Source organism: Theobroma cacao, chromosome 9, assembly GCF_053813885.1.
Source record: "Theobroma cacao isolate CCN51 chromosome 9, ASM5381388v1, whole genome shotgun sequence".
In the NCBI taxonomy this organism is placed as follows: Eukaryota; Viridiplantae; Streptophyta; class Magnoliopsida; order Malvales; family Malvaceae; genus Theobroma; species Theobroma cacao.
Window position 1 is genome coordinate 5,250,917 of NC_142647.1, and position 113,427 is coordinate 5,364,343.

General features: G+C 34.9%; 11 protein-coding genes and 1 pseudogene across 20 annotated transcripts; 5 read left to right on the forward strand and 7 right to left on the reverse strand.

Moving 5' to 3' along the window:
• Positions 1-8,868: 8,868 nt before the first annotated feature.
• Positions 8,869-13,295, reverse strand: LOC18588509 (uncharacterized). Of its 3 annotated transcripts, none has more exons than XM_088809892.1 (3): positions 10,227-13,295; positions 9,696-10,126; positions 8,869-9,129 (listed from the first exon to the last, which is right to left on the reverse strand). In XM_088809892.1, the coding sequence occupies exons 1-2, from the start codon at positions 12,835-12,837 to the stop codon at positions 9,708-9,710; spliced, it is 3,030 nt and encodes a 1,009-aa protein (XP_088666018.1). In that variant the 5' UTR covers positions 12,838-13,295; the 3' UTR covers positions 8,869-9,129; positions 9,696-9,707. The 3 variants fall into 3 exon arrangements, with proteins under 3 accessions (XP_088666018.1, XP_017982270.2, XP_088666017.1); XM_018126781.2 differs by having other exon boundaries at positions 8,869-9,204; positions 10,227-13,294; XM_088809891.1 differs by having other exon boundaries at positions 8,869-9,147; positions 10,227-13,292.
• On the reverse strand, positions 8,869-16,877 carry LOC18588511 (6-phosphogluconate dehydrogenase family protein). Of its 4 annotated transcripts, none has more exons than XM_088809894.1 (2): positions 15,775-16,877; positions 8,869-9,147 (listed from the first exon to the last, which is right to left on the reverse strand). In XM_088809894.1, exon 1 carries the CDS (start codon positions 16,800-16,802, stop codon positions 15,780-15,782), a length of 1,023 nt encoding a protein of 340 aa, XP_088666020.1. In that variant the 5' UTR covers positions 16,803-16,877; the 3' UTR covers positions 8,869-9,147; positions 15,775-15,779. The 4 variants fall into 4 exon arrangements, with proteins under 4 accessions (XP_088666020.1, XP_007013030.1, XP_088666021.1 ...); XM_007012968.3 differs by lacking the exon at positions 8,869-9,147 and adding an exon at positions 11,712-11,852; XM_088809895.1 differs by lacking the exon at positions 8,869-9,147 and adding an exon at positions 11,858-11,876.
• A 1,285-nt stretch (positions 16,878-18,162) lies between these two features.
• On the reverse strand, positions 18,163-19,150 carry LOC18588512 (mitochondrial import inner membrane translocase subunit TIM17-2 pseudogene; annotated as a pseudogene).
• An 18-nt stretch (positions 19,151-19,168) lies between these two features.
• Positions 19,169-21,550, forward strand: LOC18588513 (tRNA/rRNA methyltransferase (SpoU) family protein). The gene has a single exon (XM_007012970.3). It carries the CDS (start codon positions 19,573-19,575, stop codon positions 21,343-21,345), a length of 1,773 nt encoding a protein of 590 aa, XP_007013032.3. The 5' UTR covers positions 19,169-19,572; the 3' UTR covers positions 21,346-21,550.
• Positions 21,551-25,756: 4,206 nt separating this feature from the next.
• LOC18588514 (Nucleotide-diphospho-sugar transferases superfamily protein) lies at positions 25,757-32,277 on the forward strand. Its single transcript, XM_007012971.3, has 14 exons — positions 25,757-26,588; positions 27,682-27,737; positions 27,858-28,032; positions 28,266-28,367; positions 28,614-28,685; positions 28,958-29,074; positions 29,221-29,298; positions 29,867-29,929; positions 30,012-30,108; positions 30,238-30,316; positions 30,387-30,598; positions 31,038-31,183; positions 31,615-31,737; positions 31,824-32,277. The coding sequence occupies exons 1-14, from the start codon at positions 26,502-26,504 to the stop codon at positions 31,974-31,976; spliced, it is 1,560 nt and encodes a 519-aa protein (XP_007013033.3). The 5' UTR covers positions 25,757-26,501; the 3' UTR covers positions 31,977-32,277.
• A 159-nt stretch (positions 32,278-32,436) lies between these two features.
• Positions 32,437-34,363, reverse strand: CB5LP (cytochrome B5-like protein). Its single transcript, XM_007012973.3, has 6 exons — positions 34,214-34,363; positions 33,852-33,954; positions 33,707-33,747; positions 33,427-33,504; positions 33,230-33,321; positions 32,437-32,889 (listed from the first exon to the last, which is right to left on the reverse strand). The coding sequence occupies exons 2-6, from the start codon at positions 33,928-33,930 to the stop codon at positions 32,823-32,825; spliced, it is 357 nt and encodes a 118-aa protein (XP_007013035.3). The 5' UTR covers positions 33,931-33,954; positions 34,214-34,363; the 3' UTR covers positions 32,437-32,822.
• Positions 34,364-35,115: 752 nt separating this feature from the next.
• LOC18588516 (senescence/dehydration-associated protein At4g35985, chloroplastic-like) lies at positions 35,116-37,211 on the forward strand. Its single transcript, XM_007012974.3, has 5 exons — positions 35,116-35,774; positions 36,085-36,209; positions 36,325-36,491; positions 36,652-36,736; positions 36,836-37,211. Exons 1-5 carry the CDS (start codon positions 35,205-35,207, stop codon positions 37,002-37,004), a joined length of 1,116 nt encoding a protein of 371 aa, XP_007013036.3. The 5' UTR covers positions 35,116-35,204; the 3' UTR covers positions 37,005-37,211.
• Positions 37,212-37,822: 611 nt separating this feature from the next.
• Positions 37,823-41,688, forward strand: LOC18588517 (initiator tRNA phosphoribosyl transferase family protein). 4 transcript variants are annotated; one of them, XM_007012976.3, is made up of 7 exons: positions 37,823-38,251; positions 38,356-38,525; positions 38,951-39,617; positions 40,304-40,404; positions 40,490-40,598; positions 40,762-40,821; positions 41,158-41,688. In XM_007012976.3, exons 1-7 carry the CDS (start codon positions 37,969-37,971, stop codon positions 41,316-41,318), a joined length of 1,551 nt encoding a protein of 516 aa, XP_007013038.3. In that variant the 5' UTR covers positions 37,823-37,968; the 3' UTR covers positions 41,319-41,688. The 4 variants fall into 4 exon arrangements, with proteins under 4 accessions (XP_007013038.3, XP_088665771.1, XP_088665769.1 ...); XM_088809645.1 differs by having other exon boundaries at positions 37,984-38,141; positions 38,361-38,525; XM_088809643.1 differs by having other exon boundaries at positions 38,006-38,141.
• A 9,308-nt stretch (positions 41,689-50,996) lies between these two features.
• On the forward strand, positions 50,997-57,487 carry LOC18588519 (putative ABC transporter B family member 8). Its single transcript, XM_007012981.3, has 9 exons — positions 50,997-51,406; positions 51,530-51,584; positions 51,915-52,093; positions 52,359-52,816; positions 53,542-54,082; positions 54,197-54,376; positions 55,048-56,331; positions 56,425-56,840; positions 56,938-57,487. The coding sequence occupies exons 1-9, from the start codon at positions 51,152-51,154 to the stop codon at positions 57,287-57,289; spliced, it is 3,720 nt and encodes a 1,239-aa protein (XP_007013043.3). The 5' UTR covers positions 50,997-51,151; the 3' UTR covers positions 57,290-57,487.
• A 3,685-nt stretch (positions 57,488-61,172) lies between these two features.
• LOC18588520 (pseudo histidine-containing phosphotransfer protein 2-like) lies at positions 61,173-63,141 on the reverse strand. Its single transcript, XM_018126622.2, has 6 exons — positions 63,082-63,141; positions 61,997-62,127; positions 61,790-61,858; positions 61,591-61,662; positions 61,336-61,408; positions 61,173-61,220 (listed from the first exon to the last, which is right to left on the reverse strand). The coding sequence occupies exons 1-6, from the start codon at positions 63,139-63,141 to the stop codon at positions 61,173-61,175; spliced, it is 453 nt and encodes a 150-aa protein (XP_017982111.2).
• A 2,313-nt stretch (positions 63,142-65,454) lies between these two features.
• LOC18588522 (pseudo histidine-containing phosphotransfer protein 2-like) lies at positions 65,455-67,502 on the reverse strand. The gene is made up of 6 exons (XM_088810397.1): positions 67,443-67,502; positions 66,265-66,398; positions 66,072-66,140; positions 65,873-65,944; positions 65,618-65,690; positions 65,455-65,502 (listed from the first exon to the last, which is right to left on the reverse strand). The coding sequence occupies exons 1-6, from the start codon at positions 67,500-67,502 to the stop codon at positions 65,455-65,457; spliced, it is 456 nt and encodes a 151-aa protein (XP_088666523.1).
• A 1,302-nt stretch (positions 67,503-68,804) lies between these two features.
• On the reverse strand, positions 68,805-75,704 carry LOC18588523 (protein phosphatase 2C 56-like). 2 transcript variants are annotated; one of them, XM_007012985.3, is made up of 4 exons: positions 75,105-75,701; positions 72,171-72,458; positions 71,428-71,533; positions 68,805-69,574 (listed from the first exon to the last, which is right to left on the reverse strand). In XM_007012985.3, exons 1-4 carry the CDS (start codon positions 75,579-75,581, stop codon positions 69,264-69,266), a joined length of 1,182 nt encoding a protein of 393 aa, XP_007013047.3. In that variant the 5' UTR covers positions 75,582-75,701; the 3' UTR covers positions 68,805-69,263. The 2 variants fall into 2 exon arrangements, with proteins under 2 accessions (XP_007013047.3, XP_088666243.1); XM_088810117.1 differs by having other exon boundaries at positions 69,443-69,574; positions 71,343-71,533; positions 75,105-75,704.
• Positions 75,705-113,427: the final 37,723 nt, after the last annotated feature.

A 113,427-nucleotide genomic window follows, 5' to 3' on the forward strand; every position in this document is an offset into this window, starting at 1 on the left:
TACCTCTACCTTTTTTTTTATCTAATTTTTTTGATTTTTTTGGTTCTTGTGGATTGTGGTTCCAACTGCTAGAGGTTGAGGACTTTTGGTAGTTTTTGTGTTTTTGGTTTTTTGAAAGATTGTTTTTTTTTTATCGTTTTCTCTGATTTTTCAAAATCTGCTCTCTTTTTTTTCTTTTTTTTAAGTCGTGAATTTTTTAAAAGTTAAGTTGTCCAAAAATTTAGATAACCCGTAATGGTGGGAGGTGGCAATCAAAACCTCATCACTCATGGTGGTTGAGGGAAGGGATGGTTGGGCGTACACTCAATTTTTATTTTATTTTATTTTATATTTTTTATTACTTTTTTTGAATTTTTTTTAGATGTGTGTTTACGAATAGTGACAGAGCCAAGGTAATGACAAGTGATAGTAGTTATCATCTCTCAATTTTTTAATTTTAATTTTTTTATTATTATATGTATAAAATATGAGATATATAAATCTATGAGTTTATATAATTACCCTTTAGATGGCTTTAAAAAATATATATAATTACCTTTTAATTATCTTTCGTGTAAAATCTTAGGTTCGTTACTGGCGATCAAGTTAACCAAACTCATTAATCGAATTAACTTAGTAAGGCATAATACTCAAAAAGGTTTTTAAATTATTAAAAAAAATTTAATTAAGTTTTTATTATTTTATTACGTTCAAGTTTTTATATTTTTATTTTGAATTAAATAAATTTTTATAATTAATAATTGATTAATTTTTTTTAAAAGATAAATAAATAAATAATTATTATTAATAAAAAATATTATTTATCATTTTATATCTTCATAATACTAATATGACATTGATGTTGAAAATAATGAAAACATAAAAATTTATTTAAATTTTGTTAAATAATTTAAAAGATTTTTAGATATTTTATTACTTATTAACTGAATGTTGTGGTTAATTTAGTTTTAACTAAATTAAATTATGCTCACCTCTAGCTGAATGTGGACGTGGAATTATGAGAAACTATGAACAGGTTGGCAGTGGCCACTTGATAGTTTGGAAAGGCGACAACACACTGTCATAGACTCCTAATCTATTACAGTGTAGTCAAATAAAGGGTGTTACTTTATTAGTCAAATGAGCATAGTGCGACAGCATATTGCGACAGCATATTGCGACAACACACTGCTATCAGCCAATAGAGAGAAAAGGTGCTACTAATTAACATATTGCAAAAATTGACTTGACTAGCTATTTGGTCAAGTTTTCCCATGGGTAATTAATATAACCTAATTAATATAATTTGGTGAAGAAAAAGAAAAATCTTTTGAAGAAAAGGGGAAACAAATTCGCACAAATATATAACATGATCAAGTAAGATGAAATATAGTACCAATATGGATATAAACAACACTCGTATTCTCAAATTTGGGATATTTTTATTTTTTAAAATTCGTTTATTATGTTTTGAGGAGAGTCGTAAATCTTGTATTGATTCATCAATCTTTTATTGATATGAGATTTATGATGTTTTACTCAACTTAATTGTGTTATGTCATCATTGTACTAGCTCTTTTTATTTTTACGCATAGAGGAGAGAGACCACATCTTAATCCAATTTGCTTTGACCTTAGTGTTTTTCCTAAGAGTCTCATCTTTTGATACTATTTGTCACGGACTCACTTCAACTCAAAAGACATATTTATTAAATAAAAAAAAATCTTTATTTGTAAATCCACAAATGCCTATGTTTCAAAATAAAAAAACATGTCATTAGGTTGAAGAAACATTTATTTATAAACTTAAGACTCATTTTATCACTTACTATTATGGAATTCACACTTTGATTTTGGTCTACCTCAATCTTAACATCTCTCATGAAAGTCTCATGTAAGTGAAGATTTGAGTCTGATTCTACATTAATACCAGTTATCTCCAAAAAAAAAAACATATTTGTTAGGTAGAGGAAAACTATAATTTATAAACCCATAAATACTTAAAAGATATATATATTAAGTGGAGAAAAATCATAGTTTATAAACCCACAAGTGCTATCATTTTTAATTAAAAAGATATGCATGTATCGAGAAAGGTTTTCATTTATAAATCTAAGACTTACTTTTTACCTAAAAACAATAGAAAAAGTACTGCCGTGAAGAAAACGCATGTATGCATCGTGGAATAAAGACATCGTGCATAGCGTGTAATTAGTTCATTTTCAGGAACATATGTTTTTCCACTGCCAACCCACGGCTTGGTTAGTGTAATAAAAAGTTTTCAACCGGAAAAAATAGCAAAATGATTATGAAAGAAAGTTCATCAATAGTTCTTTGCACTCTTTTCTTCCAATAAAATAGGGAATTAAAGATGACTTGATATTGGCTGAATTTTTTATCTTTAATCTTTAAACAAAAGATGGAAGAGATCAGATGCCTTTTTTTTTTTTTTCATTTTAACAAAAAAGCCCACATGTCATATTCTTAGCAAATAAAAATGTAATATTTTGACTACATAAAAGCAGTGGAGACAATCTTTTGGTGTTTAGGTCTTTTTCTTCTTTTTTTTTTTTGAAGAATATTCTTAACAAGCGTTTAAACCACGCAGGAACTACACATCACTAATGGGCCAAAGGGATTAAAACCTTTTGATTTTAAAGGGGTGAATTGTTGGAGTGCAACGTGGACTAAAAGAAGTCATCCTGACCCCTGAAATGGGTTTGGAAATTTGGAAGAACTCTCTCACTCGGTGTACTGGATTCTTTACAAATGCTATGATGTTGGTACATGACTTTTCAGAGAGGGTTGTTCTCAGTATATATAGGGATAGAGACCATTCCAACTATGCCTGGCCGATAGTAATGTAATCGTGCGCTTGATCAAAACTGTGCACCAAACGACAAAGACTGAGACAAAAATTACGTGCATGCTACGCTCACCGGCATGAATACTTCAATTCAAGACGAGGAAATTCTTGAAATTTTTAAAACCTTATTCAATTTACAATTAATTGATTTTATATAATATATTGAAAATATTTTTAATTTAAATCATTCTAATATCTTCCTCATGCGTAAAGTAATGAACTTATCACAAATTAATATTCTCCTCATGTGTGAACAGTAGCGGAGCCTCCTTAAGGCATGGCTTCTCAAAAATTTTAAATTTTTTTCATATTATATAAATTTTTAATTTTTTTTTATAAATTCTATTAGTAGTTCTCAAAAATAATTTTTTATTTAACAATTAATATAAATAAAAAATAACAAAATAATTCTACATGCATGACTCAATTTTAATTTTTTTATTTTTTTCAATTTATATTATTATTATTTTTTATTTATTTATTTATTTATTTATTTTTATTCTATTTATTCATATGTTCTAAATCTCTATACATTTTCTTCTAGAAATTTCTACGAACCATCAACTATATTTTTCTTCTTTCTTTTTTATTATATCATATGTGGGTTCTATCTTTTACTTGTCATATTCTTCTTTTTTCTGTTATGTGAATTTTATTTTATATGATTTAAATCCTTAAAAATTAATAAATTATTATGAACATTCTCAAATATAAGTTATAGTATTGCAATATTACTTAAAATTTCATCGATGTATTATTTTTTATTCAGAATAACCAATGCGTTCTGGCATGTATGTTGTAAATTTTAAATAATAAGAATATACATATAAATTGATAGAATAAAATGATTGTATTTCATTCAATACAATTTTATTTATTATATATATTTTTAATGGCCCTCAAAATTATTATTTTTTTAAATAATTATTTTTATTCCTCAAACCATTTAATGAAATTAATGTCATTTTGGTCAGCATATTACTAGTTAAGCCCAGTAAATAAATTTTAATTTAATATGTTAAGCTTATGAAATTAAAAAAAATAAAAGTGAATCTACTAACCGAATCTCACTAAGTTTTAATATAAATTTAAATCTATCATAATATATTATATCTTAACAGTCCAACATAATAGCCTATCATAACATATTATATCTCAATAGTTTAACCCAATAACTCAATATATTAATTAACAATTTCATATGTAAATAGAAAATAAGAAAAAAATTTCAGCAGAAAGCTACCAATTTCATATAGAACATACAAAGTAAAAAAATAATTTATTTGAATTTAAAAAATTATTTTCTCTTTTACTCTTGCACCTAAAGAGTGAGAAACACTTCTTTCATAGGTTTCATACAATCATATATATATATGACATCATTATTATTGTTAATGTGTATTTTTTAGTATATTCAATATTTTGTAAATTTTATTTAATCTTTTAAATGAGTGATAATTGAATTATATATAATTTTTTTTTGATTGTTTAATATCTTATTTTATTTGCCTCCACTTTAAAAATGATTTAGCTCTGCCTTTGTATGTGAAGACAACAAAATTATCAAATAAGTTCATATTTAGTTAACGGAAAATACATATATCTCTTAATTCAAATGGTTTTTTTTTATGTTAAAAATTTCCGTAGAGCCTAGTTACTTTGTAAAAGCTTTATTAATAATTAAAATAAAAAGATACAATAGGGAGGGGGACCTAAATGCCCAAATTTAATTGGAAATCACGGGGTCAACGGGGGTGGAAAATTATACAGTTGGTGACGACCATAAATCTTCAGCAACAAAAGGGGATTAGTGGGACTGGAGTAGTGATTGTGTTACTTGGGGCCCTTGATGGAATTTTCGGAAAGAAATGTTCCCGGTTTCTTTCCCAATCAGGTTCCTCCCTCGATGAACCAGCTTTAACAGACAGGGGAGGGAAGCCTAGCTGGTTTCAGGGCACCCTGAACAAGAGTCGCTTGGACAATTATTTCCCGACATTAGCCGCAATGGTTTTCAGTCAACCTTGTTTTCTACATTTTCCATGGGATTTCGTTTCAAGTGCAGGGGTTCATCAGAGTCAGTTTATATGGTTCTGAATAGGGAAATGATTATGGAACTTGAGCGCAAAGAAAGTTCCTTCAATAGTTCTTTTCACCCCTTTTTTCCAGTCAATTAGTGAAATAAAGATGATTCGTTTACTTGATATTGACTGAATTTTTTATATTTAATTTTTAAACAAAAGGTGGAAGAGATTAGATTTTTTTTTTCATTTTAACAAAGATAGCCACATGTCATACTCTGAGTAAATATAAATGTAATATTTTGACTACATAAAAGCAATGGAGATAATCTTTTGGTCTTTAGGCCTTTTTCTACAAGGGCCCGGACAACGCAAACGTTTAAACCACTGAGAAACAATACATCACGAATGGGCCAAAGGGATTAAAACCCTTTGATTTTAAAGCAGTGAATTGATGGAATGGAAAGCGGACTAAAAGAGAAGTCATCGTCGTGCCCCCTAAAATGGTTTGGAAATTTGGAAATTCTCTCTCACTATCTGTACTCGATTCTTTATTAATCCTATAATGTTGATACATGACTTTTCAGAAAGGGTTGTTATCAGTATATATATGGATAGAAATTATTTCAAGTTTCCAATTATATCGGGACGAAAGTAATTTAATTTCGAGACAAAAATAGTTTAATCGCATGTCTAATCAAAATTGTACATAAAACGATAAAGTATGAGACAAAAATTACGTACATGCTACGCTCATCGGCATGAATACTTCAATTCAAGATGAGGAACTTGTTGAAATTTTTAAAAACTTTATTTAATTCTCAATTAATTGATTATATATATATTGAAAATACTTTTAATTTAAATCATTCTAATGTCTTCTTCTTGTGTAAAGTAATAAACTTATCACAAAAATTAATATTTTCCTCGTGTGTAAAAAGACAACGAAATTATCAAATAAGCTAATATTCTACTTAATGGAAAATACTTATATCTCTTTGCTCAAAAGGTTCAATTCAAATATTCTTTCTAATAAAAAAAAAAAAAACAATAAGAGAATCCTTGTAAATGTTTCCATGGATGGATTGAGCTTAGTCTCATTTTTAAATTTTTAATGGATTCAGTGGATACGAGTTGTGATTGTTGAATAATATTAAATATTACTTTATACAATTTATTTATATGTTAATTTCGATAATAAATATGTTTATGTTTAAAAAACTCAACAAAAGAAACATACGGAATTACGGACCAAACGGAGTAAAGACACCCCTTGGAGGAAGGCATTTTTGTTTTTTTCCCTGAAGCTGGAATATTGAGAAAGTCATGAACCCTCGTATGGTTCGGAAGAATTGACGGTAATTCTACATTTTTAAAGAATATTGACTAATCACGACAATATGTCATCTTCTGCTGGAACAATGGGAAAGTCATGAACCCTCATATGGTTCGAAAGGCACAATTTTAATTTATTATTATTGGCGAACAGCTGGTTGATGGATCTATATATTTAGTTCATTTTCACGTTTACCTATTCTTTTAAGAAGATTGGTAAATTAAAAATGAAATGGACATTTTCATACTTATAGTAACGCCATGATCAAATTCCTTTGCCCTTTCTTTACGTTGAGATAACACAGTACGATAAAGACATACGAGTGAGGAATGTGAAAAGACAGCCTTAAATTTGGAGGAGCTGTCATTGTAGAAAAACGAATGGCTAGAGGAATCAGGAATCAGCTACGGCGTAAATGGAAATAAATTGTTTTCGACTTTAATTTTATTGACTTATAATGAAAATACAAAATTAAATTTTTTTTTTTAAAAAAAGTTGTCCTTTAGGGGTTCTGTCAAGGGATTTATGTAATTCACCCTTTTTCTTTAGCTCATCTCCACTACAAAAGATAAAAAAATATAGTGAATATTCTACAATTTTATGATAGAATCATTCGAGGAAAGTCATTTTATCATTAATGCTTCTTAATCTTTTGAACTATGAATAATTGAATGCATGATTTTATTTTAATATTTTGCAAACAAGTTGACAGATCTAATTACTTTGTATTCATATCTACTTATATTCTTAAATCAAATTGATTTACTTAATAATAGTCAAAACTTTTCAAATTTTGACAAACAATTGAAAATGAAAGAGATAAATTCCTTTTTTTTTTAAATCACATGTCATATATACTCTCAAATGTATGATTCACAGGACCATTATTTTTTCAAAAAATTAACTTGATGAAATGTGTAGTACTCATGTTTTTATTTTTTTTATGTTTCTCAAGATTCTCTCATCTATTTTATATGAGATTTAATCACTATGTCTACTTTTCCTAAAACACTTAGCGTGACATTCTTCTTACTCAATCTAACTTCACCCTCATCGTTGTTACTCTATTTGCCTCTTTTTGGAAAGTGTTTGGCATTAGTCAGGTTTAGGTTGATTTTGCTTTGATACCACTTTATCATGGAGTTGCCGTTATCTTTTCCTCAAAAAGTTAACTTGATGAAGTTTGTAATATCAACGTGACTCCATCCTTTTCTCAAAAAGTTACCTTGATGAAGTTCCCTTTTTCAAAAAGTTAACTTGATTAAGTTTGCAATGTTAACGACTTTTACTGTTGGCTCTTAGAGGAGAAAAGGATATAACCTTGCTTTATGTCTACTTCAATTTTGATATCTCTCATGAAAGATCTTATATCAATGAAGAGTTAGGTGTATTTTAATTTCACTTCTCATGATCACGTTTCCAACTTAAAATATATATCTATTAGATGGAGGAAAACTTTTACTTATAAACTCAAAACCTACCTTATTTCTTACTGACTTGAGATCCATAACGTATGCATATTGTGACCACTCAAAAGCAATGATATGATCCTTACCTCTAAAAAGATGATATAGACACCTAATAATGTAGAGACAGCTCATCAATAATCATACAATAATTTAGCAAACATGTGGACCAAGGAAGTGAAAGGCTTCCTTTGAAAGCAATTGCATTGTAGAATGTTTGGAAATATCATATGTAACGATCTAAGTCCAAGCATCGGCTTAGCAACTTATCAAGCCCAAACCACATGACCCTCAACAAAACAAGCTCAAAAAATGGGGTATCACTATCTCAACTACTCAAATCATCCACAAGACTAAGATTGCACCAGAGCAATGTGGACGCTTACATCGAATTGGTGTAAGCTCTGATACCATATATAACGATCGAAATCCAAGTATCGATTCAACAACTTTTCAAACTTAAACCACGTAACCTTCAAGTAGCAATGGTAATGGACTTAAATTATTATATAGATTTTAACAATTATATTCACATTAGATGTGAGATGTGGGGTTTCACAATCTCACCTACTTAAATTCTTGATCACATTTACATCAGATGTGAGATATGAAGTATCACATCATATGAACGCTCGATTGATTTTGAAAAAACTATAAGATCGCTCTCTATACAAATACTTAAAAGTTAATGTTACTGTTGGCATCATCTTGATCTAAAATAATGATCTTATTAAGTGATAGATCCTTTCAACAGTTTTGAGGAAATGGACGTAGCTTATGATGGATGGAAATGTAACACTCAAATTAGTGTTGTTACTCATGGCTTTTATCAGGAATGTGCACATTAAAAAAAACAAAGATATGAGACAAAAATTACTTTATGTGCATTCTACCCTTATGGTCATCCCAATTTCAGATGAGGAAACAACTGCAACTAAGATCTGAGGTGCTAAATATTAATTAGAGTGAAAATTATTACAAACATATATATATATATATATTCTTTGTTGATGGCATTAAAAATCCAGGATTCTTGCTTGAACTTCCCCAGATCTTCGTTAAGGCTTGGCCAGTGATTTTTAATTAGAGACAGAGCGATGAAATTCGTTAGAAATTAATTAGCCGATTGTGGACATCTTTCTTTATCTCCATCCACTTTTCCTCCTCCTTTTAAAGTCAAACTTTCATCAAACCCGTAAATTCATTAGGCTCAAATCTGGGATTTCCTTTTATTAATGATAGATTTACAACAAAGAGGCATCTCCCCAAATTACATACATAGTTGAGCAGAAGGATGGTGCAGCGATATTGACAGGGAATATGCACCTAGTTGTACACGTAGGTTAAGTAATTAGTACACTACATTAGTTTCCTCGAAAAAGAAAAGTAAACTACTAGCAGTCAAGCTTGTAGAAGTCCAGGTTATTTGCCGAGATGCAGCCTCGCCAGCATACAAGTAGCGAACCTATTGTTCAACGAGATCCTGATCATCAAATTCATTGAAATGAAATGTCTCCTTATGAGTAGTCTCTTTCTTTCACTATTTGAGAAAAAGAATAGCAAATAAGATCATATACATGTAACTAATAAGTCATGGTGTGTGTATGTTGCGCACGTGTGAAGCAGTGCATACATGTGTGTCTGAAAGAAAGAGAGGGGGTGAGAAGGAATGAGATGGAAGGACTACATTAAGAAAAATCTCAAATTTTAAATTACAAATTTAATAATATGGACCATGGATGCAAATTGAAATTTAGAGTAATTACACCCTATCTCCCTATGATTTTCATGTTTTTCATTAAAAGCCTTACTTGACGGTTAACATCACTTGGTTTTGATCTATGATCCTTATATTATTATTATTATTATAAGGGGTTATAGTACTAATCTTTCAATAAAATGTTTCATATTTTTTTTTTCAATCTTTCTATAATGCAGTGCCTTTTAAATATGAAATTATTTAAAAGAGGTTTAAAACAAAAGCCACATGTAACCGATCCTAAATTTCAAGACAAAATTCGCAATTGTTACCTTCAATTGAAGTCATACTGAATCAACATTATTGCTACCCGACGTGCTTCCATCCATCAAATTCTGAAGCAAATGAGCCGTAACGTACTCCTCTTCAGCATTCTTGTCCTGATGATTAGGAAGATGAGCGCTTTGGAGTAACATTTGCAAAACTGTTCTCATGCAGGGTCTTTCTGAAGGCAATGTTCTAGTGCAATAGATTCCAAGTTTGAAGACATTGCACATTTGATTCAAGTGACAAGCTTCCCTAATACCTTCATCTAATGCATCTACTATTGAGTTGCCTCCTTGGAAGTAATCTTGAGCCCATTCTGCAAGTGATCTGTATTCATCTCCGTAGTTCGCTTCTCTTCCCGTTGTTAGCTCCAAAAGGACGACTCCGAAGCTATAAACATCGATCTTCTCGTTTATTCTTTTTGTACGAGCGTATTCTACAATTCAATTCAAAATAAATATAATGTTTAACAAGAAATCTAGTTAGTAGAAATCGATGACTGAAGCATATATCCGAAAGAAGTCTAACAAACTCACCGGGGGCCATGTAGCCAAAGGAGCCAGCTACCACAGAGATTGATGTAGGTTCTCCTTGTTTGATTAACATCTTAGCAAGACCAAAATCAGCAATTTTGGCATTGAATTCGGAATCTAATAGGATGTTGCTTGATTTCACATCTCGATGAATAATGGGTGGAGAGCAACCATGATGCATATAGCAGAGCCCTTGGGCCGCCCCAATTGCGATTTTGAATCTCTTAGGCCAGTCCAAGGTGATAGCTGATGCTCGATGCTTATCCAACCATAGGTATAGGCTACCATTTTCCATGTATTCATAAACAAGAAGTTTTGAATACTCACTTGAAATGCAACACATCAGTTTCACTATGTTCAAATGCCTAGTTCTACTCAATGTCATAACTTCAGCTCGAAATTCCTTTTCCAGTTCCTGCCCCAACTTTTTGTTATTGCAAATCCTTTTAACAGCAACAAAATCATTATTGCCAGTTATACCAACTCGGTATACTTCTCCTGACCCCCCTTCTCCGATCTTGTTTGTTTGATCTTTCAGTGCTGACAAAATGATTTCTACTGTGAAATTCAACGTTTGGAAAGCGGTGAGCTCCCATATGGAAGAAACTAATGCCCGATTTCTCTTCCAGTAAAATTTAGTCATGAAGAATAAAAATGAAAAACTCAGTGCAAGAACTGCTATCACAACACTTGAAATCCAAATAAGATTATGTGGATAACTTACGCTTGAGTTTTTCCGTGAACCACATATGACAAGGTTTACATTTGCATTAGTTGCACAGAGACCGGGGTTGTTCAGGAAGCTGTTTGAATATGCAGCATTTTCAAATTCTCTTGGAATGCTCCCAATGAGATGATTGGAAGAAAGGTTGAAGGGAGTAAACCTTAGACGACCAAGTTGAGGGGGAATTTGGCCAGAAAATTGGTTTTCTGACAAATCCAATCCCTTAAGGTTCGGTAGAAAACCAATGGTCTCTGGAATTTGTCCAGAAAGTTTATTTCTACTAAGGTTTAGAGTTTGGAGTGATTTCCATGAGATTATATCAGACGGAAGGAAGCCATGGAGTTGGTTTTGATCAAGCAAAAGCATAGTAAGAGATGGAAGAGCTGTTAGTTCTCTTGGAATTGCACCATTAAAGAAGTTGTTACTGGCAATAAACACAGAAAGGTCGCTCCATAGATTCACTTCAACAGGAATTTTTCCAAAAAACCTGTTGTTACTGATCTCGAGTCGGACGAGACTGTGTGCCACTTTTCTGGGGAGCTCATCTGTGAAGAAGTTGTCACTTATCCTCAACTGTGACAAATTCAACGATGTCCATAGACCACCAGGAATGTTCCCAGTAAGACTATTGTTGCGAATGTCAAACATAATTAAGCTATTACAATTACCAAGTGATTTTGGCAATTCTCCAGTAAGATTGTTATCAAAAGCTACAACTCCTTTTAACTTACCTCCATAGCATAAATGCTCAGGCAACATCCCTGTAAGCCTGTTAGAAGCAACCTCAAAATACTCGAGCATTGAATATCGACCAAAATCTGGAGGCAGAGTGCCCGATAGATTGTTGCTGAACAGTCTAACGTCTGTTAGTGTTGAGATTCGTCCAATGCTTTCTGGAATTTCACCTGACAATTGATTAAAAAACAAAACTAAACCCAATAAGTTTTCTAGTTTTCCAATATCATCTGGAATCCTTCCAGTTAATTTGTTTCCTGAAAGATCAATCACAGACAGATTGGACGCTCTAATTACTTGAGGGATCTCTCCGGATAAGTTGTTTCTGAAAAGATACATCCCCTTCAAATTCTTTAACGAGAACAAAGCATTTGGGATTTTTCCCGTTAGTTCATTTTCAGATAAATCCAATACCTCGAGAGCTGTCATAGCTCCAATCATATCAGGGATGTCACCAATTAAGTTTGCTTTACGCATCCATAATGTCTTCAGCTTCTTCAATTGTTTGAAACTGGAAGGTAACTTGGATGGCAGCAAATTCGTATGATATGCCAATCCCAAAAATTCAAGTTTAGACAAGTTACCAATTTCTGGCGGGAAAGAACCATTGAACTGGTTGGAACTGAGCTGAAGACTCCTTAGGTCCTGTAACCGTCCAATGGCTACTGGAATTTGACCAGAAAAATTATTACCCATAAGGTTCAAGTTCTGGAGCTGACCTAGGCTGTCAATGTCATCAGGGATTGTGCCAACAAAGTAGTTTTGAGAGAGATCCAGGTACTCAAGTTTGGAACAATTGTACAAAGTTTTTGGAAACTTACCTACGAGGTTGTTGTAGTTAAGATCAATGGATGTAAGTTTCTTAAGGTCACAAATGGAAGATGGGATTGTTACACCGATGGTCTTGTTAGCAAGGTGTAACTCAGCGACTGAGTTGTTGATGCAGGTGATCTCAGGCCAGCTGCAATGGTAGGAAGAGTTTGACGACGGGATCCAGTGGTTGATGGAGGATGGATTTTGCCAGTGACGCTTTAGTTCAATTAGGATAGCTTGTTCTTGAGCATCATGCAGTTGGGAGCTTGCATGACTAAGAAGGACAACAAAAAGGAGGGCAATGAAATGAATTGGGAGGACTGTGGCTTTTGTTTTCGACATTTGGGACACGGGCAAGTTTGAAATATGTATAGGGTTTGCTGCTATGAGTGAAATGTGTATCAGAATCCCACAGAAGCTTGGAACTGTAAATTAACGACTATATTTTCAAAGCTTGAGTGAGTGAAGAAGGGAAGCATCTAAAGGGCTGTGCCTTCTAAGCTTCAGCCCTTGAATATATATAACATGTTGGGAGTGTTAGGATAATTCGGGCACTTGATATCACAGTCCAATTACAATGGCGAGCTCCATTTTTGAAATGATTCTTGTAGACGACCAGGACCGTAACGAACACGCTTATTGTAAGTGGCTGGAATCATAGGACCGTTCAGTATAAAGCTATGGTTCCATCCAATAGGTGGAACCGAGAAAGACTTCTATTGACTTATTATTTATTGTCAAATATATTTATTTATTTTCAAATAATAATTATATATAAAATATAATATATTTAATGTATAAAATTAATTGTTTATAAATAAAAAACAATTATACATGAAAATTGATTATATATATAACATAATTAATATTTTAATTATATATAATTGATATTTTGTAATATTAATTTATAAATTATTCAATACTATTAAATTAAAAAAAATTAATGAAAATAATCAATACAATTAGAATCTTTATATATAAATCGGAGAAATCTTATTAATGGTTTTAATAAAAATCATTTGATACAATTAAAATTTTTATAAATTTACAAATAAAATAAACCTTTATTAATATAAATAATAAAAAATATTTTAAAATGATCATTTAAAAATATACTGAACAAATATGATCATTCTCCATAATCAAAAATTTTTTCAACATCTATACTTTTATATATATTATAAATAAATAAATAAATCCATAAAGTGGACTACACAGATTATCAATCTTCCAAAAGGTGTATCTTCTTTTTGGGGCATTGAACCTTCCAAAACGTTGTTTTCTAGTGGAGGAATCAAGAAGCATGCTATTACCACACCCAATGAAAAAACAAAAAGGTTAGTACTAATTTGTTTTGGCCTCCCAAGATGTTGTTTCAAGTTTCCCATGGACGGCATAGTCTAATCTAATAATGCATATATAATTGAGTTATAATCATTTTATGTTAACAATAACAACTATTATGATTCTATATCCAAATTATGCTTTATCTTTTTCTTTCGGCTCTTTCTCTTTAAGCCTCAAGTTTGTATCTTAAAAATGAGATGGGATCTATGGTGGGGAAGATAATTCGTATTAGTGGGGGTATTTTGGGGTTAGGGGGTGGGGGTTAGGGAGGGGAGGAGAAAGAGAAGAAAAGGCGAAATGCAAATACCATTTTAAACAAAAGACCAAAGAAAGTATTGCCCAAGGGTGACTTTTTGACACACTTTACTAAAACACACACCCAGACATCAGATTGATACTTTCCAGTATCATAACCACGAAGAAAAATTGACTCTTGACTGGGGACTGCAATCAAAGAACACTTTCATGGCCACTAACCAAAGTGGAATGGTCTTGCTACTAAATTCAATCTCACCATTAGCCCGTATCTAACTCATGGAACACTTTCTTGGCCACCAGTTGTAGTGGAATGGTCTTACCATGTTGTTTAATTTAGATCTTCACTGATAATGCAATCAAAGAACACTTGAATGGCTACCATTTTCATTAGAATGGTCCTGCTACAGACTAGGTCCTTCCACTTTCTTTCGTTTAATAAGATACTGGCAGACTGATTGGAATCCATTTAGGTGGTTATCCTAATCAGATTTGCCTCATCAAGGGAAAAAGTTTTAGATGAATAAACGTAAAAGATACTTAGATCAAGTACATATATTGCAACTTAAGGGGCAGTTGAATCACTGCCAGTTAGAAAGTGTGTGTGAGTGTAGCATGATGATTATTACATAGTTCCTTTTGAATAATGTGTGTGTCCAAAGAAGAAGGCAATAAAACCAAAAACTGAAAGTGCTGGATGTCCAATTCTGAAGATTTTATTACCATGTGAAAATCTATGATAAAGCAAGTAAGTTTTTTTGTCATGTAACATTTACCTGCATGAGGAGGCATCCTCTCTTATTACAGAACCTCTTTATAAATCATAAACTCCCCAAACCCCTTCCTCCTTTTTCTCACTTTGAAACAAAATGAAGCCTACTAAGGCACATAAAATGTCAATTGCACTCGAAAATGATTGTTCTTTACTATTCGCCATATTATTCAAGTGGAAAACAGAAAAAAGAAGTAGATGGGATAGATCATTCATCACTCGCATACTGCCTATACATTAAGTAGAGGTATAATTTCACATAAATGGGGGATAAATAGTCTTAGAGGGAAAATTTGCTGGCTAGGTATCAAAGTCTTGCTTTCTTTTTCCGATAGTTGGGAATGGGGGATTTTAACTTTTTCTGAATAGTTGGTAAAAGGGGAATTTGAACTTGTGACCTTTAGAAAGTAAGGTGTGGCTAGCATCAATATATCATCTTGGCCACAAATCAAGTCATATTTAAGACAAGGAAACAAAGGCAACTATCTATAGGTATTATATCATAGCAGCTGAGTATAAAGAAGAAGACTACCTGAAGTCTGAACTACACCAGGGTAAGGCCTAAATGCAAAAGCAATTGCTTTTCACAAGTGTGTTACAAGGCTTCAGCAGTATTGAATTATCTTTAACATCCAAGCCATTTACTTCCAATTTTACAATAACAGGCATCATCTACGAACTCAAGCTCAAGCAACTTAATAATGAATGAGGAAAGAAAGTAAAGAAAAATTTTCCAGGGCCATTCAATGCATTGCTCGCAGCACATCTTAGATGTTAAACAGTAATTGTAGCAGCAAAAACACAAAGATTGCAAATTAGCTTATCTCGAGTTATATGATAGAGAGACCGTAAATGCCATAGTATTACCAGAAATTTAACAAACATATAAGCATTTAACAGTTTACCAGGTTTAAGAATCAAGGGTCACGTTGTTGAGCCTCTCCAAAGCCAAAATCAGAGCTTGGGTTCCCAAATTCCCTTCCCCGTGAGCCTTCAGCGACAAATAAAGCTGTTGAGCCAAAGCCAAACCAGGCAAAGCAAGTCCCATGTTTTGACACTCCTTTAAACAAATTCCCAAATCCTTAACAAAATGGTTCACGAAAAAACCCGGTTCGAAATCCCTCTTCAAAATCCTGCTCCCATACAAATCCAACGATTTTGAGCCAGCTGCCCCCGTCGATATCGCATCCAAAAACGACGCCACATTGAGTCCGGCTTTGTGGGCGTAAACGATTCCTTCTACTAATCCGACCATCGTCGATGCTATCGTGATTTGATTCGCTAATTTAGCGAATTGGCCTTTCCCGCTGGGCCCCATGTAATTAACCTTTCCCATGAGCGTAAAAAGGGGATTTAAGCGGCGGACGATGGCTTCGTCTCCACCCGCGAATATCGCGAGGGTCCCGTTCTTGGCGCCTCGGTCGCCGCCGGAAACGGGGGCGTCGATTGAGGAGCAATTCTTGGAGGAGGCAGCGGCCGATATTTCGACGGCGAGGGAAGGTTCCGATGTCGTCATGTCAACGAGTACGCCGCCGGGGCTGAGGCCAGAGAGAGCTCCGTTGGTGGGATCGAGGAGCACTTGGCGGACGTCAGTAGGGTAGCCGACGATGGAGAAAACAACGTCGGATTGGGCAGCGAGGTCATGTGGGGTTTGGGCTAGGCGCGCGCCCATATCGACGAGGGGTTGGGCCTTGGAGAGGGTGCGGTTGAAGACGGTGAGAGTGTATCCGGCGTTGATTAGATGAGCGCACATGGATCGACCCATTACGCCAGTCCCGATCCAACCCAATCGGGTGTTGGATGGACTGATGGGCTCGGCAGTGGCGGATGTGGCCATGGAACGGTGGAGGAAGGTGAGATGAGGAGGAGAGGGAGTTTGACTGTGCAGATAGTGGCGAGAGAGTGTGCGGAGTAGAAATGGTAGTGATCGCATTTTATTTTTCTCTGAATTATCTTATGATGTATTTCTTATCGTGTGGGAAATGGTAATTTACTAAAATTTTGATTCGATTTTGATTCTGTTTTTCTAGGACAATAAAGCCGGCCATATTTTGTCTTCTGCTATAAATATTTAACTAGCTTTTGTCTCTCTTAACACTGAATTACTTGGTTGACAAATCTTCAACTTTATATCATCAAACTTAGAAATTTAAGCTACCAAAAACTCTGAAATTCAGCAAACTTTTACCCGCCATATAAAGGAACCTAGTAAACCACCAGCATTCAGTCTTTGACTGATGGCAGTCCCTGTAATCAGGGTCACAGAAAGATGAAGTTGATTTCATCACAAAACAACTTAAGAGTTCCAGTCCAGTAGGATGAAAAGCTACTCATTCGTTCAATCTTTACTCTCGGAAAATCAAACAGACAATTTTTGTATCTAGCTGCTGACTAATCATTGTAACACAACTGCGGTTCCAACCAGTTCAGTAGTTACGATAGGGAAACTCAATCTTTTAGGAAAAAAAAAAAGATAAGGAAACCCAAAACAAAGCACCGTTTAAGCAAAAGACATGCAAGGGGAAGAGTATGCTGCGAAATACAATGGTTTCACTGGAAAGCATAATTTTGAAGATAACACTGCGTAAGGAAAACAAAAAACACTTTTCTGTGAATATATCAAAGTATGAACAAAATGTATTCAGCATAAAATTAGGACTTAAACTAGAGAGCAAGCAAACTCAAAGTCAAATAAAATTAATATGTAGCATAAATCTCATCTTGAACAGAGGGAAGAAAAGGAATAGCACCATCTTTTACTCAACAAAAGGAACAGAGGACATATTGGAGCCTCGTAAGTTCAAAACGCAAGGGAGAAAATTATTAATGTAATAAGTTCAGCATTCAAAACATCGAATAAGTCAGGCCTTATAACTAAAAGACATCATCGATATTTCACGGTTACCTAAACACGGCCAGCCATACTAGAACCAACTATTAACAACATCTAGCAAATATATAAGATTCAATTTATAAATCTGCCCACACATAATAAACCTCTTCAAGAACCATGTATTGACCTTTGATAGCAAGTCATGAAGCCATTAACAAAGAAAAACATGAAAAACAAGAAGACTGGGAAAGGATGATAACCAAATTCCATATTTCCACTAAGACAACAAAAATGAATGTCTCGTTTTTTTGTCCAAGCAGAAATGCCCCAGCATGATTACAAACGTATGAATGAATATGTTAACAATGAATGTCATTGTTTTCATGTCAAAGGGCAGACAATGGATAACTATGAAACGATTTTTACCACAAATCAATATGGTAACAAACAGAAATCAGAATTCATACAGCAAAATACTACTACTAGTTTATGAAACTATAAGTTAGATTCCTCAAACGATACAGAATCGCCAATTACTTATTATACAATGCTACAACTATACTTCAAAAATTCTTCAAAACAGAAAAAAAAAACAATGGAAAATAAAGGATTCTATCCTTTCCTATATCAAAAATAAAAACTTTAACCTCGTTAAATGCTCCATTTCACTTTAACTCAAAAGTCGGCACCGGCGGTGCATCAAAACTCTCCAAAATCTCCGTTTTGGACCCCCCGTTCCTAGCCTCCTCTTTCTTCTTCCCCCCATCAAACCACCCTCCAAACCAACCCGAATCCGAGGAAGATCCAACCTCATTTCCGGTCTGACCCGGCAAGCCCATTGGGAGTCCAACCCCAGGCCCAGGGTCTTCGATCATTACAGGCATATTTTCTTGGGCAGAGAGGACTTTGTTGAGCATGATCCCAGCTCCTTCAATAAGAGCCAATAGGACCCCACCGAAAAGAGCTGATCGGGCCGAGGAGCCGAGTCCTTGGCGCATCTGAAGGAAGCCACCTGTGGCGGCGCCGGCGAAGATGGAGTTCCAAGGGTCTTCCTTTTGGCGAGCGTAAACCATGGTGCAATCGAAGGCGGAGAAGAGACCACCCCAGACAGCGAAGCTTCCACCCACACGCGGTGCATTCATACGGACGGCTTGAGAGCCGCCGAGGAAGCGTGAACCAGTTGGCGAGTTGTAGACGCCTTTGAGGAAGTGGAAAGCCGATCCTCCCACGGCTCCCATCCCAAAGGCGCCGCCAATGTCGTCGAGGATGCGATCGGGGCACGGTTCCCGAGAGGTTTCTGGAGTTCCCATTTTGCAACGATTTTTTTTTTCCTTTTGCGTTTGGTTTTTCTGTGGGCTGGTTGGTTGAGGGGGTTTTGAAGGGGTTTTAGCTTTGACGCTGGTAAAGGGAAGAAGACTTTTCGAGGTTTTTCTGTCTTGGAGAATGGGCTTTCTTTGTGTAGTGTGGCCTGACGGAAAAGCCCCTCCGGAATAGTCAAAGAGTTGGGATATTTTCGATTAACGATGATTAATAAAGGGTATTTTTGGCCTTTAAGGATATTTCAGTCACTTCAGTAACAGAAAAAAGCGGGAGGTTTTGCAATGGCGGCGTCGTTTTATGCTTCAGGCTTCAGCAGCCAAAGAAACCTAAAAAGATAATTTGCTATCAGATATAGAGAAACAGAGCTGGAAAACCGCTAAAGAGAGCTTGTCTAACCATTGACGAGGAGTGGATAAGTTCATTGCTTTAGTTGTCCAAAGCCTCTGCACTTAATCCAGGTAAATTATTATTTCACTGAATTGCCGTTTCAATTACCAAATTCATCTCCTGTTTATTAAGTGAGCAGTAGTTCTTGCAATTCTATCTAAAAATGCGCACAATTTACTCTAACCTGACAAAAAGCCAAGCATTTCCCATTGTCGTTAGGTTTTCTTCACAAACCAAATGTATCAAACAATTTCATAGCTCAAAAACCCAGTCTTTACCAATTGGGTCTTGCCCAAAAACCTCACTAAACCCTTCATTAATTTATGGTTCCCATAAAGTTCTTCACTTTCACTCTAAGTCTTTAGAAATTGGCTGTATTGAAAAACCCAGAAGTATTTTAGGTGGGTTTAGGATGAGGAGTGCTGTACAGTGTTGTTCTTCTGTAAGAGCTAGAAGTCTATCCAGTTTACATTCGAAAAGAGTTGCTGAGGAGAGGGACTTAAGTAGAGCAGGAAAATCATTACGTTGGTTAGCCTCAGAGAAAGTTAATGAAGCAAAAGGGTCACATAAAGTGGCGATTGGGAAGACTAATAACCGTTCTTCTTGGGAGGAATCGTTGGATAGATTGGCAAAAGAGAATAATCATTCATCTTTGGAGGAAATACCAAAGAGGTTGGAGAAGGTGACAGTAGGAAATACTGGACAGTCCTCGTGGGAGGAATCAGGTGCATCTTTCTTTGGAAAAAAAGCTGCTTACCCACTGGATATTAAAGAAAGTAGAAAGGTAAGTATGGTGAGGGATCATCGTAATAGTAGTCGTGTGGGAGGGGATGAAAGCAATGAAGAAAAGGGAGTAAGAGAAGAGGATGAGGTTGTTGATGATCCAAGATGGGATAAGATTAAGAGTAGTTTTAGAGGAATGGGGGACATAAAGCCTGGGTCTGAGAAACCAGAGTTTCGAAGATGGAATAAGCAGGAAAGTTGGGGTCGAAAAACATGGAAAGAGGCTACTGAATCAACTGTACCTAAGATGGTTGGTGAAGGGGTTTATGGGGTGGGTCCTGTTTTGGCTGCATTGTCAGCTGGAAGAAGGGAATTTTATGCTTTGTATGTCCAAGAAGGATTAGATTTGGGTAGTAATAATAGGAAAAAGAAGGATAAAAAAGGGTTTGAAAAAGTGTTTAGGATGGCTGAAAAATTCGGGTTAAGTGTAAAGGAAGTGTCGAAGCATGATCTCAATATGGTTGTTGATAATCGCCCCCATCAGGGTTTGGTGCTAGACGCATCTCCTCTAGAGATGGTGAAAATAAAGGAATTGGAGCCTGTCTCAATTGACGAAGAGAAAGGTTCTCTTTGGATAGCTTTAGATGAGGTTACTGATCCTCAGAATTTGGGGGCAATAATTAGGTCAGGTTACTTCTTTGGCGCCTCGGGGGTGGTTCTATGTGCAAAAAACTCAGCCCCATTAAGTGGTGTTGTGAGCAAGGCAAGTGCTGGCTCACTTGAATTAATGGAGCTTAGATATTGCAAGAATATGATGCAGTTCTTGGTTTCCTCAGCTGAAAATGGTTGGCGGGTTCTTGGGGCTTCTGTTTCTTCTAAAGCTGTTCCCTTGAATGAGGTTTTGCCAGGTGTACCAACCATACTTGTTTTAGGCAGTGAAGGCACTGGCTTGAGGCCTTTAGTTGAGAGATCGTGTACTCAGTTAGTTAGGATCCCTGGAAACATTCCTGTGGATATAGCAGCCAGAGAGGTTGATGATCTGGGAGCTACAGAAGTAGATTCTGGGTGCTCAGGTGAGGAGTTCCAGTCCTTTTTGGCTGTGGAGAGCTTGAATGTCAGTGTTGCAGCTGGTGTGCTTCTTCACCACTTAATTGGAAAAAGCCATGGTATTAATTATCTGATAGATGACAAGTCAACTGATATGCATCAATGATATTCCATGGGTGCTGCATTTAGCTAGGTGTCTATGTTGTGATCTTTTAATGCCTATTGCCAAAATTTTATCTCCATTTGTAAGGCTTTCTCTAGAAAGGGAAGTAGTTTGACAATTCTGACTTTTCTTCTTTTTAGAGGAAAGATATGCGATAAGAGACTTAATATTGGTTATATGCAGAAAGATGCACATAATTTAAAGTTTATGGATTTGGAATCAAATTTTAACAATTTATTAGTTAAGACTGTTCAAGCTTTTTGATGGTCATTCTTTCATTTCCAATATGCTGCAATTATTATACGATTTGTTATCATCATAAGAGAGTTGGTAGAATCTTTGTTTATGCAAGAAGGTTCTCAATTTTGATTGATTCAACAGTTTCTTTTAGTAGGTGGCAAACCTAAGCATGCATGAAAATTAGAAACCCTTTATGAATGTAAGATGCTTGACTTTAAAGTTTTTTAGTTGCAAGACTTGGGCTTTCTCTAAAAATATTTGCTGGACCAGAATTTTTTTTGCTTTGTCAAGTTGCAATTCCTCATACTAGTGTGTTGCAATGAAGCCAGCTATTTCTGCTGCCTCTTCTTTCTTGTTCACAAAAATGCAGGACAAGATAGCATTGTTATCATCTATAATGTAGAATATGCGCTGATTTTTTAGCTTTACAGGCAGTGATGTCTAAGAAAATTGCCATCTTCAATACTATACTTTTGTGACACATATTTTTCAGGTTTTGCATAGTCCTTGATTTATAATTGCATATTGTCTTCGGTCTCAAAGAGTTCATGGTATTAATATTATAGTTGTGGGGATGCCAAATAAAATTACAGCAACTGCGACCATGGGTGCCTTTCTATTGGCCACATCGTCATGCTATCAAATCCCTAGAGATGAAGCTGCTCTCTAAACGGCTACTTTGGTTTTTTCTTTTTGTTTTCTTTTTTTTTTCAGAGGAAGAGTACGTGACAACTTGAAAATATAAGTTTTGATGCAAACCTTCATCCTCCAATCAACTTGGAAAATTTTTTTTATAATATTGGATGCTATCCTAAATTAGACAAGTGGAAATTACTCTTGCAAATCATTCATCCAATTCTTGTGGCAGGTTAAAGCTGGATTTTTTTTGTTCTTTAAGTGTGGCATAATGGCAATGCGAATAACCCCTTATCTTTGGCAGGAGCTAGAGTTTAAACTCGGCCCTGCTTGTTCGACCCTTCTGCTGGGCTAAATCCCGCAGCTTCAAGCAGTTGGCCTGCTACAAAAATATAGAAAGCTTGCTAAGCAGAAAACAATGGAAGAGTACTGAAATGACAATAAAGAACCATGATACAAGATTATGTAATCCAGTTCCATAAATGTTAAATTCGCTTGGTGGATCCGTGAAGCAATTGTCATAATCTCCGTTATCTGCTGCCCCGACATAATGGCATTTTACCCCACATTGGCTTTTCATTCTCAGCCTGGAAAACGAAGAAAAGGTTGTTTGTTGTTTCATGTGGTTGCACATGGAAAAAGAATAAAACATTCTAGGTAGATCTTTTTCCTGCAGGTACCTAATCCATTGACAACACTTGGAATGCGATGACAGATTCGGAAATTTCCTTGGACATTTAATGGTTACTGTGTGTGGTTTTTTTTAGGCTTTTGAAACTGCTGAATCGTGTTGAAATTTCTTATGATTTTGGTTTGATTCTAGTACAGATAATATAAACCCAAGTCAACAATTGTCTAGTGTTTTGCAGGACTAGTTAGAGTTCATCCACAAAGTCTTTTCAATCATAAAAATAAAACAAAAGAAAGAAGTTGAAAATCACCGCAGGCCATGATAATAATTTGGACTAGGAAAAGTTAATTCAACAACAAATAAATAAAATCCTCTGTGGCATATGGGTGGTGTCTATGGGAATGATTTCCACCTTTTCTTTACCCACTCCACAAGGATGGAGCACAAGTGGAAAGAGCAGGTGCAATTGCTCCCCGTGAAAAGCTTATCATTGAATCATCTTAACGAGGGGAAAGACAATAAACGCATAAAGAAGTGGCGGCAGAACGAATCTATCCAAACTCTGCGCGAGACTGGTGCGGAAACCTGATTGAAATTACCTTTTGCCCGATTTAACATTGTGGATGGAAAAAGCCTTCACACTTTATGAACTTCGTCTGTCCTTTTTCGGCCTTGTGAACTTCTCTAAAGCAACTGGAATGGATCATGGATGGACCTTTTCTGAAATCAAACTCTGTTTAGTCTCTCAATTTGGATTACATACAAATATGATTTTCAAGGTGATAGGAGTTATCTACGAATTTGCATCACGAAAATAGAAGACAGATTCGCTGTAGGGAAAAAGTTAATAGTTGATTAACTGAACAAGGCTAAAGACATCTGTTTGCTCGGGTGGCATTCCCCCATTGTCCATTATGGATTGGTCCCCTTGTAAAATGACTTTTTCAAGCTCCCAATCAATAGCTACATTACCTTGGTCCCTCTTGTTTCTCTAGCATAATGAACTGATTTGAACCTCTCTTCTTTGTAGCTAAGTTTACCTGTAACAGACTTATCATTGTCAAAGTCCCAATCAACAAAAATGTTGATTTTGTTCATTTGGTAATCAAGTAGTAAGCCTTACCTTCTCAAAAGGTTCAAGTTTTAATTTAGATTGGGATCAAGAAATCTAGTTGATACAGACCTCCATTATTTGTTCCATAAACTCGAATTCAGTTGAAGAAAATTTCAAATTTTGAAATGCAGCTTGAGGTATTGAAAAGCTGACAATCATTGTTTTAGGAGTCAAAGAATGGACTGGTAGGTTAGAATACCATCCATCCAATCCAATTCAACACTTGTCCATAAATCAGGATTCATTTAATCCTGGATGAACTTCTTTTTTTTTTTTTTTTTTTTTCTTTTTTGCCATTAAATATACAAAACAGTGGGCCACATGGGAGGCAAGTAGGCAAACCATGTTGTGTTTTGATAACATGATTTCTTCAAGTAAGAAAGCTGGCACCACCATGTGGGAATAACTCTGGGTGTATATTGCCTCTGCCTGCCTCAGTTGCTAATCCGGCTAATGCACAACATCAGCATTTCAAAAATAAACAGCACACTGACAGCTTATTAATTTCCACAATACACTTGCTAAGTGTCCACTGCATCTTTCTTGCAGGAGTAGCCAAAGACAACTGGCCCTCAGTATCATTCCACCATTATTGATAATTCTGGTCTTAATTAACCTTGTTTATCGAGTCCTGTTACATGTCATTATCATTGTTAACTTGGCATTCTCATACAGTAATTAATAACAAAAACAAAATTTTCTCATACAGTAAGCCCTACAATTCTGTTTGAAGAGAAAAGTTAAATTTGCTGAATTATTTAACTAAAAACCAAAATGTTGTCGAAATGAATCCCTTCAAAGGTTAAATTGGTGTTGCTTGGAAGGTAACATGACCATACACCATATACCGACCAACAGCGGAAATCAATCTTGAAATGAGCTGACAGTGTCTTAAAAACATAAGATTCTGACGTAATTTCGCAGATCCAGATGGGCATTCCTTGAAATCCCAATTAACAAACGAAGAACAAATAATATAGTGGTATAATATAAATATATTAATTTTATTCTTTTAAAAGTTGGACATCCATGCCGGGGTTCTTTGTTGTTACCGTTTGGCGTTTTCTTTCTTCCAAGGTTGACACACCACTGCTCTAAAAGCAAATTTATTAACCTAGTCGGATCACGTGATATTGTCTCTTGGATCTTTTATTTAATTATTGATATTTTAGCCTGTCTTAAAAATAAAAAAGGAATTGCTGATGCCACTCTTTGGCATTTTTTGGAGTGGACGACGGGGAATTTCTCACGAGAAAATTGCAGAGGGATTCTAATTTTTATACCCAAATTTTGATTCAACTATTTTTGGATATTATATCAAAGGAAAAATAAACAACTTTTGTTTTTGGCTATTACAGGAACGAGATTGGCAATTGATGATCAACATTGATCATGTTTCAGTTGTCTGAATTAATTGCTTTCTTTTTCTCTAAAATTAATTTTGTTTTTCTCCTCTCTTTCTTTCATGGACCCTGAAAAAAAGCTTTCTTCTCCTTTGTTCCTCTGATACATAATAAAGAGATTACATATAATTTACTATAAATATGTAAAAATAAATAAATTATGTAAAAATGAAAATTGTATTTCATGAATAATTAATTAATTAATTAAATATTAAAAATATTGTAAGTTGATAAAGTTGTTTTTTGCACGAAGGTTTTCTTTATTTTTTTTTTCAGTTTTCTTAAAAACCAAGAAAAATTAAAAGGGGTAAAGGGAGATTGGCGGGAAATAAGAAGAGAAAAGAGAATGAAAACAAGAGGAAGAGCATATAGAATGAAGCAGACAAAGTCCATTGGTTTGGACAAAAGACTGAACAGTATGTACAGAAATGGAAAATAGGCGTGGCAATAACAAAAAAGGAACAAGGCTGAAAATCGGAAAAACCAAGAGCAAGAGAATACGGCACCACAATTCGTTAAAACGACGGGGAAAGAAGAAGATTCGGATCATAATGCAGCATCGTCTTCCTTCTCCGTTTCCCCCTTTCTCATTAGAAAATGAAAAAGAGATGCGAAGGGCACGTGCCAACTCACACGGGGGTCCAAAATAACTCTCACCCAGTCAGCCGATCCCCTAAAGCTCTTTCTAATTTATTTGTACTTATAAAGAACCAACCCATCCAACGGTCTCTCCCTCTTTTCTTTTTTTTTTTTTTTTGAACTTTCCAATCTGTCTATTTTGCGATATTCCGTTTTCCTGTAAAAGAGGAGGCCGGGGGCGGATGTGTGTGGTCAATCACCGTTCTTTCTCTTTCCCAAATCCAAATTATAAAAATTACGCGGTCTCTTACTCTTACCCTCTTCTTTTTTTTTTTTTTTTTCTTCTCATTTCCTGTTTCTCTGCGGAGTCTCTCAGAGACCAAAATTAACGACGGACGCCCTTCATTGAGAGAGAAAGAGACAAAACTTCGAAGCTAATTTCTAGGGCTTTTAATTTTTGCTTGGCTAGTTTCAGCCTTTTCCGTCGACGAGGATTGAGGGAGGGAAGAGGAGAACAAACAAAAAACAAAAAAAGAGAAAGAAAAGAAATAATAGAATGTCGGCATTGGACTCTGTCGATTGGCTTCTCTTCTATCTCAGCAGAGCTTTCTGTAGTCCTCTCGCTGTTTTTATTCAGATCCAGGTTTGTGTTTCATCTCTTTCAGATCGATTTTCCGCACAAAGTTGAGAATTAATCGTAAAGAGAGCCAAATAGATTTGTTTTTTCTTGGCTTTTTGGTGTTTTATTTAATTGAGTATATGAGCTGAATTGTTTTCTGGTTCAAGTTCTCCTTCTTTTTTCTTTTTATTCTGAGCTTTTTTAACCAATTTTTTGTCTTTTTTCAGCCATTAAATTGATGCTTGGTTGGTTTCTTAGCTTCATAGCTTATGTATAGTTAGCTTATTATTTTTGTTATTTCTCCTTAATATGTAACCTTAAAGATCTACTCTTTAAAGAATTTGTAATTTCCTTTTTACAGCGAAGGTGCAGGTTTTCCATTACCATTGGATCCAGATAGCTAACTGTAGAACAATTTTTTTTAATTTACAAAAAATAAAAAAAGATTGTAAATGAATTATTCACTGCTTATGACATAATGGAGATGAAATGTTTGAAATTTGGTCATAGAGGTGGCTGTTATTATGATAGTCTGCAATGTATCTTCAATTTCATTGTAATGATAACGAAGTTTGTAGATGAAAGTCCTTAATTTTACATTAGTCATGTAATTGGATGATACTTAAGCAATAAGAAGTTTTATCAAGCTCTGAGTTGAGTTCTGTTTGTTATAGGATTGTAACAAATGGAGTTGGAGGTTCCCTTTCCTAATTACAACTTCATTTCCATATAATGGGAACTTTATTTTGGTTTTACTGATATGTGTATGTTGTTGGAGGGAGGGCTGACATGTCAGTTAATGTAACAAGGGTTGTCTTATTGGATGGCAAACGAAGTCAGCTTCCAATCAATGGTTTATCCGAAAGAAAAGATATTGAAACATCTTTACCTTTATACATAAATTAGCAATTACATTTTTGAAGGAACTTCAATGGTTTGACTGATACATATTATCCGTTTTGCTAGCTGATTATCTTTTGCTTTTGACTAATGGTTTCCTTCTTTATTGTTTTGCAATTGTTTTGATTATCCTAAATCAGTTGCTTCTTTGTCTCTCTCTTTATCCAATTTAAAATTTAAAAAGGTTACCAGTTTGAATTTTTTATACATGATGTAGGGATGTGTAATCTGCTTGACTCTTGCTATTGGGTGGGCATTTGCTGCTTATGTCAGGTACGTGGTTTTAATGGCAAGAATTTAAAACGCAGGCTGCCATGACTATTCTCTGTTGTCACATGACCTAGAAATTTGCCCATTTCATTTATATATATCTACATTTATTGCCCTTTGCAGGAACAGGGAGATCAATCGAATGAAGGATATCATGAAAGGTGGCAATAGCTTTGCGTTTCTATGCCATGATATTAACAAACTTGAGCACTCTAATCAGGTCAATCTACCAAGAGTTACGGTTGTGATGCCTTTAAAAGGCTTTGGAGAACATAATCTACACAATTGGAAGAGTCAGGTGCATACTTAACTAGAGGTGTCTTCTAAGTGCATGCTCAAAAGCGTGCATTTAGCTTTTCCTCATTCACATTTTGTTCATCAGAAAATGGAAAATTGAACTAAATTTCCATTAATAAGTAGTAGACATGTACCCTTTCTTTTTTCTTTCATATTGCTCTTCCGGAATTGATTAATTTAAAAGGTTTAGTTTTTTGGAATATTTGCTTAATTATGGTTCATTGCTGGAGGCAGATCACATCTCTCTATGGTGGTCCTTTAGAGTTCCTTTTTGTGGTGGAAAGTACTGAAGACCCGGCTTACCATGCTATATCTCGGTTAATAACAGATTTCAAGGTATACCATGAATTTTCTTCATCATGCATTTTCTGATTACATTAAGAAAACGAATCTGACAAAAAGTCAAATAAGATTGTTTTTACTATGTAATCCTTCATTCCCACTTTATTTGAAAACCCCTGAAAGACTCAATGCTCTCTCTCTCTCTTTTATTTTTTTATTTGAATGTTTGAGGGCTTCATTTGAGCTTCTTCGCTGTGGCTTCACTTGCCTTCCTGATTCGATGCATGTTTCTCTGTGCAGGATGATGTTGATGCTAAAATCATTGTGGCTGGTTTATCAACAACCTGTAGTCAGAAAATACATAACCAGCTGGTATGTAACAACTAAACCCAAATGTTAAACAAATTTTGCAAATGACCTGGCCCTGTATATCAGTTACTTTTGTATTCATATTATTGTTTAGACTACATGTCTTGTCACTCACTTGTACTTAGTGAAGACTTACTATAAATCCTTAACTGAAGATGTCCTCTTTTGCTAATACGCAATCATTTAAGTTAGTCCTTGTATGTTGTTAAAATCACTCTGCTAGAAGTGTATTCTTTATAGTGCTTAATCATTTTTATTGTGGTATTTCTGTGAAGGTTGGGGTGGAGAAAATGCATAAAGATTCCAAGTATGTATTATTTTTGGATGATGATGTTAGGCTGCACCCAGGGTCAATTGGAGCCCTCACTGCTGAGATGGAAAAGAATCCAGACGTATGTTTGTGCAGATCCATATACCTTCAATCAAAATAATTAGATTTTTCTCAACCTTTACATGTGTGCCTCTTATGGTTATGGTGAATCAGATATAAACTATTGATTCTTTTTATAGTACTCATGTTATTGGCAATTATTTGCAGATATTTATTCAAACTGGATATCCTCTTGATTTACCATCTGGAAGTTTAGGGAGTTACTGCATCTATGAATACCATATGGTATGGTGCCCTCTATGATTTATGTTTTCTTCCCAAGATAGTGTATATACCTGACCATATCCGATATGTATATGGCTTACTGTTTAGTCTCCTACTGCACGATCTACCAGCATCCACTTGTAGATAAGTTGCATCCTTTTATAACACAAGTATCTCCTCCCCAAAAGATTAACTCAGACACACACATCAACATGCATGCACTTCTTATTGAAATATCAAAGCAGCAACAAGGTGGGGAATGTCAGCTCACATGTGTTAATTTATTCCATGGCCGGAAGTTCCAACAAGAATAGAGCACTATAGATGGTCTGTTTGGGGCATAAGGGGGATTTCCTCATCTCTAACTATTATTTGGTTTTGGCCAAGAGGTGAAGCAAATAGTTAGAATGAAAGATCCCCCCCCCCCCCCCCCCTTAACGTAGTTCATGAGTGGAAAAACTTTTGTGTTTTTTTTTTTGTGTAACTGTGCGCTAGTTGTTCATATTGAATGTGTTATTTTAATCTTTCTTTAGTAAGTTGATTGTTGTATCCTCTAGTCCATCTACTCATTGAACATTTTTATCTACAGCCTTGCTCAATGGGATTTGCTACTGGTGGCAAAACATTTTTTCTGTGGGGAGGGTGCATGATGGCAAGTAGCTCCTCCTATCCTTCTCAGTGTTTCATGCACAAAGTTGAAGGATTATTCTGATTCATCTAGATTGTTTTTTCAGATGCATGCTGATGATTTTAGATATGACCGATATGGTGTGGTCTCGGGACTTCGAGATGGTGGATACTCCGATGATATGACTCTAGCTGCTCTAGCTGGTAATACAGTCTCTAGTAAATCTTTGAGTAGACTAAGAAGAAATTCAATATTTCCGTTGATATTAAAATTACAGCTTTGTACACTTATAGACTTGCAACCTTTTAACTGCTCATATGTTGTCCTCTCAGGAGCCCACAAGAGGCTTATTACATCTCCTCCAGTTGCTGTTTTTCCTCATCCTCTTGCAAGTGATCTTAGTTTCTCAAGGTTCGTGACTTTTACACATTAGGCTTTTCTATTATACTTATATCCATGTTGACTTTGACTTCTTGTCCAGGTACTGGAATTATTTGAGGAAGCAAACATTTGTTTTGGAATCATACATTAGCAAGGTTAATTGGCTAATGAATAAAGCACTGTTTTCTTCCCATTGCTATCTGTCATGGGGATTTGTTGCGCCATACTTGATGGGTATGGTTCATGTTGCAGCAGCACTACAAATCTGTATCAAGGGTTATTCATACGAGGAAACAACTTGTACTACTGGTGGTGAGCACACTAATTTTCCTTTTTGGGTAGGTCGTAGTATTAATTAATTCAGATGAAACCAATGCCTGGGGTCCTGATCTGGACAACAATAGCAGTCTATTTGGTAGTTTTTGAGTAATAAGGCTTTGTCTTTTTTTGGCTGGGAGAGCACTGAGTTATACAGATAATTTACAAGTTCCCTTGGCCCTCATCATATTGGATTTTTAGTCATTTAGACATACCTGTGTATCAGGGTTCCATAATTGTTTGCCTTTCCTCCACTAGAAATGTTGGGAGTAGCCCTTGCCAAATAATAGAAAATTCATTTTTACTTGTGTTTTTAGGTTGTAATTCTGCTGGTAAAGTATTCAATCTAATAAAATGGAAGCTAGAGAAGTAGCATACCACAATTGTGAAGTTGGAATTAGCTCCAGCAACTAAACAAACTGCTTTTGCACAGGATTGTTACTAGTGAGCTGCCTAGCTGTTTGTACCTTTATGGAGCTACTTTCTATGTGGAACTTAACAAGGATTGAAGTTCAACTTTGCAACATGTTGTCTCCTGAGGCACCTAAGCTGTCACTTGGTACTTACAACTGGAGCATGGTAATCACCTCTATCTCTTTAATATGGGGGAGGCAATGGGTATTATAAGTTGTGGCATTCTGTTGTTCCCCCAAAACTTAAGTGCTTATCTCGAGTCTCTGCTTTTTTAAGTAACTGTATATGCACTCAGAGATTATACATTTATATTTAGGGTGAAGAACAAAAATTTTGGCCTTTCATCCAGATTCAATGCCTAAACTGGAATCGTGGGATAATCTCCTTAAGACTAGAATAGCAAATTACGGTAATCAAGCTTTCTGTTAAAGAATAAAATATAAGTTATATACTTAAATCAACTAAATGTTTTTGGTTGGAATTAAGAAGGCCTGATTTTGACTTGAAGCCTGGTCACTATTCAAGCTAGAGCTTGGATATAACAAATAATTTGGAGTATGTACTGATGGAAATGATATTATTTTGTGATTGAGCAGGTCTTTGCTGCAATGCTGGTTGATAACTTTTTATACCCCATCTCTGCCTTCCGTTCTCATTTCTGTCAATCTATCAATTGGTCTGGTATTCGATATCACTTGAAGAATGGGAAGATAAGCAAGGTATGTCAGTTGAGCATAACAGTTAAGCATTCATAATAAGCTTTATGTAGTTGGCCAATGCTTAGCAGTGTTCGCCTATTCTGCAGATTGAAAGGAATAAGGATATGGGTCCAAATTTCACGGACTTGGGAGGGAAGCATTTATATGGGAAGAAAGGAGCTCCTCCCAAAGCCTCATTCCTCAGTTCTTTGGCCAGAAGTTTGGCTCAGTGGCATCAACCCAAGAAATACGATGTTTAGAGATGACAGAATCTTGTGACCAGTTTTCCCTCCCCTTTTCGAGATCCGACAGGCACAAGGATTCTGAAGCAACGATCGGTGGTTGATTGTTGGTGGATTATTTGGTGATTCCTTATTTGATTGATTTTAGTGGTTTAGGAATTTTAGCCTCATTTTTTAGTCCCCATTCAAACAATTTATTCTTAAATTATCAACCCTGGTCGGGGCTGGTTTTGTAACTTGAATTGAATTCATCCTGTAATTTTGACAAGTCCTTATATACAGTTAATGTTCAAATGTGAGACAGTAGTGTTGTGATTTACCCTACTCTCCTATCCCGCTCTACTGAGTGAACATTCTGTTTATATTTATATATTTTTTCATGTCTCGTTTTCTTCTTTGTATCAAATTTCAAGCAAATTAATCTCTTTGCCATAGCAACGGTAGATCACAGATGCATGTGGCAGATTGGACCCCGACATTCACAGCATAATAAAATTATTTATAATAATTTCGAAAAATCAGAATTTTGGCTTTTCAGAATAAACTTGAAGAGCACATATACCCAAACGATACAAAACACTTTTATACGGCAACCCTCTTTCTATATGTTTTCCCATGTAACTCCTTGAAGGCAACAAGATTATCAGAGCAAGGAGAAGTCACAAACTATTCTGCTGATGGAGAAATAATAGTTTAAGTGCAAGAGATCAATAACTGCTAAGTTTTCTCCTAGTAAGGAACTTTTAGTGTGCACAGCACGTAACAATGTTAGACTTGTGAGGCAGAAATGCCAACAGAAGAATATTCAGAAGTGCTTCTTTTCTCCTCCCTAGTTTTACAACCCGATGGAGGAGTGCTTGTAATTTACTTCTGAAGATCTCCGATGTAAAAGTCATCAATCATGTCAAAGACGCTGGTAGCATGCTGTGGCCTGTCACAGACAATAAAAAGATGGAAATACCAAGTAAGCTTTGGATGTATAATAAAGAATCCTTATAATGCTATGCATGACAAACTTTGCAGTTGAGTACAATAGAGTAAACTGAATAAGAATATACTATTTATTATATACTTTGCAAGCTGAAAAGTACATAGATTTTATCCTCATTTACCAGTTTTATGCATCAAATCCTATCTAGACATACATAAAAGCCAAGCCCAGAACAAAGAAGAATTTAGCTAACTAATCCTAGAGGGGACAAAACTGAAAGAGGCAACATGAAACTTTTGAAATTTTTCTAAGTATTTCCAAATGAGGAACAAATGCATACCCATAAAACCCTTCAGTTGAATCATCTCCGGCATGGGCCAAGATGGCATCACCACCTGGGTGTTCCTCTACGTATGAGGTAACATCATAAACCTGCAGTTGTTAAATATAGTAAAACAAACAACAGAAGTGAGATATCTTAGTATTGTAGGCAGTTGCAAGTTCCAAGAATAGCATCAAGCCAAAGTCACCAATTACCTTGTCCTTAATGATGATCCAACAATCAGTCCTCTTATTATGTAGAGCTACCTCTGTTTTACTGTAGGATTTAGATGCCTAACAGAAAAGAAGAATATTCAAAAAGAGTTTGGAGTTACCTAGCGTACCTCCACATTAACAATGCAGCTAAGCATCTATGAAATACTGTCTAATCTATTACTGATATGTTAGATTAATAAATGTACAAACTATGAAAATATTTGAACTGTTAAAAACTGCAAAAATGTAAGTAATTTATTTCAAAGTTCCCATGATTTACCTTAGAATTGTTACCATTTGATTGAACCTGGTTGGTATGAGCTGCATTGAAACAAACTTTCATCAATCAAGGAAAATCTGCATAACTTTTTTGCAACATTAAAACAATGAAAACAAAGAGACAAACACAATAAACTGAAGATTACCTGATTTACCATGCCGGGGTATCAAAATAAAAGCTCCAAGTAAGACACCCAGAATCAATGCTATCACAGCTATTGCCATATCTCACAATTAAGCTTCTTTTTACTGATCAACCCAGATTTACCCCATCGGCAATTTTAAAGAAATAGAGAAAAATGAGATAATCCCAGATGCAAACTAACGTCAAAAACTTCAAGCAGACAGTTCATTAGTAATTGGATGCTTAAAAGCATGTGCCAAGAGAAAAAAGAGGGTTTTGGGTAACTGAGAAAAGAGAGAAATGAAAGAGTTTTTTCTAGAGCTAGAAATTTGAAATGCAAATGAAGAAGTGACTTAAAGAGAGTAAAAGCTAAAAGGTTTTCACCTGGAATACGGATTCGAATCTTGGCAGTCCGGCGATCGCGCTCATGTGACTGGGGACGGATTTGCCGATGCGAACCTCTCCTAGTGTAGAATCTTTTGACTTCGCTGTCCCTTGATGTGATATTATTCGTGGTTTTTTTTTTTTATTGCTTCCCTGTCAGGTCCACATGCTGGAAATGGGTCAACCGATAAAGCCTGAATAAGCCCATAATTAGAAGGCGTATGAAAATTGCATTTTCTTTTTACCAAATACTACAGCCTTTGAAAATAAAAAAAAATTGGGTTTAATTCTGGAATTTTTCTTTTTAATAGTTGGTCTAATATTTAATAAATTCCTAAGGTAAGATAAAGGAGATGTTTTACGTTGAGCCAAACTCGAAAAGGACCTGCCAAAAATCTTACTTTTTCTTTTCAAAATAATTAGAAATAACATACATCATAACACAAATACTACTAGTATTATAGTAACTTTTTTTTCTTGGTTTAATATTTAACTCTTGATTGAAATTAAGTTGGCTTGTAAAATTTTTCAGGAGGATGGATTGGGCAAGACTCCCCTGTTGATTGATTAGTACAGTTGACAAGGTTTAAGACAACTCCACTCTGGACAAAATGAACAGCATCAATGCATGGATAGCATGTGGTTTGTGTAACATTATAGTTAATAATATAGAGTTCCAAAATGCAAGGTATAAATTGCCTTCGAAGCATTACCAAAGAATAATTTAATTATGAAAGGGAATTTCGAATTTCAATCTCATGTTCTTCCAGTTAACTACTTAAAAAAAAAATTGCATGTCAAGCTCTCATTTGGCCTCCGCCGAAAGTAACAGTCGTAGCGCGTCTTATCCATCAGGAATAGAATAAAGTTACAAACAAAGAATCAATCACAGCAAAACTTCCTCTGTTACCCAATTCCCCTTTTCACCTTTCTTCGTGCCTGTCCCTTTATATCCGAACTAAATCCCTTCAAGAAAAAAGTTAACAGAAAAATGGGCTGTTTCAGGCCTAAGAGTTCCAAAACCTCCGCTCCCATGCAGCCTTCCTCAACTGAACCTGTTCTTGCATACCCGGAAAACAAGAATCTCCAACTGGAGGTTCTTTTGCAGATTGCAGGATGCACGGTTCATCTAATGGATGAAGGAGAAGCCTTGGAACTCGCCAAGGGTGTGTTCACACTTGTCCGGATATTGGACGAGGGTGTTCCTCTTGCTACCATCGTCAAAGTTGGGGAGGATCTCCAATGGCCTTTGACAAAAGACGAGCCAGTAGTCAAGCTTGATTCGTTCCACTACCTGTTTTCCTTGCCGATGAAAGATGGGAATCCCCTGAGTTATGGAGTGACCTTTTCTGGGCAGTATGGTAGCAGCTTGTTGGACTCGTTTTTGAAGGACCACTCGTGCTTTTCTGGTGCAGCTTCAACTGGGGATAAACATGTTGATTGGAAGGTGTATGCCCCCAGAATTGAAGATTACAACAATTTTTTGGCAAAGGCCATTGCTGGAGGAACCGGCCAGATTGTTAAGGGAATCTTCATATGCACCAATGCTTATACTTCCCAGGTTTGCTTTGGAACATCAAAATCAATCTAGCCTAGGCATATTTATAATGTCATCCTCATTCTAGATAGCTAAGTATATGTACATAGCATTTAATCATCCCAATTAAGTTATCTGAATTTGGAAAACAAAATACTAATTAAGTTTAGGCATGAATAATCCAGTATTAATCAGTGAACTTGCATTCTTACGCCATACTAACCAATAAGAAAACATTCATTGGCAAAACCGCTAAAAGCCTAAAATGAAAAAGATTTGCCTCGCTTTGAATTGCCTTGGTTAGTCAATCTAAAGAAAAGAAGGGAAAAAGCAGGTTCAGAAAGGAGGGGAAATCATTTTAACGCAAGCTCCTGCGGAGAATAAAGGGATCACAGCAAGTAATGGCTACAGAAACAGCGGGGCCACAAGGAAGAGTGGAGCCAACAAAAGCCTAAAACGGTATCCTAAGACAAGAAAATTTTCTTTTCAATTATCACGCGAACATGGCATATATTTCCATTAAGTCAAAAAGATGCACACATTATTGTTGCCTCTGGTACTGTCTATTGTGTAGTGTGAGAAAGCTGTCCAAAATGACTGAAAAGATGAGCAAAGCAATGCTTGACATGGTTGGTGTCGCTAGCGGAACAGTGATGGCACCCTTGGTTAACTCCAAACCTGGGAAAGCTCTCCTATCCATGGTTCCAGGAGAAGTTCTTTTAGCTTCCCTTGATGCTGTCAGTGAGTAATCGATAAAGCCAAATATTATAGCGCTTCATTTCTTTAAAATTGGGAGTATAGTACATAGCATTGGTACAAAATATGAATCTTAATATCCCATCCTTTCACTGGTTGGAAAACTGTAAGGTGACCGCATTATTTTCCATTCTGTGCATGGCAGACAAGGTTCTAGATGCAGCTGAAGTTGCTGAAAAGCAAGCCTTTTCTGCAACCTCCACTGCAGCAACCAGAGTGATGACTGAGAGGTAAGGAGACAAAAAATTGCAACACAAAATTTTCATTTCCCATTATTTGTAATTAATTTGTCTATTTTGATTCCTGTTTATATATGGTTTGAGCACCAGGTTCGGTGAAAGAGCGGGGGAGGCCACTGAAGATGTGCTGGCAACCGCAGGGCATTGTGCTAGCGCTGCTTGGAATATCTTCAAGATAAGGAAGGCAATCACTCCTTCATCGACTGCCACTTCTGGATTATTGAACAATGCGGCCAAGTATAAAAGCAGGAAACCTTGATTGAAGTGATTTTCCTGTTCCACAAAAACAAAAATGGTTTAAAAGGCTATATGTTTTTTATGTCAGCAATGCTACTGATGCATGGATTTCACATTGAAACTGAATCAAATCCTTTGAGTATTCTAAAGCATGTCAGACAGGATAACAAAGTACTCTGCCATGTAACTGTGTTTGGAATTGTCTATATATACGAATATTGAATCTGTCCGTATTTCCCCAAAAGTCTTTTTATTTTTTCACAAACAAAAGCAACTTTTTAACAGTATCATGTACCAAGCAAGATAATCAATTTAGTTAATTTGATTTATTTGAAGATAAATTAATTTAATTATGCTTATGCATATCCCATAAACAATTTGACTAAAATTTTCTCCATTGATTTCTCCTATTTCCTTTTTACCTTTTTTTTAAAAAAAAATTATGAAGGTCCTTTTTACCATTGAACCACAACATAGTCTATAAAAATCTTTGAAGTAGCAAAATGAATCATAATTTAAATTTATAATTTGTTTAATTTTATTTAAATTATTTTTGTATATAAAAGAAAGTATACTATTAGTAGAACACAAGATTTCAATCAAAATCCCCTATCAATCTAATTTATCCATTTTGGCAATTCTTTTGTTACTAATTATTAAATTAAATATACTTCTTTACTACTAGAACTAGAGGTCGAATAATAAGAACCGCTCTTTAATCGGCCCAGAGCGGTCCAAAAGTGTTGCGTTTTAGCTACCACTCTGGGCCTCTGGCTCAAGGATGCGCCGATCCTCCCAACTCAAACGACAGTCGTTTCATGATAGCAGTTTTCAGTTATTAGTTGCACTTACCAGGTCACCTGTCACTTTACCAGCATCGTCTCTCCAAAGTAGATGTGATAACCAAATCGTGCTGTGTCTGAAAAACCCAAACCCTAAAGGAGACAAAAAAAAAAAAAAAAAACCTCGGCAAATAAACGTCAAAAATGGAAAATGAAGCAAAGCTAAGCATATACAGAGCGACGAGGGCTATAAAACGCAAAGACAACACTCTCTACAACGCACTAAGATCAATTTACGAGGACTCAATCTTTGTCGGCGAAATCTCCCAGCTGTGGCCCCAAGTCCCCCTCGTCGCCAACCTCCGTTGCGGTCTCTGGTATTCTCCGAACTTTCAGTCCACTTGTTACTTTAAATCCACCGACGGTCACACCAATAATTGGTCTTTTAATACCTCCCGTCTCAATTTCCATATCGCCCTTCTCGCCGGTAAAAACAGAAATAAATAAGTTAAATTTTTTCTCTTTTTTTCTTTTGTTGATGTAATTTGAAATGAATGTTTTTTGGGTTTTTTTTTTGTTATTTATTGGTAGGACAGAAAGGAGGATGTATTATAGTTGATTCGACGCGGAGAGGGAAGCGGTTCCCTGATAGTATGTCGAAAACAATACCTATTTGGACGTGTGTTTTGAATCGCTCTGTTTTCAATTATTTGAACAAGTCGCGTAATGAATCTAATGATGATGGCTCGTTGCTGGAGCGGGTGAGTATTGGTAATATTCTCTGTTTAAAGTTTATCAATTTTGTTGAATTTTGCATCATTTTTAGTATTGTTTTCAATCTTGCTTGCGGTTGTCAAATTTCAGGTTTTGTGTTCGTTGAAATGTCTGAGTTTACATAATAACCCGAGTCATTTAATTCTTAATGGCCAAAATTCTTGTGAAGGAATTTCTTTTTTCCCCCTAAAAATGCTCTTTGCATCTATCAAGTTTCAAGTAAGTATCATTTTTAATATGACAAGAACTTGATCAAGGTTTAGGGCTGAGACTGCATGACTTGCATTTATGCTTTTTCTCTGGGTTGAGGTGTGATGCACAGAAAGCTACCTCATTGATTGAAAGTGACTGCATTTTGGTAGAAACATAGAAGCACTGTCTTGTTCCTGTTTTCTGACTTGCTTCTCTACAGGATTCAGATGCAGGGCAGAATTCTGTCGATTGGGATTGTTCATTGCACCTTCCCCTTTGGGTTTCTGGGACAGAGAAGGCAGCAATTGAGGATCGGTTAGAAGGATGGACTAAAGACCTAAATGCGAGTGGGGCTGATATTGCGGCTCTTGCCTCGTGCTTAAAAAAGCCCTTGCGTCCTTTATGGATTTCTCAGAAAACTGTCATCTGGATAAATGAAGTACCTGATCATGATTCTTGGGATTTCACGCCAATAATTCTTGTTTCTGCCTCTTCCTCGACTGGTGTAACTCAACATAGGACTACCTCAGAGTTTAGCTGGAATTATATACCAGGAGCTGGAGATGATGAAGAAAGCTGGGCTAGGGGATTGTCTCCTAATCTCTTTTGGAATCATGCCTATGATCTTATTAGCTCCGGGCCAGATTTGTGTAACCAGAAGGTTGCTGATATAGTTGAGAAGGACAGAGTATATCGTGCTCAAAGGGGGCAGAATACTCCACAGATCACTGCCAAGACCACAATATCTGGAACTTCACCTAATCTTCCTTGTTTAGACCCCCTGTTATGTTCAGATATTTCAAACCTTAACATTAGCTCTTCTGATGGAGAATGTGGAATATTTTGGCTAGGATCTACTAATGTTGCTCTGGGCTCATCTCAAGTTGGTATGATGAATTGGCAGTTCCTTGCATTGGTCATCCATTCTCACTACTTTCTTTTAGTTACAAAAATTTGTTGTTTTTCTTTTTTTTTTTTTTGGTTATACATGTAGATGATCCCCACAAGATTACTCCTTTGGTAAAGTTTATAAAAGAAACACACTGAGATTGACGTACACGCTAAAATCAAAAAGAGTAGGTGACATATTTCTGTCAACCTGTCTGATAAATTTGTTAAGCACTTGTTTTTAATCTTTTCCCAAGTATGAGATTTTGTTCATATTTCTCTTTATTCTATCTCATTGGTGAATGAGCTGATGGATGAAGCAGTTTAGTTGACAAATTTCCCTTAGAGATTCTAAGTGAGTTGATGCATGTTGTCTGGGAACTTGGTGTCTACAATGAAATTCCACACAATTGATCCCGTAGGACTGAATTTAATGTAACATTGATAAGGATGCTGAATTCTTTAGAAGAGTGGAGAAAATGGTTGTGTGTAATGATAGTGATGGTGGTGCCAAAAGTGGACAGTTTATGGTGGTTGCAGTGTATGTATTTGCTAGACTAGAATCAGATCTTTGTTTACTTGTTTATTTCTCTTTCTATCCTTGGTGTCAGTGACACCAATCAAGCAGTGAGCTCTTTGTGTGATTTTCTAGTGCCTAATACATTGTTTTACTTATGTGGTGCAGCTGAAAATGCATCTAATGTTGATTGCATATTGAATTGTGATCAAAGGTCAATTTCCGTCTGTCTTTCAGAGGCTGAAGCATATTTGCATCTTCCTATTGTGGTCTGTATGCAAGTGAAGGGGAAGCATGAGTTTGTTTATTATCATTTTTGTATTTTTCCTGCTTACTTTTGTTTCTTCTGTCCAGAATTCAAAATTGGATCGGTTTTCCTTGTTTAATAATCTTTCTTCCGCGGTTAGCTTTGCAAAGCTAAATGTTACAAAAGGGAGAACACTTCTTATATGTTGCTATGATGGTAAATGTCCCATTTTCCTAATCAAACTATCTTTTTCTTTTCAACCACCTTTGGTTGAGCTCTGTATCGTTGCAGTATGGAAAATAAAATGGATTGATTTGTTTGTATGATATTGGATAGCACTGAAATATCCTCTAACATGTTCTTATGCATCTGTTATCAGGGGAAGATATTAGTGTATGCGTTTGTCTGGCAATCTTGATATTGTTATTTGATGATGAAGGTATGCTATCTTACACTAACTTTACATGATTTCACTAACTTTACAATATTTACCTTTGTGTATTAGAATAAAAAGAAGCCAAGCTTCATTTAAAAGCTTTACAAACAACCAAATCAAAGCTATTATTTTGGGATTCACATGACTGCAGGGATGTTAAGGATATTTTATGCATCAGTCATGCATTTCTCTGCAAGACGTACCTCTTCCAAGGATGTTACTGTGTTATAGTTTTCGCAACTATCACACCCTTGTACGATAGCTTGGTTTTAGCATCATTCTTTTGTTTTCTGAATTTAAAGTTCTTGGGTGATTTCTCAACTTTTCACCTTTTTTCAGGGTCCTTTGATGGTGGCAAATCCTTCAGTGAGACATGTATCACGAAATGTGAGATGCGGCGACGACTTGTGTATATTTGTAGATTTGCAATAAAGGCCAGGCCATCCAGAGGAAACCTCAAACAAGTCTTCAGTTTTCTTAATACTGGAAGAGCCGCCTAATTCCTGGATGTTTGATCAGCTCTCTACAGATGTATACACTGAAATGATACTGACTGGCAGAATTATTACTCAATTGTAGTTTTCAGGAAAGCCAGAAGATCTTTGGTGAAAACTGAAAGTTTTGCATTGTTCTTTTCTAATGAATATTTTATGTACCAATAGAAATTAAATGAATGTTTTGGTAAAGTCAGAAAGGGAATAGTACAATGTACCGAAAAAAAAAAAAAAGGTGGACAATAACCTTTTACGAACATTGTTGTATCAGACTCTCGTATCAAGTCTATGTTTTCTGATAAGGTGTTTTTATTGACCACCAGCATTAAATGTGAGTTGTATCCCATGGAAATTGCCCTTTTTCCGGTCTCTTCTCCTTTCTTGTTTTGTTGGGTTTGATTGATTGTATGATATGGGCCACTTCGAGTCTCAAAGGCAAGTACAAGTATGATTATAGTAAATCAAGAATGCTATTAACTTATAATCAGAAAGTTAATACTACTAATAATAATCACAATAGAAGTAGCTTGTAACTTTAATTGTAACAACCCCTATATCAAATTCCTTAATAAGCAAGCTTGAATTCTTTGGGAATTGCTTAGCTTCTTTTGCATGGAGGTTTTACAGTTTCACAAATTATTTATTTATTTCTGATTCTCATTCAATTTTTTTATAAAGACCATTTTCATATAAAAGAAACACATTCTAACCCCCCCCCCCCCCCCCCCCCCCCCCCTTTTTTTTTTTGTCCAAGGTAGTACCAGGGGGTTTAGGTCCATGTGCTTAGTTCACTGGACTTGCAATTTGCAAAATTTCAGATCAAAAGCAAAAAGGATAACTTCAAATAAATAAGATTAGAAAGATATTTTTTTCCATGATAGTAAAAAAGGATAATACTATATATAATAACAACATAGTACAGACTTTGGAGCTGTCTCTGGCCCAGTTTTAGTTCCCATGGGTGGTGCTTCGTCAAGAACCCACCGTCCATTTTTTTTTTCTGTTCTGAGTAATCTGTCTGTGTTATGAGCACATCATCTATTAATTAACCTTAATTAGCAATATTGTTAATATTGTTGTTATTTTGTGTACTTAAGAAAAAGCAAAAAAGAAATGGAGATGCAAATTTATAGCTAAGAATGGCAGAAGGAATCTCCGCCAATAAAAAACTTGAAAAGTAGAGATAGGATCGAGGGTGGGCTTTAGATTAGCCGTCATGGTATATTTAAAAGTACAGACATATTTTTATTTTTATCCCATTTGCACATGAAGATTAATAATGCTATTGTTATTAGCATAAATCCTAAGTTTGTTTATGATTATGAGTTTGGGATACACCATGAGAACCTAAAACTGGACAATGGTTCCCTCCTCCTTTCCCAGTGGGACAACGAAGCCAATCCAAGCGGAATTAGTCTCTGAATGCACGTGATCAACTTTTTGCATGCCCATAATTGGAAACCGTAATGGATAGAAATAAGCATATAAAGTATAAAGCCAACATCAATCTTGACCCATTAAAATAGTTGCTTTACACTCAAAATTTTAAACAAGACAATCAGTAATATATCTGGTACCGAAGTGCAACAAAAAAAGGTAAAACTTTAAACTTAAAAAAAAAAAAAAGTAAAAGATGAAAGGCCAAGATCAAACGGCTGGTAATATTATACATTTTCTTGACTTAATGGAAAGCTTATGATTTTTTAAAGGGCATCGAGAAAAAGATGGAGAGTTCTTTCCTGTCTTGTTTGCAATCTAATATAATACTAGTGATTTTAACTTTTGTCACTGTCTAAATGGAGAGGTCCCCATTGTCCATTGAAGCATGCCTAAGCCTAATTGCTTTGCCATGGACCAAGGTCATGTCACAGCCAGAGATCAGCAAGAACCACGATCATCATCACCATCACTTTCAAGCTTTTTCTCTTTGGATTCATCAATTATGCCAGTACTAGCTTCTGCAATTAACTATACTGGCGTGGAATTAAAGTAGTCTTAAAATTAGTGGTTTACAATTAAAGTGAAGATCAACCTGTCCCATTTTCACATTTGGTTTAATCAACTAAACCCTGTCTTATCATATATATATATATATATATATCGGTATCTTTTTTACTCTTCATTTTTCTGATATGGTGTTAAGTAGAATGTCCATTCCTTGATATTTTCTTTTTATGGTATGAATGGAATATGAATTCTGATGTTTTGGTACAATTATTAATTATTCTCTGGAATCTGGTGCCACACTGTTTGAGTGTCAATCAATAAAGATGAGGAGATTTTGATGTGCATCACTTTTTTTCCTTTTGAAATTACATCATTAGTTGGTATTCATAAAAAGATAGGAAATGTAATTATTTCCTATCATAAGAAGAACGTCAGAAGACCCCTCTTCAGATGAGTTGGTCGACACTCTTTTCTTATACAGATAAAAAAAAAAAATTCCTTCCGTTGTTCCTCTACCTTTCTATCCTCACAAAGCCCCTCTTATGAATATGAACAAAAACAATCAAGAGCCCAGAACCAAATTTATACATCATTACATATATAACTCCAGCAGGTTGTAAGCAAAATAAACATAATATAACTATACAAAAAGATATTAACTGAACTATCAACAGCCACTTTAAACCGTGCGTAAACCCAACACAAAACTTTTAAAATAACACCTTGCACCAGATGGCCAAGGCTAGCATCCACAAATTAACACCGTCAATAAGAGAACCAGAAAAGGCCAGAGCTCTGAGTCACTCATCCACAAAAGGCCAGAACAACAAAGCATTATTTATAATAAAATGAAATAATATTCATATTATCTTTGATTTATTCTAATTTTAATAAACGATCATTTGTTATACTCAAAATTTATTAATTGTGACGATGTCGCGTCAAAATTTCGTGAACATATTCGAATTTGTAGAATTATTACTTGAGAAATCAATCGACTTTTATCAGTACCTTGCATTTGGGGCGAGAGTGGGGTGAGTGGATCTGAGGTCTGGCTATGCTCGAATGGAGGGTTCTGTTTGGGTTTCTGCACATGAGTGGGATGCTTCTCCAAGTTTCAATGCTCCCTCGGGGCCTGCTGTGATAATTGATGCAGGGAAAGGGCTGTTCGTTGCTTGTTGGTGTGGGGCCATTCACAGGCGCCACTGTCGGTTGCGTGCAGGTTTCATAAAAGGGTTCACTAGGGGAAGTGGATACTACTATACAACTGCTTTTGTTGGACGTCAGAGACCCTGGGTTTTGCTGCTTGTCTGTAACAGAGTAAAGATGATGTCGAAGCAATCGAGGGAGTGTCTGATCAATGATCTCGCATGACTCCAATGCTACTTATTTTTGCTGTTCAGTAGTGGTCTTCTTTTGCTCCAGGATATGTTACTAATTATAACAGTGTTTTTTAGGGAATGATCTACTCTAACTGCACAGGAAAGTTCATGTATAGCTTCGAATCTAGGTCACTTAGTTCTTGACAGATCGAAAGTGTAAGTGGCTCCTCTGCCTCATCCAAATGTCCTTTGTGTGTAGGAAACTTAGGAGCTCACCACTTGTGTTTTGGTGGAGATCATGCCACCGCGAGTCTTTGAACGTTGAAGACTAGCTCGGGCATCTCCATTCTTTCCTTTTCATTACAGGAATGAAATGATTAATTTCAAAAAAAAAAAAATATAGACAAGCAAGTTATTTTCTGCAGGTTGAAAAAGCTACCCATCACAAATATATCTGCAACTGCAAGCATACTGAAAAGAAATTTTCCCCGGTTGTTAACAGTAATGTCTTAACTCTTAATTAAGAATACTAATTAGTGAGAAATTAATTGTTTTTTGAAAAAGACTTTCCTTTTAATGCATTTTTTAAGGTCAAATCAACAAATTAAATATCAAAATACTATTTCTAAAAAGTTTAATTAATAGTAAGCTTCTAAAGTGTTTTTTTTTTTTTATTGGAAGGTGATGGTAAGCTTCTAAAGTTGCAACAGCATTTACAAAGATCTCCCAGCATTTGCAAAATGAAAACAAGTAAATAAATCCTTGTTAGAAAGTTCCAAAACCACTGATCTATGAAATTAAAACTTTGCCACCTACTTCACCTGTCATTGTAGAACCAACATTTTATATATTCCATTAATCTACTGTTAGCTGGCTTTAGTTGCAGCATGAGCATATATGCAGTGGCTTGGTAACGAACCAACTCAAATAATTAATACTCACAAAAGCACACATGACGAAATTGTTTTTCCCCCACCTCCCAATGTACACTTTGCAATGCTCCACGTCCCTGGTTTCCGGCCACTTTAGCCACGTCCCTGGTTTTGGTAATTCCATTCGTACTAAGTTAGGCATAGATACGATGAATTCTCCAGCTACCTCATGACTGGCACATGCTTCATATGTTTTATTGCTCATCAGAATAACATATACTATCTCCCTTCAAATTGGCCCCCTATAAAATACTAGAAAAAATTTCAAAAAAAGTTGGGATTTGGGATTATTTTTATTTCTTATTAAATTTTGGAAAGATGAAGCTTTAGAGGTGGGCCTGTCTCGGTTTATTTCGTTTTGTTTAAAGCTGGGTTTTATATAATAATAATCCCACTTTGTCTCACAAATATAGTTTATTTATTAAGTCCACTAATTGAAATTAACACCATCCAAGTTTTGGTTAACCTAACATACATAGGGAATGGTGATGGGTTAATTTAATTTAATTTAATTTAATTTAATGGCTAATCCTATCTGCTGTCCTTGAAAATTCCCACGAGGGAATAGGCCCATAAAATAACTCACCAAGTTCATGCCGAGAAAACCGGCCTTCGCCATCATATTTTCACACGTTTATGATGTGAATCCCCAATATCAATAGATATTTATTGGCAACACATAGACGTTGAGTCATTGGTTGAAACTCTTCAAAGGATTTTTGGTGCGTTTTTAATTGGTTTTACATTGAAATTAACAAGAGTTAAGGCTTAAGACTTCGATTCCAAATATATTTTTTTCTTCTTCGGGATTCATCTAAATCATTGAGAAAAAAATATATAAAATTGATATGTCCATTTCATACAATAAAACACTAATTTGAATTTATTTAATATTAACATCTATCATCATAATATTATTACACTCCTACGTCATTGATTATGCATGAATGTATGCCAATTTGGTAACTGATAATTTGTTTAAATCGTTGGTACCTCACTTTCTCTTGATGGGTCAAATAAAACAAAATTTATATAAGAGAGTTAGAATGGTTTACAAGGGGATACTAAAACGAACAAACCTATTGGAAATTAAACGACAAAGAACTACTCCTTGGCATAATTTCGACATATATATCTCTAACACACCATATATACCTAATCAATGTACCCAAAAAATAAAAAAAAGACATTATACCTACTCTGATGACTTCTATTGACACTAGTATTTTTTGTCTTCTAAGAGGAGATTAATCGTTAGGCGAGAGCAAGGGCGGACCCATGTTTATGGGAGTGGTGTCGCAATTAAAAAAATATTTATTTATTATATTATTTTTTTAAAATTTTTATATTTAATAATATTATGAACCCATTAATCTTATTACAATTTTGTAGGTAGTGGGAGTCAAAAGGTAGATTTTATTAAAAGATTTATATATTAATAATATTTAAATATATATATATTTTAAAATAAATATTATCAAAAGGTAGATTTATCACAAAATAATTTATATATTAATATTTAAATTCTACAGGGAAAGATAAATAAAATTTCTTTTTATAATATAAGATTTTATAAAAAAATCAAAACCTAAACCACTCTCTCTCCAAAAACTCAAGTCTTACTCTTGAGACTTACAATGATTTTATTATGTTTTTTACTTTCTCAAAACAACTCAATAAAGTTTCAATTGTAAGTAATTTTTAATACAAGTTAAATTTTTAAATATTTCATGTCTATGACGAGTGGATGAATAGTTACTTGGTGATATATTTTGAAAAAGATGTATCTAATAGTATTTCTACTAATATTTCATACAACGTTTTCAAAATATGAAAAATTAACAATTATAGTTTTTTTAGATATTTTTACTTTAAAGTATTAAATGAATGTATTGAATATGCATTTTCTTTAATTTAATGTTAAAACTTGTACTTTATGAATTTAACATATTAATTTTTTAATTATGACATTATTTAAAAAAATTCTTGAATTTATCCCTGGGCGAGAGTAAAGAATAATCTAGCAATAAAGAAGAAGGATCTGCGTGAACAGTCTTTATGTCAATAATCTTCTACAAGAAATTAATTGGCAATGTTTGAAAATGATTTGTGATAATTTTAGGAAGTGTTCGATGTTCTCATTCTTCAAAACAGATCAAAGAGAGGGAGAAAGTTTGGTTTTAAGACACTTGGTTCTATGGTTAAAGGAAAAAGGTCATTTGGAATCTCAACAGCGTTTGGCTCTAGGAACACAAAATTGGGATGATTATTACTAGATTTTATCCCTAGAAATGCCTTTTGGAGGAAACACATGGTAAAGGATAGATTCTTTAGTGAGGCAAGTGGGAGAAACGATGGATAGAGGAGGACGGGAGCTGGTCAGTCGGAAGAGGGCAATCCAAAAGCGATAGAGAATAAAAGCTATCATCATGCCCTAATTGGAGAATAAGACGAACTGATTGTCAACAAACTTGGTCAGACCCAGATTGGATATGAGGGAAAATCATTCAAGATTAGGTGTCTCGAGGACTTCCCTTGAGTGTTAACTTAAATTTAATGTAGATGAGTCAACTATAGGGAAGCTTGGACTGACGGATTGTGGAGTGTTCAAGGATTCCAATGGATCTGTTATTAGTGTTTTCTTTGGTCTTTTAGGTGTCCAAGATTCAAATTATGCCAAACTTATATATGACTAGCAAAAATATAATTTCATTATCTGCTTCTTCCTCGTTGGTAGGTATCAAAGAATTGATTGTCACATCTGATTTTAAGGTAGCGTTCTCTTCAAACTGTAATAAAATTAAAATGACACATCTTTAATAAAATTGATGATTTGAGAAATTTTATTGGAGACATTGTATTTTCGTACACATGTTGTAAACTTCAATCTAATCTTCTTATGGTTGATCAAAATATTGTACCAGTCCTTGATAGTTAATAAAACTGTTATTAATTTGAACGAAAAAAAATCATACCTACTTTTTAAGACAATCACAGCAAATCAGAAGGGAAAAAAAAACCATTTATATATATTATTCATCACTGCAATGGTGGCATTTTTATTAAAACATTAGGCTATTTTGTGAGTAGCTTATATTATATAGCTCTTAAATAGAAATTTTAGATTAAGTTCCTTTCTCAATGAAGTTCCTAAACTCGAAACAATTAATGATGTGGTTAAGAAATTCCATATATCTAAGCAATTTAGATTTGCAACAATGTTTATAAAAAGAAAAAAATAGGTTTGTATCAAATTTCTTTTTAAAAGAGAGTTTTATAAACTTGACTTTAGATGAGTTTATCTGCAATTTTGTTGGTAAAAAAAATGCTGAATACATTTATTTTTGTTGCATATGTCGTAGTCTTTCTCGGGAAAATGTCAATGACTATTAATAATTGAACTCAAAACACTGTTCTATATTTGATCAATTTGATGGCATTAATGGAAGATTCTTCTGCACCACCCGGAAGCATCTAAATATTCATTTATTCCTCCCTGGAGAAGCATATCTTAATGAAGATTATCAATTCATAGAATATAATAAATGGCATCCAATAAGAACTTATTGGATGGAAATGGGGAATTTCTTGGTGAGCAAAAGATCTTTTACTACATTAAGCAAACGCTATCTTATTCTTATAAGAAAATTTCAAAGAGAAAAGATGCAAAAAGTATTTAAATGTGGCAGGTCCAGGTGGAAGAAGTTGGAACTGTTTAGTGGCAGCTGCAACAGCTTGTGAACTCCGAAATGCAATAAGCAAAATGCTTTAACGAATAACCACATCGCTCACCACTAAATAATGGGATTTGAAACAGATATTTTGTCCTTTTATTCTAGGAAATCATCATGTAATCATAGCAAAAGATGGAGAATATATAGGATTCTCGCCCCATCAAGGCCCTTCAGCTGAATATCTTACTATACATCATCCTTGGAAGTTATGATTATGTGTCAAGATTAGAGTAGTGCACAAAAATTTAGGATACAAACAAGCAACATGTTTCATAAAGGTGCTTGAATTGTTCAATGTTCCAAAAGTAGAAAAGAGTAAGTACAAAAATTGGTTAGAAAACAAAAAAACAATCATGGATCATGAATTTGCTTATATCATGTCATAAGTTGATGGAAGATCTCATATGATCTCCTGGAGATTTCACATATCTAGAAATGAATTTCGTGTATTATTGTTGGGACGGTGCAGTGTGGTCGTAGACAAAGCAGAGAGCTTGAGATATTCTAGTATCCTTTGCACTTGTAATTAATGTGGGGAAAGATTCTGTATGTTTTCTTGTACTTTTATTATTAATCAATGATCTGTGTTTTCGGGTTATTAATCGTCATAGCATGCATTATTATTATTATTATTATTATTATAAGACATGTCAAAAGAGGCAGAAGTCTGTGACAGCTCCAGAGCTCCAATGATATTTTTGTTCATTAATTTTATGGGTGGGAGAGAGCTTAAAGGATGCTTTTGCCCAATTTAAAGCGATCTAATTAAAATGAAGCAAAGTAGCTATACAGCTTAATTATATGTCATTTCCTTTTGAGAGAGAGAGAGATAAGAGAATGATTAAAAGTCCAGCAATACAGCTTAGAATATGATGCTATGCCTGCATATATAGGATCAGTGTAAGCAACTGACTGCAATTTGGATTGACAAAAAGGAATATGCTTTACACTTAATTAAAAAAACCTGCTTTACTTTAGGAAAAAAGGAGAACCCCTCAATTTTTGTAGAAAAGAAGCTTTTAATTTGAACTCATTCCAAGAGCTTTTCTTCTAATTTTAAATTCTTTTAACCCTTTTTAACTTATAAAATTTAGAAATTTACACTGTAATCTCTGGCCTTTTAAGTGATGATCTTGATGTATTAAAATATCCAAAAAAAGAAAAAAATGGTTCCCACATTGTTAATTTTATGGATGGAAAAGCCAAAAACTATGATCATGTTTAAAAGTAACAAAGCAAACTCTTAGAAAATTCATGTATATATATTATTCAATTTCGGATATGTACGGCTTCGTGTTGTAATTATTACTGGCTATTATGCAGATATTGCCCATTAGTGGAATTGGATCTAGAGATGGAAATCTACTTCATCAAATCTTTAATAATTGTATAAAAGAAATCAATTAGTAAAATAAAAGCCGACATTAACGATATGTGTTTAAAGTAATCTCACATCACAATTGCTATACTAAACCATAAAAAAAAAAAAAAAAAAGGAAAAGAAAGGGAGCAAGAAACAAAAATATTGGCCCTCCATTAAAGGGTGGTCATAGTCATCTTTCTTGAACTTACTTCAAAAAAGGTTTATCCTTGCTCTCATGGTAATGAAAGTAACAACCACCAACACAAAGAAAACACTATCTTTAACAACCCCACGAAGAGCTTTGTGACATATAAAGTTCACTTCATGGAAAATCATCAGCAGCCATCATTTCTCTTCTTATATAAATAGATATTCAAATGCCAATAGTTTGGTAGAGGGCAAATCAAGTCTTTTTTGTGCTTCTGCTCATAGCCCTTTTTTGCTTTTCTTCTTATATCTTCTCTTGCTTGATCCCCTTCGCTTAAGAAATCTAAAAGCTTCTTTGACACTGAGGGTTCTGATCATCAGAAGGGAAAAGGAAATGGGCTCTCCAGAGAAGAATGAGACAGAGAAAGGAGAAATGGGGGAGAAGGAAATTAGAAAGCATAATGTAGGTATAATTTTCAGATATGCTGATTGGGTTGATATTTTGCTAATGGTTTTGGGTACTTTTGGAGCTATTGGGGATGGCATGTCAACAAACTGGTTAATAGTCTTTGCTGGCCGTATAATGAACAGCATGGGTTATGGTAATACCCAACAAAATAATAACAATTTCATGGAAGAGGTCGAAAAGGTTAGAACTTTGAACTGGTAGTCAACAATGTCATTCTATTATTACTTAGTACTGTTTTTGCTGCTCTTTCTGTCTCTCCATCTGTCTCTCATGTTTCCTTTTTTTTTTTTGACTTGTTAACAGTGCAGCATATACTTTACATACTTGGGATTAGCAGCAATGGTGGTGGCTTTCATGGGTAATTTGAGGAAACATTTTTTTTTTCCACATTTGTATTGCTTTCTGAGGGACAAGGGAGAGTTTGGAGTTGTACATCTTAGTACAAGTTGAATCAGTCCATTAATTTCAAACAGCAGGGATTCGAGGAAGCTAGCTAGCATCATAATAAGGAGACACTGACTTTATAACCAAAATAAAACAAGAAGCGAGCTCATTTTTCGAAACCCTAGAATGCCCTAATTTTGAAAAGCTTTAAATTAATTATAAAATATCATCGAAATAATCCTTGCATGTTAAAATATATAACAAAAGGACACTGAGACTAAATTGATGATTTTAATGCTTGCAGAAGGTTACTGTTGGAGCAAAACCAGCGAGAGGCAAGTGTTGAAGATTCGTTACAAGTATTTGGAAGCCATTCTTAGGCAAGAAGTTGGCTTCTTTGATTCACAGGAAGCAACTACTTCAGAAGTCATCAATAGCATATCTAAAGATACATCTCTCATACAAGAAGTCCTCAGCGAAAAGGTACCAATTTCATATACATACAGTATATTCTTCAGCACTTATCTTATGAATATCTATGATTCTTATTTGATACCAGCACATAATACTCAGCATTTAATGTTAGCATTTGCTAGAATTTTACACTGAAACAAATTGATTACCTTTTGAAATAAGCAACTTCCAGATCTGCTTATTATTGGTAATGGGCTTTCGTTTTCCAATTAAATCCGAGACAGTGAACTGTTCCTAACCTTATCAATTTATCATTTCTCGTTCAAATTTTCAGGTGCCAATATTTGTGATGAATTCATCTGCCTTCATCTCAGGACTTGCATTTTCCGCTTACCTTTCATGGAGGTTGGCTATAGTAGTTTTCCCAGCACTGCTTCTCCTCATCATTCCAGGAATAATTTATGGAAAGTACCTTCTCTATCTATGCAAGAAAGCTTCCAAGGAATATAGCAAAGCAAATACCATTGTGGAGCAGGCGCTGAGTTCCATTAAGACCGTTTATTCATTCACAGCTGAGAGGAGCATTGTTGAGAGATATTCAGCAATATTGGATAGGACAATAAAGCTGGGACTGAAGCAAGGCATGGCAAAAGGTTTGGCTGTGGGGAGCACAGGGGTTTCTTTTGCGATATGGGCTTTCCTTGCTTGGTATGGAAGCCATTTGGTTATGTACAAAGGAGAAAGCGGAGGAAGGATCTACGCAGCTGGCGTCTCCTTCATATTGGGCGGACTGTAAGTCAGGCGTCTCATATTTTTCTTCATTACTTCACTTTAAACATGTTAAAATTATTTACTCATATTGATTATGGACTAAGGTCTAATAAGATCAGCTCTAAAGTATGTTACATAGAATACATACGGTAAGAATAAGCATGAAAGTGCTTAAGGAATCTTCAATCAAATATTTATATGCTCCTTTCGAAACTTCTCCTTTGCATCATTTTCCTATTGTGTTCGGTAAGGGGGTAAATGAAGGAAACTTAAAATAATGGTGACAAAAGAAAAGTGAAGAGGACATTATTTTTCTTCTGTTCCATAATAAGGAAATTAGGAGAGGAAAATGGATAAATTTGCATTTTTTTCACACTTTACGAAATTAATCTTTTCATAACTGATTTGGAAAAAGCAATTATTCAACCAGAATTAACCATTTTCTAATTATATTACCTTCAATTCTTTATCTCTTGTACCAAATATCTAAAGGAATAGGATTAATTTTTTTTTTTAACATTCTCGCTTTAGTTTTCCCTTTTTTTCTTTGAAGTACCGTTCCTTTCCTATTCTCTTGCCATACACTTCTTTTACGGTAGAAGCAAAACCTAATTGGTAAATATTATAGTCTCGCGTTTATAATATTATTACTCGATTGGCAAACGAAATTAAAGCATCATTAACAACAGTCTTCCGCTTTGTCCATCTGTATGTAGTCACTAAGTGTAAAGTTTTCCTATATGTAGGTGTCTTGGAGTAGCACTTGCTGATTTGAAGTACTTCACAGAAGCCACCATTGCTGCTACGAGAATCTTTGCTAGGATTGACCGGACTCCGGAAATTGACAGTGAGGACACAAAGGGCATTGTGTTAGACACAATTCGAGGAGATATAGAATTTGATCATGTCAAATTCATATATCCTTCTCGTCCTGATTCCGTTGTTCTCAAAGATTTCAACCTCAAAGTTGAAGCAGGCAAAACTGTGGCTCTTGTTGGTGCCAGTGGAAGCGGTAAATCCACTGCAATTGCATTGGTGCAACGTTTTTATGATGCAAACGATGGAGCAGTGAAGATTGATGGGGTTGATATAAGAAGATTGCAATTAAAATGGATCAGAGGAAAAATGGGTCTTGTTAGTCAAGAACATGCATTATTTGGGACATCAATAAGGGAAAATATAATGTTTGGGAAGCTAGATGCTACGATGGATGAAGTCATGGCTGCTGCCATGGCTGCAAATGCCCATAATTTCGTAAGACAGCTTCCGGAAGGGTTTGAAACAAAGGTGAGTGTTAAGCATCAAAACTCGTGCTTAGAAAGTTTGTGAAATTTGTTATGTGTATGTTCTTTTCTTTAATCAAATCATGAAGTATTCAAGTCTAACTTCTAACATCAACAGATTGGCGAACGCGGAGCACTTTTGTCAGGAGGACAAAAGCAGCGAATTGCTATTGCCAGAGCCATTATCAAGAACCCTGTGATTCTCCTACTTGATGAAGCAACAAGTGCTCTTGACTCCGAATCAGAAACACTGGTCCAAAATGCACTTGATCAGGCCTCCATGGGAAGAACCACTCTGGTAATTAATTTGACTGCTTTCACCGGTTAATCTTAATTACTTTAATTTCTTTTCATAACGATGAAATGCCAGATTCAACTGACGAGTGATGAAAATTATATTTGTTTCTTTGAATTCTGCTTTGTGACAGAATGTGATTACATATTCTTATTAACCTCATCATTTTTCAATAGTCGATTCCTTTTGAAAAGTGCCCTTAAGGAAAGCAGTATATGATAATTTCAATTTAATCAATTTTTCTACATACTTTCCGTGCATACTTCTCTTAAAACACCCTGTCCAACATCTTTCCTCTTTATTGTTCATTGCGTTTCAGAAATAGCAAATATGAGTTGTCTTTGCTATGCTACCAAAAAAAGGTTTCCGTTTTATATTTCTTGTCCCATTTTGCTTTTGTTTTTTCTTTTTTGGCCGTGACTTTCACTTTATCAAGGTTGTGTTGGTTTGACTCAAAAAATCCAATAAAAATAATTAGTAAAATGAAACAGATGCTGTAACTAGATTAACAGGCTTAAACAAAGTGTGCTAGCTAGTGTGCAATTAGATTCAGGATTTCATTCTAGTTTAATTTCCAAAGTCCTAATCCATATGTGAGTAGGGTATTGATTGGGGTTGGAATTGACAAAACCTTATTTTCTTCCTCTAATTAACTAGAATTCCAATTTGATCAGGTTGTTGCCCACAAGCTCTCCACTATTCGAAATGCAGACCTCATTGCAGTGGTTAATAATGGTTGTATCATTGAAATGGGATCGCACAACGATCTGATAAGCATGAAGAACGGACACTATGCCCAACTTGCAAAGCTACAAAGACAATTCAGCTGCGATGACCATGAACAAAATCCTGAAACACGCCTTTCTTCTGTTGGAAGAATGAGTACAGGCAGGCTAAGCACAGCCAAATCAAGCCCAGCTCTCTTTGCCACACCAGTGCACATTGAAAGTCCAAAAAAACCAGTATCTCATCCCCCTCCTTCTTTCTCTCGCCTTCTCTCTTTAAATTCCCCTGAATGGAAGCAAGGTTTGGTTGGTAGCCTCTCTGCTATAGCTTTTGGCGCAGTCCAACCTGTCTATGCCTTAACAGTTGGTGGCATGATTTCAGCCTTTTTTGCAAAAAGCCACCAAGAAATGCAGGCTCGAATTCGTACTTATGCTTTGATATTTTCTTCACTCACCTTGTTCTCCATCATTCTGAATCTTATTCAGCATTATAATTTTGCTTATATGGGTGAGCGGCTAACCAGGAGAATCCGAAAGAGAATGCTAGAAAAAATGTTGTCCTTTGAAGCTGCTTGGTTTGATGAAGAGAAAAACTCTAGTGGAGCCTTATGTTCTAGTTTGAGCAATCAGGCTTCTATGGTTAAGACTCTTGTTGCAGACAGAATTTCATTGTTAGTTCAAACTACTTCGGCTGTCACCATCGCAATGATTATAGGACTAATTGTTGCTTGGAAGTTAGCGGTAGTCATGATTGCAGTCCAACCTCTCACAATTCTATGTTTCTACACTCGAAAAGTTCTGCTTTCTAGTATTTCAACTAATTTTGTTAAGGCACAAAATCAAAGTACTCAGATAGCGGTGGAAGCAGTCTATAATCATAAAATTGTGACTTCATTTGGGAGCATTGGTAAGGTTCTTCAACTTTTCGATAAGGCTCAAGAGGAACCAAGGAAAGAGGCAAGGAAAATATCATGGCTTGCAGGAATTGGCATGGGGTCTGCTCATTGCTTAACCTTTATGTCATGGGCTTTGGATTTCTGGTATGGAGGTAGGTTAGTTGAAAAGGGAGAGATATCAGCAGGGGATGTGTTTAAGACATTCTTTGTCTTGGTGAGCACTGGAAAGGTCATAGCTGATGCCGGAAGCATGACCTCTGATCTAGCCAAGGGCTCAACCGCAGTGGCATCTGTTTTTGAGATCCTTGACCGGCAATCCTCAATTCCAGGGTCTCAAGTAAGTAGACTGTTTCCTAGTCAACTGAATTGAAGTCCGTTTAAATTACAACATAAATTTTGCTTGAATTAATCTGTTTTACAATTGTATTAGGGAGAAGATGGCACCAGTGGAACGAAGTTGGAAAGAATTACCGGAAAGATTGAGCTGAAGAAGGTAGATTTTGCATATCCAAGCAGGCCGGAGACACTAGTTTTACGCCAATTTAGCTTGGAAGTGAAACCAGGCACTAGTGTTGGACTAGTTGGGAAAAGTGGATGTGGAAAATCAACTGTGATTGGACTAATTCAGAGATTTTATGATGTTGAAATGGGGTCCGTGAAAGTAGATGGTATCGACATAAGAGAACTTGATGTTCAATGGTACAGGAGGCAAATGGCGCTTGTCAGCCAAGAACCAGTAATTTATTCTGGCAGCATCCGGGATAACATTGTGTTTGGAAAGCTTGATGCATCTGAGAATGAAGTTGTGGAGGCAGCTAGAGCTGCAAATGCTCACGAATTTGTCTCGTAAGCTGTTTTCAGTTTCTAGCAGGCCATTGCATGAATGGCATTGTAACCTTGAAATGTGCTAATAACTCTGGTTTGCGTTGAATTTGTTGTGTAGGGCATTGAAGGACGGATACGAGACAGAATGTGGGGAAAGAGGAGTTCAATTATCAGGAGGGCAAAAACAAAGAATAGCCATTGCTAGAGCTATAATTCGGAACCCAAGAATTCTTTTACTAGATGAGGCAACCAGCGCTCTTGACGTGCAATCTGAGCAAGTTGTTCAAGAAGCATTGGATAGAACCATGGTCGGAAGGACCACAGTTGTGATAGCTCATCGGCTTAACACAATAAAAAAAGTAGACTTAATTGCTTTTGTTGCCGATGGGAAGGTGGTGGAGCGAGGCACCTACGCTCAGCTCAGGAACCACCAAGGAGCATTCTCCAAGCTTGCTAGCCTTCAAACATAATTTGTACTTGTTTACTCTTCAAGGCTGGAATATGCCGCTAGCTAGCAGTTAGACGGTGTTCCTTAGAGCTACCTAGCCACTCACTCTTGGATTAAACTTAAAAAGAGATCTCCTAGTTGTCTATAATGCAGAAAATTGCACAAAAATGGAGCTGTGAAGATATCCAAACATGGGAAATGTGTTTATAGATTCATATCAGATCGATGGTGTTTAACTTGACCCATGATATAGCAGTGATATATTGTATCATGTATAAGTAAGATTTATCAACCATTATATATATATGAACAAGTCTGTGCCATTTTAACTTTCAAAACAATTCAAACTATAAAAATAAAAAAAATGATTTTGCTCATTTTTAGCATTCATGTAACAAAAAAAAAAAAGATCATTTTTTTTAGCTTTTAAAAATTAAGTGTTTTAAAAAATAATCATCTTTTTAATTTCAAACTATTTTTAATTAAAAGAAAAAAATTTTGAACAAAATTACCCTTAATGAAAATTCCTCATATTCCAGCACAAAAAAAAATGTTATTTTTTTCAAAAAAAAAAAAATTAACACTACCACTACTTGAGAACAATGACACAAAAATGTAAAAGCTAACAACAAAATATTTAAAGTATAAAAAAAAGATGAAAAGGAAGAAAGAAAGGTCATTAATTATCATAACCATCCTCCCGTACACACAAACGAATAAATGGAGAAAAAAAAAAAGAGAAGTGGAGATACAGTTATTTTGTTTTATGATGAGTTTTTTGTTTTTCTTTTCTTTAATTGGTAGGGTTGCTCCGAAAAATTCCCAAAGCCTTGATAACTGCAAGCTTAAGGATGTACTGATGTTATGCAAATGTTGCAAAAGCTCCGACGAAGGGACCAACCCATAAAACTTAGAAAAAAAATATTGTTACATATTATGTTCAAAAAAATATTGTTACACATCATGTTTAACTCTAAAAGTTTATGTCTTATAAAATATAAAGATAGAAACTAAGTTACACGTCATATTGAAAAACAAATCGTTACGTTGAAAAAAAAAGTTAATACACATCATGTTTAAACTGTTTAACTTCAAAAGTTTATAGTCTAGTAAAATACAAAAATAAAGACCAAGTTACACAACATGTTGAAAAAAAATTGTTACACACCATATTAAAAAAAAAAAAAAGTTATTACACACCATATTTAAGTTTCAGCACTAGATGTTACAGACCAGGTCAAAGCAAAAGATATTACACGTCAAAGTCAAAACTTCAATACCAAATATTACAAGTTAAAGCCAAAGCTTCAATACCAGATGTTATATATCAAGATCAAAGTTTTAACACTAAATATTACATGCCAAAGCTTCCTTCATCCCATTGATATTACATGTCAAGGCATAAATCACTTTGTTACATGACAAAACTTGTTCTACCAGACTTGAATCGCTGAAAAACTCAACAACGATAAATCCAAGAACCTGTTATTACTCATCATGCCATGCTTTTTTATCAGTAGATCAACAATAGAGGGTTTTGTAAATACAAATTTGAAGTTCAATCTCCAGAATTACTAGGTCATGGATAAGGGATCTTGCAGCAATTGAAATAGGGTTTTTCCAAAGGTTTGAAAATTTTGTTCAACCTTCATCTTGCTTGATAAAAGCTTTTATGCGCTATGGTTCTTGGCTAGCCAATCTAATGGGGAAATTTTTTTTGTCTTCATTTTTTCCTCTTATGTTCTTTTTCAATTTTTGGAGGATCTTCACTATCAATTATTTTTTTATTTTCAATTTCTTTCATAAAAGTTGTAGGTTTTGTTTTTTTAAAAAAAAAAACTAATAAATTTAAGAATATATTGTTTTCTTTCCTGCTTTTTGTGACAAGATAACAAAAGATAAGCAAAAAGAAATGATGATGGTGATAAAATTTGAAAGAGCTTAAACACAATAGACGAATGACAGGAGAGAAAAATTGTGAGCATTTTATTTGTTTGAAATAATTTTAAAGGAATTTTGTTATGTTATGTTAAAATTGGATAAAAACAGTTAAATTTATATTGAATGCTATTTTTAAAATGTGTTTATGAAAAAAGTTATTTTTTATAATTTTTTTCATGAAAAAGTATATTCAAATGACAATATATATATATTAAAGATTGAACAAGGAAAGATTATTTCGTATATGCTCTATATGTAGTTGATCATGGGGCAGGAATAATATGCCTGATGAGATGCAAGGTCCTTCATACCTGAAAATGACAAAACCAATATTTTTATTTTTTATGCAAAGAAGAAGAGAAAAACCTCATCAAACAAGATTTTGAGAGATCCATTTACAATTATCTAAGCTTTTGCTGGTATTTGATCGAATTTGGGTCTCAGGAATAGGCCTGCTTTAGAGTTAATTGGGTTCTGTTGCGTGGACTTTTAACTTGGGTTTGGGTTCAGACTTCAGATGAAGCGTCCCGATTGCCCACATGTAAGTGCCAGCCAGCCCTTCTATTGCTTTCCATACTTAAAAAAAAAAAAAATCTCCAGGCCTTTTCGTTGCATTCTTTTATTCACTTTCTATACTTTGTTCATTTTTCGGGTCGTAAATAAAAATATATGGAGTAATTATTTTTATTCAAATAAATATGAAGACAATTAAAAAAATAAATGTGTACATTTTTAATTATTTTATATAAAATAATTATAATTTTTTGAGAAAGGAAACTCTTTATTCACACATTAAAAGGATTATTTTGTTCATCGTTAATTTTACAAATTGCTTCATCTTAGTGAATAAAGTTTCACACTCTTTCGAATGAGAATTAAGTCACCTTCCAAGTCTCGATAACTTCAGACCATTGCTGTGTAGGATTTTCGAGAGTTCTTATTAGGTACTATGATTTAATCACCAAGTGCAAATCACCATGAATTTTAAGATGATCACCTCGTACCAAATGCCACGTAGTAGCATGAATAGATTTTATTCTTTATACAAATAGTGGTTATTCACTTAGAATATGAGCTATGTAATATTCATAGGTGCATTTGGATTTTATCTTTTTAAAATAATATTAGCCCATATTATTAAATATTTTACTATGCATCTTAAAATAATACATCTATATATGTTAGAATGTAATGCAATATTACGATTGAAAAATATTCATGATGAATTCTTTGCTATATTAAAAAGTTGAAAAATAATTTGATTATATCTGTCAAAATATGTTTTAATAGACTATAATTTTATACATTGTCCATGAAGTTTTTAAGTTTCACAAGTAAAATTAAAATGTTATCACATGCCATTTTTATTATATTAATTTATTAATTTTTTAAAATATATTTGAATGAGATATATGATAATTCTCTAATCTCGATGACAGAGTTTAAAACATTTTTAATTATTATTTTAAAGTCAATAATTATTTATGTTAAAAATTTATAAACTTTAATTTATGATGTATCACATACGCTCAAAGTTAGTTAGCTATATGCTTATAATTTAGAATTTAGATGCAGTAATAAAACTTCATACCACGTGAGGCAAATTAGTTCTTAGTCGTTGAGTAAGACAAGGACTGCATATTCCATCCAAACCAGACAAATTGAGAGAGAGAGACGAAATCTAATTGAGGGAAATTTTGTTTCAGAATTCATATGGAAACTGAAATCTACATATGAAATGTGTAGAAATTATAGAAAGTTTCCTTAGAAGTTCTAGTAATAGTAAGAAAGGAAAACCTTATAACAGGATCCAAAGGCACACGGATGAAAGACCCGACACAGAGAAACAGAACTATCCCCAGTTTTTATTATATTCTAAAAGCAGATCATGAAACTGGTGGATTTGCTTGAAGCAATGGGGCCACCAGATACCAGCTCCTATCTCCAGCTTTAGCGCGACCGCTTCACTTGGAAGGCGTAGCTGGGTCAACAGGGCCTGCTTGCCTCAGTTGCTGCCATATATAGGAAACATTAATAGTAGTTGAATACAAGTTTCTTTTTTCCCTATCAATCGAAGTAAGCAAGAAAAATATGAAGAATGGTCTATGTGGGTCGAGAGAGATAAACCTGAAAATAGGTCTCGAGCTTGGCTTTGAGAGTTTCATGCTCCTTTCGCACCTGCTCGAAGGCGGCCTTTGCCCTGCATGACATCACATTCATTTTCGAATTGAAGTCAGTACTGCATGTAAATTATACAAGGGCCTGGATAGATATTTAGCATGACGGAGAGTTTAGGTATTCTTTCAGTTTATCCTTAAAATTAAAGACCGAATATATCTACTAAGTACATGGAGAAAATATAGATGAAAACAGGAACATTACCCTTCCACGTTCCCTTCCTCCAAAAGCGCCATTGTGTTGTTGATCTCATTTCGAACTTTGTTAGCACCAATGCTGCAACAAGTGTCATTATCTATGAGACCAATTTTAATTAAGTTTTTGGCGGCCGAACGTCAATAACTTGAAGTCCCCAGCAACATATATAGGTCTTGGAAGAACACCTCAGTGTCACGGAATTTACCTGGCACTGTTGCCCTTAAGCCTATGCAAGATCCTGTCTAGTTTAGGGAAGTCAATCGGGATAGCTTTCCTGTATACATAGATAATCATCACTGTTAATTGTTAACGTCATCATCATCAAAATAAAAAAAAAAAAAAAAGAGGTGAAATTACATGATCAAAAGGAAATCTAGAAGGGAAAAATAGAGTTCCAGCTCATTGTACTAACATATCCTCCTCAAGAGTAGGTAGCAGTTCAGTCGTCTCCCTGAAGTACAAGGTCACCACCTCCTCTGCAATGCTGGGTTCGTCTTTATCCGATAGCTCCTCCAGTTGAATGAACTGTGTGTCCAAAATCTCCTACAATAACAAAGATTTAAGGTTTTCACTCGATAACGCTGGTGGAGGGAGGAACCTACCGGTTGCTATTTTGCCATTTTTTTCGTCTGCCCACATTCTTAGACGAATTCATGTATCCCAAAATCAAGAAAGTAAGTTCCTTCCTAAAATTAAATCAAATGGGCTCCAATGCATTTTTTTTACATGAGAGAAATTTTTTACAGAAAATGAGTTTAATATTCCCATGACAAAATCAAGAAACTTTTACGGTACTGAAAAATCTATGCACACACACTTATATGAGGCTTATGGTTTTGTCTAATAATAAGAAAAGTGCATGCATGATAACAGGCATACTAAGTCTAAGATATAATTAACAGTCCAATGATTGGGGATATTTATATGAATGCAATTTCTTAAGCACAAAAGGTTGATAACAAGATATCTGCTGCAAGATTCAACGATGCACCAATCTGCTAGAATCTCTAAATTTGACATGAATTACAATCCAATCCCTTGTGAAATTGAACATTCAGAGCAAGAAGCAAAAATATAGTATAGAGTTATTTCTGTTTCTCTTGAGGTGATAGGTGCTCCACTCCATAACTCTTACAGTTTAGAGTCATTCTTTCTACCCTTACTGATCTTGTTCTTGATCAGTTTTCTATATCTTTAATACATAATAAAACAAAAAGAAGCAAGATAGTAAAATACCAAGATCTGTAATAACAAGAAAACCCGTTATTATTTTCATGGATGCATGTATAGTATTATCATATACATCGACGGTAAAACCTTTTCTTTCCTTTTGCTTGAATAAATCAAGGGATTAATAGTAAAACGGAAATCAAGAAAATAAACCTTGTGGTAAAATGGAAGAAAAGTGTCATGTAGTCGATCATGGGGCAGAAATAAGATGCCATGAAATATGCAAAGGTGCTCTAAACCTGAAAATGGAAGAAGAAGGAACTAAACCTCATCAAGGAAGGATTGCCTCATGGCCGCAATTTGTTCACGCAAGCTTCTGTTTTCCATTTCAAGGAAAAACGATTTCTTGACAGCGAGAGATTTCAAGGCAAAGCTACTCCAGTATCCGAAAACGGTTAGCCAAAGCGATGTATATACAACAGAAAAAGTTACTAAGAGCCAACAAATGTGCATGCAGTAACTTCTGAAAAGATTTATAATATTTTTTTTTGGCTAAACACTTTACGAAATTAATTGATCTGGAAAATAGAAAGAAAAACAATTTTTCAACCAAAATTAACCATTTTATTTTTATATTTCCTTCAATTCTTTATCTCTTGTTCTAAATGTCAAAAGTCTTAGAATTTTTTTTTTTGTAACATTCTCCCTTTAGTTCCCCCCCCTCCCCCCCTTTTTTTTTTTAAGTACCTTTCCTTTCCTTTCCTATTCTCTTTCCATACACCTCTTTTACAGTAGAAGCAAAACCTGATTGGTAAATTTATAGACTGAAGTCTAAAAATTTATCATGGATCTATCTTGATGTAGCATCATTTAGAACTACAAATTATTAATGATAATAAATAAAATATCATTTATATTAGAGTAAGTAATAGTTTATTAGACATAAAATTTGTGATTATAACAATGTAAATCAAGATTCTGTAAAAATTCTTAGTCTTGAGTTTAAAATGTTATTACACGATTGGCAAAAGAAATTAAAGCATCATTAGTAAGAACAGTCTTCCCGTTGTACATCTGTATGTAGACATTAAGTGTAAAGTTTTCCTATATATAGGTGTCTTGGAGTAGTACTTGCTGATTTTGAAGTACTTCACAGAAGCCACCCGTTGCTACTACAAGAATCTTTGCTAGGATTGACCGGATTCCAGAAATTGAGAGTGAGGTCACAAAGGGCATTGTGTTAGACACGATTCGAGGAGAGATAAGAATTTGATCATGTCAAATCCATATATCCTTCTCGTCCTGATTCCGTTGCTCTCAAAGATTTCAACCTCAAAGTTGAAGCAGGCAAAACTGTGGCTCTTGTTGGTGCCAGTGGAAGCGGTGAATCCCCGGCAATTGCATTGGCGCAACGGTTTTTTATGATGCAAGCGTTGGAGCAGTGAAGATGGATGGGGTTGATATAAGAAGATTGCAATTAAAATGGATCAGAGGAAATTATGGTTGCCGCCTTCTCTGGACAATTGTTTAGGTTCTCTTTTCCTCATATACCACTTGTGCCATGAGAGTCTTTGGCAATTCAAGCTTAAGACTTAAAATGGCATTGTGGTGAGGTGATTAATAAAAATACCTTAAACAAAATGGATCAGATGAAAAATGGGTCTTGTTAGTCAATAACATGCATTATTTGGGACATCAATAAAGGAAAATATAATGTGTGGGAAGCTAGATGCTACAATGAATGAAGTCATGGTTGCTGCCATGGCTGCAAATGCCCATAATTTCGTAAAACAGCTTCCGGAAGGGTATGAAACAAAGGTTAGTGTTAAGCATCAAAACTTGTGCTTAGAAAGTTTCTGAAATTTGTTATGCATATGTTCTTTTCTTTAATCAAATCATAAAGTATTCATGTCTAACTTCTAACATCAACAGATTGGCGAAAGCGGAGCACTTTTGTCAGGAAGACAAAAGCAGCGAATTGCTATTGCGAGAGCCTTTATCAAGAACCCTGCGATTCTCCTACTTGATGAAGCAACAAGTGCTCTTGACTCTGAATCGAAGTAAAATTCATGTCATTTTTTAATTATATTAATTTATTAATTTATTAATTATATTAATTTATTAATTTTTTGAAATATATGTTAATGAGATATGTGACAATTTTCTAATCTTGGTGATGGAATTTAAAACAATTTTAATTATAATTTTAAATTAATAATTATTTATATTAAAATTTCATGAACTTTAATTTATAATGCATCACATAGGCTCAAAGTTAATTAGTTATATGCTTGTATTTTAGAATTTAGATGCACTAATAAAACGTCATGCCACATGAGGCATATTAGTTCTTAGCCTTCGAGTAAGACAAAGGCTGCAAATTCCATCCAAACCAAACAAAATGAGAGAGAGATGAAATCTAATTGAGGGAAATTTTGTTTCAGAATTCATATGGAAACTGAAATTTACATATGAAATGCATAGAAATTATAGAAAGCTTCCTTAGAAGTACTAGTAATAGTAAGAAAGGAAAACCTTATAACAGGATCCAAGGGCACACAGATGAAAGACCCAACACAGAAAATGAACTATCTCCAGTGTTTATTATATTCTAAAAGCAGATCATGAAAATGGTGGATTTGCTTGAAGCAATGAGGCCACCAAATACCAGCTTCTATCTCCAGCTTTAAGGCGACCGCATCACTTGGAAGGCGTAGCTGGGTCAACAGGGCCCGCTTGCCTCAGTTGCTGCCGTATATAGGAAACATTAATAGGAGTTCAATACAAGTTTATTTTTGCCCTATCAATCGAAGTAAGCAAGGAACATATGAAGAATGGTCAATGTGGGTCGAGAGAGATAAACCTGAAAATAGGTCTCGAGCTTGGCTTTGAGAGTTTCATGCTCCTTTCGCACCTGCTCGAAGGCGGCCTTTGCCCTGTATGACATCACATTCATTTTCAATTTGAAGTCAGTATTGCAGGTAATTATACAAGGGCCTGGATAGATATTTAGCATGATGGAGAGTTTAGGCATTCCTTCAGTTTATCCTTAAAATAAAAAGACCGAATATATCTACTAAGTATATGGAGAAAATATAGATGAAAACAGGAACATTACCCTTCCACGTTCCCTCCCTCCAAAAGCACCATTGTGTTGTTGATCTCATTTCGAACTTTGTTAGCACCAATGCTGCAACAAGTGTCATTATCTATTAGACCAATTTTCATTAAGCTTTTGGCGATCAAACGTCAATAAATTGAAGTCCCTAGCAACATATATAGGTTTTGGAAGTACACCTCAGTGTCATGGAATTTACCTGGCACTGCTGCCCTTAAGCTTATGCATGACCCTGTCTAGTTTAGCGATGTCAATAGGGATACTTTTCCTGTATGCATAGATAACCATCACTGTTAATTGTTATCGTCATCATAAAAAAAAAAGAGGTGAAATTAAATGATCAAAAGGAAATCTAGAAGGGAAAAAAAAGAGTTCCAGCTCATTCTACTAACATATGCTCCTCAATAGTAGGTATCAGATTATCAGTCGACTCCCTGAAGTACATGGTCACCACATCCTCTACAAAGTTGGGTTCGTCTTTATCCGTTAGCTCCTCCAGTTGAATGAACTGCGCGTCCAAAATCTCCTACAATAACAAAGATTCAAGGTTTTCACTCGATAATTCTGGTAGGGGGGGTGGCGGGACTTGCCGATTGCTATTTTGCCAATTTTTTGTCTGCCTACATTCTTAGACGATTCATGTATCCCAAAATCAAGAAAGTTCCTTTCTAAAATAAAATCAAACAGGTTCCAATGCATTTGTTTAATATATGGGCACTTCTTCACATAAGATGAGTTTAACATTCTCATGATAAAACTTAAAAAAAAAAAAGAAGCATTATCATGACAAAAAGAAAAATAAAATTTCAGATTGTCATCAGATCACCCTTATGAACTTTTACGGTAGTGAAAAATCTATGGACCCACACTTATATGAGGCATATGGTTTTATCTAGTACTAAGAAAAGTGCATGCATGTTAAAAGGCATATTAAGTCTAAGATATAATTAGCAGTCCAATGACTGGGGATATTTATATGAATGCAATTTCTTAAGCACAAAAGGTTGATAACAAGATATCTGCTGCAAGATTCAACGATGCACCAATCTGTTAGAATCTCTAAATTTGACATGAATTCCAATCCAATCCTTTGTGAAATTGAACATTCAGAGCAAGAAGCAAAAATAAAGTAATAGAGTTATTTCTGTTTCTCTTGAGGAGATAGGGTGCTTTACTCCATAACCGTTACAGTTTAGAGTCATTCTTGCTACCTTGACTGATCTTGTTCTTGATCAGTTTTCTATCTCTTTACTACATAATAAAACATAAAGAAGCAAGACAGTAAAATACCAGGAGCCGTAATAACAAGAAAACCTTTCATTATTTTCATGGATGCATGTATACTATATCATACGCATCTACGGTAAAACATTTTCTTTCCTTTTGCTTGAATAAATCAAGGGATTAATAGTAAAACGAAAATCAAGAAAATAAACCTTTTGTTTTCCAAATAGCCAAAAAGGTAAAATGAAAGAAAAGTGTCATGTAGTCGATCTTAGGGCAGAAATAAGAAGCCATGAGATATGCAAAGGTGCTCTAAACCTGAGAATGGAAGAAGAAGGAACTAAACCTCATCAAAGAAGGATTGCCTCATGACCGCGATTTGTTCACGCAAGCTTCTGCTGTCCATTTCAAGGAAAAACGATTTCTTGACTGCGAGAGATTTCAATACAAAAGTACTTGAGTATCCGGAAACGGTTAGCCAAAGCGGAGTATATATAACAGAAAAAGTTACCAAGAGCCAACAAATGTATAAGCATGCAGTAACTTCTGAAAAGATTTATAGTGGGGTTGCAGCAGCTGTAAAAATGTTGCATCAATACTCATTGAAAAGAAGCAAAATAAGCATTTGTGGTAAAAATATGCAATCTACGCTGTCAAAGCGTCAGACAAAATCTGAAATTTTAATAATTCAACAATACATATTGGATTTTCTGTAATTTCTAGATAGTGCAATTAATGAATAGGATTTGCAAAATTTTTCCTTTTTTACTTTTTCTTTTCAAAAGAAAGTTAGGTCGAGACAAAATTACTACTTACCTTAATTATTGTCTAAAAACCCAAACTTACATGCAAAAAAAATATCTAAAACCGATCTTACTTAATAATTTTAATTTTAGAGGTGATATTGGATTTATTTTCTTAAATTAGTTGTTAATTTCAAACTAAAATGATTGATTTGTTGTTGTTTCAACAGCATGAACATCTGACTCGCAATCAAAGTTGATAATCTGACATTTTTATTGAATTTGAATTGAGGTAATTTTTATTTAAAAAAGAAAAAGAAAACCCCAAGTTGCACTATTTTAAAGTCTAGTGCTACTTATTTTCCTTTTATTTAGGAATGCGTAGCGGTCATAGGACAAGATGTCAAGATCTCTATTGTTTGGAAAGTCCTTTTACAAATAGAGATTGGAAATGATATAGTACCAATAGTAAAAGGATTCAAGCTAGGTCTTGTTCATATATAGAGACCTCATTTTGCAATGCTAAGCGCTGACCATTAGATGTAGAAACTGAAAACAAATTAAAAGGCCAATATTGTAGTCTCTTAATCATAAAGGTATCTTAATGAAGCATTATTAGTTACGAAATCAAGCCTTACAAACCTTGCATTGCAAGCTGCTCCTAGTAGGAGAAAATTCTATAGGTCAGAAAAGGGGAGAAAACGATAGGAGTGCATGTTTCTGAGTTTGCGCCACCATGTGAGTGGAGTAGAGAGATAATTGGTACAGAGAAATTTCATTAACCCCTTCACTTGAGAGACCGAAACACAAAACTAGTTTGTGAGTATGAACCACTCCAAACAGATGTAATTGCCATCCTCACCGTTAATATTTTACTTTTCGAATACTTAAAAAAGGTAAAACAAAGAATATGATTAGTGATAAAGGCACACTTACACTGCTTCATGATTCAGAATGATTGAACATTTTCCCAAGTTAATTTCTCTTTAATTACTTGGCAGAAGAAAGGATAGGACTTGAAAAGGAATATAGCACACAAACAATAACATAAACAAAAGATATATATATTCTCATCCTTTCCTTTCTCCTCTTCACTACATTCATAAAGGAGATCCTTTTTTTTTTGTTGGTCCCTGCTTCTCATTCTCTTGACCAAACCAGTTAAAAGTGAGGATTGATCTTGTATGGTTTGCAGTATCAAACCTATTCCTGTTGTGGTGTAGATGGCATATTCCCAGTCTGCTTTGTAAAGGTCAGGAAGAGTAGCTGTAGGTGGTCACCTGTTCAGTCAGATGGGGATCTGTTTGTATGTGGAACTAGGTGAACATACTAGATCATTCTTGCCAACCTCTGTAAACTTTTAGTAGGAGAAGAGGAAATGGATTACGAGGTAATTGAGGGAATAAAATGATTCTGCTCCTTTTTCACTGCCTTGGCTGGCGTTTCCTCTTGGGTTTTAAATCCACAACGATGATGGAAATATTATCTGAACTGTTTCGTGCAATTGCTATTTCGGTCAAATTATCAGCTACTGCTTGAGCCGGAGAAATTCCATCAGCCATCAAAGACCTGCGCCGCCGTCTTAGTAGGCGGCGAGCAACCTCCCCAGCCTCTTCATTTGTCATGACATCCCACAACCCATCACTGGCCAATATCAAACACTCATCCTCATCGGTCCTGGTCATGAAGGTAACCTCAGGTACTGGAATTATCCATGGCCTTAAATAGCGATCACCTGAAAGACACATCATAAGATTGTAAGGATAGAAGTTAATTATCATTTTTGTTAATCACCGTCTTTCCAGTAATAGTTCAGAAGCAATGGGTTCTTCATGAAATCAAATTCAGCATAAAACAGAATGTTATGGTAATGCAGCAACACCCAACAGAAACCCCGCCCTTTCCCTTCCCTCTACGTATGGTCATAGAGAGAGAAACAAGTATTTATAATTCTACATTGCCCGGATTCCCTGTCTTTTCCTTGCTTCTATTACAACGGCGCACATAACAATAACTTCCACCGTTAATGTGATAACAAGCTATATTGCAATTAAATGTTGATCACCTTCAGCCTCTAAACTATAAATCAGATAAAATTTTAACCATGCGATGATCTGTTATATGATGCCAAACATTGATCACCTTTTATGCATGTTATATGCACAAAAATGAATGGATGAATCAAAATAAACAGACTGCCACGTTCCTTTTGAAAACCTCTATGATTATAATTGGATTTAACATATTATATTTCAGAAACTCAATGCCATTGCCTTCTGTTCTGGTTAACCAAATTCCAGCCAATTTTTTTTAGAAAAGGCCAAGTGCTATAATATGGAGGCTTTTTAATGAGCATATGATAACAAGAATCATTTATCAACATATAGTTTTCATGACAAAACAAAAGCAAAGGCAACAAATTTTGGCCAAAAAAAAAGCAACAAATTTTTTTTGCCTATATGGTGGAAGTGACAATATACGACAGACAAGTTGGTGGTTCAATTACAGTAGAAGTCCCTGAGATATTGTTGATTATTCAGAATTATAGTCTTGTAACAAGAAAGATAAATCATAAAGAAAGTCTTTTCTACTAGTGGAGCAGGACAACGTGTGAAAATAATCAAAGACCTCCAGCTATGGTGAAAGCAGGACAAGGCTGTCTCCAAAACCTCATCAGCCATATAATAATATTTAGGCTGAGAAACAACAACAGAAAAATTAATTTCTTTTTTCTAAAAATAAAAATTAAAACAAGAAGGCAATGCCATGCTTTTAAGTTTTGAGTTTCAGCAGCAAACTAGTCTTTAAAATGGTGACAGTTTAAGAGTTCTAACAGCATTAAGGGATAGGCATCACTTACAAGTTCCACTGGCAATAATGAGATTTCTAGTAAGAATTACAGAAAATAACAGTAGGAAGAGGTTCCATCTGCTAATGTGGTATCTTTCTTCAATTGTCATCTAGTGATGGTAAATCCTACACTAGAATTGATGAATCCACTTAACTTACTAAAATGCAAAAGGAAAAGGAATAGATGTTGAAAAAAATACAATCACTACATAACTACATGAATATATAAACACTCAGAGACATTGCGTACAGAAATATATTCTACATATTCCGTACCTTAAAATTTCACAAGAAAACAAATCTCAAAGAATAAATATAAAAAGTTCTCTTTAATCGTCATGCGATCATGTCTATTTGGGATATACAAATAATTTGTTAATAGAGTTCGGAATTTTTTTGTAGGAATGCAATTTTATCAAATAAGCACTCCAAAATGATCGATTTACAAAATCCTATTGCAAGGTAAGAAATGGATTTTAGGGCTCCAGCACAACATCATGAAGCAATTCACAACTTTCAATTTCCAATCCTTGTTTTGCAAATATCATTCAGAACCAAATACTCTTTCCTCTGTTATTAAATGACGGCACTATAGAGTAGGCTGTATGCCCATTTGCATAATGATGTTGATAAGAGCAAAGATTACAATATACCTTGAACACATATGATTGAGGAAGCTTCGATAATTGCTAAACAGGAAATTTGAGATGAAATAGAGAAGTAGAGATAAAGGAAAACCTATAGCTCTGGACATTGCAAGAACTCCAAAGACCCTAGCACCATTCCAGTTTATGACTCTCCCTCCCTCTCTTTCAATTCTCATGAGTTCGTCCTGTCTATCAGGCTGTAGAAAACAACAACAAAAACAAAACATAAATGTCTTTGGTCTTGTTAATTAAACAAAGCTAAAATACACCACGACAGAGCCTATGATCTATGAAAAAGCTGATAATCACTGGCCAAGTGTTGTCTTTGATTCTTTTAGGCTCCACAATGTGCTCTACAAATGTTTAGAGTTCCTCAAATGCCATCAAAATACATAAGCATCTTTATGTCTACACGCAAGTTAATTTTAACAAAAAGAGGGGAAAGGTAGCAAAGCCTCTAAAATATCTAATCAGAGATGTAATGTATTACGGTTAGTCTTGGTTGAGTACTGAAACAACTGGTTAGTTTCTGTAGCACACTAATTTGGTAAGTTCGGATAAGTAATAGGGTAACTTTGCGCTAAAAGCACAAAAGTATTGTACTTAGAAGGTTAAGGAATATCATAAGACTACGACAGAGAAACGGTAAATAGTTATTACTGGAACACAAAAGATGGCTATTACATCACAAGCTTCCTCTTGCACTTTTCTTTCCTATACATTTTTAAAATTTTATAGAAAGAGTAAGTAGTAAAATTTATAATGGTTATAGAAAATTTTTGAAAACTAGTGAATCGAGAGTGAGTTAAAGACTAAAAGAATTTTCATTGTTACCTTCTGATCAACAGTTAATGGAATTGTTTCAGTTCCTCGGCAAAGCACTGCCCTCGAATCACCACAATTGGATGTAATAATCTGGCAACCAGATAAAACTACAACAACAGCAGTTGATCCCACCATTTCTGGTGCAACTGCTGCAGTCCGGACTTCATCGTCAGCCCTCTCGAAACTACTGGAAAATGCTACTTCCCATCTCCTCTGCCACCCAGAGCTCTCAACCATTTCATGGTCCCATTCCTCTGCTATCACTCCATGCATCCTCTCGGCACAAAATTTAGCCACCTACCAATTATTGCTGAAGTTAATAAGTGGCATCAGGGGCGTCAAAAATAAAGGAATGTCTAATTGTCATGTAAGGCAAAGGTAATGCTTCATGGTGAAGAAAGGAAACAATTCCTCCATACAGGAAAAGTTAATTAAAACTTCATCTTCATGCTATTAAAGTGGAGCAGAAACTGATATTGAACTGAAATAACTTGAGAGTATCTTTCAAGCTCAAGTATTGATTTATAAGGAATTTGCTTTGACATGATGAGAAAATAAGATATCCATATAATTTATTGCGTATTTCAAGTAACAGCAGTTAATTAGCTTAAGAAATGTGAAAGATCAATTTACTGCTGAAAGAATAACTTCAAAACTAACAAAAATATAGGCCAACCCAATGGATATACAAAGTAGTCATCTGTACCTATAAAGATAAAAAAAAATATGTTTTCTTAACATGTAATCCTTTCAATCAAGGTCAATTGGTTCAATATTTATCGACTTCAAGGCACAATGATCTGGTGCCATAGTCATGAGCTTGAATTTTCTCGTCAACAACCAGAGCATAAGGAGGATTTTTATCCCAAGTTTAGGATTTAGTTACTTTTCTAACAAATCTTCTGAATACCTATACTTGGAGTGATTGCATTGAAGAAATTAAATGTCGTTATAAACTTTGACTTTAAGAAGGGGAGTTGTTTTAGTCAGTGACATAAAAGATTCTTATTCTTATTATTATACACCACAGGCTTGTGCAGTAGAGGATCCTAATCTTATATATACATACACCAGTGGTGGAAGTTGGGGTACAAAGGTTAGACAACTTTAGACATACACTTTTACTCATGTATTCATTTAAGTTGTTTTCAGACAATAAAAATATAAACCAACTTATAGAATATTTGCATTCCATTTTTTATGTATTATTTAAAAACATTTACACTATGTTTGTTTGGGAGGAGCGAAAGAGGAAGAAGGAAAGAAGGTGGAAGGAAAACAGTAAATTTTTTGCCTTTCTTTCGCTTGGTAGGAGGGAAATAGGAAAGGAAAGGAAAATGGATGGATTTGCATTTTTCCCTTCCCTTCAAATCTAATCTTTTTCAGAGTAAGAGAAAAACATTATTTCTATTTAAATTAATCATTGTATTTATAATTTTATCCTTAATCTTTTTCTTTTTCTCTATTTTCCATCCTTGGTACCAAATACAAGAAAAGAGAAACAACTTTATTTCCTCCCTATTTTTTCTTTCCTCACCATTTTCACTTCCTACTATTTTTTTTCTTCCTACCAAACACCATATTACTGAAAGTTCTTTAAACTCTATTTAGTTGATATTTTTACTTTTGCTTTTCACTAATGTATTTAGTTTTCTATTTACTTTTATTTTTTTGTTTTTTCCATTCAATTATTTTTCTGCAAAAAAAAAAGAAAAAAGTAATAGAATTTATATATATCTGAGATAAGAAAAATATTATTTGATTAAAATAAGGGTTGACATAAAAAGCAAAGATAAGCTAGTTTAAATATAACTTAGTGGAAATGTGTTCTTTTGATGCCTATATGCTAATGGACACATGTGAACAGAAACTACCTACCACATGGTGATATAACAGAAAAATGTAACTAATATTAATTTGTGGTTCATTGTAAATCAAGAAAAGAACAACTTTGTTTAAAAAGACAGCAAGAGAAGATCTAGCAAAAAACGAAAAGGAGGATTGCAAAAGAGGGAAGCAAGAAAAGAACCACTTTATTATTACTCATATATATAAACACTAGGTGTCAAACAGGTGACCACCATACACCCCCTCTGAGTAGACCCGACCATCGATCATCCCCATGCTACTTCCTCGATATGTGTCTTAAACGTGGCGCACCCACGAAACATTTGGTCCCACCTTGACTTTTCCCCTCCCCACGATGAAGGAACCTCTTGATTCCTCGTGGCTCACAGTATACCATACCACCATCTCTACTAAACCCCCGCCAGCCCCTACCCCGACAAACAAATCAAATTATTAGACCAACTTTCGTAATTTAAAATTTCATCTTCAACCCACATTAGATATGAGTGGCCTCGACTTTATTTTACAACCGATATGAGAGTTGCATTACGCAATCTCGTGACGACTAATATCAGGCAGGCTTCCCTCAGCAAAGCTTAACCTGAAGAAGACCAGCCATTGTTTAAATAGTTAAACGAAAAACCAAAGGGGCGAGACCTGGAGGTAAAACAAAAAGACCTGCCGCGGGGCTTTTCATGCCACGTGTCTAGGAAGAATGCGAAAGGCAATATCAATTCTCCTATGTATGGACCATTAGTAATTGGGAACGTGTCAAAACCATGTCAGAAAATATTTATTTATGTCTAATCAATGATATCATTTACTATTTAATTAATATATTGATTTTTAATTCCATCGAAAAACACAAAAAATTTTCCACGGAAACGGGAATGGACTCTCTCTCGCCATCTGCTCCGCTTTTCTCTTTATGGAGCCAACCGAGATAAATCATACTTTCATTTCTCCAAGGCTTAAACCAGTAAAATTTCCAAAGATTCAATAACAAAAATGAATTTGGAAAAAAAAAAAAAGAATTTTGGTGTTAAGGAAGGAAAATTTAAGTAAATTGAATTCTAAAAGAGCGAAAGCTGTTACCTGGGAGCCACCATGGCCATCATAGACGCCGAAGAAATGGATAGGGGAGATTTCAGCGGAGGTTTTAGAACCAGGAGCCGTACAACCTCCCACGTGGTCGCACGTGCGGGACATGAACGCTGGTATAACGGCGATAGCGTCTTCCATCTCTCTCCGTCTCCCTATCACTGAAGTGAACCCCCACGTCACTCCCTTATTATTCCTCCCAACACACTTCTGCTTCGCCGCTACCGTCACCGTCAATTCCTCGCATGCAGGAGCAGGTTCGAGCAACCTCGGAACCACGGCCTCCGCCGTTAAAATCTCACCGGAACTCCCGCTAGTGCCCGAAATATCGCCGGAACTCGTCGTGCTTCGAGAATCCTCCGCACTGAGTATCGAGGATAGGCTTGAGCTGGTTGAATCCAGGTCCGGTTCACGGAGCGAGCCGACTCGCTTGAATCGTTGTTCCTCATGTTCTTCGAGTAGAGGTTCCATGTGAGTGACAGAAAAAAAGAAAGAAGAGAAGGAAGGAAGGAAGAGAAGCGGAATGAATGAGATAAAAGGAGAGGGGAAGAGACTGATAGGAATGCGACACGTATGACGAGAAATTGAGTCTATGACACACGCATCCCCATTCCCCCTGCCAATTATACCAATTTAGAAAAAAATGAAAAAAGAAAAAAAAAAGTCATTGATTACGAGTCGTACTCACACGCTTTTTGCTGCGACGCCACGTGTCTCTCTTTAATCTGCTACTGCCACGCTGGCCATGCGGGTCAAGAGGCCCGGACAAGAAACCTATTATTCGGTGGGGACTAAAGATTCTCTGGTGCGCTATTTTCATCAAATTCCCTGCACCAGCAATCATCAAATGACGTGTCGTTGCTGTGAATGTTTTTACAGCTGACATGGCAGTGGGGAAGAAGCTGATTGGGTGGTAGTGGATCAGAAAAAAGTACGGTTAATCCTTTTTTGTATTGCATTTGAGTAAGTCTATGTCTGAGGAATCTAAGGTACGCCCTTAGGTGGGCCCAAGCGATGGTACTAACCATCCTTCAAACTGGCTACGTGGAGAGTTGGAACAGGAATTGGGGCCCACTATTAGGTGGATTTAGACTCTTTTGTAGAAAAATGTAATTAAAAGCAGGATTTTCAATTTTGCTATATAATCCGAGGAGCTAGTTAAAGGGCCACGTCAAGAGTTTGCTTTTACTTAGAGCACATAGCAGAGAGAATCGACGGCTAATATTGCGGCATCAGATTTGATCAGGGGTTGAGAGAGATGGTGAGGCACGGAAAATAAGAGCGTGGGACCCGGAAGCAGTTGGATCAACATCAAATCAATGGGCAGTCCCCAATCAGATGAAACGGCACTCTGTCAACTTAGCAGCGTGGAATGAACACGTGAGGAAGGGGGGCCCACATTGCTACAGTATGGCACGTTTCACCGTATTAGACAGTGCTTCCCCACAGGTCTTGGATTGAAAACTGCTGTAGAGTCAGGATCACACAAAATTTGAAATGGCAGAAATACCACGCTCTCTCTCTCTCTCTCTTCTGTCAGCATTGTGTATTTGTATTGGGTTCTCAAATGGCAGGGTGACGCCTAGGTGAGGAGTCAGGGATTAGTCGAGTAAATTCCCAAAATTTCCAAGAGAAAAAGCTCAGAAGTTGCCATTGCCGTGATTACTACTGCTTTTGCTAGGACCACGTTTTCCATCATTAGATTACTTGCTTTTCTTACTATCTAATCTGCCTTTTTTTTTTTTAATCTTTATCCAATTTGAGATGTTCTCAACACACTTAATGTGGAGTAGCAAAAGTCTCGTTTCCTTTTCAAAAACAAAAAATGAGCAATGTCTCATATATCACAAGAGCACGTGTAAATAACACTTAATATTCTAGTAAAGCTAATTAAAAAACAAAAATATTATAATTTTAAGAGGAAATTGTTTTTGCTGTATAGGATACCATTAGTAATAACCAATAACGTACAATCATTTTGCAGCATTGACAAACTAAGAACAATTGACAATTCTTATCCTCGGAATAATTGCCAAGAGTTGTCCTCACATAAAAAAGGAAGATTGTGAATGACGAACCTCAGAAATATAAAGTTGTCAGTGCAACATGTCATTTTCATTGATATGCAACCTTTTTGTTTTGATCTTCCTGGAAATTTTATATGCTCTTTCTTCCTCACTGTATCCTCTCTCTCTCTCTCTCTCTCTCTCTTTTTTTTTTTTATCTTCTTATTTGATGACTAGGTAGGTTCCAAGGGTTTACTTTGTTGGTTGGTGAATCGGGAAATCTTTATTCGATTTGGTTAATCATTAGACCTAATCCGAATTAATGTTTAGTTATTAGTTGGAATACACCTGTATGTTTGTTAACAAAAAGCTTTATATTATAAATTGCTTTCTTTCATTCTTTCTCTTGTTCTCCGCCTGAATTTGATCGATCAGCCAAAAAAGATGGTATTGGCGTTGAAATCATTGGTTCCACGTGTTTGGGCATTGCGTGTGAAATTATTCCAAGTGTTGAGACGTGAAATGCCGTTTGACATCAATGTTGTAAGCCTTGCAGTGGAGGCTTTCTTTGTTCCAAATTTCAATCAATCGACATTGGTTTTTGATAAGATGGGTCGACAATTAGAAAGAGAGGCCAGATGATGCATTCCCTCGATGTTAACACATCTAGCTTAATTGGTTTTTACTTTCTTTCCAAGATAAGTCCTGATCATTATTCCTTAATTCAATCTATTAAAAACCATTGGGTTTCATTTTTTTTCCTGTTTATTAGAGAATTTATCTAACTTATTAGATTTTATATTAATGGAATATACAAGGAAATACATTAAGAACGGACAAAAAGAAAAAAAATTCTCATCAAAATTAATCAACAATGACTCTTTAATTTACAAGGAAAAAATGTTAAAATTTTTTGATTGTGTTAAGACAGAATCTGAAAAAAGTGAAAAAGAACCAGAAGCTATGAGATGCAGAAAGAGAACTGAAAGACACTAATGCAAGTTGTAGACACAAAATTACAAATAAAAAAACAGAGTGAAAAATATAATGAAAAATGAAAAAATGAAAGAATGAAAAAAGGAGAGAGGTACGACTGGCAGGGTGCGGACGCACCCTGCCAGGCACCTCTCTCACCTGCCAGACGCGAATTTTTCGCGTCTGGCAGGGTAGTGGAGCGCCCCCTCCAAAGCCCAGAAATCGGGTATAAATGGGAGGGGGGAGCTTTCTAAAAAAGGAGAAGGAACGAGAGAACCAGAAAAATAGAGAAAGGGAGCTGGGCAGAAAAATAGAGAAAAGAGAGAACCTGCAGCGAGAGGAGAGAACCTGCAGCGAGAGGAGAGAACCGGCAGAGGAGAGAACCGGCAGCAGGGAGAACCTGCAGCGAGAGGAGAGAACCTGCAGCGAGAAAAGAGAACCTGCAGCGAGAGGAGAGAACCGGCAGAGGAGAGAACCGGCAGCAGAGAGAACCGGCAGCAAAGAGAACCTGCAGCGAGAGGAGAGAACCTGCAGCGAGAGGAGAGAACTTGCAGCGAGAGGAGAGAACCGGCAGAGGAGAGAACCGACAGAGGAGAGAACCGGCAGCGGAGAGAACCGGCAGAGGAGAGAACCAGCAGCAGAGAGAACCGACAGCAAAGAGGACCTGCAGCAAGGAGAACCTGCAGCAAGGAGAAAACCTGCAGCAAGGAGAGTTGAACCAGAAAAATAGAGAACGAGAGTTGAACCAGAAAAATAGAGAAGGAGGGAGAGGCGTTCTGCTGCCGGCGCAGGAGGAAAGAGAGGAACAGAGGAAGAAAATAGGAGGAGTAAAAGCTGGATGCTTGCCACTGGATAGGGAGAGTTGAAGCTGGGTTATCTGCTGCGGCATAGAGAAGAAAAGACGAAAACCATACCTCAGTGCAAAAAGAGGCTCCAAACGACACCGTTTAGGTGAGGTAAAAAAATCATACGTCTTTCATAATTTATTGTGTTTTGTATGAATTGGGTTTATTGTGGTGATTAATGATATATGGCAAAGTTAAATCATTACAATATAATGTTTTTAAAATCTTCAAATAGTATTCTGTAAGTAGGGAAATTAGCATGAGCAAAAATGTAAAGATGCAAAGAGATAAAATGACAAATATTTCATTTTAAAGATGATTAGTTAAAAACAAAAACAAAAAATGAAATAGGTAAAAATAAAATAAGATGTTTCATAATATATAAAAAAAAAAAGAGAGATGCAAAAAATGGAGATAGATAAGAATATAGGAATATGTATATATATATATATATATATGTTTAAATGTATAATAAATAATAATAAAATTATGAAGAGATAGATATTTGGTTACAAAGGTAAATGAAAAAATAAATAAATATATAACAAAACAAAGAAATAAATCTAATCGCTAAAACTAAATATATATAATATGTATACATGTAAAATGTAATGGAATAAGATCGGTAAAGTAAAAAAAATCAAAGGAGATAACTTTATGTAAAATGCAGAGTTAATAAAAATGGGATGAGATAATGGATTATTTAATATAGATAAAGAATCATTTAACCTAGTGCCGATGATGGGATAATCGATCGAGATGCGAGAAGTCGCAATCCCGAGTTTATGTTCCCTAGGCTCGGGATCCGAATCAAGGCTCCACCAGTATGATGGGAGGGCCTCGATTTCAAGATTCCGAAATCCTTAGTAAATAAAGAGCTTGATTATACAAAAAATTACTTGATAAAATTACTTGATAAAAATAAATAATAAGTAATAAATAATAATAAAGTAATAACAATTCAAACATATGATAAATAATTAATTTACGGAAATATAATATACATGACATTAAATAAATAAATAAATAAATAAATAAATAATAAAAATAACTAATCTAAAATTAAGTATTGAGTATTAAGTGGCATAAACTAAAAAATGTGAAGATAAAGATAAAAAAATAATAAAATAATAATAGTATACATATGAAGTAAGATCTTAGGCATTAGGTTTGAATAAAAGATTGCTTATGAAAATGTGTAAATAATAAAAATATAAAAAAATATATATATAAAATAAAAAAATAGTATAATAAAAATATATAACTTTTGCTTACTAAAATAATATAGAATTATAAGCAATTTGTCTAAGTATAAATGGAAAACATAAGAACTTAGAACAAAAAAAAATGTAAAAATAAAGATAAAAAAAATAGTAATAATAAGAAATAAGAATAGAAAATATGATAATAAAATATATAAGAAAATAAAAATATTAATGATAATAAAAAATAAATAATTGTATAGCATATACATATCGCATCATACATATCATTGCATATTAATATTTTTGTTTTCGAGTTTAAGCCCCGATGATGGGATCTTTCGGGGATCCTGCGAAGGCGAGTATTTCTCGAAAAGTTCCTTAGGTGAAAAGATGTCCTCGGGTCCCACCAGTATGATGGGAGGGCTCGAGAACCACCTTTAATAAAAGGCTTTCGCCCGAATTAGGACCATTATGCACAAAATATTATTTTAAAAAGAAAATGTACGATGACCCCGAAGACGGGAATTATTCGTCGAATTTGCGAAGGCGAGTTTCTCGAATAATTCCCTAGGTGAGAGAATATCCCGAGTCCCACCAGTATGATGGGCGGATTCGGAAAGTATCCTCGATAAAAGGTTATTTGTCCAGCATTTTTATCTCACGCCATGCATTTCATCTCGCCACTCATTTGCATTCCGTTTTAGGTTAAATAGGAGATAAAATAAAAATAATAATTAAGAAAATCTAGTGAAATTAAAAATTAAAGCCCAATAGGATAATCTAAAAATGGTACTTTTCATGGAACGGGCGTCCGAGGGGTGCTAATCCTTCCCCGGGCGTAACCGTACTCCCGAACCTAGATCCAGAAAATTGTAGACCGGTTTAAGGTTCTTTTCGGTGGGCTTAAAATTAATTTAAGTTTGCATCGATTAGAATCAAGTCAATAGGTGGCCAATCACACCTAGTAAAAAAAAAGATTGGTGGCGACTCCTAGTTTAATTTTTTAGTGAGTTTTCACACACCATGTCTAGCGGTCGGGTTCCCAGACCCGCACATTACGGACCCGCACGTTACGACAGCTGGCGACTCCACTGGGGACTCTAGAGAGTCGAGCCATAAAAAATAATAATAGATTATCCAAGGCTTTAAATAATTCACTGTTTTCTTAATATTAATGATTTGCACTGCATACTTTGTTTGGTACATTAGTTTATTTCGCATTTATTACTTTATTGCTTCTAATACTTGTGGGGGATTTAAGGTAGAGGGATGTGAGATTGTTACTTTGAATTAATGATTTCCTTCACACACACAGCACATTTTACATTCATGCATAAACCCTCCACCCGGGTCATGTCCTTTTTAGGAGGGAGTTTAGTAGCTACGCTCTCGTGAGGTGATAACCTCCGCACGGGCTAGTGAAGACTCCCACTCAAATCGAACCTAGTCCGTTTGAAGCCTGTAATGGGTGAGGACCGGGGTGCCTTACTAGTCCGTGTGGACAACAGTGAGGAACGATTTGGGAACCTTAGCTCTGTTTATAAACCCCGCTCAGCATATAGAGTACCGAGAGCAGCTTAACCTTAGAAAGAGCCATACCCGTGAGAACATACCTTATAAATAGGTACACATGAAGGAATTTCTTCCACTCCCTCTATTTTAAATTATGCCCCGAGATAATAAAGTATCGTGGAGTAGACAATAATACCCATGATATTGCTTGTTATTCTCTTATTATTTTTAACACCACATTATTTCTTTTTACCATACTAACTTAAGTTTATTTTGCTTGTCATGCGCATGTTACATGTTCATTTGCATACATCGTAATTGCATATAGGAGGAATATTGGCTACACAACATTCAACCTAAGAGATCCCAGTTATATCCATGGCCTCGTCATCAGCCGGCCCGCTCAACATATACAGAAATGACTATGAGATAGAGTTACAAATGAGGCAGATTCAACAGGAAAAAGGAGACTGTTTGACCCAAGGACATATCTCAAATTTACCCGAGAGAGTTCACTTGGATCTTCAGCAGAATGACCTTACAGAGATGGTAGGGATTTGGGAACAATGGAGACGTGCTCACCGAGATAATTTTCAGAACAAGTATGGACACATTGCATGGCTCCTATATGTACCAGTCGATGACCAGATGCTCCGAGCCATTGTCCAGTTTTGGGATCCCTCATATCGTTGCTTTGTCTTTAACAAGGTGGACATGACCCCTACCATAGAAGAATACTTATCTCTGCTCCGGATAGACCATATGCAGCCTGACAAGATCTATTGGAGGGCCCAGAAGACGGGACACCGACGAAAGTTGGCCAAGTTATTAGGAATGACTACGGTGGAAGTGGATCAGCATTTGAAGAAGAAAGGAGACACAGAATGCCTTCCGTGGAGTTTCTTGAACGGATATATTCAAAAACACATGGAGGATGAACAAGGTCTCTTGGCTTTTGCGATGGCGATTTACGGCTTAGTGGTCTTCCCGAAGGTTCTAGGTCATGTGGAGGTGTCAGTCATAGACTTCTTTGATCAGGTGACAAGGAGCATCAACCCGGCCCCGTCCATCTTAGCTGAAACCTTCAGATCCTTGAATTTCTGTCGACGCAAAGGTGAGGGACGATTCATCGGATGTGCTCAACTCCTAACCATATGGATCAAAAGCCATTTCGAATGCAAAGAGAGCAAATTTCGAAAGCTTTATCTGTCTGCGAGTTGTCCTATCCTTGAGTTCTGCGAAAGTGAATGGCCCGACTACAAAAGAAAAGAAGAGTGGGTCACAAGGCTCCGGAGGTTAATGAGCATTGAAGTGACTTGGAGAGCTCCATGGATGCCACGAATGCAAGTAATGTATAAATGTGGGGATAAGCCGTGGGTACCACTGATGGGACCTTGGGGAGCCATCAGCTATGCCCCAATAATGGTGCGGAGACAGTTCGGATCTGAGCAATTCGTGCCCATGACTCACCAGCTCGACCAGTTAGAGTTTACATATGGAGAGCCAGAAACGCTAAAGAGAATTGAGGAAATTGCTCAAGACTGGAAGAAAACTTGCCGAGTAGATCAGGGAAGGGTTACTGATGAAGTCACCACAGGATATCATACTTGGCATGACCAAAGGGTGAAAAATGTCATACATCCCCCGAAGAACCCATCCAAACATCCCCTAAACCCAGAACCTCAAGACGTCCTGTTGGAGAGTGAGTTAACGAGGAAAAGACTTGAAAAGGAGATGATGAATATGAAGCGTAGGCATGAGGATGAGCTAGAAGAAGTGAAGAAAGAAACTGCAAGAAAGGTACGGGTGGCTTTGAAAGAGCGGGATGAGTGGCAAAGCAAGTTTGAGGAAGTGAGCGTGGCAAATTCTTCTCTGTTAGCCCGAATACAAGAACTCCAAAGTGCCAACAACGCTTTGCAGCACGAGGTACAAAGGAAAGAACAAACCATCCAAGAGTTGAAAAATGACTGCGACATGTTGGAAACTGCCATGGAGGGCTATAAGGCACAGTATGAAGCAGTAAGGCAAGAATATTTCCAAATGAGGGAAAGAAACAATTCATGCGCACAAAGCCTTCAAAGGAAAGAAGCTGAAATGCAATGGATACTGAGACAGATGAGAGAAGTGGCATTTAGAGCTCGAGTAATGGCAGACAAGACCGAAGAACTCAGGCGAGAGATCCTTCCCAAGGACGAATTGAGTGAGCGGTTGATCAGTCACCTCAAGATGGTTAGGGACCAATATGACAAAGTCGGTTTTTCTTTTTGATAGTTATGGATGGTTTCAGACGATGATGTAATTGGATATTTAAGTTTTATGGATGCAGATTTTCTTATGGTTAATGTTGGATGGCCAATATTTTTCCTATTCAAATACATTTCATTTGCATCATAGTGCATGATTCAGATAAAAATAATAAATAATAATGCACTCAATATAAAATTCTAACTTATTCCTTGAACTAATAGAACAAAATTCCAGAAAAACAAATTCTCCACAGATACAACACAAGAGCCCGTTCTAAGATCATGGGGGACGAGCATTCAGAGAGGATGGATAAGATTGAGAAGAAACAAGAAGAAATCATGGGTCAGTTATCAAAAATTTTGGAGTTAATATCTACAGATAAAGGAAAGTAAGCGGCAGGGAGTTCTGGTATACCAGAAGACGTTCAACAGACAGAAACCAATACAGACCCCGTGTATCCACCAGGATTTACACCTCCACCTGCAAGGAATGCTTCTATTCCCATGCCATCCGTGGGTCAATATCCATTTTTTGGGATGCCAATAGGACCACCACCGACTTATGCTCAACAAAGGCCAATTGGAGGGGCAAGTCCTTCAGATCCCATCTCTGTGCCTGATTTGGATGATCCAAAGGAACAAGAGAAGCTCAAATGTGGATCCGTTGAATCGAAAGATAATCCCGATACTCATCAAAAATTTGACCTTTTTGAGGAAAGACTGCGCATGGTAGAAGGAATGGGAATGTATTGTTCTATGGATGCAATTGAGCTTTGTCTGGTTCCAGATGTGGTTATACCCCCAAAGTTCAAAGTTCCAGACTTTGAGAAGTATGATGGAACCAAGTGTCCGGTCACACATATCACCATGTATTGTAGAAGGATGGCCGCATATGCTCATGATGACAAACTCTTGATACATTGCTTCCAAGATAGCCTTACTGGTGCTGCAGCAAAATGGTACGTCCAACTGGACCGCAATCGAATCCACACGTGGAAAGACCTTGCTCGGGCGTTTGTAGCTCAGTATAAGCACGTTACAGATATGGCTCCGGATCGCCTTTCTTTACAAAACATGGAGAAGAAAACCACTGAAAGCTTCAAAGAATACGCTCAAAGATGGAGGAATGTGGCCTCTCAAGTTCAGCCACCATTGACTGAGAAAGAAACCACTGTAATGTTTGTCAACACCTTGCGAGCCCCTTACTATGAACGATTGGTTGGTAGTGCCACAAAGAACTTTGCTGATATGGTGATTTCGGGAGAAATGATAGAAACTGCCATTAAGCAAGGGAAGATAGAAGGAGGTGATATGGCAAACACAAGGAAGAGGGAAACTTTCAAGAGGAAAGAAGGAGAAGCCCAAGCCATTACTTCAGGACAACACCATGGAGGAACATACAACCCTTACCAGCCATATCTACCATACCCCTATTACCCAGCTGTGCACAACACTTCACAAAGCCCATACCCATACCCGCCTATGCCAAATGCCTTCCCTAACCCGTACCCATATAATCCCATCCAACGGACACCTTACCCACCTGCTTCCGCACCTGTTACAGCTTCAACCACACAACAAACAACACCTTCAAACAACCATACTACCGGTGAATCAAGAGGATGGCGAAACAAGCAAGAGAAAGTGCAGTTTGACCCTATCCCAATCCCTTATGCTGAACTCTTCACTCAATTGGTTGCAAACCATTTAGTAGCTCCCTTATACATAGAGCCATTAAAACCTCCGTTCCCGAGATGGTATGACACTTCCGCCCATTGTGATTATCATTATGGAATCGAAGGTCACTCGATTGAGAATTGCACGGCATTCAAGCATAAGGTGCAAGGGTTGATCAAGGCAGGAATCCTGAACTTTGAAGAAAAGACAGAACAGAATGTTAACAACAACCCACTGCCAAATCATGCTGGGGCGGGGGTAAATGCGATCGAAAGGGAGGTGTATGTCAAAAGGAACATTCAGGAAGTGGAAACCCCCATGGAGAAAGTATTTGAAGCCTTGGTAAAAGCCGATATGCTCGAGGTGTGGCCTGAATGTCCCAATGTGAATGATTCACGAGATATCCAAAGACTATGTTGCTTGTACCACAAAGGATGTGTGGGGCATTCAATCCAGGATTGTAGTTCTTTTCGGAAGGAAGTGCAAAGAATGATGGACGAATCAAAGATCGAGTTTTATACGGAAGCTTCAGAATCAGCAGTAAACATGATATCCAAGGAGTCCACTCACCCAATGAAGATAAAACCTTTGACCATTTTCTACGAACCAAAAGGAGAGTTTGTGGAGGACAAAAACCGTGCCAAGATGATCATCGAAGTCCCTAAACCCTTCTCCTACAAAGACAACAAAGCTGTCCCATGGAACTACAACTGCAATGTACAAGTGTCAGAAGCGAAGAAATGGATAGCTGAATCTCAAGACGATGCTGCCAATATAACTGGCGTTGGAGGGATTACCCGCAGCGGACGCTACTATTCACCGGAAGCATTCAAGGATCTCAAGAATGAGAAGGGAAAGGAAAAAGAGCAAAGTCCTAGAGGAGAAGAGGTACAACCTCCGGAATCGACAGATGGTTCAAAAAGATCGGTGACAGAAAAAGAAGCTGCAGAGTTCCTCAAGTTCATCAAACATAGTGAGTACAATGTAGTCGAGCAATTGAACCGGTTGCCCGCTCGTATTTCACTACTATCTTTGCTCCTCAGCTCAGAACCACATAGGAACTCTCTGATGAAGATTCTGAACCAAGCATATGTGGATCATGATATCTCAGTTGAAAATTGGGACTACATTGTTGGGAACATTTCAGTGGGTAACATAATATCCTTCAGCGACGAAGAAATCCCCTCTAGAGGTAGAGGAAATTACAAAGCCTTGCACATCACTACCAAGTGTAAAGGTTGTACCGTCGCAAAGGTACTGCTTGACAACGGATCGTCCTTAAATGTGATGCCCATGAGGACCTTGGCCCGTTTACCCATCAACATGTCCTACATGCGAAAGAGTCAGATGATCGTAAGAGCTTTCGATGGAACAAGGAGAGAAGTAGTAGGGGACATTGAGATACCGGTAGAAATTGGCCCATGTACCTTTACCATTGAATTCCAGGTTATGGATATTGCTCCTTCATACAATTATTTGTTAGGAAGACCTTGGATACACATGGCTGGGGCCATACCTTCATCTCTTCATCAGAGGGTCAAGTTCATCGTGGAAGGGAAGATTGTCTGTGTTAACGGGGAAGAGGACTTACTCATAAGCAAGCCAGCAGATACGCCTTACGTGGAAGCGGCGGAAGAAGTGCCTGAATGTTCCTTTCGATCCTTCGAGTTTGTTAACACCACGTATGTGGGAGAAGGAACCACACCGCCTATTCCGAGGCTTTCCAAAACCACCAAGATGATTGTCAGTCAGATATTAGGAAAAAGATACCGAGCGGGGGCAGGATTGGGAAAAGAACTGCAAGGTATTAGAAGTCCCATACGCACTACCAAAAATGAAGAAAGGTTTGGCCTGGGATACAAGCCAACTAAGAAGCAAAGAGAAGAAATGATAACCGAAAGAAGAAAAAAAAGGTTGGCTCGCTTTAAGGGGCATGAGTTGGAAATCCGAGGAATGACATATCCTCATCTTTACAAGACATTCCGATCTGGAGGTTGCATCTTTCCTGAATCACTCACCGTTGAGAACCAAGAATCAGTGTCAGCTCTAGGAGGGACTTTTTTTGATTTATCAATATGTGCAACGGAGGAAGGTGAAGAACAGCCAAGAAATGCGGATGAGATTCCTACTACATACCTTGGGCCACCGAATCTAAAGCTAAGCAACTGGACCACCATGAGTTTACCAGTCACTTGTGATTCAATTTCAAAGTAATGCAAACTAAACATCCATGCTTATGCCCAAAAGCATTGGAATTTTATGTATCGGGCTTTTTATCATTTATCATTTTAATAAATTGACATGCGTAGTACATTTCTCATATCTCTTCTCATAATTACTCATTTCCATTAGTATCATTTCATCCCTTTATTTTAACTATTTACCTATACAATAGCTCTACATATTTCAATTCCCTTTACCTTCCAGGATTCCAAATAATGAATGCAAAGATGATAATGACAGTGGTCTTGAAGTTGATTTTGAAAAAGGTACAAGTGTCAGTGAACTTGACAATACAGAAAACGTGGAGGATTATGATTTAACTCCGGACTTGTTAAGACTAGTAGAACAGGAGGGGAGACAAATTGTCCCACATCAAGAGACACTCGAAACAATTAATTTGGGAGATGGAGAAAATAAGAAAGAAGTTAGAATTGGTGTGACGCTGGTGTCAATGGAAAAAGAAAAACTAATAAAGCTACTTCATGAATATGTAGATGTGTTCGCATGGTCTTATCAAGATATGCCAGGACTCAACACAGACATTGTAGCCCATAAACTGCCTTTGAAACCTGAATGCAAACCGATTAAGCAAAAGTTGAGAAGAATGAAACCTGAAATGTTGTTGAAAATTAAAGAAGAAGTGAAAAAGCAGTTCGATGCAGGATTCTTGGAAGTAGCTAAGTACCCTGAATGGGTTGCAAATATTGTCCCAGTTCCTAAGAAAGACGGGAAGGTGAGAATGTGTGTGGATTATCGAGACTTGAATAGAGCTAGCCCAAAAGATAATTTTCCTCTTCCCCACATTGACACCCTTGTTGACAATACTGCCCGCCACTCCATGTTTTCCTTTATGGATGGCTTTTCAGGGTATAACCAAATTAAGATGGCACCAGAGGATAGAGAGAAAACTACCTTCATAACTATGTGGGGAACCTTTTGTTATAAGGTAATGCCATTTGGTTTGAAGAATGCCGGGGCAACTTATCAGCGAGCTATGGTGACTCTCTTCCATGATATGATGCACAAAGAGGTTAAGGTGTATGTGGATGATATGATTGTAAAAGCTCGCAAAACAGAGGACCATGCGACTAATCTTGAAAGATTATTTAAGAGGTTACGAAAATTTCAGCTCAGATTAAATCCGGCAAAATGCACTTTTGGAGTCACTTCAGGAAAGCTACTGGGTTTCATCATCAGTGAAAGAGGAATAGAAGTTGACCCAGATAAGGTTCAAGCAATCCGTGATTTGCCCCCTCCCAAGACGCAAAAAGAAGTCAGAGGATTTTTGGGGAGATTAAATTATATAGCCCGGTTCATATCACAACTCACACTCAAATGTGACCCGATCTTCAAACTCCTTCGCAAACACAATCCGGAGGCGTGGAATGAGGAGTGCCAAGTTGCTTTTAACAAAGTTAAAGAATATTTGTTGAGTTCGCCAGTATTGGCACCACTTGTGGTCGGGAGACCCCTCCTCTTATACTTAACGGTAAATGAAGGATCCATGGGATGTGTGTTAGGGCAACATGATGAAACTGGTAAGAAAGAAAGGGCAGTTTACTACTTGAGCAAGAAGTTCACTGAATACGAGTCCAAGTATTCCTCGTTGGAAAAGATGTGTTGTGCTTTAGCATGGACGGCGCATCGACTCAGGCAGTACATGCTATATCATACCACTTGGCTCATTGCAAAGTTGGACCCGATTAAATACATCTTCGAGAAACCTTCCTTATCAGGTAGAGTGGCAAGATGGCAAGTGTTATTGTCTGAATATGATATTGTATATGTGTCCCAAAAAGCTATCAAAGGGAGTGCAATCGCAGATTTTCTTGCAGAAAGGGTGGAAGAGGATTATGAACCAATGGAGTTTGAGTTTCCAGATGAGGACTTGATGTCAATATGTCAAACAAGTGGGGAGGAATCAGAGAAAGAGAATTGGAAGATGTTTTTCGACGGAGCTTCGAATGCCTTGGGGCATGGCATAGGGGTCGTGTTAGTATCACCAGAAGGAGATCATTATCCCGTTATAGCTAAACTCAACTTCTATTGCACCAATAATGTAGCTGAATATGAAGCTTGTGTCATGGGCATTCAAGCAGCAATCGAGAGGAAAATTCACATTTTGGAAGTGTATGGGGACTCTGCTTTGGTTATTTATCAGTTGCGAGGAGAATGGGAGACACGTGACTCAAAGTTAGTTCGGTATCACAAGTATGTATCAAAGCTGATTGAAAATTTTGATGAAATTTGCTTCAATCATTTGCCCCGAGAGGAGAACCAAATGGCCGATGCATTAGCCACGCTGGCGGCAATGTTCAAAGTTGGTACCAATGTCAAGATCCAACCCATCATGATTAATCTTCGAGAGTGTCCCGCGCACTGCTCTAGTGTAGAAGAAGAAATAGACGGGAAACCGTGGTACCATGATATTGTGCACTATCTCAAATTTCAGCAGTACCCGGATCAAAGCTCAGAAAATGATAAGAAAACCATTAGAAGGTTGGCAATGAATTTCTTCTTGGATGGGAACATCTTATACAAGAGAAGTAGGGATCAAACGCTTTTGAGATGCGTGGATTCAACTGAAGCTCAGAGAATAGTCGAAGAAGTTCACGAAGGAGTTTGTGGAGCACATGCAAGTGGACATAAGTTGGCGAGACATGTCATGAGGGCAGGGTATTACTGGCTCACGTTGGAAAAGGATTGTATAGACTTCGCTCGAAAGTGTCACAAGTGTCAGATATATGCGGACAGAATCCACACCCCTGCTAATTCACTGCATGTATTGGCATCACCATGGCCATTCTCAATGTAGGGCATGGATGTGATTGGGTTGATAACCCCGAAGGCATCAAATGGGCATCGATTTATTCTAGTGGCAATTGACTACTTCACTAAGTGGGTAGAAGCATCATCTTATGCCAATGTGACCCAGAAAGTGGTATGCAAGTTCGTCCAAAAAGAAATAATATGCCGCTATGGTCTCCCAGAAAGGATCATCACGGATAACGCTAGTAACCTCAATGGTTCGATGATGAAAGAGGTTTGTGCCAAGTTCAAGATCAAGCATCATAATTCAACACCTTATCGCCCAAAGATGAATGGAGCAGTGGAAGCAGCCAACAAGAACATCAAAAGGATAATTGAAAAGATGACAGATATATACAAAGATTGGCATGAGAAGTTACCTTTTGCTTTGCATGCTTATCGCACAACAGTCCGAACTTCCACGGGAGCTACACCGTTCTCTTTGGTATATGGGATAGAAGCAGTTTTGCCAATTGAAGTGGAAATCCCTTCCCTTCGGGTCCTTAAAGAAGTACAGTTGGAAGAAGCCGAATGGGTTAATGCTCGTTATGAGCAATTGAATCTCATAGAAGAAAAAAGGTTGACAGCACTTTGCCATGGGCAGTTATATCAAAAGAGAATGATGAGGGCATATGACAAGAAGGCGCACTCTCGACAGTTCCGAGAAGGAGAATTAGTATTGAAAAGAATTCTCCCGAACCAACATGATCCTCGCGGGAAATGGACACCGAATTGGGAAGGACCATTCGTGGTGAAGAAAGCTTTTTCAGGAGGAGCACTAATTTTGGCGGAGATGGATGGAAGGGAGTTTTCCAACCCGGTGAATGCCGATGCTGTCAAGAAATATTTTGCGTAAAAAAAAAATAATAATAATAATAAAATAAATAATAAAAAAAAAAAAAAAGAAAAGAAGAAAATTTTCAAGTTGAAAACCCGAAAAGGCAGCTTGAATTTGGGAGATGTGTTTAGGGCGAAAACCCGAAAGGGCGGTCTAGACACGAAAAAGGTCCAAATACTACAAAGGCTTAACACAGAAAGGGTGAAGATCATGATCCGAGATGTTCATGCAAAAGACAAAGGAGCTGACAAATGTGCCTATTTCGGGATAGAATTTTGAGACTACTGTTAATACCTATCGAAACAGTCATTAAGAAGGAACTGTATTCCATTGGTATTAATCAATTTTCCCTTGTTCCTTGTCATTATACTTGATTGTAGAAACTTCGCCTTTTTCTAATGAAAAGTAACCTTTTGCTCCCAATAATGCCCTCATTTCCATTTTGTCAAAAGAGGAGATATGAGTACATTGCATTGCATTTGTCATAAAATTGGAATGATACTTAATAAAAAGCATGATAAAGTAAGAAATGTTTGCAATATTTTGAAAAAGGATCGTAATTGACAGGGAATGAAATGGAGTCTAAGAAGAGAAAGAAAAGAATGGAATTAGCAATAGAATGGAGCACAGTAAAAATGTGAAGAGTGATTGGAACATGCATATGATAGAAGAAGAAAACAGTTATGAGCAATGAATTGAGGAAGACGAGAGATCAGAAATGTGATCGATTCATCCCCCATTGATCAAAGAAAAGGCTCTAAAAACACTAAAAAAAGGGAAACTGATGAAGATAAATTGACATGTTCAAAATTTTAAAGCAATTGAAAAAGAGGGAAATTCATCTTTAAAATTATATGAATTTCAGATGAGGAATTGATTATTTTTCACCATTTAAAAAAAAAAAAAAAAGGAAAAGGGTTTCGTTGCCTCAAGTTTGAAGAATTCATTTTTTAAAGGTACGTTGCCTCAGCTTTGAGGAGCTCATTTTCAAAATCTCGTTGCCTCAGTTTTGAGGAGTTCATTTTGAAGTTTTAGTGCCTCAGTTTTGAGGAGTTTATTTTTAAAATCTCGTTGCCTCAGTTTTGAGGAGTTCATTTTGAAGTTTTAGTGCCTCAGTTTTGAGGAGTTCGTTTTTAAAGTCTCGTTGCCTCATTTTTGAGGAGTTCGTTTTAAAAGTCTGGTGGCCTCAGTTTTGAGGAATTTATTTAAACTATATATATATATATATAAAAAATTTGGTAAGAGAATTAAAGAGTTTAGTCAAATACAGTGTCTACGTTTTTGCACTATTTCGAATTTTCGAAATGTTCAAAGAGGGGCAGCTGTAGACACAAAATTACAAATAAAAAAACAGAGTGAAAAATATAATGAAAAATGAAAAAATGAAAGAATGAAAAAAGGAGAGAGGTACGACTGGCAGGGTGCGGACGCACCCTGCCAGGCACCTCTCTCACCTGCCAGACGCGAATTTTTCGCGTCTGGCAGGGTAGTGGAGCGCCCCCTCCAAAGCCCAGAAATCGGGTATAAATGGGAGGGGGGAGCTTTCTAAAAAAGGAGAAGGAACGAGAGAACCAGAAAAATAGAGAAAGGGAGCTGGGCAGAAAAATAGAGAAAAGAGAGAACCTGCAGCGAGAGGAGAGAACCGGCAGCAGGGAGAACCTGCAGCGAGAGGAGAGAACCTGCAGCGAGAAGAGAGAACCTGCAGCGAGAGGAGAGAACCGGCAGAGGAGAGAACCGGCAGCAGAGAGAACCGGCAGCAAAGAGAACCTGCAGCGAGAGGAGAGAACCTGTAGCGAGAGGAGAGAACTTGCAGCGAGAGGAGAGAACCGGCAGAGGAGAGAACCGGCAGAGGAGAGAACCGGCAGCGGAGAGAACCGACAGAGGAGAGAACCGGCAGCAGAGAGAACCGGCAGCAAAGAGGACCTGCAGCAAGGAGAACCTGCAGCAAGGAGAAAACCTGCAGCAAGGAGAGTTGAACCAGAAAAATAGAGAACGAGAGTTGAACCAGAAAAATAGAGAAGGAGGGAGAGGCGTTCTGCTGCCGGCGCAGGAGGAAAGAGAGGAACAGAGGAAGAAAATAGGAAGAGTAAAAGCTGGATGCTTGCCACTGGATAGGGAGAGTTGAAGCTGGGTTATCTGCTGCGGCATAGAGAAGAAAAGACGAAAACCATACCTCAGTGCAAAAAGAGGCTCCAAACGACACCGTTTAGGTGAGGTAAAAAAATCATACGTCTTTCATAATTTATTGTGTTTTGTATGAATTGGGTTTATTGTGGTGATTAATGATATATGGCAAAGTTAAATCATTACAATATAATGTTTTTAAAATCTTCAAATAGTATTCTGTAAGTAGGGAAATTAGCATGAGCAAAAATGTAAAGATGCAAAGAGATAAAATGACAAATATTTCATTTTAAAGATGATTAGTTAAAAACAAAAACAAAAAATGAAATAGGTAAAAATAAAATAGGATGTTTCATAATATATAAAAAAAAAAGAGAGATGCAAAAAATGGAGATAGATAAGAATATAGGAATATGTATATATATATATATATATGTTTAAATGTATAATAAATAATAATAAAATTATGAAGAGATAGATATTTGGTTACAAAGGTAAATGAAAAAATAAATAAATATATAACAAAACAAAGAAATAAATCTAATCGCTAAAACTAAATATATATAATATGTATACATGTAAAATGTAATGGAATAAGATCGGTAAAGTAAAAAAAATCAAAGGAGATAACTTTATGTAAAATGCAGAGTTAATAAAAATGGGATGAGATAATGGATTATTTAATATAGATAAAGAATCATTTAACCTAGTGCCGATGATGGGATAATCGATCGAGATGCGAGAAGTCGCAATCCCGAGTTTATGTTCCCTAGGCTCGGGATCCGAATCAAGGCTCCACCAGTATGATGGGAGGGCCTCGATTTCAAGATTCCGAAATCCTTAGTAAATAAAGAGCTTGATTATACAAAAAATTACTTGATAAAATTACTTGATAAAAATAAATAATAAGTAATAAATAATAATAAAGTAATAACAATTCAAACATATGATAAATAATTAATTTACGGAAATATAATATACATGACATTAAATAAATAAATAAATAAATAAATAATAAAAATAACTAATCTAAAATTAAGTATTGAGTATTAAGTGGCATAAACTAAAAAATGTGAAGATAAAGATAAAAAAATAATAAAATAATAATAGTATACATATGAAGTAAGATCTTAGGCATTAGGTTTGAATAAAAGATTGCTTATGAAAATGTGTAAATAATAAAAATATAAAAAAATATATATATAAAATAAAAAAATAGTATAATAAAAATATATAACTTTTGCTTACTAAAATAATATAGAATTATAAGCAATTTGTCTAAGTATAAATGGAAAACATAAGAACTTAGAACAAAAAAAAATGTAAAAATAAAGATAAAAAAAATAGTAATAATAAGAAATAAGAATAGAAAATATGATAATAAAATATATAAGAAAATAAAAATATTAATGATAATAAAAAATAAATAATTGTATAGCATATACATATCGCATCATACATATCATTGCATATTAATATTTTTGTTTTCGAGTTTAAGCCCCGATGATGGGATCTTTCGGGGATCCTGCGAAGGCGGGTATTTCTCGAAAAGTTCCTTAGGTGAAAAGATGTCCTCGGATCCCACCAGTATGATGGGAGGGCTCGAGAACCACCTTTAATAAAAGGCTTTCGCCCGAATTAGGACCATTATGCACAAAATATTATTTTAAAAAGAAAATGTACGATGACCCCGAAGACGGAAATTATTCGTCGAATTTGCGAAGGCGAGTTTCTCGAATAATTCCCTAGGTGAGAGAATATCCCGAGTCCCACCAGTATGATGGGCGGATTCGGAAAGTATCCTCGATAAAAGGTTATTTGTCCAGCATTTTTATCTCACGCCATGCATTTCATCTCGCCACTCATTTGCATTCCGTTTTAGGTTAAATAGGAGATAAAATAAAAATAATAATTAAGGAAATCTAGTGAAATTAAAAATTAAAGCCCAATAGGATAATCTAAAAATGGTACCGTTCATGGAACGGGCGTCCGAGGGGTGCTAATCCTTCCCCGGGCGTAACCGTACTCCCGAACCTAGATCCAGAAAATTGTAGACCGGTTTAAGGTTCTTTTCGGTGGGCTTAAAATTAATTTAAGTTTGCATCGATTAGAATCAAGTCAATAGGTGGCCAATCACACCTAGTAAAAAAAAAGATTGGTGGCGACTCCTAGTTTAATTTTTTAGTGAGTTTTCACACACCATGTCTAGTGGTCGGGTTCCCGGACCCGCACATTACGGACCCGCACGTTACGACACAAGTGAAATCTAAAGTAAAGTTTGAAGAGACTCACATAGATTATTTTAAGAAATTGTTGTTAACTATCTTAGATTTTTCTTTGATTGTTATTTGTAGTTCAATTAGTATTTGGAAATTTCATGTTAATTTGGTTAATATCGCATCAGCATGATTAATGTCACGTTAACGGTTTTAAGAATATTAATAATTGAATTGATATTAACAAATTTGAAACATAAAACGACACAATTTATATAAATTATATTAAAGAGACTCAATTTACTATTTTAGTAGAGTGCATAGATTAAATTCTTAGAATCAATTAATATCATATTAACATGGTCAACACAACACTAGCAACTTTAATGAAATAAGCTTGATAGTATCAATGATTAAATTGATATTAGTAAATTTTGAAAATATAAAGACTTAATTTATACAAAATATAGTAAAAAGATTAGATCTAAAATTTTGATAAAATTATAAGGATTAAATTTAGAATTTGATAAAAAAAAACACCTTGATTAATAGTGATTACAAAACAAATCAATCGGTTACAATGTACCCTTGGAGAACTTAATTAGATGTCGGACTCAACACCATTTTCAACTTGCTAGTGGAAGAGTAAAGTGATTGTAAATACACTGTATGTACTAATTTTGTGTGCAAAGGTTATGAGAAATTTCTTCAAATACGTTTAGGTCATGGTTGAGTATATGACTGAACAACGGGAAATAAATCAAACTTCCAAAGCAATTCTTACTTGTGCGATGTGTCTAATCGGACAAAGAACATGGGAAAGCTTTAAAACGAATACCTATTCTTATAAAATACCTCAATAACTCAAAGTTAAAACTTTTCAGAGAAGTTATATGAAAAGTAAAGAACTCCATAATGTTGATTGATGAAGAAACAAGAGGATCACATGGAGTGATGGACTTAATATAGGATATCTTTTAAAAAAGAAACACTCACTTTTCAAATAGTGGGTTTACAGTGATTTTCCCACTACTTGAGCCAACATGTTACTAGACCTATCCAGCTTAATATAATTGGAGTATTGGGGCATATTCCAAAGTCAAACCCCAGAATATGCATTCCCATTTGAAGGAAGTCACTTATTAAACCCATTTTCAGATTGGGAATTTATTACGCTTAGGCCAACTAAGGCAAAATACACATGCATGCCTCCAAACTTGGAACAACCTCCTTATAATACAACTGCTCAGCCTAATATTAGCTAAGATATATACATATGCCATTGCCCTACCAATTTTGGTGTTCCAACATTTAGTGCCAAGGCTATGCCTAACTTGTTGAGAATGATATTCTTTGTCTATTATAAATCTCTGTTTCTCCTAATAATGCTCAAAAAGAATATTTCAATTCCTTTCAAGGAATATGGAGTTACAAATTATGTAAGTTATATTTCGCCCACAATTTATTTAAATTATTTTATTTAATGTACGTAATATGCAAAGGTAAGAGAATTATAAGTATTACAATTACTATAATAGTTTCTATTACAAGCACAATTTTTGTAATTTTTTTTAATAAATAAAAAAATACTCGAATATTTGATTTATTAATTGATGTATGATTTTTTTACTTAAAAAAAAAGATTGAAATCTTCTTTCTCAAAATAAAAAATAATAATAAATAAATAAAGTAATACTGCTATTGTCGGCAGGAAAACTAAGGCCAAATGGTGCCAAAATATTGTTTGTTGTTTGAGTAACTAAATATTATGATATTCACAAGAAGTCAATACCCAATATTTAACCTCTACCCTAGCTGTTTGTCTTTCTTTGTCATTGTTTGAATCCTTCTTGTTTATCAATCCTGTATAGGTGTCAAAAAGTTATTTTAATCATTAAAATTTAACGGATTAATAAAGAAATTAATATATGTAATTGATAATTTGTCAACACAGCTGCAACCTCCATGATCTAATTAATTGCAGCGTTAGGGTCTGATGCTCTGCCCACTGATTAGGAGTTAAGACTTTTATTCAATTGGTGATAAGGTTGGGCATGCTAATTAAAGGATCATCGTGTAATAATCATGTTTAATTAAGTTTATATATGTTTAATTAAGTTGGCATGTTCCATTCTTATATGATTTAAAAGAACAAGTAACGCTTCTTCTCTCTCAATTTTAGTTCCCCCTAATGTGATAATAATTTATTAACTAATTATAAGATGGAATCCATAAATGCATGAGTGGATCAACCAATTATTAATACGAAATTCTCAATTGAACCGATAAGTTATTAAGTTAGAGGAGCAAATAGCGTTTTCCTAATTAAAATCCCTGGAATATAGTGCCTTTGGACTTGAATAAAGTGGCTCAAATTTACTTGGCTGCTTATTGGAGAAAATGTTTGGTCATGACTTCATGGCCGAAAGTGGAAGAGAAAGAACACTATAGGAATAGCACCAGATTAAAAGCAAACAAAAGGCAATTTAGAAACGGTGGAAATCTACATAGACTTGATTGCAACTTGAGGTATCAAGCTCAACATGATCGAGACAATTGGACAAACCCAAGAAAGTCAAAACCCAGAATCCGCCGACATTCACTGTTTGAACCCATATCTAGCTAGGCTAAAAGGTTGTAGGCCTGGGCTCAATTAAGGCAAAGCACTGAACTCCGGATTCTGACTGTCGTTTAGCCTTAAAATGGTGCCCTTTATTTCATGGCCTTATGCAACAATCCGAATTCCCATACCGACTTAAAGAGAAAAAAAACCTTCAAACCCTCACCGTCTCACCACTTGAACCAAGTTGAGGCGGCTTGAAACACATTTTCAATTAAAAGTCAAGATTCAATCTCCAACCCCCAAGACTTTGTATTCCATACTTCCTAGCTAGTTCTAACTCTTGACAGGGGCATTAAATATGATATGGACATGCGAATTGGATATATTGCCCCAATTTAGTGTATTGTATAAAAAAATTATTATACATTCATTCAATTCAGTCTATTTATGTTATTGTCAAAAGACTATTTCAATAATCAAAATTTTAATTATAAAATTGTTGGGACTGTGTAGTATTATTCTGTGTCTAATTATCAGGCTTTTTTAGCAAGATTTTGTGTCAAATAGGTAATTTTCAAGTTTCATGTTATTGAACAAATTATATATATAAGATCTCAGAAGACATAAAAAAGCACATTGTTAACGCGAATTACAAACAATATAACTAACTAATTGCCTCTTAATATAAGATATGAGATTATTAACATTTATAATCAAGTTCGTTAATAATGGTAACAATTATTTAAGTTAATATGAATGGACCTTCCGTATGCTGGCTGCATGTAGAATGCCGCAAGGCACGCATTGCTTAAATTCTTAATTACCCAAAGCAGCCCCTTGCTAAAGCCCACCGTAGCCGCAAGGTTATTGTTCCTATATGACTGGCCCATTGGAAAATTTAAGAATTTCCACTGTTAAAAAAAATTATGAATATAGAAATGAGGATAAAAAATTAAAATGGTTTTGGAGTGTCTATGTCTCCCTTTCCCCACATTCCCAAGGTAGAAGAACTTCACAGCTGATTGGCTCGCTGATGAAAGTCTATGTCTATCACAACAAGGAAGATTATAAATTCATCATCAAGCTCCCCAAGACATGCATACTCTCTTGCTAGCGAGACATTGTGAGGGTAGGCTCATTTGTACCAAGAAATGGTTTATGCGCTTTTAAGCGATACAACAAAACTTTAAAATTCTCTACACAAAATTAAATTAAATTAAAATGATTTTGGGAAAACAAAAACCCTTTCCATGCATTAAAAAACCTTTTTGTTTTTTACTATAACAACATTTGATGAACAAATCTAACATAAAAAAAATGCTATTTTTCATATGATAAATAAATATAAGTTTTTTACAATTAAATTATTTTAAATCTACCCACAATTTAATCTGCAATCTCGCGGAAGTTGATGTTGATGTACAGAAGTCAAAATAGAGCCTTCCTTTCGGAGAAGGTCAAATTTCGCCCTCTCAAGCAAGGCCTTCATATAGCGGCAAACATGGGATTGGGAGATGCTGCTATGCATCATCTCATCTGCTTTGCTTTCTCGAACTTATCTCTTAGACCTCTTTCCAAACACAACAGTGAAAGCCCACCCTTGTCTATCGACAACCTTTTTCCTGTTTTGCTATTGCCATGGCCAGCGGATCATCCAAATACCATGTTGTCGTTTCAGCCAACTCTGTTCCTTTCGCTCATCAATTCGACCTCGACGATGCTATAACGATGTCGGAGAATCCTCAAGCCAGGCAACAAGCAGTTACCTCTTTGGTTTCAGACATGCCGGTTGTTAATGATGCAACTGGAAGTTGCTCAATTTGCATGGAATGTTTCAGGCAATCTGATCAGGGAGCTGCTAGACAAGTCTCCTGCGGCCATGTCTATCACCATATTTGTATTTCCGATTGGCTCTTAAACGGCAGCAGCAACTCTTGCCCTCTTTGCCGTCATGAAATCTCCGGTTGAAGATATGTATATAGTCATATAGAGCTAGTCTCAGCCCTCTTAGCTATAGTTCTAAATTTGGACTGTGCCCACTCCCCATTTTTTTTTTTTTTAAATAGCCTTGTCGAAATTAATAAAAAGATAAATATTTCAAGACATTCTTTTCATTTAGTAGTATAAATTATAGTATCAACTCATTTCATTATTACATCTCGGTCTAACATGTTTGTTTATGCACTAACCATGCGTTATTGGATTTGTGATTGAGCATATACATATATATATATATATATATATATATATTTAGCAATAATTAATCACGTTTTAAAATCGGAAATTAGGAATTCAGATATATCCTCTTGTACATACACTTAAGTACAGTACATGCATTTCATCTCATCGCAATCTATTTGCTCAATGAATTTGCACCACTTACTGATCAAGTTAAGCTAATGGCTTATCTTGAATATTTTTTCCACAAGTCTGAAAACGAAATTGAGGAAAAAAGTGACGCTGCATTAAATTTCCAGTGGCCATAATACAGTAAGGGAGCAAACTGGCAACTAATTGGCTATGATGCTAAAGGAAGAACAAGTTGTAGTCTGGAATTGTGACAATTTGATTTTGAATGACAAGTTTGAACGTGATGACTACGAATGTTCAAAAGGAAGAGGTCAATTCCTTCTTAATTACAAACTTGAACGTCAACTTCAACCCAGAATTAATAATAATATATACTACGCCAACTTCGATAAAAGTACATTCCATACGGTACGGCCTTGTTGTAATGTTTAGAATTTAGAGAAACCAATTTGGCTTCACCGTTTTCTTTTAATTATCATTCTTTAGCTTTTTAGTTTTCTATTATTAGATACGAACGTGTCATTTGCAATGTTTGACACTTAATGTGAAAAGGTCGGACTCATATCATATAAGCTCTTTTAATTGAATATTGAGCTAAAAAAGAAAGGGAAAACCAATAATTTTCTTCAAACGTAAATTATTAAGAATAAACAGAATTATATTGAATTGAAAAGTGTGTATGCAAAATTTCTACACTTTACCCGTGGAAGAGTTCAAACTTCACTACTAAATTCCAATCGACTAACTTCTTTTATTGGTTTCTTACGTTTGAATGAGCAAAAAAGAAAGGTTACTCCACATAAAAATTCAAAATACATATCAAATAACTTTAAACTAAAGATTTTTACTTCATTGAATAGAAAGCCTGATATGACTTCATTGAGAAATATATTATTTTTTATATTTAATTATTCTAACAAAACATGTATGATTTTTATTTTAGTGCTTTTTATAAATGAGCTTGAGGTATAAGGCGTTTTTAAGAATAATTCTCTCTATAATTTTATCTGTTTTTAGCTAAAAGAAAAAAAAATTACACAAAATTATCTTTAATGAAATCGACCTATTCGCTAGGCTCTGTGCCTCAACCCTCGACCTATTAACGAGTTAAGTATGTTTAGGTTTGCTCCTCAAACTGACTCATATTTTTTGAGCTTTCCTCACTAGACTATTCATCACTGGAGTATTCCTTACCAGAAAGAAAAACGTTTAAGCATTTTCAACATTTTAGAGTAGTTTTTGATATACGAAAAAAACCTGTGAGTGTTTTGAGTATTTTTAAACATTTTAAAGTGATTTTTGATATATAAAGAAAAACTTTCGAACATTTTGAGTATTCATATTTGTTAATTATGTTGTTAAATGGAATATGGTATATCGTTTGAAGTTGTTGATTTTGTTAAATGGAATTCAGTAGTTTTTGTGATTTTTGAAAATTATGTGATTAGTTTTTAAGTATTGCGTGACTGACTTTTGGCATTACATGACTGATTTTTTATAAGGCATTGCGTGACTAGTTAATAGGCATTGCGTGACTAGTTTTTTATAAAGTATTGCGTGACTAGTTTTTTATAAGACATTTGTAGACACCATAAAATATATATATATATAATAAATAATAAAATAAACTAAAATATAAAAAAGTATATTAAAAAATATAATAATAATTAAAAAAAAAAAAAAAGGGATGGCTGGGCATGCGCCCAGCCATCCCCTCACCATCCCCTCACCATCCCTTCACCATCCCTTCCCATCAAGTCCCCAACCACCATGCACCAGGGGTTCTGGCCACCAACTCCCTGGTGCCAGAACCCCCCTCGTCGGGTTGTCCAAATTTTTGGACAACCCAGCTCTTTAAAAAGACACACACAAAAATAAAAGGGGAGATCTACCAGCAAGAAGACCCAGCAACAGAAACAAAAGCAAAAAAAAAACAAACACAAAGCAAGAAAAGAAAAAAAGAGTTAGATCTGAAAAATGAAAGAGAGAAGCGAGAGGTCGGCGTAGAGAAGATAGAGAGAGTGGAGGCAAGAGAGAGAAGGAGAGAGAGGAAGAAAGAAAAAAAAAGTTTAAGAAGAAGGTAGAGAGAGTGGCGGCAAGAGAGAGGAAGAAGGAGAAAAAAAAAAAAGGCTTGAGGAGAAAATAGAGAGAGTGGCAGCAAGAGAGAGAAAGTGAGAGAGGAAAGTGAAGAGAGAGAAAAGAAAAGAAGCTTTTATAGCTAGGTATAAAAGACCAAAACGACGTCGTTTTGAAGCATTTTTTTTGAAGCCAAAAACGGTGCACTTTGAAGGGGATTAAGTGGGCTGTTGCAGCAGGCTTGACTTCCTCTTTGGGCTAAGGCATTATTGGACTATTCAAGCCCAAACCAAAAAGCAAGTGCAGCAGGCCCTTTGGGCCCAGGCCGAATTGGGGGAGACCTTTGAAGCCCAGTGGAGCTTGAACCCATTTGGAGCATTGGGTTAGGTACAACCCAATAGGTATTGGACTTCATTAAATAATGGTTTGGGCTTGAGTTATTGAAAATGATTATTTAATTTCTTGTTTAAGTGTTATAATAGTTTTATTATTTTTTGTATTGTTTGAAATTTATGCATATGAAAAATAAAATATATGAAGGCTAAAAATGAAATTTTTAATACAATAGATAGCAAATGTAGTAAATTAATAGATATGCATGTATAAATATATATATATATATATATACATAAACATATAACAAAAAATAGGAGAATGAACAAGAAAAAAATTTATTAATTAATTAAATGAAAGATTAGAAAGTACTTAGTTTTTTTTAATATGTATAAAATAATTAATAAATAATAGAAATGGGTCTAAAAAATGAGAATAAAATATAATTAGTTGTAAAGGCAAGAGAAAATAAAATGTTCTAAGTATTTATGAATATATAGAATGTACAATATAATATTAAATTACAAGTATTAAAAAATCAAGTGGTTAATTTGAGTTAATCCAATAATAGAATTCTGCTTGAAAAAGGGGTAAAGAGTTGCCTCTTTCGGACGGATGTTTTTCGGGTGCGAAGTTCGAGACGGATTTTCACCGAAGCGTCGGGATAAATCTGAACTCTAAATTTCAAAACCCATTAAGTCAAATAGTCATTATTAGAAAATAATATATGTAGAAAGATTTTGTTAATTCAAATAAATATTACTAAACAAAGTTAAATTAATCGTTTAAAAGTTAATTAATTAATTATTTAGATAAGCTTTGTAAACAAGTAAAAAAATTGATCAACAACAAACATGGATTTAAATAACCAAAAAATAAAGTATATATTTAAAAAAATAATAATAATAATAATAAATAACAAATAATCAAAATTTTTAAATAATCAATAAACGCGTGCATGTAGATACCATCATTTTATACTGTCATTGCATGCCACTCTTATTTTGCAAATGGCGCGGGAATCCCGATGATGGGATTTCCCCGAGGAGCTTGTAGAGACGAGTTCTTCCGGGGATATCTCTAGGTGAGGAGGATTTCGAGACTTCACCAAAGCGTTGGGATAGTCTTTGAATAATTTTCCAATAAAAGATTACTGACTCCATCATTTAAAATAAACAAGTCACGACATCATTCTACCCTTGCATCATATGCATACGTAAAACCAAGTGAAAAACTCAGTCTGACAATTCAATAAAAATTTAATTAATAAAAGAGGGATTAAACTAAGAAAGGCAATATTAAGATAACTTAAGATTAAGTGGTACCGTTCGTAGAACGGGCGTCACGGAGGTGCTAACCCTTCTCCGTGCGTAACCGCACTCCCGAACCCATCTTTAAAAAACGTGGACCAGTTCTCGTTCTTTCGACGGACCTAAAATTAATTTAGGACTTCGTCGATTAAGAACCGGGTTAATAGGTGACCAATCACACCTAAATAAAAAAGATTGGTGGCGACTCCCACACCTTTGACATATCTAATTTTCGCCCGCGTCTGGCGGACGGGTTCCCGGACCCGCACGTCACGACAACATTGCGTAACTAGTTTCTGAGAAAACATTACGTGACTAGTTTCTGAAAAGGCATTACGTGACTAGTTTATGATAAGGCATTGTATGATTAGTTGATAGGCATTGCGTGACTTGTTAGTAAGGCATTGCGTAACTGGTTCGTAAGGCATTGTGTGACTTAGGCATTACTTAAAAATCAGTCATGTAATGTATAAAAACTAGTCATGTAATGCCTAAAACCAATCACGTAATGACTAAAAACTAGTTATACTGTGATTAAGTCACGTAATACCTAAAAATCAGTAAACTCAATTTTGGGGTTCTATAAATAAACCAACAAACTCAAGAACCTAAAACACATATTTTTTTTTTACTAAGCCATAAAATTGTGCATTTCATAAAAGATAAGTTACAAAACTCCATAACCCTCCAAAGCAAGAGAAAATATATTCCTATCGGGAGGTCTTGCTCTCTCCCCTTATACAAAAACAAAATATATCTTATTTACAAAATATTCCCTGAACAATTTCAACTCAAAATCTCATAAGAAAAATCAAAATCCCTAACAAACATACTTAACAATCATCCCAATCCCAGACACAATAAAACCGTGAACCACCATAAAACCCATCAAACATGCTTTTAACTGTTCTTTCTCCCTACGCAAAATTGCTGCCTGCAAAGAGCAAAATCGCTGTTCATCACCCTTAAGAACCCCAAGATCCACTATCTAAAAAAATAAAACAAAATAAGAAAGAGCTTGATGTCATATCTGTAAATTAGATGGCGAAATAGACATATTTGAGTAGAAAGAGAAATCAAAATTTAATTTTAAGATTTTTATCTGGATGACGGGAGAGAGAAAACTAAAACCATTTTAATTTGTTTGAAATTATTTAAAGAGTATTATTGTCAAATCATACCAAAATTTGGCTAAAAATAATTAAAATTATATAGAGGGTCATTTTTTAAGTCACCTTTCTATGAAAGTCATTTCTCACAATTTTCTCTTTTGATTTTTACTATTAATTTTTTGGATAAATAAGCTGTTATAATTTCATTTTTTACTTTTTTTAACATTAAAATTATAATTTACTAATATTATAAATTTTTTTTAAAATATGAAATACACTGAAGTCGAAGTGTATGATTTCTTAATTTTCATAATATATTAAAAGTAAATATTAAATTTGAAATAAAGAAAATATATTATTATTATTTTCTTTTCCTCGACTGACTAAACACGTTTCTAGACAAAAATATAATTTTCCATGGCAACGGAAAATTGGGTTAAAGTGACAAAATTTTTTCAGTGAGGGGAGAAAAAGGGGGTAGCAGATGTATACACATATACAAATCAAATTACTTGTATGTAATAAGGATTAGACTTTCTGAACCCCCCCAATCAAGGATCACCCTTTTTTGACATGACTCTTCCGTTCTTTTTATCGGTTTTCAGCAAAGACTTGAGCAACAGCGGAATTGATAGGTTTGTTAGCTAGCTAGCAATAAATACTCCATAATTGGTCAATATTTTGTTTTTCCATGAATGGCATCTTTAGCACTAGAAAATCTATTGGCTTGAAAAATTTTTTTTTCACACTTTACCATTTCTTCATCCACGCTTTTGAATTGGCTTTATGTAGCATTCAAGAAGTTTCCCTAGACCCATAAGTAAATCTAATTGAAATTTTGAAAACGTGAGTCGTATTTTCAATACCCAACATTAATTAATTGCTGTTTTACACTTTTGCTATCTTGAAAATGGAGTGCATTAAAGCTCCCGAGAAAAGTATGATATATGACAATGCAAGATTATAATTATATCATTTGTTAATTTTTGTTGAAGTTTTTCTTTTTTTTTTTTTAAAGAAAAGTAATGTAAACATTAATTTTTAGAATGAGCATGTGCATCATCCTAGAGTTCATCCTTACACTCTCATTCAGTCTTTCTTTTTCTCTTTAACATTAAAAAAATTTATTAAAATTTAATCTCTAATATACGACATATCACAAGCTCGTAAAAAAATTCAATAAGTAAACAAAATTACGTTCAAAGTTTTCTTTTTTTTTTAACATTCTTTTCTTTTAAGTGGAAACATAAAATTAACGTTGAAGGGTTGATGAAACACATCAACATCTTCTCCCCGAACTTTAAGCTAGTCCTTATTTTTCTTAGTCTCGGCGTATTGTCAGCCCAGGAATTATGCTTCCTCACCCAAAACGTGCTTGACCGCTTCATTTCCAGTCTTAGTCAAGCACTATTTTAGTAATATACATATATACCCGCACAATGTTTGGAAAGTTCAAGAAAGGAAAGGAAAAGTAGGAGGGCGAAGAAATGATTGGAGAAGAATGAAGAGGTCCAAGCAGAGGTTTACTTACATAATAGTTTATTTTGTTTGTCTTGACCATCTCTTTGATTTCGATGATGAAACATTGGACCATCTGTGATTCAATTGAAATCAGAGTATTAACATTAATTATATATATAATATTTCTTAATGCATGTATCTGTCTACCGGCATATTGAACGATTCAATTAGATGTAGGAATTGCATATATACTTTTGAATTAAATCCAAGCTTTAAGAATATTAATGTATTTGTATTATTCTCTATTGTTTTATGAAGTCGTTGTACACAAATTAAGGGGAACAGTATTGAGCAATAGTTGCCAGTTTGGAACAAGGAGTTGGTGCCGTTTTTAAGGTTTATGTCATGGTAAGTTTCTAACTTGATTGAAAAAAGAATTTAATGGCATCGAAAATCTGGTGTGAGAAAGACCGCTGTATAATTACAAAAAATTCTCTGCACAAGAAGCCACAAGCAGCAAGGATCAAAACAGAATCAGAGCAAAGGATATTGATCTTTCACGGTACTACAAAAAAAAAAAGAAAATCTATAATCAGTAGATCCATCAACAAGAAACCTGCGTAAAACTCAAAACACAAAAGAGCCACTTAAAGGTAGAAGAGAAGAAAGAAGTAAGCGTGAGACTGCAACGAATATCATGAGAATCACAGCACACAAAGGAGTTGGTGCAGTTAATTGATAAAACAATGTCTATCCTCTCATGGGGTCGTTGAATTACGCCTGGCTGCCTTGTGTTTTTTGTCTCTCTTTTCGTACATGTTGCCCTACACCCCTCGGCTTTGAGTTCATCCATGGTCTATGCAGCAGAACATCAAGGATTTTAATTTCTTGCTAAGCTTTATTTATAGTAAATTAATATACTACACAATCTTTTTAAATTGATTGTAACAAAATAATGGTGCATGATAGAGTAACAAAAATATCTGTTTTGAATCGAAAGATATTTTGTTATGTCCTTGACCGTTTGATGACTTAGAATAATGCAATTGATTATTTTAATATTTTCATCTTTTGTATATAAAAAAAAGAGAAAGTTAATATTTGTTTAGAAATAAAACATTTGTGAGTTAATAAAAAGCACATGCTTCGATCATGAAAAATATCTTACATCTACATCTTCCTTGTGAGAGCTTAAGATATTTTCTATTGAAACAGAAAATCCTCCTTGATCCTCTTTTTACTCCCTAAACCACTTCATCCTTCTTCTAACCTAATTGTCGCAATATACCCACCCCAATCAAAACTTGAAAACGATATGAAAGAGAAAAAGAACGGTCATCCACTTGGGAAAAAAAAAATCATCCATCATCTCCAACAAAATTGTATTACCACCAAAACCAATATCTAAAATTCAACAAATTCCCATGATAATGATACCCACATTCCGAACCCATTTACAAAATAACCAATCTCTCAAAGTGCAAAATAGGTTGTAGTTTTTAGGAGAAATTTTCTACAGTTGAAAAGATGAGGTAATTCGAGACTAAGAAACGCTTGGGCAAGGAACGGAAGAACGAAAAAGACAAAGCAAAGTGGGATGAATGTAAAATGTAAAATCAATCCTAAGATTTATCGAACTATTAATTATGTTGGTCAAAACCCGCGAAAGATTAAGGTGAGAAAGATTCTAAAAGACTTCAGAGAGAAAAAGGGGAAAGATCTTTTCGGAAATATAGAAAGGAAAAAGATTTCACCTCATACATAAAAATAAGAGTAAATTGTAAGAATTACTCAATTTGATAAGTCTATTTCAAAAATAATTTTTAATATAAAATTAATTGTTTTTATTCAATTTTTGTCGTGTTTAATAAAAATATCCTTAAAAATATTTCAGACAAATTAAATACTCTCAGTTTCTCTCTCTCGTCATTCATTTACTATGTTTCCCATTTTTCACTATCACCATTTAGCTCTTTCTAATTTTATTACCATTACTATCTCTCTTTGTCTATCTCTCGACATCTTGTCAGATCATCGTCGATTTACAGATGACCAAATAACATGACATGGCAAGTAACAACATGTTCTTGGGTTTATCAGCTTACATTCACAAAACCTTCTATCTATCTATCTATCTATCTCTCATCATATCATCATCGATCTACAAATCAAAGAACATGATATGACAAGTAACAATACATTTTTGGGTTTATTGGTGTTGAGTTTTTCAGTGATTCAAGCCTGGTATAACATGCTTTGACGCATAACAAAGTGATTCATGTCTTAGCGTGTAACATCAGTAGGAAAAAAAATGCTTTGACATATAATATCTGGTGTTGAAACTTTAGTCTTGATGTGTAACATCTAATATTAAAGTTTTAGACTTAACGCGTAATATCTGCTACTGAAGCTTTGATGTGTAACATCTACTTAAACTTGTCGTTTTGTTTTTCTTTTCTGTTATTTTTAGCTGTTGTATAGTATAGTAAACTAAGTTTTTGGTTGTGCACTTCACCAATGTTTTGGGATTTTTTCTATTTCGAGACTACTTCTACAGATTAGTAGTTTTTGATATTTTGTAATTATATATATATATATATATATATATATATATATATATATATCTTTGAATGAAGGTGAGAGAAAGTTTTTTCCTCCAAAGTTGTTAATCTTTTACTCTGTTCATCTTCTTTTTTTAAAAAAAATTTTTAGAGTTCTTATTTTTTTGTAAATTTTTTTTGAAAAATCAACAATTGATTTATATTCACAAAATCAAAAAAGTTGATGAGGTGAAGTTATAAGTGAAATGAAATTTATATATTAGAACACTGTCAAAAGTTATTATACACCATGTCTGCATGTAATAACTTTAATGCATTTAGTATGTAACAAATTTACTGAATATGACATGGCGTGTAATAACATGTTTTTGTACATGTCTGCATATAACAACATTTTTTTTCAAAATTACATGTAGTAAAATTTTTTTGAATATGACATGTAATAATATTTTTAAATATGGCTTGTAACTTGTTCTTAGAACATAAACTCTTAGAATTAAACACCTTAAAAATGATATGTAACAACTTTTTTTTTACATGACGTATATGTAAGAAAAATTTTTTGAACATGACATATAATAACAACAATTTTTAATCATGGCTTGTAACTTAATTTCTATCTTTATATTTCATTAGAATATAAATTCTTAAACACCTTCACAATAGCGATAAAGATTAAAATTAAAAATAATTTGACAAAAGAAGATGCATTGAAAAGTTATTCAAAGTTAATGTTAATGCTGAGTTGAAATGAATTTGATAAAAAAATATTATTTTGACTTTATTTTATTTGTTACATTTCTTGTAAACATAAAAAAGACATGACGTATAGCAATTTTTTTTCAACATAATCTGCTACAACAATTTTTGAACTGATGTACTTGAATATGAAGAGGTTTTATTAAGGATAATTTTATTCAAAAAAATTTTTTTTAATTAAAAATAGTTAAAATTAAAAAAAAATGTTATTTTTTACAATACTTTTATCTTTGATGGCTAAAAAAAATCATCCCTAAAAATAATTTTTATTTTTGTGTATATTTTAAATTATTTTATTATATATATATAATATTTTAATATTAAACAATATTTTTATGTTCTGTAAATTGATATTTTTATGATGTTATGGTGAAAAATATTTTTTATAAATTGATTTAAATAATAAAAATATTTTATTAATTTACACATAATAAAAAAATATTAATAGGATTAGCGAACGGAATAAAAAGTCCTTTCCCAACTCTATATTCTTCTCCCAAATTAGAGGAATTATAACATAACATTGACAAGAGAAAATGTTTAATCAATACCTTCACATTCCTCTTAGTCTGCCGTTTTGACGATGCATCTTCTCCCGTTTTGGCCTTTTCCTCTTTTCGCAGTAGCTGCGTCCACCTTCCATTTTATTTGTCTCCATCCTTATTGGCTTTTCTCCTGGTTGTTGCTCCTCAGACTCACCAACTCAGTAGTTTCCCTCAGTTGACAAGATTGAAGTTTTTTGAAGACTCCATGAAAAGAGCCGGAATTCTATTCCACTTTTATCGTCAGAAGATTTGAATCTAAGATCTTCAAATTAAAATCTCAAGATCTAATTCTTGAGGTATTTCACTCTGGAAATTTTATTTTAAATTATTGATAATAGTCTAAGTAAAAATGGAATAAAATAAAAAATAAAAAATATTAGTTATTTAAAATATTATATAGCTTTAATAATAATTGAAAGATAAACATATATAAAAGACAATTAATGTTTCAATTATATATGATTAGAAGTTTATAACATTATTCTATAAATTATACAAAACTATTAGAATTAAAAAAATATTTTTAATTAAATCATTCAATGCAATCAAAATTTTTATTTCCGTAAATTGGATTAATATTGTTAATATTTTTAATGAAAGTCATTAAATTTAATTATAATTTTAAATATCTAAAAATTAGGTAAATCTTATTAAAATTAATAATAGAAAGATTGAGATGGTAAATTAAAAATATAATAAACATATATAGCTATTTTCATCAATAAATTTTTTTTCAACATCCGTAATTTTATATATATAATAGCTGATAGATTATATATATATATACACATATGTGGATAAAACAAATATTTTGAGAAGAATGTATACAAAATATAATTTTGATTAAACGATACGTGCACCTAATCAGGCCTATAAAATTATTTGTTACTCTCTAAAAAAAACCTTCCTATATCATAACATTCAATGTACAATAATTTCCTTCCTTCAAACTGCACAATTTTTTTTTTGTTTCGAATGTACCTGCTGGCTTATGGCTTATGCCACTGCCAACCCTCTTTAAGAAGAAGAACACTTTTATTCTGTTCGTTTTGTAAGTGGATTGGAGCCTTGACGGTGAATGATGGAAAATTAGTTGAAAAGAACAAAAAGGATAGCTGCCGTGACATGGAAAGCAAGAAAAGAAAATTAATGATATTTTATTGACTTTAAGAATTTGAGAATTTAATACTTTCCTAGAAGGTGCTTCAATTAATTAATTAATAAGTACCAAACATTTTCTTTTTTTGATGGAAAAACTTACCAAATATTAAGTAGCTTTAAATACAATAACAATCCAATAAGTAAAAAGCTTGAAAACATGTAGTTAGCTTCAAATGTTTTTTTTTTTTTTTTTTACAAATCCAATTTGGAAAGAAGAGAATAATTTCAATATATATAAAAAATATTATATTCCAGTTATGGAATTTCAGAAAAGTCATAATTTAGAGTGTGAGGTTTGCTGTTTTGGGTTCCATCCTCAATGGCATTTTAATGGGTTGGGCTTTGCAACCTCAATATCGCCACATGACTTTTTATGCAAAAATGTTAAAGAAAAAGAAGAGACTTACGACAATTGATTATATAAACAACAACGTGTTAAATTAAATCATACATGCGATAAATCATAAACAACGAGTGACGACCAATAACATAATGCTTCAAAAAGATAAAATAACAAAAAAAAATGTGGATATTGGTGGCTTAGTTATAGCTCATATGAGTCCAACTCAATCAATCATCAAACTGTGTACGAATTGCATGAGGGGTCACACCGATAACAGTTGGGAGTCTTTGTAATGATGCTGTTAGGCTTAGATAGTTAAGAATTCGATTGCACATAATTTTTTTTTATTTACTTTGCTTGCATTATAAGTAATTTAGAATTAAGTAGTTTTCTTTAATTATGTTGTGTCATAACTCTATTAGATTTGATGGATACCACATTATAAATATCCCCATAGTCAGGGGCGGAGTTATAGTATTTTTAAAGGAGGACCAAATAGAAAGAGACATTAAATAAGTAAAGAAAACTTTACGTATAATTCAATTATCACTCATTTAAAATATTAAATAAAATTTAAAATGTATTGGACATACAAAAAAATATACATTAACAGTAATAATGGTATCATTTATATATATATATATAACTGAATGAAATTATAAAAAAAGTCTCTCTCACTCTTTACATGCAAGAGTGAAAGAGAACAATTTTTCAAACTCAAATGAATTGCTCTTTTACTTTGTGTATTCTAACTCTTTTCTTATTTTTTATTTATCTCTTAAATTGCTAATTAACATATTGGGTTATTGAGTTAAACCATTGAGATATAATAGGTTATAATAAACTATTAGGTTGGACTGTTAAGATATAATATATTATGATAGGTTTAGATTTATATTAAAACTTAAACAGTTTAAATTAGTATACTTACTTTTATTTTTTATTTTTTAAATTTGATAAGTTTAACATATGAGTTGAGAATTTATTTGTCGAGCTTAGTTAGCAATATGCTAACCATAACTCTAATTTTATCAAACACTTTAAGGAATACAACTAATTATTAAAAAAAAATTATTTTGAGAGTCATTAAAAATTTATAAATAAATAA

Coding starts and splice junctions, on each gene's coding strand:
- LOC18588509 (XM_088809892.1), bottom strand. CDS start 12,837: ATGTCGAAAACAAAAGCCACAGTCCTCCCAATTCATTTCATTGCCCTC. Junction 10,127..10,226: donor CTTTGGCTACATGGCCCCCG/GTGAGTTTGTTA, acceptor ATTGAATTGTAG/AATACGCTCGTACAAAAAGA.
- LOC18588511 (XM_088809894.1), bottom strand. CDS start 16,802: ATGCGATCACTACCATTTCTACTCCGCACACTCTCTCGCCACTATCTG.
- LOC18588513 (XM_007012970.3), top strand. CDS start 19,573: ATGCGCACAATTTACTCTAACCTGACAAAAAGCCAAGCATTTCCCATT.
- LOC18588514 (XM_007012971.3), top strand. CDS start 26,502: ATGTCGGCATTGGACTCTGTCGATTGGCTTCTCTTCTATCTCAGCAGA. Junction 28,033..28,265: donor TACACAATTGGAAGAGTCAG/GTGCATACTTAA, acceptor TGCTGGAGGCAG/ATCACATCTCTCTATGGTGG. Junction 30,109..30,237: donor GACTCTAGCTGCTCTAGCTG/GTAATACAGTCT, acceptor TTGTCCTCTCAG/GAGCCCACAAGAGGCTTATT.
- CB5LP (XM_007012973.3), bottom strand. CDS start 33,930: ATGGCAATAGCTGTGATAGCATTGATTCTGGGTGTCTTACTTGGAGCT. Junction 33,748..33,851: donor ACCCCGGCATGGTAAATCAG/GTAATCTTCAGT, acceptor GTTTCAATGCAG/CTCATACCAACCAGGTTCAA. Junction 33,322..33,426: donor GGATCATCATTAAGGACAAG/GTAATTGGTGAC, acceptor TAACAACTGCAG/GTTTATGATGTTACCTCATA.
- LOC18588516 (XM_007012974.3), top strand. CDS start 35,205: ATGGGCTGTTTCAGGCCTAAGAGTTCCAAAACCTCCGCTCCCATGCAG. Junction 36,210..36,324: donor GCCAACAAAAGCCTAAAACG/GTATCCTAAGAC, acceptor TCTATTGTGTAG/TGTGAGAAAGCTGTCCAAAA. Junction 36,492..36,651: donor AGCTTCCCTTGATGCTGTCA/GTGAGTAATCGA, acceptor TGTGCATGGCAG/ACAAGGTTCTAGATGCAGCT.
- LOC18588517 (XM_007012976.3), top strand. CDS start 37,969: ATGGAAAATGAAGCAAAGCTAAGCATATACAGAGCGACGAGGGCTATA. Junction 40,405..40,489: donor ATTTGCATCTTCCTATTGTG/GTCTGTATGCAA, acceptor TCTTCTGTCCAG/AATTCAAAATTGGATCGGTT. Junction 40,822..41,157: donor ATTGTTATTTGATGATGAAG/GTATGCTATCTT, acceptor ACCTTTTTTCAG/GGTCCTTTGATGGTGGCAAA.
- LOC18588519 (XM_007012981.3), top strand. CDS start 51,152: ATGGGCTCTCCAGAGAAGAATGAGACAGAGAAAGGAGAAATGGGGGAG. Junction 54,083..54,196: donor CGGAAGGGTTTGAAACAAAG/GTGAGTGTTAAG, acceptor TAACATCAACAG/ATTGGCGAACGCGGAGCACT. Junction 56,332..56,424: donor CCTCAATTCCAGGGTCTCAA/GTAAGTAGACTG, acceptor CAATTGTATTAG/GGAGAAGATGGCACCAGTGG.
- LOC18588520 (XM_018126622.2), bottom strand. CDS start 63,141: ATGGAAAACAGAAGCTTGCGTGAACAAATTGCGGCCATGAGGCAATCC. Junction 62,128..63,081: donor GGCAATCCTTCCTTGATGAG/GTTTAGTTCCTT, acceptor TTGTTATTGTAG/GAGATTTTGGACACACAGTT. Junction 61,859..61,996: donor CCTACTCTTGAGGAGGATAT/GTTAGTACAATG, acceptor CTATGTATACAG/GAAAGCTATCCCGATTGACT.
- LOC18588522 (XM_088810397.1), bottom strand. CDS start 67,502: ATGGACAGCAGAAGCTTGCGTGAACAAATCGCGGTCATGAGGCAATCC. Junction 65,691..65,872: donor GAGGGAGGGAACGTGGAAGG/GTAATGTTCCTG, acceptor GATGTCATACAG/GGCAAAGGCCGCCTTCGAGC. Junction 65,503..65,617: donor AGCTCGAGACCTATTTTCAG/GTTTATCTCTCT, acceptor TATATACGGCAG/CAACTGAGGCAAGCGGGCCC.
- LOC18588523 (XM_007012985.3), bottom strand. CDS start 75,581: ATGGAACCTCTACTCGAAGAACATGAGGAACAACGATTCAAGCGAGTC. Junction 72,459..75,104: donor ATGGCCATGGTGGCTCCCAG/GTAACAGCTTTC, acceptor AATAATTGGTAG/GTGGCTAAATTTTGTGCCGA. Junction 71,534..72,170: donor CATTAACTGTTGATCAGAAG/GTAACAATGAAA, acceptor TGTTTTCTACAG/CCTGATAGACAGGACGAACT.